The 144,179-nt window shown below is 35.5% G+C and overlaps 1 protein-coding gene across 1 annotated transcript; it reads right to left on the reverse strand.

Moving 5' to 3' along the window:
- Positions 1-6,194: 6,194 nt before the first annotated feature.
- Positions 6,195-121,249, reverse strand: Sema3d (semaphorin 3D). Its single transcript, XM_051174593.1, has 17 exons — positions 121,066-121,249; positions 102,447-102,607; positions 81,090-81,152; positions 74,095-74,214; positions 67,754-67,847; positions 65,270-65,398; positions 55,089-55,231; positions 41,918-42,032; positions 40,772-40,841; positions 36,674-36,818; positions 28,366-28,588; positions 26,498-26,586; positions 24,373-24,414; positions 22,178-22,335; positions 20,054-20,118; positions 12,662-12,801; positions 6,195-6,779 (listed from the first exon to the last, which is right to left on the reverse strand). The coding sequence occupies exons 1-17, from the start codon at positions 121,214-121,216 to the stop codon at positions 6,354-6,356; spliced, it is 2,334 nt and encodes a 777-aa protein (XP_051030550.1). The 5' UTR covers positions 121,217-121,249; the 3' UTR covers positions 6,195-6,353.
- Positions 121,250-144,179: the final 22,930 nt, after the last annotated feature.

Consider the following 144,179-nt stretch of genomic DNA (forward strand, 5'->3'; position numbering starts at 1 on the left):
CAAATTTCCCTACTGGGTTTCCTGTTATTTTTAGGTGAAATCATAACATGGAAATCATGGACTCGTTTTCACCATTTTGAGTTTATTTCTTATATAGATGGGTAAAATCGCCTTATGCCATGTGCTGAAAAATGCAAAGATGCCTCCATCTACAGAATGATATTAAATGTAGCCTTAGACAATTCTGAAGCAAGTTGTTGCCCTGTAGCTTGGCTCTCTGTAATTTCAACATGTGAACAAAGTGCAGTTATTCTCAAGTCCAACGTTGCCTCTGGCCACTAAATGTCTGCAACACTATAGCAAACACAGATCACCATGAGCAAGACACAGTTTTTATTTATTTTTCAATAGCAAAACAACCATTAATAGAGGGATGTAATTATAATATAATTAAATAATTGGAGATAATTGCCCAATAGTAATGTGTTTCAACATATTAAAAGCTTAGCAGTATTTGGCCAGGAAATAACCCCTTTCCTGATTCTGGACAAGTACTTCCCATGTGGTAAAGAGTTTTCAGTGTCTTCTTACTTTATAGCACTTGTCCTGAATATGTGAGCTTATGTTCCTATTTGTCTGTATGAACCTCTCACCTGCAGAATCCATGGACACAGAATTGAGAAAGTTCCAATTTTAGCATATTTGGCCTATTCCTACAAAGAAAAATGCTTTTTGTGGGTCAGAAGGAAGAAGGAATATGGAACCCTTCCTTAAAAAAAAATGATCTGAAAAACCATTTAAAGACACTCAACAAGACACAGAGATATTTCTTTACCATTTGTGTTAAATAAAGAGCATGGATTTTATATATGTACTATTGAGTCAAGTTAAAGGGAGGGGGTCTACGTTTTATAATCAACTCTGAATTTAAAACCTGCTAAGTCATGTTTGTAATTCTTACAGCATATTAAATGTGTATTCCTGGGTTCTTCCTGCCGTAAGCAGCCACATTACAATATGGTGATAAGTAGGAGAAGGACTTATCCTGGGGCTGGATGCTGGGCCACTGAGGTCCCAACTGACACATGTTCAAAAATAACCAGGTGTTTGTGTGGAGGAAAGAGATTCTGTGTTGGAATAATAATCCAGGGTGGAAGGTGGTGTTTCCAAAACCATGGCTGTGATACAAGCATTCCAGAGGGAGCTTCTTTTCTTTTTCCTTTTCCTCAAACATTCTAGCATTTACTGTGTAGGAATTTTTACCCTTATTGATCTTTTTACCTCATATCTACCATTTGTCTTCTGCCTTCCCATTACATGTGTAATCTGCTTTCTATCATGAGCAATTCTAATATAGAATTGTGTTGAGAATAGATTTTTTTCCCCAATAGCGAATACAGTCAAGTTTCAACATTTTACTTTGTTGAATTTAGACATTTTTAGGAAATTAAATGCTCTATCTTTCCAGAGTCTCATCCTCTGCTCTGCATCTTAGGGGAAACTCTGGCTTAAATTAAGTGCTTAACTTCACCAGAAAATTTTTATGTGTTTACTACTTACATATGAATATTTACATAACAGTGTAAATATTCATAAGCAGTATCATTTGCTTTTTTAAACTCGATAAATATTGTAAAATTCTGTTTGCATTCCTAAAATGTTTGGGTTCTTTTCCTTTGAAGTTATGTTTCTGAGATCTGTCTCTTGGTACACACAGCACTTATTCAATGCCTTATTCAAATGCCTGTATGCACTGAGTCTGATGCTCAGTTTGTATTTTCTGCTTGACATGAGCATCTACATTGTTCCTTCTTTGTTGTTATGATTAATCCTGCTATATACATTCTTGATAATACCTACCGTCCATTTCCCCACATGGAAAAGTGTCTCTAGTTCCTAGAGCTCTTCTGCATAGCAAAGGTTCTCTTCCACCTCAACTCAGCTTAGATATTAAAAATCTAACCACAAATTGATGGTATTAGAAGCAGCAAACTCAGGTGGTTATCTCATGAGCTTAGAGTTCTGTGTGCCTTTTAAAAAGTAGACCAAAGGGTTTGTTTACCTCTCCCATCACAGGAGAATACAATGAGAATGCAAACTGACCCTGGCCAACCACAGAAATTACTAGAACCTTGAATGTCATTAAGTTCCCACACCCTGACCACTGAGGAAAAATTATTCTGCTGACAAGTTAACTCATTTATAGTAGTTTGCTATATATACACACTACATCAAAGATCTTATAAACTATTTGTTACTATTAACTCATGTTTAAAAATTTTCAGGACCATATCAAAAATTAATAGTTTCCACACCATATCTCTAGATTTTTGTAGAAATATTGTGCTGTCATCTACTTGCAAAAATAAAATATAAATTTGACTATACCAAGTAGGAAAGAAATCTGAGAAACTATTTAAAGCATAATCTTCACTTCTTTAATAAATTATGCTAATATATGTATATATATCAAATCATAGATGTATAAATTTAAACTTTGACTTATAAGATGGCAGTTCCATCTGGTAAATTTTGCTTCCCTCAGGAAAAAAAATACAACACAATAAAACTTATATAATATTATCAAATGGGAGGAATGCTTTTTATTGTTGTTTCACAAATGAAATGGTTGCATAGTCACAATAAAAATGTCTATTTTTTTTAGAAATATCTTTTTTTATTTTGTTTAATTCAATTTGCTATAGAAAATTTGCTTCCTATATTTGTAGTAGAAAAATGAAATGTTTTGTAAATACAACACTGTTTATAATAATAGAACAAACACTGAAGCTCATGTTTTATTATAATACAAACAAAATATACATTTTATAATTTTAATTATGTTATACTATAAGATTACATATTTTTAATGTCGAAAGATTCAAAATTGATTGCTAACTACTTACAATGTTAGAAATAAAATTAACTGTGGATTCCAACAAGTATTTTTTCTTTCCCCCAAAAAGTTAGTTTTCAAACTTTTCACAAATACTTTACAATACAAAATAATTAAGAAGAGTTACAAAACCTGTGCATTCTTTGTTCTTAGATTTTGATTTGCAGAATCTGGGAATTTTAACTTTTAAGGCTTTAAAGCCTTACAAACAAACTAAAATTGTAACATTAGGATCATCTACTATGAGAAAATATATATTTCTATTAAAAAAAAAAACTATACATCTTCCCCAAATGCTTTGCTGCTAAAACACGCTGTAACAAATGTGACAAATGTGACAAATGTGGCAACAAATGTTTTTTCTGAAGAGAGGATTTCCAATTTCACTTCCTTTGATTTAGAGAAATGTGTGAGATATACATTAGATATATATTTAAGAAAAAGAAATCACTGTTTAGTGAATGGTCTTGTTTAATATTATTTTTTTCATATGACACAAGCTGTCCTGGAAACACAGTCTTGGTTATGTTATTTCAGCAAGCAGTCAGTCACACCAATACAGTAGAAATAACATGTAATAATATACAAAGAGTCAAGTTATAAAATAAAAATACTCCAAATGTGTGATGGTATCTTGGCCATCATTTTTGGAAGCTTGTCTTACTTTGAACAAAGGATGGTGGAATTGTCAATGATACCTGGAGAATTGTTGTGGCTTCTGCAAATTGCTGATTTTTCCTATGACTATTTTGCATTTTAAGTAATTTGACTGTTTCTTCTGAAATGTTTATTCAGTCATGTGAGTGTAGAATTTTGAGATTGTTAGGAAAGTACAGAAAAAGGATTTTTATATAAATTGATTATGTAGATTATCCATTTCTTAAAAAAAAATAAACTCTTTAAATTCCCAATAAAAGAAATACAAATGAATTTCAGCTGGACACAGTTCCATTTAGCAGCACAAATGACTAGAATAAAAATTTAGCAAAAATACACAGGAAATTTAAGACATGGACTGAGGACAAAGAAAAATATATAAGAAAAGGAATTAGTAGATATATTAGAGTTTATTCTGAGAAAGCTGGTGTCTTTGAATATTTGAAACTTAGAGCTATATTCTGGTTTTTCATTATTTCATTACAGAGTTTCTTCATCCTCAGTGGTAAGGAGGTAAACATTGCATGAGTCAGCATAGAGTATTCACACTCTTCTAAGGGTTCTGAACAAATAATAAAGTGTGGTTTAGATACAATTTGTGTTTAAGACCATACATAAACCTTAGTCCCCAGTTTTATTATGTAATCTCTTTTTACTAATAGTATTTAAATATGTTTTCTTCATCAGTATTGCTTTTGTGTCCAAAGCAGTCAGAATTTTAAACCTAGGGTGTAAAGTCGATTTCCAGAATGTTGATAGAAATGAATTACATTTGAACTAAGAAATTAGAAATTTGCTTGGGCACTCTTATCTATATAAAATTAACTTTCTGAAGTCAATACAATGAAACCTGTGTGCTTTTTCAAAGCTATCCATATTAGAGTATTACTTTCTGATAGACAACTATCTGAAAGTATTCTTTAAATGAAGTATGTCCCCTCTGATTTGCTTTGAGTTTGCTATAAGCTTATAGGACCCTCAGCAAACTAACAGATAAGCACCCTTGTTGATATTTGATTTCTGTTGCAACCAATGCACAAGTATTTGTATGTGTTTCTTCTGAAGATGCAATTCATTCTGGTTCAGTTATTAAAATAGTTCCTTCTCTTTCTCTTTCTTTAGCATGAAGCATCTACAAATACTCATTATTGTGCTAGGATTCCACAGCTAAGTGTGATGTTTTTGAGATAGGTGATTGAACAGATTAAATGAATGTAGGATCCCGAAGATACTATGAAGAGATTGACTCTGTAACACTGGTGTTTAATCAATCACACAGGCTTCTTACAGACTTCTTCCAAAGAATGTAAAATGCATGAGAAAAAAGCAAGGTCTGTTAGTTCTCTAAAAAGCCGCATTCTTTGTAAGGAAGTGACTAATTGTTCATTTCACACTATAAAGAGTGTGAAAAGGCCAAACAGGAAGGCTAAGCTCTTTGTGCTTCAGGGAGGAAAGGTGAGTTCTACTGAGACTGACATGTAAGCAATGTTCAGAGGGAAAGCTGAATTTGAAACACACTAACAAAATACAAGTAGTATTTATGTTAATGCTGTTTGTTTTGGTTACATGTGGCAGACTTATTTGTTGTGAAACTGCTAAAACAATCCTGCTTAAACTACAATGTACCATCTTGGAAATTCAGAAAATTTGTGTGAAGAAAAGGATGTCAAAGAGTTAACGTAACCCTTTCCGTCATCAAAATTTCACACTTATCCATTCATTCAACAAATATATAACCCAACTTCCCACCTTGATCATCCTACTTAGTTATCTCTGTATTACTTATTGTCTTCTCCTATTTTCTCAAATATAATCAAATAAAGATGTAAATGCAAACAATATACAGAATATGATAAATATTTAGAAAAAAGAGAACACAGAAATACATTGGTTATAAATAAAATATTGCCATCCCATAATTCTTTACAAAATTTACTTTCACTTGAGCTTTTGCTAACAATTCATTATCTAGATTGTTTTTTAACTGATACAAGTTGGGAGATAGTTATGCACCTTTTGAAAGAGTTACATACATTCTAACTATTTTGCTTGTGGTTTCCTTCCTTCTCTTGCAATTTAAATTTTCCTCAGAGCTAGAATTTATGGCTATCCTCCTGTCTCCTAGGGTTTCATCAAGGATACAGTGCACACCATGTTTCTCTTACTAGGTTAAAATGTTTCCCCACGTTATTGAAACAGGAATTGTGCATTCTGAATTCTAGAACCATTAAACATCAGGTTCTGTCTGTGAGCCTGTTTCTCTTGACCAATCACACAGAACTTGTTAGGCTCATTAATAAGCTCTCATTAAACCACTGTTGTGGTGCACTAGATGTAGCTTATCCTAAAAGAAGCCGCAAACCTTTCAAAATTCTCAGACCTGGTCTAAGTGTGGGATGGTGGCTCCTTGAGAAAGTTCCTGTCACTAACACAGCGTTTTAATTTTGTGCTTCTCCTCCAATTCCTATGAAGTTACCAGTTCTGGAATGGAATAACTTAACCGCTTATAAGAGCTTAGCCAACTGCATAATAAACTCCGTGTTAATGGACAGACATGCTTGGGAATAAAGCACCTTCCACTGGATCTCATAATGTTCATTCAGCTTACTTCTATATAATGATGTTAGATTGAAAACATAAGACATTTACAAATGTAAGGCTCCCATTTCTAGGACAGCCCTTGACTTTGCTGATACAAGTGTTGTTCTCAGAAAGCTGGTTCAGTACATCATTCTGTGCCTCAATGAGACTCCATGGAAAGCAAGTGCTAATTGGTATGAGGGATGTACAAAACAGAAGACAGTATTTTGCAGGCAGGTAAATAGTTTTCTCTTTAAATTAAATAATAATAATAATAAAGCTATGTAGCTACGGCTCTATGGAGCTCATCCATGTCTCTGTGATGCCGTCGATTTCGTTTTTTCTTTATTTCCTGCATGTGCTTCCACTTTGGGCCGCCCTTGTTGCGCTGTCTCCGCTTCTCCCTGTACCACATCTGTTCACAGTACTGGTCCAGGCTGAAGTTTGGGCTGCTAAGGATTTGGATGTAGTCTTTGTATCTCAACCGTGACTCAGCCAATAGATCCTTGACCTGCCCCTCCTGGTGCTCTGCCCTTTGGGTATTTTCCATCTGTTCATTCTCAATGACATTCAAAGTCAGCTTCACTACGGTGTGGATGAAAGTGTGCTCCTGTGCTTTGCAGTAATACATCCCAGAGTCCTTCTTCTGCAGGCTTCGAATCAGTAGCCCATAGTCCGTTTTGATGATCCTTTCATCAGGTTTCAACTGCAGATTGAAAAAAAAAATGTAGGTAATAAATTAGAAACAGAGAGCCATAAGCAAATGAAAACAGACCACATAGTTTTGCTTAGATGAACCTCAAAGATATATTCTTCAACTTTCTGTCATCAAACATGACATTGTCAGCCATAGTTGAAGATGGTTTAAAAAAAAAATCCACTAAAGTAGTAGCCCCAAAGCCATACCCTGAATTTTCTACATTTAGTTTTTCTCCAGTGCAGAAATAAGAATGAAATGCTGTGCAGGGAACAATGAAATAAAAGGGATGCTATCAAGCAATGTGTACTGAAATTTCAGATGGAAATCAATGGCCTACGATCCAGTTTCAAGGGAGATTTTATGAGTAGTCACTTACAAATAGAAGAACTTTGAATGTGTACTACCTGTGATGGAGAGGAGAATAATATTACTGGCACTATGTTCTACCAAGGACCAGAAAAACAAATGAAATGCATAGTCAATGAAAATGAGAAACTGAACTTGGAAAAACACAACTACGGCTTTGGACATCAGAGCCGTAACTGAGCAGGCCTCTACTAAGAAATCTAGCATTGTCTACAGCTAATTTCCCTGTCATCATGGACTTGTACAACTTTAGGCTCCCACATTGGTGGGAATTTTTGCCATAGCTTCAAGTTCTCTATCTAAATTGGTAATGTGATTTAAAGTGTGAGGAAGCACAATGACTAAGACAAACCTCCCCTGGAATGTGATGTTCGTCTCTGAAGCAGTGACATTGAGAGACAATTCAAATGTTAAGCTGGTCTGGTTCACAAATGGTGTGAATAATGAGCTATCTTCAGTATAGCAGGGACATGTTTATCAACACAAGGGCCTTGTTTAAATGTGGGGTATTGCTGAGTGCCAAGGCATGAAGCAGAACAACAACAACAACAACAGCAACAAAGAAACCTGGAAGATTTCCCAGCTCACACATCTGTCCCAGAATTGTAGACTGCTAACTGATGGAAAAGACAGAGGCATAAAGACAACTAAATTAAATTTATTCACAGTGGGTGGACTATACTTCACATTCTTATGTGAAAAGTATGTAGGAAAAAAATCTCTCTTATTCTGGAAATATGAGAAAAGGGAAAGAAACATCTTTGGCTACCAGCCCAGTTAACTAACAAATATATGGCAAACCACCCTCGGTGCCAGAAAAGTGCATCTGGCAGAGAACCAGTTGAGGCCAAAGGCAGGTCACAGCTCAGATCCTTGGCTAATAGGCTGAATGCTCTCCAGGACTGCTTTACACTGCCCTCAGTTCACACCATCAGGCCTTTGCTTGGTTGCTTGTTTTTGCCCTTTTTTAAAGGATATTTTCCCACTGAATACAATCAAATAGCCATGTCATCTTAAAATGCTATCATAATGGAAATTAACCTCAGATTAATTTAAATTCTCAAACTATATAGGAGCTTCCTGCCTAGAATAAATGTGGATAAGTATTTGTATCCTTCTAAAGGGATACAGATGAACAAGAACAGCATTTTCATATTTAACGCAGAACATGAGTGCCTTCCTTTAAATAATTGTATTATAATTGTTTAAAAAGAATAAATCCATCTTAGATCTCAGAATACTGGCCCTGTAAACTTGGATGCTGGTTTCTTGGCTGATCGCTTCCTTCTATGGTTCATTTATGGTCCCCAGAGTGACTCTCACCTATTACTTCCTGATTAGCACAGGGTGAATTTAGAAGTTACAATGTGATGTGTCAGCAGCATTGCAGCTGCTGTGTTGTACAAAGGGTTTTGTTTCTGCACTTTCCTCCACTGAAAATGCCCTGAAGTCATCAGCATGACACATGGCTAGCTGCAGTTCTAGTGTATCTCTCTGTCACACACATCTCTCTGTGGTCTGTATCTGCCTTTTGCTCAGGCTATATTCAATGTGGCCTTTAGACACAGTCATGGCCCGGCTGGGTGCTTTCTCTCTTTTTTAATCTTCCAACAGGAAGAAATTACGTTTGTAGCTTTGTGTGCACTGGGCTACACCCCATAGCTGTTTTGTCCTTCTCTTTCTGTATCTTGTTTATGAAGCGTTGTCCAGAGACCGAGTTTCCTTGCCTCTGTTTCATGTTAGCGCAATCCCTATGGGACTGTACATTCCATAAACACCTGGCATTTCATTCCTATGTTATGGTCCTTCCCTTGTTTTACTTTCTATGGAATTCTTTATCTGTTCCTTAGTTTTTAACCATCAGTGATAAAATGAGTTTTAATTTTTTTTTATTTTTATTTTTCTGTTTTGCTTCATGGATTTACCTAAGGTCTACCAAGTTGTTTAATGAAGTTTTGTTTCTTTTCCAACATTTCAAAGTATAGATACATCCTCAGCCCATGTCCCACAGTCAAATGGAGCACAGGCAGCTGAGAAAACCTAGCATTGCTCAAAGAGAACATTTCTGGCAACCAATTCTAATTCATGGAACTTTCTCCACTCTGGAAGTGGTAAGCAAAATTTCCCTCAATTTAGGAACCCAAACCATTCTTAATTTGGAGTTAACTATCCATTTGCCTAATGTGAGCAAGGATTGTATGCTTGGCATTGTAAATGGACTCTTCAGTGAAAGGCAATTCATTTCAAATGAGAAGAACAAAGAGAAGATGAAGGGCATTTAGATACTAAACAGCAGGTGAAGATGAGAGGTGCCTTATTCTTTATTAAGAACAGCTGGAAGGTCTAACACATTCCTGTGTCTTGGAAGAAACTACAGCTTCAGGAGTACTCCTCTCTCCAGAAAACGGAAGATATTACCAGAGGGGAATTGGTATTAAATAAGGAAAAATACTCTCATCATGAAAAATATGAAAGTCTATATACCTTTTGTAAAACCGGTGCTTGTATTTAAGATAAAATACTGAATATGCTTCTAGTTTAATGTGTGAAGAAGCCAAAATAATGCAATAACTAAATCATATGCATTTTTTAGATTTTTCCAAATATGCTACATAATGGAACATTTATTAATATAACAGAAAAACAATAATCGCTTTTAGGCAAAAGGCAAAAGGAAAACATTACTAAAGAAACTGGTTCACTCTTTAAAAAAGTAAAATTTATATGTCACTGTTAGAATAACTTTTTAACTTTGAATAAATTTAAACATAAAAATATAAAATAATTTGGAAAAATTACTTGTGTCTCATTGTGGAAGACGTTTCTAAGCAGAATAGTTACGAAACTATGTATGTAGGAAAAAAATAGATTTGCCTATATCAAATATAACCCTTTTGTAGAAATATTCAAAACTGTTAGAAACAAAAAATATACAATTAAGTTACACAGAATATATTATGATGAAATTATTGATTTATGTAAGATATAAATGGCTAAAGGCAAGTATTTTTGAGCAAGTCTGCTACTAACTAGCCAAACAATAAACACCTAAGACACTTCACAAAAAAGAATTTTATGGCAGCATGACAACATTTGCTCACATGGGTTATTATTGAAGGAAGTAAACTTTAAAACAGTGTGGCTGTGTGTGTTTTCTAAATTACTAAAGGTTTCTTAAATATTATAATCTTATATACTGTAGTTCTGGCTCTGCGAGGTGCTTGTGCCTCTATGGTGACATTGAAGGAAAATCAAACATTATAAGGACCAATGTCTTCAACTTATTTTGTTTTTAGGAACTTGTCCTAACTAAACAGAAGAAACACATACTCAGATGTACAAGGAGTCTTTTTGTTTACCAGAAAGCATGGGCGAATTAGAGAGTTTCTGTTAGTTACTTGTGGATGAAGGAGAGACAAAGGCAAGGTGTTTACTACACTAAAGAGGAAGAAGCTTGAAAATATGATTAGAGGGCAATGATGAGTACTGGAACCAAATAAACCCAAAATATCACTCATGCTTATCTGCACTAAGTGGTCTCTTGCTTCTTTGTGTGTTATTACAAGCTTAAAACCGTTTATTTGCTTTCATAACAGAAAGAACGAAAGGAAAACAGAGACCTACAGATGGAAAATGCAGATACTGGAAGATGTTTTAAAAGTGTTCAACTCCACCAAGAAAAAATAATATGGCAAATGGCATGAAGGATCACTTCTTTTCTTCGTTAAAGTTATCCACAAAGTTCAACAGAAGCTCAGGGACTGCCAATTAATTCACTCGCTACAGCATAAACACCATCAGTTTCAAGACCAGCATAATAAGAAAGTCAGCAGGTAAGTGACTCCTGACCTCCCCAAAGCCCCCAACTGAGAAGTGGCTCAGTGAGGACTGGGCTCCTCCTGGCACAGAATAACCTGGTGACAGCATCAGTAGGCCAGGAAACCATGGTCCATCCCTAGGGCTTTTAATGAGCAGAAGAAAGATTCCAACTGGCGACCTTATGAGTGAGGAACAGAAGGCATCCTGCAGTGCACCATGCTTCAAGTGCAGCCGGGATGTGGCTCTGTTCCTGCAATCAGGAAGCAGCACTGTAGGGCCTGGGCAATGGGAAACTACCCATTTGCAAAGACAGATGAAAATACCAGTTGAAACATTGCAGGGAACATACTTTTCAGCAAAATTCAATAAATACATTATTTCTGCTCCATTGAAATTCATAGAGCATGGTACTGTCATGATAAGTGATATAGTACTATAAGGTACATTAAAACAACGCAAGAAATTTCAAAAAAATGAAGAATGTAAGTGCACCATAGGCAATTACAGGTATCTATAGCTGGAAGAATACCTCAATCAGTAAACATTGTACTTCTCATTCTAAAGGTCAGGTTTAATTTGCTGTGGGGGACAAATAACTCTGTAAATAACTATATTTACTAGAAAGGAAAATCACACCCCAGTAGCTATAAAATCTAAAAATTACTTCAACTCCTGTTGAATTGAAATATAAAAATGTAACACAGACTTGTGATTGAAATGTATTATGAATACTTTATGACACAGTAAATCATATTTACTAGGCCCACATTCAGACTTCTACTCACCGGAGAGTGTTTTGTGTAATATGAGAATTGTAAATTCCAGTGAAATATCATGAAATCCCTTAATATTTTTAGTTATATATATGTGATGAGTCTGAGGTAGGCTCTGCCACAGAGGTCGGAGAGGGCATGGGATCCCCTAGAACTAGAGTTGTAACCAGTTATAAGGCACCAAAAAGTGGGTGCTGAGAACTGAATCTGGGCCCTTTGAAAGATTGTTGAGTCTTTTAATCATTCAATCATTTCTCAATCTCTCAAGCCTTGTCATTAGATTCTTTTTCTTCTTTAATAGTAAACATAACAACATTCAATATCACAAAATAGCTCAAAATACTGACAATATTTACCTAAGATTTCTAAGACTGCTAAAATAGTCTCATTAAGTCCTATAACATACATGATTTATCTATGTCACAAAATGTACATATTTAATCCCAAGTCTCTCCATTGACTTAAGATTTAATATACAAATACATAACACTGAAAATCTGTATACGTCAAAATTCCCGATTTTATCCAAATTCCTCTCATGATACAATACTATAGAAATAGGTATTTCTGGAAAAGTTTCATTTTGTGACCTAGATTAAACTCAATAGTAGCTAAAATCTAGACGTGTTACCATGGTTATAAAAATGTTGTGTTCTCATCAGAAATTGTCTTGAAGATTGTTTTAAGAAACAAAAGTTTGAAAGAAAAACTCTTGTGGATATATTTTGAAAATGTGTATTAATGCTACATTTTGTTATTGAATTGGCCTGTGCAAAATTGTAACCTCTGTTGTTAGTGAGTATAAACTTTTACTTTTCTTTGATTGAACAGTGACACTCAAGTGCCCTATGGCACTCAAGTTGGTGCAAATTTAGTAAGGAGTAGCTTTACTTCAGGTTGACAACAGCATCTTTGCTAATGATTGCTTACCTCTTCACGGTGCTCATCTCCTGACCGCTGAATGTACCACTTAGCAGAGGCTTGCTGGGATTTAGGTATACATTCCAGAAAAGTTGAGTTAAATTCAATTCCAAATATCACCTTTTCATCAGCTGTTTCATGACTAATGCCTAGAAAGTAAACATAGCATTAGAGATTAACCTTGACCTAATTTTAAAAGCTATGGGAAAATAGACTGATTCAGAACAGATGTCACCAGGGAAGAACCATACACATTATTAAAGAGAAAGGAAATTCATGCTATAATACTGTTACCGGAGAATCAGATATTATCCAACAGATTGATACTTAAACTACACCTGTATCACCATTTTATTATTTCATTTCCACATCACAATTACTTTAAATAAGTAACAATTTATAATATGTAACTCTTAAATATTGCATCTTTTCATTAAATAACTTTTGTGTCTTTCAGTGTTTTAAGGATATATCCTATTCTGTTGTAACAGAGGAGTGATTTATTTATTTATTTATTTATTTATTTACATATTTTAAATTTTTAAAATTTTATGTGTACTGGTGTTTTGCCCACCTATATTCCTGAAACACACACACATACAATTCCCACAGAAGCCAGAAGAACCTGGCAGACCTTGAATTGTAGGTGGTTGTTAGCTACTGGTACATGTGGGGAATTTATCTAGTAGAGAAGCCCATGATTTTTACTATTAACCAATTCCTTCAGACCCAGCAATCTAGTTTGAATCTAGTTTGAATCTAGTTTGAATCTAGTTTGACAGACAGGCATGTAGGCAGACAGACACAAACACACACACACACACACACAAACACACACACACACACACACACAGGGAGAGAGAGGGAGAGGGAGGAGAGAGAGAGGGAGAGAGAAGGAGGCAGACAGAGAGAAGAGACAAATAGAATTCTATTTTAATTGGTACATAGAGTTGGTGAGATAATACGTAGAAATTTTGATATCTGTAATCAGAAAAGTAAGTAGAATAGTCCAGGCTTGATGAAATTGTGCCATGAACAAGACTGACAGACTGGTTGAGAATGGAGACCTTGTTTACATTGTCTAACATTTTTATTTAGAGATACTTTTTACCTAACATGTATTTAGTAAAAGTAGTGAGAAGATAAGGGGTAGTTTATCAGATATTTTATTAATTCAGCTACTCCATCTAAAATACATTCTATCCCGAATTCTAAAAGATTGTGTCCCATATGGCATAGAAAAGCTGTAGCTAAATTTCATCAAGTAAAAATAATGATGACTGTACAGCCATGCTCAAACATGCACTTTTCTGTCATATATTCAGATATTTCATTTTACAAATGAACTTAGTATTTTAGGCATCAGCAATGGACTAAAGGTTTTGCAACCTAGGGGAATCCCAAAGCAAAGCACACACAATGACTAATAGATAAATACTGGAGAAAAAGGCAGAAAAGTTTTCAGATCGGATGGGTGGGAAGGTATCTCTGAGCAATCACTCCATCATTATAAAATCACAGGATGTAAGATCACAGCTGTATTCATTCTTGAAGAGACAACTCACTGTAAGTTGCAGCAACACAAATAGACCCAGGTTTATTTGGTCCCCTTTGTCAAGTGAAAGCCAGTGAGTTTACAGTGAAGCAGGAGGTGAGGGAGGTATCCAAGGTGACTGGCAAGAGAGAGCCCAAAAGGGTCTTATAGGCCAGGGCGGAAGCTGGGAAATTTCCCTAATTATCTAAGAAGCTGGTTAAATGGTTATAGTATTGCAGCACCATAATCTGACTAGAGACAGCAAACCAACTGCCAACATCAAACTGAATGGAGAGAAACTTAAGCCAATTCCTCTAAAATCAGGAACAAGACAAGGCTGTCCTCTCTCTCCATATCTCTTCAATATCGTACTAGAAGTTCTAGCTAATGCTATAAGACAACAAAAGGAGATCAAGGGCATCCAAATTGGAAAGGAAGAAGTCAAACTGTCTCTATTTGCAGATGATATGATAGTTTACATAAGCGACCCAATAAACTCTACCAGGGAACTCCTACAGCTGATAAACACCTTCAGCAAACTAGCAGGAAACAAGATAAACTCAAAAAAATCAGTAGCCCTATTTTTTTCAGACGACAAAGAGGCAGAGAAAGAAATCAGAGAAACATCACCCTTTACAATAGCCACAAGCAACATAAAGTGTCTTGGTGTAACGCTTACCAAACAAGTAAAAGATCTATATAATAAGAACTTTGTGACTCTAAAGAAAGAAATTAAAGAAGATACCAGAAAATGGAAAGACCTCCCATGCTCTTGGATAGGTAGGATAAACATAGTAAAAATGGCAATCTTACCAAAAGCAATCTACAGATTCAATGCAATCCCCATTAAGATCCCACCACAATTCTTCACCGACCTTGAAAGGATAATAATCAACTTTATATGGAAAAACAAAAGACCCAGGATAGCCAAAACAACCCTATACAATAAAAGAACATTAGGAGGCATCACCATTCCTGACTTTAAGCTCTACTACAGAGCTATAGTTCTGAAAACAGCCTGGTATTGGCATAAAAATAGACAGGTAGACCAATGGAATCGAATTGAAAATCCTGATATTAATCCACACACCTATGAACAGTTGATTTTCGACAAAACAGATAAAATTATACAATAGGGCAAAGACAGCATCTTCAACAAATGGTGCTGGCACAATTGGATGAGGGTATGTAGAAGACTGCAGATAGACCCATGTCTGTCGCCATGCACAAAACTCAAGTCCAAATGGATCAAAGACCTCAACATCAATCCAGCCACATTGAACCTCTTAGAAGAGAAAGTAGGAGGTACCCTTGAACAAATTGGTATAGGAGACCGCTTCTTGAACATAAGTCCAGGGGCACAGACACTGAAAGAAACAATTAATAAATGGGACCTCTTCAAACTTAGAAGCTTCTGTAAGGCAAAGGACACAGTTGACAAGACCAAACGGCAGCCCACTGACTGGGAAAAGATTTTCACTAATCCTGTATCCGACAAAGGGCTGATCTCCAAAATATACAAAGAACTCAAGAAACTAGTCAACAAAACACCAAATAACCCTATTAAAAAATGGGGTACAGAACTGAAGAAAGAATTCTCAATGGAGGAAATCAAAAAGGCTGAAAGACACTTAAGAAAATGCTCCACATCCTTAGCTATCAGGGAAATGCAAATCAAAACAACTTTGAGATACCATCTTACCCCTGCCAGAATGGCTAAAATTAGAAACACCAGTGATGACTTATGTTGGAGAGGATGTGGAGAAAGTGGAACACTCCTCCACTGCTGGTGGGAGTGCAAACTCATACAGCCACTTTGGAGATCAGTATGGCGGTTCCTCAGGAAAATGGGAATTAGTTTACCACAGGACCCGGCAATCCCCCTCTTAGGCATATACCCAAAGGATTCACATCAATGCAACAAAGCCATCTGTTCAACTATGTTCATAGCAGCACTATTTGTAATAGCAAGAACCTGGAAGCAACCTAGATGCCCTTCAATTGAAGAATGGTTAATGAAGATGTGGCACATCTACACAATGGAATACTACTCTGCAGAAAAAAATAATGGTATCTTGAAATTCGCAGGCAAGTGGATGGCACTTGAAGAAACCATCCTGAATGAGGTAACCCAGTCACAAAAAGAGGAACACAGTATGTACTCACTCATATATGGATTTTAGACCTAGATCAAATGATCACCAGCCTATAATTCACATCACCAGAGGAACTAGAATACAAGTTGTATTCTAAGAGATTCATATAAAGTCCCTCACAGAACTGGGAAGGGACAAGTCCCCCAGACCTCAGGTAAAGTGGGGGAGGACAGCTAATGGAGAGAGAAGTAGGAGAAAATGAGAGGGAGGAGAGGAAGGCATGTGCGACCAGGAGGATTGAGCCTGGTTAGGAATGGAAAATAGGAAAGAGAGACAGAGACAGAGAGAGAGAACATAAAAGAGGGAGCCAATATTGGTTTGAAGATAAAGTTGAACACAAAGAAAGGTCAAGGGAACTACAAGACTGCTCCCAACTAACAATCTCAGCTTCCGTGGAAAGGCTATCATAAATGCCCTTCCCCGGAGAGTGAGATCAACAACTAACTTCTCCATGGAGTCCTCAACTAATGCCTGTTGAAAACAGGAGCAAACACCCATACATAAACACTGAGTCAAACTAGAACCCAGAAGCAGATGGAGAGGACAAGACCATGCGGTAGAAGTACATAGAGACAGCTTACCTGAACAAGGAGGAGCTAAGGGCCACTAGACTGATAGCTGGGAAGCCAACAGGGGTCTGACTCGGACCCCCCTGAATATGGGTCTCAGCCAGAAGGTCTGAGCAGTCTAAGAGACCTCAGACAGTGGAGCCAGGATGTATCCCTGGTGCACAAAAGGACTTTGCAAACATATCCCCCATGGAGGGATAACTGCCTTATTCTAGAGATAGGAGAGAAGCCCTAGTCCCTACTTCACAGGACCTGTCAGATCTACATGACCCCAACTGGATGGCATTCCCCTACATATTGTATTGTGGTGGGGGGTTGGGAGGGGAGGGTGTTTAGAGTGCATGGGAGAGGGTAGAGAGGGCAAAAGGGAGGGAAGGAGGGAGGGAGGGCTTGGGGGGAGGGAGGGAGGGAGAGGGAACTGGGATCGACATGTAAAATAATAATAATAAAAAAAAAAAAAAAAAAAAAAAACGCTTTGACTCCAAAATTTAAGTTGAAGAACAAGTTACTGGGGAAAAGTATTTCTATTTTTGTTTCCACAGAAAATGAAAAGATGTGGATTCCTTCCAGACTAATGTGGTTTGATCACACCAGACCGCCTGAAACAGAGTACAAGCTGATCCTACATTCCAAACAGCTGGACAAAACAGCCCTACAGACTACAGCTAGGATATCTGAATCTTCTTCGAATCCCCCAAGACAGCGCCCCTTACCAGCAGGAAGTAGTTTGGAAAGAACGACGCCCAAATTCCCAAATATTGTGTATAAATGTTTGTTTTCATTTAATTGGACTTTGTTATATAAAATTAAATAAAAAATACTCTATATGCATAAAAAAAATAAAAGTGATTATTTGGATATTGAGTTGATTATAGACTGCCAAAGAGGAAGTATGGCAGCAGAGAAACTAGAAAGGAAGCTCCTCAAGAAGAACCATAGCTTTGTTGCTACTGATGGCAAAAAGAAGAGGTGGACTTCATCCTTAGAGTCAGAAGGATTAGCAAGAGGTCAGTAATAGACTGTGAAAGAAAGAGAGGTACCAATAAGAGTCCTAGCTGCTTCCCTCCTCAGCTGTGTGAATCACAGCACTATTTACTATTATGAAGTGGTCTAAAAAACATGAAAACAAAAATTCTTTCTTAGTCACTCACTGTAGATTCCAAATGGGCACTCAAGTGCAGTTTTTGAGTAGGAATGTAGACACTCATGCTTAACAGATGAGAGGAAAGTTAACTATGAGTTTGAGAATCAACTAGAATCTATTGCAACATTAAGGAAAACAAATAAACATGTATAGAATATGAAAATGGGTCAGGGTGCTCCCAAACTGTAAGTGTGGGATAGAAAATAAATTTGAGAAAATAGAGACGGTGCAATCTGCAAAGTAAGAGGCTGACCAGAAAGACACAATGTCACAGCATTGTAAGTGTGCAGAGTACTATCTCTCTGAGCATAAGTAGGTTTGATTTATTGTGTCTGATTATTTTCTGATACAAATCAATGGCCATTCAATAACTCATGTTAACAAAGATGTAGAGTAGGCCCACAAGACTTCCTTACTGGAAAGCATGAGCAAAGAAGAAAAAAAATTCAGAGATTATATAATAATCGAAAATGAAATTATCTATTGGATTTGAAATAGAAAAAGTTGTCATGATGTCAACTGGAAGGAAATGGGCAAGATGGTTATTTAGAGAAATCTTGTGCAATGGTTTAGAGCAGGAATGGGACATGGAGAAAGGGAGGCAGTTACTGTGAGTGCCTGAGTGAACAACTGTATTTCATTCATTTTATTTGTGTCACTTGTTATCATCTGATATAGCATCATTTTTCTTCTTTTATGTTTGTCCTTCTCCCTAACAGACATGTGAATATAAAGTCTAGGAAGACATAAATAGTATTCTATTTATTAGCACATCCTCAAGTCTCAAAATTGTCCCTGGTATATCTGTTTATTTATATGTGTAAATTGAACAATGAACATAATAGTGAGTCACTTTCATATTAGAATAAAAGGCATATACCCTATTCTATACCAGAACTTTCTTTGTAGAAAGATGACCTTAAGAGTTAAAAATAATCCTGTGCTTTCCAGTCAAGAAATGACTGCCTGATCACTATTTATAAACTATGAAGAATTATCCTTTTAGTCAGTAACAACGTGATGAAAGAATGTATCCTCCTTTTCCCACTCCCAGGAGTGGTGTGCATTTGTGTGTGTGTGTGTGTGTGTGTGTGTGTGTGTGTGTGTGTGTGTAAAATCTCAGCACATGGGAAGCAGAAAAGGATGGTCTGTCCAAATTTAAAGGTCAACCTGATTTATACAGCTAATCAAGTTCCATCGAGGCACACCAATCTACATAGCAATAAGTGTGTGGAAATTGGGGTGGGGGTAAAATCAGATGATAATAAAAATCTCAAAGTTGTCTATAGCTTTTAGTTTCAATTTTTTTCCATTTTAAACTCACTCATCAAACCTGCATTCTACTATCCTAGCTCTCCCTACTCTGATTTTCAAGATCTTCTGCTCTGTGAATCTTTTCTTCTGAACAACCTAGCCCTAGCCTGTAGTCACCTCTCCTTTTACTAAATTCTGTATTACTAATTGTACCTATGGCATTTTGTCCATATGTCATAAGCAATCTAAGGAATTTCTTTGCCTCACAGTTACTCAGGTCGATTAGGTACATGTATAACTTACTCAATGCACATTTACTACTTGAATGTATACAATGATAAGCAAATGTAAATAAAGTACTGATGACCTAAAACTTTTCTCTAGTAAGCACCTAAGTTTCTTCAGGATTCTCAAATGTTTGGGGCTGAACCCTAGTTTGCCTCTAACAGAATTGTCAAACTTTACAAGGATGTATAAGTCACTAAAGAAGAAACATTCTATGGCACAGAAAAGTAAAAGGCAGATGAAACGAATAATGATTTGACAAAGGATTATTCACTTGGGCAAGTAGACAGGGAATTGGTTTATAAAACTCCTGTTACTTTTCCAGAACATAAGCATTATACAAAATGAGATTGTCATATATATGGTATTTAGATTCATATAGTAATTTTTTTAAAAATACGGGAAGACTACTACTTATCATTTTAAGTGGTAAGAATTGGGCATCGAGCCTATACTTACTGTCTTCTATGTCCCAGCACTGAGTAATTGGGTCCCCATACTTTACATCCTGGCGTCTAGCTCGCCTATGGAAAGAAGATTAGCCTAATTAGATCTTCACATATAATTGGAATATAGAAAGATTGTCTCATGCTAACACTGACAGATGTAAACTGTACTTGTGTTACTGTGCAACCAAAATGCAGGTCAGAATCCCCATCAATCAAACACTGAATTCTTGTGTTAAAGTCCCAACAACAAATCCTGTTTTGCATTAAGAGGATCAGAATTTTGTTTTGCATTAAGATGATGAGAATTTAGTTTGACATCTTTTTTTTTTTTTTTTTTTTTTTTGCTATAAGTTGACAAATTATTCAGCAAAACAGGTTGAACATGACTAAGATCCAGGTTTATATAGTAGACACAGGAATAACTCTTCTTCCCATCCTTCCTGTCAAAATCACAATATACAAAAGATTTTCAGAGAGTAGGAAAGTACATATAAACAAAGAAAGCTCATTGTGTATAGGTTCATTTTATTATACATTTTGTTCAATAAATTCTGCTCAGAAACAGAATTATAAGTTGTAGCTATCAATGTAGTAGTAAAAATAATACAAAATATTTTGATTATGTCACATATTTTCCTTAAGAGAACTCAATATCTATTTAAAAAGAAATGCCACATTTCTATGCAATCTAAGTGTGTCTTATATGTTAATATAGTTTCATTGTCTTTATCTACTCATATTTTAAACAGAGACTATTTTAATACACACACAAAAGTCTTGATATTATACATATTAACATGCTAATACATAATATTTTGAACAGACATATATAATTGTGAGGTGTTGCAATTGTGTTAAATGCATCTACATCTTTAAATACATTTTGCAATAAAAATACTCAAAATCTCTCCTGGTTTTTTGAACTGTATAGTTCATTACCTTTACTCTACCCTGTGTCACAACACACCAGGATTTCTTATATCTATCTAACAGTATTGCTAAATCCTCTATATTCCTCTTCCCAAGCTCCTCTCTGCAGTCCATGTTGTCACTTCAGAGATCAGAAAAACAGCAGTAAAGTTTCTGAGATGCTTGGGGTGCTCCCCAGGGCAAAGTTGACCAGATGAAAACCTTGGAAAAGAGTCATTCATTGCACACAATTGTAGCCTCTGATGGACATTATGTTAGGTAAGGGATCACATCACAGTGGCATGTCTGTAAGATCAGAGATACAGTCTTGGGAAATACAGGAAGAAGAAAATTATGATGATATAAGGAACATAAGGTCATGAATGTTTTTCAATCTTGGCTTCTTCAGGAATGGGATCAATTAATCAAAGTGAACATTTATTGCCAAGAAATGAGCATTCTAGTTTTTCAGCTTCTAAAAAAAATCCCCAAAGACTCACTAAGTGTATTCTGGGCAGAGAAGCTCAACAAAATAATTTTTTGACTCCAAATAATCATATTTTCCTACTTATGCTTAATTTATGGACTTTAAAGAATATAAAGTATGTCTCAGTTTTAACCAACATATGCAGATGTACAGTTAGTACCTATAATCTTTGACTCCTGATGCTTAGAATTTGACAAATCAGTGACATATTTAAAATAAAATAAATGTGGTTGTGAAACTAATATATACTCTTCACTTAGAGCATCAAAAGACACCAAAAGTGGGAAAAATAACTAAATATGAAAATAATAAAAGGCACACATAATGTTAACAATTTTATCATGAAGAACACATACTTTGAATAACACCTTAGAAACAATGTTACTAATATGCACATTAAAATAATGATGATAAAATATTAATTAAACAAGTATTATTGATAGGCATTCATATTATTTCTAATTGTTTTGCTATTAAAAATTATGCAAAAAAGAATATATTATTCTAGATAACTTTTACTTGTGCATGTAGAATAACCCAATGGTTGAGCTTTCCTGGATATTTTCAAGTATTTATAAAATAAAAAGCTACCAGTAGGAAACAGTTTGTTGTTCCACATTTCAGAATATCTGTTCTATCTTCCAAACTTTAATTTAATATAAAGTGATTGAATATTTTAATTGCAACAAACAAGGCTTCCATGTGAGAAACTCATGTGAGAGGGAGGAGTACACTGACCTTTTGGAAGTGGGTGCATATCTTGAGCAAGCATTTCCATCCCAAGCACAGTAGGGGTCTCTGGCAAGACAGCAATCTGCACACGCTTTCCCATAAGTGTCACATCTGTGCAACGAAAGCTGAACCAATCCATCCCAAGAACCAACATATAACTGTTGCTGCAATCAAGCAGAAGAAAGGAATCAGACCCATTGTCCACATTAGTCTTAGAACCACTATTTTCTACCATTCCTTTTTTTTTTTTAGTGTCCTGCTACCTGTAAACATGAGTGCATAATTTTGAAGAAGGGTAAGACAAGTCAACTTCTTCTATCCCTAGCCAGATTCTATTTTGAAGATATCCATAATAAAACATTCTAAGAAGCTAAAGTAGGCTTGGCAATAATTTAAGAGGGTCAAAACCAGCTGTTAGACTGTGGAATTAAGATGCCAAATTCTTTCTCAATAGTAGAAGTTAGACTTTTGTAGGTTCCAGCAAGCATAGATATTACAGGCAACATTGATGGCATGCCTCTGACATGCCTCTAGGCATGACAGATGACTAAAGGATATTCCTGACACTATTTTAAGATGAAGTGATCCCTGAAAGAGTATGGTCACAATTGGGAGAGTAAATGTTTGGTATCTCTATGCAGATATCACCAAGTAGACTTGAACATAACTGACTTCTGCAGGGGATCCACTCCATCTTCCACAGACAGATCTTTCTAAGATCTTTCGTAACATTCCTTGCTTAAAAACTGCAATGGCTTGTGTCTTTAAATTGTTGAGCATCCCGAGGACAGGTAGAGAGACTGACTTACTCAGGCTTTCTTCTACAGAGCCATCTCTATCTTTCTTTTACTCTAAGCATACATATGGTTTGGGGCAAATTTTATACACACTTAATAGAAACAGGTGTAGACCCTTAAAATTTTCCCTTTCTTATTCCTTCATTCAATCTCTCTTTTATTTATCTGGTTAACAACATCATTTGTGACTCAGTTTGTCTGTATCTTTTCTTACCTCCCTTCCCTGCTCTTTCTGGTTTCTTTTCAAATTAATTTCTGGTATAAGCTCAGTTATTACTTTACATTGTCAGTGGGCCTCCCTTTAGGGGAAGTTAACGCTATGTCATTCATTCTTTTCTGTATTTTCAATGCATACTAGTGGGAATTCAAGCAATAAATGCTACTGAATGAGAAAATCAATGAATAAGACCTCAGAAGATTATCCTCTAATAACTGGGCTATCAAATTTAACTATAGCAATGACTTAATGTGGAACCTATGTTTTGGAGCATATTTGTAGAAATAGAATGGTAAGTTAAATCTAGTCAGTTGAGATGTGGATTATAATACAAGGGAACTGTGAATCATAATATATATATATATTACATATTTTTATGATTATTAAAATTGGCCACCATTAACATTTACATCGCTTCACTTAAAGCACTGGGATGTAGCATTCTATTTAAACTTATAGCATGATGGGAATGTAGCTCAGTGCTGGAAAGGTGAAGTGCTTGTCTAGTATTTCTATTGGCCTAGGGTCAGTCCCCAACACTGAGAAAAATAAAACCAGCTTTTGCTCATGCTTGTCAGCAAACAGTATTTAGGAGGTGGTGTCTGAGTCAGATAATAAGATCCTGTCCCCAGAAAAGTACTCATTAACTTGCTTAATGGGTGTAAAAGCCAGGGTTTGATGCCAACCCACACTAAGCAAGTAGAATTAATTACATTTAAACTCATAACAAACAAGAGAGTGTTCTAGCTGGGCAAATTGGTTCAGAGTTTGTTATTGAGTTAAGTATTTAAGATTAACTCTTCAGTGTTGTGTACCATGGTTCATATTTGAAATCCTAGATTCTCCAACTAACAACCCTTTTAAATGCTTGAGATTGGCATCTTAAATATATTTCCTATGACTTAAGCAGAAATACAGTCTCAGGAGAATAGACATACACTCTTTTTTCGAGGCAAAGGAAGAGAGCACACACTGTTCACTATTCCATTAATGTTTCTCTCTATTCTCCTAATGTAAGGCTAAGACAATGATTTTTTATCATCAGGGGAGAAACTGCAACCCTTAACTTTCTGAATTATTAACAACTAAACCTCCAATCACCAGTTTCAATAGTTTCTGCAAGTTAACTTTGATTTAGGGAACTTCATGCTTCTGAAGATAATTGTTAAACAGAAATTACAAAGTACCTGCTTCAGTGACAACTCCATGTTCAAGATGGCTGTTGGGTGCTGCAAACAGAAGCAAAATGTCAGTAAAAACATTCACATCTTTATGGTAGTCAATTCATTGTTTTACCTTACACCAAGTTTGGCTGTCCAGACTATCAGTGAGGGGAGAAATTTACCTTATTTCTTGGCTTTTCATTGAAATGTGTATTGATTATACCTTACTAGACTTCACAAAAAAGGCTTGGATATTTTATCAGAAAGAAACTAGCTAACTCTGTGAGGAAGTGCTGTATTGAAAATGCTTCCTAGTTCTTCACAAGTTTTCACTTTGTTCTAAATCTGCCTGTCTTAATGCTGATATATAATTCATAATAGTGTTGACAAGAGCATCTCCATAATTATTTATTGCTGCATTCTGATGTTACTTGCAGAAAAGATTCAAAACATTTTTAAGTAGCAGAATTTAAAAAGTTATACTGATGTTTGTTGATGGTAATATTCCTTATATGATATTTCAAAATATCAGCATGTGCAGCTTCATGGTATGGGTCAGATTTTATTTCTAATAAAACCACAAGCATGAGTAGAGAAGCATTCAAACAAAGGCAAGGCAACTTTTGAATATATCTTTTATGTCTATTATCTATCTTATACTTATTCATGTATTGCTTTTATGTACTACTTTATAAAATGTAGATATTAAATATGTACGATGCTCTATGAAAGAAAAGTTGAAAGTTTGTTCCAATAAATTTTTTGTTGTTCTTAATTTTAAAAACATGGCCATGCCCATTAAATTGTATTTGGGTTTTGTTTGCTTGTAATTGCATTTTACATCAATAAAGTTACTAAAGACAGAAAGGAGACACTGGTAGACAATGGGAAACAAAAGAGAGAAGAAAAATGAAAAGAGAAGAGAGGAGGGAGGGGAGGAAAGGAGAGAAGAAAAGGAGAGGAAAGTGTGGGGGTGAATGATTTGCATAGGAAAGGCCACCAGTTTCATCTCCAGCACTTAAAAAAATAGAGATAAATTGATGGATGAAAAAAAGGAAGAGGAGGAAGAAGAAGAGGAAATGATAACCAAATATGTTCATTGGGATAACAGTCCATCCTTGACTCTAAGACCAATAGCGTGTGTGTGTGTGTGTGTGTGTGTGTGTGTGTGTGTGTGTGTGTGTGTGTGTTAGAAACTCCCTAAACCTCAGTTCAATCACCCTTATGTTTAGTGTCAAATATTCCCTTAGGAACCATCCAGGGTTTTGTTTTGGAAGAGGCCAGATAGCAGGTCTTGTTCTTGTTAACTTTTTGACCACTATTATCATCACAATGTAAACAGGATCCTGTAAACCCAGCATGATATTTAACTTTAGCCCTTCACAGTGGAGGACTCAGCTCTTTCCAATCAATAGATGTTTGCATGGAAACAGTTTTTTAACAAACTTTTTTTAAAAAAACAAAACAAAACAAAACAAAGACATGAAATAATAACTTTCCTAAGAAATATAACATTATTTCTAATGACTTATTTTTCATGAAATAATTCTAAATACCACAGAGTAGCTACAAAGAATACATTAAAATGTATTTATTGTTAGAAGCAGGATTTAAAACAAAGACCTCTTCCTCCAGGCCTACTAACTCCCTTTGAGAGGTGAGAGGATTGTGGCATGCATATTCTATTATAGTTTAATTTTTTCAGTGCAGTAAATCCTATACATGATTCATAAACTTATCCAGTTTTCTCAAATCCATTTGGGAAATAATTACACAGTAGCATTCATAAAGTATAAAAGCATCGGGGTAGTAGGAGACCCCAGGTTTTCAGTCCATGTGGCCATTTAGTGAGTATATGCTTGGAGAATGCGGTAGGAGAAGCGACCCCAGGGTCCTATGTTTGTGGTATTCAGCAGTGGAAGTCAATTCCATTCCTACTTGCTTATGACCTGCTCCAATGCCCAGGCCAGAGAAACAGGGGAAGCTCATTTTGACTCCTTCTCCAGGAAAAACAAAACAAACAAACAAATGAAAACAAACAAACAAACAAAAAAAAAAAAAACAAAAAAAAAACAGAGAAAAGACAAAGTGTGCCTGAACAGCAATGTCCAGTCTCTATCTCTGCCTGGAGCCCTGGGTCCATTCTTACCTTGAACACCTGAAGCTCCTCCAGTACTACCTCTTCCGTGTTCCACTTCTCCTTGGAAATGCTGACAACTTTGAGGACCGTTCCAATGTCTGAAAAAAACATGGACCCGTAACCCCACTCTTTCTACTTCAATATTTAGTTGAATGAATGTACCCTGACAATCTCAAAAATTTCCCTCCCATTTTCCTCTGTATGCATTCCAAGAAATCTGCCCAAGAAAAGTAGTGAAAAAGGAAGCCTACTGTAGATGATGTTACCCTTCCAGAGCAGAAAATTATAATGAGATTACAAGGCAAAATACGCAGTATTTTTGTAACTCTGTATATGTGTGTATATGTGTGTATTACTAAATATTGGTTGAAATAACAAGTTTTAATTTTATTTTTTAGATGTTAAACTATGATAAAAATAAAAGTTACATAAACACATTTATTTTCTCTTCAGTAAGATTTACTTAGAAATTGTATCTGATCTATTATAAACACTAAGAAAGCTAAACTAAAAATGTTAACAAATGAACCAGAAAACAAATGGACCTTTCTAGCTTCCAGAATAATTTTTAATAGGTTAAAAATTACAGTTTATTCAAGTTATTTTAGTTTAAACTTAAAAGAAACTATGAGTTTAATGATATATAACAAAAATGAGCTGGGCTTTGGTGGCCCAAGCTTTTAATCACAGTACTCAGGGGGCAGAGGCAGGCAGGTCTCTATGAGTTCATGGCCAGGCTGGTCTATAGAGAAAATTCAAGGTCAGGCTCCAAAACAATATAGACAAACCCTGTCTCAAAAAAAAAAAAAATGTTTAGAGAAGGTATCTAAAATAAACATATAGTGAGTGCACTGTGGCTGTGTAACATGCAAGTATAGAAAGATGATCAAAGTTCACTACAAAAAAAAAATGAAAACGTAGTTACCACTTTGCAATTAATCAATTAAAAATATGTCTTTAACATTCTGAGCCATGGGGATTGAGAATAGGGACATATAGTAATATCACTATGTGTAGAAAATTGCCTAGATTGCTTAATTTTTAAAGCTATAACTCTATGATGTTCAAAACTGCTAAAAACATTTTTTTTTTTAAAAAAAAACAACACAACATTTACTTTTTAAAGTCACCATACTTTTCTCAGGAAAGGTTAGGCAGTACCATCTAGTGGCTGAGTGCTGTTTGTGGCAGTGAATGGCTGAGGACCTATGAATGAGCTTTGGATGGCCAGAACAAATTAAATTTAGCTCCTGAGAATTAATAACAAACTAATTAAAGCTCTGACCCTTAAATAGTCATCTTTGCAGTCTCGGAAATGGAGCATCCCTTAGATTATCTGGGGTTTGCACTTGCCATCTGTAACATAATCAGCTTGACAGATGCCACCCATAGGCCCTAGCTTTGACATGAGCTTTCCTAATAAGCTTAATTTCTGCAAAACCATTGTAGGATTCAAAACCTGAGTGATTTTAAAGTTTCATATTCTTAAGAAACTGTTCCAATAAAACATCTACCATTTGAACTTATTAATTTCTACCACAAAAATACTCAGTTTATTAAATAGCATGTGTAATAAAGGGTAAAGTTCTGAGAGTTCATGCTGTCTTTCACTGACACTAGACTAGAGTTATTACATAGTGTTTTTCTAAATTTTGGGAATCACAAAATAAGTAACAATTCTTTATGCAAAGAAGTATGCATATATATGTACATATAATCATTTAATTGCACAAACTAATTTCAGAAAACATAGGCAAGGTATTAACTGATATTTACTTGATTTAGGTGGCAAATATTTTGGAAGTTTTTTGTTTTCTTCACCCGTTAAATGAATGAACACTTGAATGTCTTTGACTGGAAGTGTGATTTGAGGGTACCTGTTCCAAGGAACATGACGTCATACTGCCCATCTTCAGCGACTACATGGTCCACTACTATCTGTGTCAATCTGTAGTCCACATTGATTCTCTTGAAGGTTGGTGCTCCTGCCACTGGGTACACTGACTTATACATCACTGGGTGCCGCCTTATGAAACTGATGACATCATCAGGAAAGTCGCGCGTGGATTTAATCAGTGGATCATAGGTTCTGCTTGGACACTGTAAAGAAATGTGTACAGGAATAAGCATCCTGTGTACATACCTAAGAGGTTCACAGTTAATGGATGAAAGAATGGGGAATCACACCAATGTTCAACAAATGTAGTCTACCTCCAGTAGAGGGAAATCTGAGTTTCTTCATGAAAACATTCAAAAATGTGACATTATATGAATTTTCTAAAGTTTCCCCAGTGTAATCTCACTTTCTTAAAAATATATTGTTTTGGATAAAAATTAGCTTTTCTAATCAGGCATGATGGTAGATCTTTGTAATTCTGGAATGGGGTCAGGGTAGGAGCATCCAGGTCCAAGGGCAGCCAAGACTAATACAGAGTTCAAAGCCAGCCCATGTTAATGAAAGAAACCAAATCTCATTACCCCACAAAATGTTTCTAATGATGGTACTAGAAACTTATACTGAAGGAACTGGCATGAAAATGATCTATGAATGATCTATGAACACAAGAATATAGGAGAAAACTTTATTTTTAATTTTAAATACATTTAGGATTCCCTTCCAACTTAGCTACATTTATTAAAAATTAGAAGGAACAAATAAGCAAGTCACACCATTAGCTACAGTTGTTGTGAAAATTAAATTGAGTCCTGTTTCGCACACTCTTCTCCTAAGACTGGGCTCTGTGACTATGTCCAGTCCTCTTCCCATTTCTGCCTAAAACTGCTTCCTGGGAGCACATATTAAAGAAAAAGTTAGCATCAACTGCCCTCTGGTGGTCACACTTAACTTATATTAAGCACAATTTGGTATAAATTCACTGAATTTGATGTGCAGTTATCCAAAGTAAAGAAAGGATGACATTACAATTTGAATATCTTACAAGGTATATACGCTTTCATACCAAATTTGTGTTTCAAAAACTGCATCTTAGTCTTTAGTAGAAGGATAGCATCACTACATTTCAAATCTTAATTGAGAATCTTTTTGAATAAAAATACATTTAATCAATAAAAGTATATAGAATAAAGTAAAAGACACCAGAGAAAGCCTCTTAAAAGTATGTTGACTTATCAAAATAAAATGAAAAGTAAAACTAAGCAAAAATCTTAAATTTTTTTGAAAAGTTGACATAGAATTAATTCCAATTTCATATCAATAAAATTATAATGACCCATTGTGAAGCAGAGTGTCTACCAAAGAAATTGTATTCGATTTTTAAAGACTTGTTAGTGATTTTCTAATCAGTAGAGATTATCTTTTAGAAAAGCCTTTCATGTCTTCCATTAAGAAACAGATCCTTTCCTGGTGTCCAGTTATTTGTCCCAGGACTATCTGACAGAGAAATGTTCTGCACCAGCCATTTGCGTGCCATTGGAAGTTGGTCTGCAGATCAAAGTCTAGGTGTCCCTCACTGCTTTCTTCATTTTCCCTTTATCCAAGGAAAATCTGTCAACTTGACAATGGAAGGAGCCATGTATTAAGTAGATTGAGTAGATTTGAAATGGACATAGACACAGATAATATTGAGCTCGTTCCAACTATATTTGTACATTTGAGTCTTACTCAATGACCATTTTCGAAGGGGTTCATATCTCATAACTCCTTCAGTTCAATTTGAATATTTGTCATTAAAGGCAAGATTTTGCCTACATCAAATGTTGGAAAGAGCCCTTCAACTTAAGGGGAAAAATATCCTTAGTTGCACACTAGCCAAAATTTCAAAGGGATTAACTCATGATAATTAAACTACAATTTTTGGTATCAAATTTTAAAATAATTACACCTTTCTCTGCAAGACACTGCAACTTAATGAAGATCTCATCATTTAGCAAACATTAGCTGGCAGTGTTCCTTCCAGGTTGCCTCTGATATGTTCCCAAAGATTCAAATGTAATAAAATCTAAGGGATTAAAAAAAAAAAAAAGAAGAAGAACATAAGGGGAAACCTAGTTTCTATTGACAGCTACAGAAAGGTTTTTGGAAATACATTTTCTTCTTAAAGCAGCTTCCCCCATGGCAGCTTCCCCCAGTGTTCGGCTGAGACCCTTGGCCCCTTGTTGCTAGGAGTGATCTCAGGTCCTCAGGGCAGCACTGGAACAGCAAAAGTGGTTTTGATGTGTTTAAGGTAGGATAGGATGAACTAAATCATGTTGTTTTAGTACCTTCAATCCAGGCAGGTTCACTTTTGGTAACAGACAACTAAAGGTGCCCAGAAGCTATGCAGGTAAAACAGTAAAGAAAGTTCCATAAAGGGCAAATGAAGAAAAATATAAGGAAATAACACATTTAAGGAAAGCCATCTTTGGTTATTAATTTTCTTTCAAAGGTTCCCTCTGAAGCTATGCATTCTAGGTGTTACTTTAGGGAATGTGTATATTCTTTAATATTTGCATCTATTGTCATAATTCATCTATCTATCCCACTATCTCACCCATGTAGCATATTTTGTTTTTCCTAGCATTTTTTTTTTTTTTTTTTTGGCCATCCATGGAAAATAGGAACCCTGGTTGGTTAACTATGTTCACCTTGCTCTTCTCAAAAACTCTTGTGACAGTTTAAACTTTAAGAGAGGAAAAAGATAGATCAGAAAACTTCTAGTCAGACTTCAAAATGCCAACACGTAGTTAGATACATGGCAAAAGTTGAAGAGAGAGAGAGCCTGCCCAGGAACACCCTGAGAAGCCTGGGTGCAGCTAGCCCTGTGGCCCGGGCAATGCCAGGTGGCTGCACTTGGGTTGGTGTGGCCCTGTTAATGCTTGGCAGGTCCTGGTGTTTGGGTAGGGCTTCAGGAGGACAGCAGAAAGCAATGGATAAGACAAGAAGAAACAAAACTTGTTTTAGTCAGGCAAGAGAAGGTTGTCGTGCAAGGCACTAAGCAGCTGTGAAAGGGTTTCCTGCTCAATGCTGCTGGCTGCTTCCTGCTTTCTCCAGGTCCTGTCTAACAAGTCAGAGCAATGACTAATGTGACAGAAGTCATGGCACAAGGAAAGACCAAACTGGACTTTCTATTGGGCAAGCTGGGGAAATAAGTACAGCGTTTTATGTGACAGGTAAAAAGAAGTCTGATTTTTTTTATTATAAATTGAAAATGTAATTGTTGTCAGTGGAATTATATTTCCATGGTTATTTCTCTAAGCATCAGTCTGAAATAGATTGGCAAAGAAAGAGCATGTACTAGTGATTAGAGAGGAAGAAGGGAGATTTGCCTAAATATAAAGCCATTAGGGCACAAGAAACCACAGAAAAATTAATCCAAGGATCTTGAACTTTTTGAGCCCTGCTACTCTGTCTTCAGATTCCCTTTCCCTTACAGAAATTTCCATAACCAAAAATAAAATAAAAATACTATTGCAACTCTGTCTCCAAAATAGCAATGTACAAAGAGTGATAGAGAAGGGTACCCAACAGCAAGTTCAGGCTTTCAGATGCAGCTGCAAATATGTATACACACAGTATATACAAAATAAAAACAGAAAACACACACACACACACACACACACACACACACACACACAAAATTCCTTGTCAATACAGAATCAAACTGTAAAATTAACCTCTTTCTTTACTAAAACTATACTAATTTATTTCTAATACATCAAATCTGAAAATTGAACTCGTTCTTTTCAAATCTTCCTGAGGCTGAAGTATTTTTCAGACTATTATTTTTATCCTGCTTCCAGTGGTTTCCATGTCTGACTTTTACCATAATTCTTTGCTTTGTTTTGATATTTTATTTCAGTCAGAAACAAACCAAAGAAGAAAGTGAAGATTCTAAAATTTTTTCTGAACAAAATCTGGTTTGTTCAGTAGCTACTCTCTTCAGACACCAGAGGGCAGAAATATCATGGAGGTAAAATTTTTGAGAGTGTGCAGGTTTATTAATCTAGAGCATCATGGGCTAGGAATTGAGATTTGGCATTGGTCCACAGTTGGACAACATTCTATCAGAACCAAGAAAATCAAAGAAGATGGGAATGTCCCCATACGTGTAAGCATTTAACCGAGGTCCCTGCTGGGATATGAGCTCAGTGTTCAATAATAAAAGCAATATGGATACAGAAAATAAGAAAGCAAAGACCCGAGCCAATGTATCAGAAACAAATTCTATATTCAGCAAACCTTTCCCTGAAGTTAGAAACATATCCCTGTAATCAAATAAAATATACCAAGTATTGCAAGGCTATAGAGCTTCATAATACTTGTATAGAAGAAAGACCAGAGCAAGGAGAAACAATTCAAGATTCTCACTCAGAAGGTAGCATTATATATGCAGCTCTTCATATAGCCTAAGATAATTCTATCACTTTAGAAGTTACAAGACTGAATGGTAGTTGATACAACTGTGCTAATGGACCAATGCTTTGATTATGTTCTGAATATTTATGAATTGTGTTGGGTGTGTTAACACACATCTGTCATCCTACCACTTGAGAAGGAGGATCAGGAAGATTGATTGGGAAGGTCAGGAGTTCAAGGCCATCTTTGACTACATAGCAACTTTAAGGCTTCTCTGGGACACCTAAGACCCTGTGTCAAAACAACAATGAAAAAAATGTAGCGAGGCACCATGTAAGTATATTTGACAATGTCCAAGTCATAAGGAAAATTCAGTTATAATTTTATATAAAATTTCTGAATTGGAGAAACAATTTAGCTGTATAGTTTGTACTTTTGATAAGTACAGAGAGGAGACTGGTAAAAGATGTTATTAAATAAATGTAAATAATTTCAGACAGGTATGCAGACATATAATTTTATTGGGAATGTTAATAGAGAGGCAAATATTATAACAAGAGACAAAGGAAGGACTGACCATAAAACTCTAACCAGCAGCCCTTTCATTTTGCTGGTTTGGTAATATGAGATTGGGTATGTTATTTAATTATTTTGGACACTGGTTTCCCCTGGTGTAATATTAAGGTGAAGTATGATGTCTCTATCACTCATTCTAATTTTTACATTCTCAAATTTTACAAGGGTAGCCACTTGATAGTCTGTGAAACTTAATTTCACTGACTTTATGAATGTGGTTACTTAAAGTGGTATCATTTGGTAAAAAGCATTTGTGTAACAGATTTTCACATCACACACATGGTATTTCTAACTCAGTGCCAGCATTACAATTAAAATTAATTTATTTTTAAATAAATCACAAATACTTGTGTGTAGAAACAGGATGACCATTATAAGCATGTAAAATAATAAAGATTCATTGAAAAATAACTGATTAAGTAAAGAAACTATGAAGTTAAAAACCTATGCATACTTTTAGCCATTTCAAAATTTGGCTACAGTTATTTTGAGTATATGGCTCAAAAGAGACCAGTATATTTGACACATTTTGTTCCTTTTTTTAATGAAAGACAATAACATGCACACTTTCTGATTTTGTCATTTGTCATTTTGTCATTTCTGAATTTGTCAGAAATTGCCATTTCTGAGAAATGTCTATGAGCTTAGACATATGATACATAATAAGTATTCTGTAAGCCTTCTATAATATTTGCAGGTTTTTTTATGCAGTCTCTGAGAAAATGGTTAACAGCAAACTTTACTGCAGTTTCTTTCAGTTATGTTATAACTACAAAGCAATGTTGGTATGGAGTCATTTTGATAATTGTCTTTCAATTAATGAGTATGATAATATTCAGTGGTCATGTCTGTGCATGAAAACTATTTATTGTTATTAATGTAGATTGTACTGGTTCCAAATCCTTCCACTTATACTACCCAGAAAATTGGGAAGGAGAGGAACTGTAACAGCTTGAATTTAAATCAGTACCAAGAGGTAGTATGATCACTCTTCTGTACATAGCAATCATATTCCAAGTAGCAAAGATGTGGAACAAGCAAATGTAGCCTGACAGAAGAATGAATAATGAGCTTTCCAGCACACACACACACACACACACACACACACACTCACACACACACACTAACATTCACACACATACACACACATGCATAAATGCATGCATGCATTACCATGTAACCTGTTACCACATGTAACATGAAAGAGCTTTTATGATGATGCTGAGTTAACCAATCCACCCACAGAGGTCTATGATTTATACAAAAAATTGATGTCGTTAAATCCACAGAAACAAAAAATATGGTGGCTGTCAAGGCATAGGGAGAAAAGAAAAGAGAATGTTGGAAATAATGGACACATCATTTCAAAGAAGATTAATGATTTCTACACACCTGCTACACAACCTTTAGCTCTATGCTGCACTGTGGTGTACTGCACACTCAGAAATGTAAGTGGTTATATCATAGGTGAGGTGGGGTTTCTCTGTGATTTAGCTGCCCGAAATCACCCAAGATCTTAAAAGAAATCTTTCACCCATGTAAGTGATACCAGGAAACTCACTGGTTCTCCAATCTAGATGCAGATGTAATAGTTTCTTTGATCTCTCAAGGAGATCTTTCTGGTGTTTGCACATTTCCCCAGGAAAAGTCATCCTCTTTCCAAATAAACAAACAAAAGCAACATAATATAATAATTTGATAAAACTAGCAAATACTTCCAAAATAAAGAAATTTATTCATTAAAATAATGAATGCCTAATAATCAAGGCAGAACATCATGCAAACAAATAGTTGCCTAACAATACAAACAAGTTTAGTTACACTATGTAACAGGAATATAATAAAGCCCAACTACCAGTTATTTCTTCTTAAGAATAAGAAGAATTTGAAGGCTTAAATCAATTTCTTTTGATGATTATTTTAGATGTGTTCATGGAAATATATAGAAATGTCCTTAGATATATAGGACATGAACTTGTTTGACACTAAGTTTTGAAGAATCTCTCATTCATACTACATGTGTGTGTATGTGTGTGTGTGTGTGTGTGTGTGTGTGTGTGTGTGTGCGTGCGTGCACTTCTTCAGTTATTTGTGTGTATAGTTGCAGGTGCTCATGCCTATGTTTGCATGTATATCTTTGCACCTGCATATCAAGTTTAGGGTCAGTATGTGTGTTTTCAAGACTTTATGCCTTTTTTAAATACACTGTCTTTCATTGACCCTAAAGCTCAGGCATTTGGCTAGAATAGCCGGTCAGAAAGCACAAGGGATAGTTCTATCTCTGCCTCTCAGCAGTGCAAGTGATTACAGGCATGTATTGCAGCAGCATCCAGATTTTCTTTTTCCTGATATAGAGTGTCTCTGTGTAGCCCTGGCTGTCCTGAAACTTACTCCGTAGATCAGACTGGCCTTGAACTCAGAGATCTGCCTGGTTATCACTACCTAGTACTGGGATTAAAGACATGTGCCATCACTACTGAGTACATCCAGCTTTTTTTGTTGTTTCTTAGGGATCTAAACACAATTGCTCATGCGTTCACAGTTAACAGAACCATTTTCAAGCCTACTTTTCTTTATAAGCAAATACATAAATTGAAAAAATATATTTTAATTTTTGTCATCAGTTTTAAATATGGTTTACACCATTTGAAAATAAATGTGCACTAAGAAGATCCCTCCTCGTCCCATCCACTTCCTCCTTCTGCCAATAGCTTCCATTTCTTCCCTGCTTAGGGGATGGACTCAAATTCAAATCTTACTACATCCTTCAGGCTGCAGTGATTATAGTATATACTATCAAGTTGTTTTGTTCCCCAGGTTATTGAGAATTTCTTCCACTCTAAGAATTGTATATTATTTCAAAAGTTGAGCATGATAAAGAAAAGACAGATGCATATCTAGAAAGGAGACCATTTATACAATAGAGCTTTTAAATACTAAGAAATTCAAGAGATCTATGCAAAATATATGCTGAGAAGTGAAACAAGACAATTGCTCAGTTGGCATTTTCATCTAATTTACAAAACCTGCATTCTGAACAACTAAATTGGTATGTGAGCTAAATTTTGTAATGCCATCACAATGCAACCATCACAATATAGGCCAGCAAGTTCCTTAATACTTAAAATTATCATTCAAAAAATTTTAACTCCATTTGAATATTGGAAATACTAGTATATTGCTGTAAAAAAATAAAAGTTATTTCAAAATTGACAGCACATGTGGCTTTAAGAAATGGCATAGCTGGTAATAATAGAACAAGGAATTGTATATGGAATTAAGAAAATAATTCAGTTGTTCAGTTGGGTACATACCGTTCCGGGTCGGGGATAAGGTATCCTTCCATCATATTGGACCCAACGATGGTCTGCACTTTCCTTGTGAGCATACGGGCCATTAAATACTGCTCTGATGTCAGCCATGCTGTACACACAGACAGCAGAGCCTTTGAAGATGGAGCTGAAAGAAAAGAACATGAACATAATTCAGTAATTTTCCCAGTGAGCACATATCTGCAACCTAGAGCTGTGTGGAAAATCTACGGCACTTTCCAGTTGACAGGCATTGCCTAAATATATGCCTATGCCTTGAAGGAGTTAATAAGCAAGTAATTCTGACTACTAATGATGATGATGGTGGTGGTGGTGATGGCTGCATTACATATATGTAATGGAAGCATATAGAAAAAAGGGAATGGGGGTGGTGCAAAGTGGATCATCCAGAATACTCAGGGAAAAGGTGAACTCTACACTAACACCTAATTGTTAATAGGAACCATCTATAATGTGGTTCTCAGCTCTCTTAAGACTGGACAATTGAATATAGTTCCTTATGTTGTGGTGATCCCAACCACAAATTAGTTTGATTTCTACTTCATAACTGCAATTTTGCTACTGTTATGAATAATAATGTAAATATCTGACATGCAAGGTATCTTATTTGCAACCCCAAAGGACACACAATGTATAGGCTGAGAGCCACTGATCCTGGAAAAACAAAACTGTAGGATAGAAATGACTATGTATGATGATTCCTCACATATTGTTAAGTTTTTTTAAATCATTATAATACTTACAAAGAGTTTAAAATATGAAAAGTTGTATTATCAATGTTTAAAACAGTAATCATTTGGATACAGGAAAAGTGATACTGGTCATCTGTGTTTTTGAAACTTATTTGTGTTTGTGTATGATATAATACTCTGAGGAAGGGACAAATTCAATTCTCTTTTTTCAACCATATGTTGAAGGGAAATATCTGAGGTTGTTATGACTGTGTGCAAGGGTATTTGCTGATTAAACCAATTTCCTGTCCCTTCATCCATCCACTAAAACTGAGTACACATTCTGAGTTCAGGTACTGAATGTGTTGTTCAAGTGATTTTGTTAAAACAAATTTTAAGGCAGAAATAAACTTTCATTTCTTGAACTGAGCTTTTGAATTATAGTCATCTACTTAATACTTAATGTCATCATAATCATATGGTTTCAGTAGAAATATTAAACAGCCAAAATGTTCACAGAAAATTTAAAACTCCGTAAGACCAAGATGACAATTGGTAACACCTTCAGATATTTCTTTCTTGCTTTATTTTGGGAAAGTAAAATGCAATTTCTTGGAAGCCTGTTCTTAAAACTAGACAAACTTTTCTGACCAAATGATGTCATCCTGGCTTTACACAAACAAATGATTATTTAGCATGGGAAGCATGATCATGAGTATTCTTGAAATGGTGTTAGTGAGAAACATCAGGTTGGAGGAAAGTGATAATAATCACATATCTGCGGATTATATTTTAAAGAAATAATGCACCACCATTAAAAGGTAATTATGTTTTTTTTTACTAGACAAAGGATATGACATACATTCCAAAATTATTCCATTCTTCTGGACAATATTAAAAATAAAACAACAAAGAACACCAGGAACAAAGAGCTGATTTGTAACTTCACACTCTGGGTGGGAAGAAACTTGATAGGGGAGGGAAAAAAATAAAAGAAGTGTCTTGGAGCTCTTGTGTCCCTGGCACATATCTACATCTGTGTGGAACACACTCAACTTCAAAGACAGATTTTGCATGGAAAGGGGCCAAGAAAACTAGAGCTGAGATACATGAGCCACTGCAGGCATTGCTCCTCCTCTTACGTTTTTATATACTCCCCTTACATTATTAGAAAATAGATTTCCAAACAACAGCTCTTTGGGTATCTTCCTAATGTTCATGTTAAAATATTTCCACCTTAAGTCTCACAATTAATCACATACTCAGATGTATTCTGAATCCTTAGAAATTTCCAGCTTATGAGGGTCTTCCCATGGGAAAAATAAACTGTAAATTGCAGGCATTTATTCAAAGGGAGATAGAAGAGTTATTTCTTTCACTGTAGATAATAATATATCCAAGTCCTCCAATATTTATGTCAAAGCACATTGATAAAGAGTTAAGGGAGGATATATAAAAAACTGAGAAATATTCTAGGATCGCAATGGAAGTGTTTGTATACTTTAAACACAGTCAAATATAAGTAATTGAATGAAATGGGATGAAGAGAAGAAGGACCACACACCTTTATAAAAATGTTTGCGGATGCTGCTACAAACTTATGAAGTCACAGAATCTTAATGATATTACAAGGCAGCACTACAAATTAACAAGACAAGAATATAGGCATAAAAATGAGGACAGGCTCCAGTCTGGACTTATTTATATGAAATGACCACTAATTTTAGGGAACAGTTTAGTGGACTGGTCAGAACAGCCACATCTATCTGCACAGGAACCAGGGGTTGTGATTTGATAGGCTGAGCCGGCAGAGCTCCATCCTGTGATGGATTATAGTCTCATCAATGAATTCAGTTCTACATGAATTATTTCAGTATTACCTCTAGGGTCACACATCTTGAAAACACTAATTATGAATGTTACATGTGTATGTTTTTTGTACCTAACAATTTTATACCATGACTTCGTTTTAGTGATATGCTTGTTGATGTGTGCAGTAGCATAAGCTCAGGTGAGTTATTGATCTGTCAGGTATAGCAGAAAAAGACTGAAAATAGCAAGAATGGACTGGGAACTGGGTGAAAGTTATCTGTGGTAATTAGCATAGTGGCTACAATGCCAGTATAAAAAGAACAAATTGAATGGATTTCTAAGAAACACAAAACCAGTACAAAAAATAAAAATATATGTGCTATGAAACTGTGAAGGAAAATTAAAAAGATCATCTAGCATTAGGTGCTCCTAACAGACTCATGTTTTTTTGTAACAACTTTTCTCAAGTTAGTAGATCTATTTTGGGAGGTTGTACATCCTTTGGGAGGTGGGGCCACCAACAGAGTAAGTGGGTTTCTGGGGAGTAGGCCTTGATAGTTATAGCCTAACTCTGATTGTGGTCCTAGCTTTGCTTTGCTTCATAATTCCCTCAAGTGTGAGCATGCTTCTGGAGCACGCCATAATGGATTACATTTTTAAAGGTTGAGTCATTTCTCTTAAAAGTTGCTTCTTTTGGATGTTTGGTCAGAGTGGTGAAGGAAGTAACTGCTATGTCTATGCTAGTGTGGGACTGGAGAAGAGGCTCAGTGGACAGTGTGAGCATGCAAATGGTGGTGAATCAAACAAGTCAACAGCTATTTGTCTCATGTGCATGGAATTTTCAAGAACTAAAAGCATTCTATTTGGGGCAGGAGAGATGGTACAGGAGATAAGATAGCATGCTGCTCTCGTAGAAAACCAGTTTGGTTTTCAACCCCCCACTGCTGGCAGTTCATAACTGCCTGTAAATCCCACTTCAAAATATTAGGCATTCTATACACTTGCACATATGTACACACAGATACAAACACATAAATTTTATATATATATATATATATTCAAGACAAACAAAAACATCTCTTCTTAAAGCTTAAACTAAGGATGTACAGAACGGACTCTCATCCAACTGCCCAGATATGAGAGTTTGACATGGCAGCAAAGAGCCTCATCATCCACCCCAGGCAAACCACTTACACTGTGGTGGCCTTTCTGATATATCAGCTTCACGAGGCTAACAAGATCTCCTGAGCAAGTTGGGAGCATGGAGGAAAGGAAGAGTGAGTTAGGAGAAAGAGAAGGGGAGAAGAAGAGGGGAGAGGTATGCATGAGGGTAACCGGAAGATGAGACAGGGAAAGAATAGAGGAGAACAAGAAAAGTGACAGGTGTTTTAAAACCCAGCTGGGATATACTCAGATTCTGCCACTGAAGTAATTTGGGCCAATCTGAGAATTCAGCTTCTACTTTTACCCAGCAGCCTAACTTTTGGACTTTGGAATTGCCTAGCAAAGCTCCATGGTCCTGTAACCTAATTCCTTATAATAAATCTCTTCATATGTTAAAAAATAATCTTTAAAAACAGGATTGTGTTCAACCTACCTGGTTGTGGTAAAGACTCCATATACAACAGGATTTCTTTCATCTCTCGTAGGGAGTAAATAAATGTCTTCTGTAAATGGAAAAATAATTATGTAGCAATTTTTTTCAGTATTACATTTGCTTTGTAATAATATATAATACTTCAAGAACTCTAAGCAGCATACAAAATAAAGATGAATCACTACACTATTAAGAACTTATGAGTAAAAGCTTTCTCATCTATGTGACATAACTTCCTAGTGCTATGTGTCAACCAAGTGTAAATGTGATGACTCAGCAGTCTCCATGACTATTTCCAATTATGAATATATGATTTCATATAAAATGAAAACCAGAGACTAAACAGAGACTAAAGAAAGATATTACCCAGCAGTAAAAAAAAAAAAAAAAAAAAAAAAGAAAGAAGTTGGGCTGCAATGGCTCCAGCCTAGTGTTTCAATATGAAAATAGCTGCATGTTCAAAGAATACAGCGCTGATAGTAAAGTGGTCCTAGAATGTTTTGCATGATTATGCAAGATGTGGTGAGTTTATTTTCAATATGAGTAAAGCACAAAATACTAATGAAGTAATTGGTGGACTTAATTATTTTGCACACTTGAAAATAAAATTATAAGACAAAAACTAATGGTGTTGACTTGATTGGCAAGTAGAGTCTTTCCAGAACTAGATTTGAGAAGAATAAAAGAAGAGAAATGAAATTTGTCTGCCGCCTCTCTGAATATGTTTTGATTCAGATGAGCATGGCCAATAAATATTCCACTGTCCAGCAGAGGGCATCCTAGGAACAAAGAATCCAGGTTCTTCTACCTGTAGAGGATTGCTCCCACCAAGGAAAAGGGGAAGAAGGGGAACACATGGATAGATTTTCTATTTGCATGATCCACGTCTTCTAACTACTACAATTCTGTTTCCTTTGTTAAATTAAAGGATTTTTCAAATACAGAAATACTTCATTATATTGTGCATCAAGACAGAGAGAAAAACATAGGCTTTGTGTGTTTCAAATATCAACTTAGTAAGAACAACTTCAGGCTGAGCTTATTTGTGAATGTATGCATCTGCGCATCTGATGTTAAAGTACATAAATACTGAATTACTTGATTAGGCAGTAAGACTCTTCTGAGAACAAAGGACATGTGACTTACGGAGTTCATCAAAATGAGTATCTGCCCCATCACTTCCAGGAATTGAGCAAATCAGTCTAGCCTTAAGAAAAGTAGTCCATTTGTTTATCAGACTTCGTTGTCCACCTACATCATTCTAAATGAATGGGAAACAAAAAAAGGTTAAAAAGTTACCAATAGAAATCTACATTTAACCAAACCCGGTAGGCATTACAGGTAGTATCTTATAAATACTACCTTTTAGAAGGCACACAGATCCAGTGTTTGCTTCAACTACTCAATAATGGGAAAGTTAGTTTGTCACTCAACCATAAATGTTTTCTTATGGTTAAATGAATGCAATGCAAGCAATTTAACTCTCGTGAGTAAGTAGATGCAGGCAAGACTGCAGTAATTAAAGCAGGCTGGAATCAAATGCTGTGTCTGCCAAGTTTTTGTTCCATGACCTATAAAATGCTAATACATCTCTATTTTGTCATTGATAAAATATGATTAATTTCTTGAAATTCAGTTATTTTGATGATCAAATGGAAAGTTTTGTGTAATGTTTTTAGTATAGTGCCAGGAAACTGAGTTCAATAGCTGTTACAATGACTTATGTATCATTTATGTGTTTAAGAACAAAGTTTTCTTGTTTTAGAAATAGGCTTTATTATAGAGTAAAAAAATTGTCTTCCTCAAACTAATGTAGTACTAATTAAACATCAAGGAATCATAAGTATACACATACTTACATAAGAAAATAATTTTCAATATTAATGTACATTTACATACATTATTTTTCTCAGAAGTTTTTTTATTTAAAATGATTTTGAACATTGAGCCAAACATAAACATCCATATCAAATAAACAGAATAAATAGAATTATGTCCCTTTATATACTGCATTGTTAAGGTTTTAAAGAATGTTTTTGTAGCTTTTTTCCTGTGCTTATAATAAATAAAATGCAAATTATTCATGGAATGCATATAATAGACATTTTGTTTCATTAAAAAGTATTCTTAGATCAATTTTCCATCAATCTACTTACATTTAAATATGTTAATTAAATTTTTTGTCTTTCCTCATCCCAAATTCTAGAAAGTTAGTAAAAAGTTAATAGACAGGTTGGGCATTTGAATTTCTAGTACTACCTTCTCTGCCTTTGTCTATAATCTAGACTAAATTGGAGGAGAATATCAGAATGACTACTCTAAGAAAGAAAATTAAATATATTGTATATATAAACATATATACACACATATACATGTATACTTCAAAAAAAAAAAGAAAACACAGAAAGAATATCAGTTAGCCTCCTAACTTCAGGGAACTTCAGGCCAATCACAAAGTGACATTATATGCAACACGCATTGTGACTCATTTCTTACATTCCCTCCTGTTCAAAAGAAATAGCTGATGATCTTTAAAATTCAGTAATAATTATCCTGTTTTGATTTATTTTATATTTTTAAGAAACAACAATATAAACTGGAGGATAATTTTAAAGTGAAGGCATTGATCTTGAATAAAACACTTCATGTACTTGATGAACAAACCATAACAACATCTCACAGATTTTTTTCACGCATGTCTTTTTTTTGAAAAGTTTGACACAGAGTCTCAGTCTGTGGCCCCAGGTGGCCTGGAACTCATTATGTAGACCATGTTGGCTTGAGCTAGCCAAAATCCACCTTCTTCTGCATTCTAAATACTGTGATTAAATATGTGAATCCCTTCCCAGAAACTATCTCTTTCCTTTACAACATAAATTATTCCAAGGTATTGTGAACAATAGAATGGATCCATAGGTTACATATATAACTATATAATCACATGTATATGCATACATACATTAAAAAGCATGGACCATTCAGAAAGGGCTGAAAATTGGGAGAAACAGGAGAGTAGGATTTGGAAGATTTGTTTTGTTTTGTTTTGTTTGTCATGCATGCAGTTTAGAATTTCTGCCTACAACAGCATTTAGTTTTTAGACATTTTCAGTTAGCACCAGAAAATTCCACTCCTTTGTGCCTTTGCCGATCAGAATATTCTTTACAGCACTACCAATGTGGTGCTAAACAAACATACATTCAATCATTAATAACTAGTGTTAAAAATGAAATGGGCCAATTAGTTAGAAAGGTGGAAGGACAAAGAGTTGGAGCCTCTGCTGGAGTTTCTGCACACTGAGAACAGCAAAAGAAGTTTTGGGAAGAGACAGATTGGATCCTATGTCTTTTCAATGGCAGTGGTGTCAGGGTACATGTAAAGATGAGTTGCAGAAATGTCCCGGAGGCTGTAAAATAGGCGTAAAGAGGAATAGAGGAATAGAGCAACCCAAAACGCACCGAAAGAACCAAGACAAAGCTTGTTTCAGTGAAAACTGGGATCAATTAAACTAGTGAAGGAAAATATTAGAAAAGTAAATTAGGGGAAGACCAATGGAGTCTTTCATACAAAGCCAAGGTGTCTGTGTGTTATTAAGTTCACAATGAAGAAGTGCTTAAGCATTGTAATTAGAAAAGAAATGAAATAATTATATTTGTCTTTAAGAAAACCACATAGCATAATAATGGCACTCAAGTAACACGCATGTCTATATCTGCTCTTAAATATCTATTGTGCATATTTATTATTTGAGTATCATTGCTCAAACAGTATTCTTTTGATGATTCTGATGTCTCTGAAGATGCAATGGCAGACATTTCTACATATTTACTTTTTCTTTTAATATTATTTTACATTTTGATCCCAGTTCCCTCTCCTCCCTCACTCTTTCCCTCCCTCCCAGCCTTCCATGCTCCAAATGTTCATGTCTCAGAAAATGCAACTCCTCTCTAAATATCCTGGTATGTAAAATGTCAAACATTGTCCCTGTTTGATTTTCAGTTCTCATCTATGGCAAACATGAAAAAACTCCAACCTACTAGCTCCAGATTTACTCATTAAAAAGGAATGCTTTTTTAATTGGCTAAATAAAATTGCAATCTTTAAAAAGGAATAATCTTCGACTGCTTTTGGCTCTCTACTCAGAAGCATCATAGCGTTCCTTAGGGAGCTCATAATATAAACAAACAGAACAAATCAGGTCAAAGTCACCTGCTTTCATCAGAGCAGCAAGCACAACTTTGGCACAATGCTCTCAGTAAGGACTAAAATTGTGCTGGACAGTAACTGTGAGAGAAACCTAGAGCTCCGGGAGGGAAGTTCAGCACACTAGACTTTGTGTTTCTTCTGCAAGGAAGTATAGGTCTGACTTTGTTGTCCAGCTGTCAGCCCCTGTGTTTGTTTGCAAATCCACAGAATCCCCTCTGAGAGCTTTGAGTCCAGAAGAGGGCTGAAAGGAGGTAATCACTCTTGTACTAAATTGTCACGTCTTAGCTTATTTTTGTGAAGCTCTCCAGAAACTGGCAGTTTCACCAACACAAAAGATGTATTACTGAGATGTCAGAATCGGCAGCTCATGGTCACCAGTCAGTTCTGTGTGCCTCCTCTCTATTTATCACGGTTCCTTTGTTGTTGTGTCCTCTACACAAAGATGCACATGAAAGTAACAAAGAGATGAAGGTAAACAAGCCTGAACTCTTTGCTCCTCCTGGGTGGTGAATAAGGAGAGTGCCCATGTGTAATCATTTGCTTGGGTTTTGACAACAGATTACGAATTGCTTTCATCCAGTAATAAGAGGACCAGTCATGATTGAGCCTAATCTAATGGAAGGAACATTTTTCATCTGTACAAGCAAATTTAGGTTTACATACTTATTAAACTGACATGCAAAGTAGCTCCAGACTCTCACACATGAGCTTTTATTGAGAGTTCTTTGTGACCTTAAGGTCTCTATACTGGATTCATGTGCTACACATGGTTTTAGCTGTGTAAAACATCAATATTAAGGATCTCTCAGGATCTTATATTGTCACTTTTACTTAAGTTTAGGAAAAAAAGATCTAGGGAAATATATTATTTGACTTTAAATTATATTGCTAAGTTCTGAATATCAAAGAAATTGCCAAAGCAATTGATAATATATTGAAATTGTAGTTCACGGGGTGGGGATGTGCTGAGTTAGTAACATGTTTGCATACATATATGAAGACTGTGTAGTCTTAAAAATAACCGAGTTCAACAAGTCACATGTGCTTTATGTAGTCAAGTGGCTAGTTTTCTTCTCTGCTATTTTTGTTAGTATATTTTTCTTTGCTTTCTAAGTTATTTCAACTTTAGCTGCACGGATAAAGGGTTCTTGGTTGTCAAGCTACCTGGAATTTACTTGAGATCCTAAGCATTATAAAAGCCCTGGTGTCCGTGATAGCAGTTGAGAGTTGGTGCTAATAGGTCCATGTTGGTAAATGGAAGTTGCTCTGTTGGGTTCTTTTTCTAAAGACATACATTTCTATAACTCCAGTCTCTCAGGAGAATAAATAATACTTTTTGTTTCGTGGCATTTCACTCTTTCTATGTGAGTCACTAAGGCTTCAACATTTGTTCCTATGACTTACCTGAGAGAATTATGAAGTATGATATCCCATCAAAACTGTTGTTATTATGTCATAAATTTCATTTTTATTAGTGAGAATAGTTTTTGATGATCTTCCCATGAACCAGTCACAAGAAACCAGTTACAGCTTATTAAAGACTTAGAGTAGAAAGCATTGTGTTTTCATTTGTTTGTGAGGTGGAGTTTCTCTATCATAATTAGTTCCTTCTAAGTACAGAAATATCCTCATTAAAGCTCTTCTTTGTGGTGCATTGATAAGGCTTTTAATATTTATTTTCTTATTTTCAGGGAGAGATGGTCATGGGAGACACAGAATGCATATGAAGATCAGAGGACAATTTGAAAGAAATCAGTTCTCCCCCTTTGACCATTGGGTTCTCATGCTTGATGGCAAGTGGCCTTATCTGCTGTGCCATCTCACACACCCTAAAATATTGATATATTTTAATGTACATGGTATATGTCAAATGAGGCTTTGGGGGCCTTATTCCAAGTTTCACCTTATTTCTCTAATGTTATGATTGCAGTTTTAAGCTTTTAAGCCTGCCATCTTGAGATGGGATTATCCTCACTATTTTTATTAACTTGCAAAGAAACAAGTAGGCCATTTTTTTTTTTTAAGTTTTTAAAACCCTGTCCATAGAAATAACCCAGTGAATCCAGAGAAGACACAGAGAGGAGTCAGCTGGGCAGTTGCTATGCAGTCATCCATCATCTTGAACAGTTACATTCTTTAGAATATTTGATAACATATTTTACCACAGGGCTATTTAAAGCTTGCTAGATGCAGCTTTTATGACAAATCAAATAAAGAATATGATTCACTGAAACATAATATTCATTAGATCAAATCACAACTATATTCTTTCTCTAGTGTTCCTTTCTGACATTTTGATAACAGGCCATAGAAAAACCTGTGTGTTTAGCTCCAAAAGGCATCAGTGGTAGAATAATATTTTCATTTATTGAAAACTACTATACAATTTCTATCATATTTCAAAGCAAGGCCAGTTTTGTTAATTCCTAATATAATACAAGAATAAATATTGTTGATGACAGCACCTGGAGAGGAGAACACAGAGAAGATGTTTGCCTTTAAATGCTTCAGAAAATTCCCCTTGACACAAGAGTACAGATAAACAACATTGGGCATATACAAAATGTTTTCAAAGGTGAAACTATCACTCTAACTTTCATTGTCTTAATTTTTTTGGAGTGTATTATTTTCTGGGTCTGTGGATTTGAAAAATCTGTTTTCCCACAAAGTAATTCCATCAATACTGAAAATCTTTTTTGTTATTTTTGCTTATTTGATTGTTTCTTCGTTTGCTTTTTGAGACATCATCTCATATAGTTCATGCTGGTCTAGAACTCACTAAGCAGCAGAGGATGACTTTGAACTTTGGATCCTCCTGCCTCTATCTCCCAAGTACTGGGGTTATAAGAGTAACTACCATGCCAAGTTTTATATATGCTGAGTATAAAATATCAACAGAGATTTTTTTCAAGGAAAAGTTTTCTCTCTGCTTTAGGTTGTTTCTGAAATAATATTCATAGGCAACTGCTTGTGATTTGCTATAGGAGAACATCAATGCAAAAAGGGGGAACTGCTTTTCAAACTATATATGGAAACCAGAAAGAGTACTAGATAACTCATTGCACTAAAGAATTTGTTCCTAAGCACAAGCTGGTTAGGTTGCATACACCCCCACAGGCAGCTTTCAGATAGTGCCAAGGCTTCCTAAGTTTTGTTTTTAAAGCTACAGCACAGCAAACATTATAAATCCCTTCCCAGGAACTTCACTGACAGGAAAACAGATGGAAGTGCCGTACATCTGTAACTGTGGGCACTAAATCTCTCACTTAGGTTGTAAGTGACACGCTAAAAGTAAGCACAAAAACCACAGCCCAGTGGAGATCAATAAATACAGAAAGTGTCATCAGCCTCAAAAACAACTCTTCAAAGGCAGTGATGTCCAAATAGGGCCATATATCAAAGTAGACAATGCAAGGGGAATGGAAGCAAACAGCTATTAATGAGACCCCTAGGCAAGTTATGTGAAAGGGCCATCCAAATTGAATTCCTGGCATGGACAAAAGGAAACGCTCAAAACAAAAAAGAGAACTGGCATAGCCTGCAGCTCGAGCCTACAGTGGGCTGCATAAGCCCAGCACAAGGCTTCCAAAAATGAAGGGAATCCACGAGTAATCAAAATAGCCTTAAGGTGCAAAACGGCCAGCTAGCCTCACTAAAGGCACTGGCATTTCCTGGCATTAATAAGAACACACACACACACACACACACACACACACACACACACACACACACACGGGGGTATGTGTATAGATACAGTAGTATCTGAAGTGCAAAATAAATAGAAGTCTTTGCATAGTTTACCTCATGCTGCTGTGACTGATCAGTCAGTGTGTAATTCCTCACCATGGAGATATAAATAATTTACTGTGAATGACAGAAATTCACCAGGGTGTAAGATGGTCCACTTACTACTTCAAAATATTGACAGTTCAACAAGACTGAAGATTTAAGTAGAGCTTAAGATGGATTCTATAAATCATTTAAGGCTAAGCACCCTATTTTAAATACGAATGAATTGCTAACTAGTTGGACTACAAAGTCACAACCATACGAAAAGATAATTCCTGTGAAAAGGTATATGATGGAAGTCATTCTTAGTTTGAAAGAGGGTCTTCATATAAAGAAATTCTCCTCAGCTAGTATTGATTAATTATGTAATGTAAAATTAACTTCTGTTAATTGACAGCTTTTCCTAACACATCTCTCAGACAGAATTTATAAGGTTCTTATTAATACACTTTTACTAGATATGGTTCTGAGGTACATTCATTGTGTTCAGAAATATTATATATTTACAAATTACAAGTATTTCTATAACTGAGAACAAATCAGAGAGCTGGAAAATGAAGTGGTTTAGAGCACTTGCTGCTCTTTCAGAGGACCAGAGTTTAATTCCCCGCACTCATCTCAGGTGGCTCACAGTACCCTGTAACTCCAGCTCCAGGGGATTTAATACCTTCAGGCCTCTGTGAGTTCCTGTAGACATGTAACGTACACTCACACAGAAAGACATTACACATAAATAAGAATGAGAAATTTTCTTATATTGACAACAAAAATAACAATAGTTTCTGTGTATTTTCAACTAACACAACAATAGCTGGGCATGATGTTGCATGTCTGGAATCTTAAGGGGATTGTGAAAGTTTGAAGTGAGCGAGGATTACACAGTGAGTTCCAGACCAGCCTGGCCTCCTGAGTGAAATACTGTGTTCAATTCAACAAAACAAATGGAAGCATAATACGATACCACTGCTTGCCAATACAATATGGTAGATAACACACAGGATAATACGGCCATCTCCTTCAGCTCATAAGAGATGCTAAGTTGAATAGATTCCAAAAATCTATTTGTATGATATACGATATGTATGAATGCACACATTCAAGTACAATGACTAGGTTTTATATTTTTCACATGTAAGTCTCCTACATTAGCTTGTTATGTCCTTATACCCAGAAATCCATTTAAATCATCAATTGAGCATCTGCCACATGTAAATCCAATACTCTCACTTAAGCTTTTTTTTTTCTGGTACAATATTCATAGAAAATGTAGGTATTTGCATTGTACAGGTTAAAAATAGAAAAAGTGAGAAGAGGTAGGAGGTATATTTCAAGTTTAATGTTACTAACCCCTAAGCAGCCGTTATCACTTATATGTTGATTGTAAAATCTTGGCTTTTAACACCTGATCATACCTGACTATAACATCATTGAAAAAACTTTGGTTTCTTTGTTCTTTCTTTCTCTTCCCCTCCAATCCCATCCACATACTTTCCTCCATCTTCATTCTATTGCCTTTACCTGCATCCAGCTCCTGATGCAGGATATGGATTGTGGATACATGTGCCCACCCACAACACATTTTTGAATGAATTTTTTTATTTAGTTTACATACCAAACATAGTTTTCCCTCCCTCTTTTAGTCTCTTTCCATAATCCCAGATCCCTTCTCCACCTGCCCCAGCCATTCCTCCTCTGCCTCCATTCAGAAAGTGTAAGCTGCTGGTGGTAATTCAAATTTACAATCATTTCAGACATCAGTATGGGGCCTTCTCAGAAAACTGGGCATTAATCTACCTCAAGACCCAGTGATACCACTCATATCACAAAGGATGTACACTCTTACCACCACAAAGATATTTGCTCAAATATGTAGATAGTAGCATTATTCATAATAGCCAGAACCTGGAGACAGTGTGCAGTAGCTGCTTTTTTTTTTTTCATCAGAACATCATTGCCATGACTGGTGGTAACTATCCACTATCCTTCCCATCATACTACACTACAAAACAAATTCTTCTCCAATTGATTTTGTGGAAATTTATATATTTTTAAAAATTCTGCTTTTGTGTTTCATCTTACCTACAAATATTTCTGAATAATTTGTTACTTCCATGACTCAAAATCAAAAATTATATTAGCAGATTAAAAACTCTAGACCTGAGACTTTACAAACCTCAGCTTCATAAGTAGCTTAATAGGCTACACAACATCTACACTGTTTCCTACTTCATAAAGGAATCACCATTTCTGCATTGTCAAAACCCATTCCTTGTCTTCTAAAATCCAGTTACCAAGCATATAGGAGTACTTATCTCTAAGACAAGTTTCATCTAAGATGATACTACCTAAGAGATACCATGTCATTCTACTATCATTTCTGGAATAAGAACAAGAAAGCATTATGAATTCAGTTCTTTGTCTTGATAGCCATATTTCAACATCACAACATTTGATTATTCATTAAATACTTCAAATATGAACATGACCGTGATCATGGATTATATTAGTTTGTACCTATCTACTAGTAAGAAAACGATATGTATTTGCACTTTAGATATGTACAAATAGATTCCCTTTGAAATGCCTCCTAAGTAGTCCTTCATGTATGTAATCATACTATGTTGGATACAACAGACTTCCTAATCAAAAGTATTTCTCAATCCAGATGCATTCTTTAAATGTGGGCTAAATATATCCATCTTGTCCCTCTATACCTCAAATACTGAATAACTCGTTATTGCCTAGGATCATGTTCTCACTTGCTAACATGGAAACAAGACTTTTTAACACCTAATTTACAACAAACACATTGCTCCCCTGACACATGCTTTGAATTTTTGATACAAGATTTCATCATTCTAAGAACAAGATCTGCCCTGTCAAATGCTGCGTGGAATGCTTGTCCTCCATTTCTCCATGTAGCACAGTCCTGTTCATGCTATAGAATTCATTTCAATCATTCCCTTCATAAGATGTTTTCAAACTTCACTGATAGCTTAGAGTTCAGATATCACTTAGTTATATCATCTTATATTATGAGTATTATTTATATGTATTACCTTCAGTGCACTTTGAGATACTGAGATAACTCAGTATCCGCAGTGTAGTGTATGGTCTACAGAAGTAATATTTTGTTGCATTAATAAAATATTCAAATAAAATGCATGAATAGATTATAATATTAAACATATCAACCTTTTTCTTGAACAACCTTTAATCTTTGTGTGTGTGTGTGTGTGTGTGTGTGTGTGTGTGTGTGTTAGAGTGAGAGAGACCGAGAGACAGAGAGAGAGAGAGAGAGAGTAGTCTATTAACACAAATCTCTTTCTTACCAATAGTTTTATGCCAAATAAATCAAGAAAACAGATTTTCCAGGTCAATATAACATCATTTTTAAAAGTTTAATACACAAAAGAGCAGAAAATTCTTGAACTGTCATATGCTCCTCTTTGTGTAAAAATATTAGTTAAATATGAAAGCAATTAATGTCAGAAAGAAGAAAACCTTTGTGTTTCCAAATACGGACTGTGGGAAAACATGAGCGGAACAAATAGGACAAAAGACTCGCAGGCTATTAGAACAAAACCTGGTAAAGTCAAAAGGCTTCCACTGCTTATTCTCAATTCTGCCTACTGTGGTATCTTCCTTCTAGACTATATTCTTATAATTATCAAACTCAATTTTGTTACATGATAATGATTTGGATTTTTATTATTACTTTACAAAAAAGTAGAGAAAAATATTAAGACATTTTGGAAGTAAAGTGAATACCCTCAAAAAAGAATAAGTTGCACTAATATCAGAAGAATTGTTTTATGTTAATTTATAAAATAAGAATGACTATGAGTTTGATGTGCTGTAATTAAATAAAAAAAAAAGCACTTAGAACCAGATATCGTGAACATTTGACCAATAGGTCACAGCTATAGTTTGCAGTTTTAAGATGTCACCCAGTTAAAAGAACAATTAAGAGATGATAGGTTTGAAGAGAAAACTGACTCTAGAGAAATGTCCAGAGACCTACAAGGATAATCCCAAGTACAATCTGAGCAACAGTGGGGAGGCTATCTTAAATGCCCTTCCCTGATAATGAGATTGATAACTAACTTATATGCTATCCTACAATTTTCATGTAGTATCTGTTGGAAACAGAAGCAGACATCCACAGCTAAACACTGAGCCGAACTACTGGAATCCAGTTACAGAGAGGGAGGAATGACAAGAAAATGGGGTGAATACCAGACTACAGAAACCCACAGAGACAGCTGACCTGAACAAGGACCCCTAGACTGATAGGTGGGAAACCAGCATTGAACCAACTCAGACCCCCTAAACATGGGTCTCAATTAGAAGGCCTGGGCAGTCTAAGGGACCTCTAACTTTGGAACCAGGATGTATCCATTGTGCATGAAAGGACTTTGGGAGCACATTCCCCATGGAGGGATACTCCCTTAGCCTAGAGACAGGATGGAGGGTCTAGACCCTTCTCCAAATGACTTGACAGATTTGAATGATTCCTAGTGGGGAATGGGATAAGAAGGGCATCAAGGGGCATGGGAGGGAGGAAAGGAGGAAAGGAGGGAGGAAGAGATGAGACACACTGAGTGAAAAGTCTCTGTTTAGTAATCTTCCGAATCGTCTTTATTTGATCTCATGATTTGATAGATGATCAGATGACAGACTCTTACTGTGCAGTCTCAGAGGCTTTTATTTTGAGTTGGGAAGACTTATTTACTTTATTTTTTCTGACTTTTCAGGTTTGCAGAAGTTTTTTTTTTTTTTTTTTTTTCACAGCTAAAAAGAAACATTCCATAGTTAATGCTTGGAGTCCTGCCTATAGTTTTTATATAGAAATGTATAACTGTGACAAGGGTCGAAGTATTCATCCACTCTTATGATTCATTTACACCAAAATAAAACCTTTACTTTGGTACAAATAAATTTCAATCAAATGGATTTTATCCATTATGAAACAAGCATTGAACTTTCTCACAAATAGCATACTTGTTGTACATGTTTTTTAAAAAGTCACATGAAATGCATTTAGTGCTCGTAAACCCCTTCTGACATATTTAACATACAAAGTGTCAATCTGATGGGTGGCTTTCAGGGTCATTATACTGTTGTTATATGGCATGCTTCAGTACACTAACATATGAAGAGCACTCTAGGCATGGCCATTCAACTTAGCAGGAGGCTTTGAAAGAAGACTGTGGGGTTTTGGACTCTAAGAGAATGGGGATGCCTTTTAGAGAATCTGTCCCCTGTGGGGGCAAAAGGATCAGTTTGAGAGACAGCATTATTGGCTAGGATAGTACGTAAAGAATGGTCTGGGCTCAAAAGTCGGCTTCATTCAAAAGATATGTTGTCACTTGCAATTTCAAGTGTGGTGATGGTTTGTATTCCTGTCCCTGGAAGTATTCAAAAGCCTAAGGGTACAGAGTGAAACAAAAAGTGACAGGCTTATATGGAAGAAAATGAAAAGTTTGTTTAAGACCAAAGAAAATTCCTGAAGAAGGTATTTATTAACTTAACAGCTCTTGGTCATAACTGATTTATTTCTCCTTAGGAAAGTTCTTTCGGCAGGGCAAATCCAGGAAGAATGCATACATTCAGACATCAAGAATTTGCCTCAGGTGCTGTCTCTATTCTATAAAGTTCATAGACAGTCAACTAAAAGCCCCGATGGAACAAAATGTAAGTATCTTAAGCAGTTAATGTGGTTAGTATAACTTACATAAAATGGAAATATTCAGAACTAATTGAAGATTTCTTTAAGATAAGATTTTATACGTTTAGTTATCCTTTGTTCATTTTTCCTTCAGAACTTAATCTACATTAATGGTATACAAAGTATTTAATATAATCAGATATACCTGTATTTCAAATTCAGTTTTTCCAAACAAAGGACATGGTTGTTGCATGTGTGATGTACACTTATAAAAATACAGATAGTTTTGTTATTGGTTAAGTTACTCTAGTGACTATTCAATTTTTACGATAAGATTGTCTGTCTAATGAAAACATTTTCCCACTAGGCATCAGGACAGCAAGTGATCTTACTGGAAAGAGGATTAAGTGATGGAGCAATGTCAGCAGGGTACCAAAGAAGCACAAGGGATGCAGATCAAGAACTGAAAATCAAAGTTGATATTTGAAAATGACTTGTTTTTGCTTTTCACAATTGCATCTCAAAAAGTAGACATATACAAATATAAATTCAAATTACAACTTTATCAATAATGGATAATCTTGTTTCGTTCCACACTGAAGACAAATAACTTCATGCATATAGACAGGGATCTTAATAAAAACAAATCTTACCTTACATACTCTCCCAACTCTTGAAAGAATGCTTCTGTCTGATGTACTGCCTTCCTGGGATGATTCCCGAAAGAAGAAGTATATTTTATCATCATCTGGATTATAGGTGTCAGGAATGGGGAATGTGCCAATAAATTTTGCTCCTGTTTGGGAAATAAAGATTAGAGATACAAGTTAAAACAAAATAACACAGCCACAGTCATCTATGAGACTTCTGTATATGAAACAACTACCAGAATTTTCAAAAAGAGATCTGAGAGTCAAATGCAGGGCACACAATGTGCAGAAGTACAGTGTGAGTGCATGCAGTACCACGAAGAGCAATTAAAAAGTGCAGGAGGTATTTCAGAAGTGGGAAAGAAAGTGATTGGGGGATACAAGTGTTAGTGAGTGCCACTAAATCAGTCACAGACCATATCATCACAGGCATATATTCTGAAGAAATGCATTATTCAAAGATTTCATCACTATGCAAACATGATAGAAAGTAATTACATGAATATAATTGGCCATGATGTCCCACGACAATACAAACTTATGAGATTTCATTGTGTATGGAATATATATGGTGTGTTGTTGACCAAATGAAGTGCAGTTGAACCACCTTGAAATTCTTTTTCCATCTAAAGATTCTATAATTTTGTGTCCTCTTAATAATGAGACTACCTCTTTGTAACAACCATGCGATTTTAATGAACTTAGGGAAACCTGCAATGTCATTGATTATGAAAGCTGTGATATTCTTTACTGTACTGTGTGAAATTCACCAGAGGTAGCATGAAAATAACCAATACTGCCTAAGTCATTTTCAGCACATGCCCTAGAGATCCGCTTTCTGGGATTATAATTTTGTACATATGAACTTGCTCAAAAGTTCAAGAGACTAGTTATGTGTCAGGAGTTTTTTCACATAACATGATGCTCCTAATGTTACTGGTTTAGGTATATTAAAGTTCATCTACTAGTGGTTTAGTATACACAAAAGCACTATTCAACAAATGTGAATTACAGCTATCCATTGCAGTACAAACTTATAATATGAGGTACTATAGAGGCTAAGTCTAGAAGTTCACAAATACATGGCATACGTGGCGATTTCAAGGCCTACCATTGCAATTTCATGAGATTCTGTCTCCAAAATAGAAAACACACAAAGGATTGGTGACACCTCAGTGGTATAGCAGATTTAAACATGCATTAATTATGGGTCTCAGTACCACAAAATCACAAATCAAGGAAAAGATTAATGTGATTTTATTAAGAAGGAAGTTGTGAGGATGGTACTGGCATTGTTATGAGAACAATGTGACTGTGAAACCTGAGCACATCATGTACTCTCACTAATGACATCAATTATTCAAGTTAACAAATCTGTCTGTCCTGACCTAGGAAGGCATCCCTTTTGTATGACTAGTGACAAAGTATTTGTAGCACAAAAGGAAAAATGCCTTTGTGCTACTTCCAAGTGAGATAAAGTTTGCTAATGCCTTGTTTAGAAAGAATTAGGCAGTTCAAGTTGTTTCATTTAACTGTAAGTCAGCCTGATAACAATTCTGTACGAAATACACACACACACAATCTTACAATCAAATACAAGCACATTGCACATACACACATGCACACATCAAGTAACAAGTAGTTCTGTTATCAATCCAGCCTTTCCTAACCAACTCTTAGTCTCCTATCCAATTTTTGTGCCCTGGGGAAGGAGACGAAAGTAATGCCCCCACAAACTTCTATTTACTCATTATTTTCCAGTGGAATATTAGATTCTTCACAATTCAGCTTTTGTCAAGACCTATAAAATTACCTGACAGCTATGTTTAGAAAAGCACATGAGATTTGGAAATTTTTACTCTTTAATATATCTTAGATTGGCAAGGCTTAATCACGTTTCCCATCTAGATTTTGTTCTCCAAAATACCAAGGGCATATTCTAGTTGCTGTTAAATTGCAATTGATTTTAGACCCTGAGAAAACCATCCCTTTTACTAGAAGATGAACTCTTTTGACTTGTTATTTAAGTAATTTTTTAAAAGAAACATCACAGCTATGTAGAGTCCAGGGCATTTCCATTCCCAGCACAGGGAGTGGAGGTCAAGATCATTCTTCTAAATAATGAGTTTAAGGGTAGTTTAACTACAGGAACCCTGTTTCAAACAAGCACTCTAACAAACAAATAACCAGATACTAGAAAACATCATAGTGATTTTTTTCTATATGTGGGATTATGACTTTAACAAATTAATGAAAATAAATAAATACTACTAATGGCAACAACTTCTAGGATTAAATGATAATAAGAACTGACTTCAGTTTTCACTGAAATTTTTGCATATGTTATGACATGGCTACCAATTATGGTGTTCCAGTTGATTCAGAAAGAGTATCAATAGCCAGGTGGTAGTGACATGTGCATTTAATCCCAGCACTGGAGAGGCAGAGGCAGACAGAGGCATCTGAGGTCAAGGCCAGCTGATCTACAGGTTTGAGTTTCAGGACAGCCAGGTTGTTAAGCAGAGAAACCCAGTTTCATAAAAAAAAAAAAAAAAAAAAAAAAAAAAAAAAAAGAGGGGGGGGGGAGCATCAATGTGGAAAATGATAGCATTCATATAGATATAGACCTGGTCATTAATAACATGCCATAGAATGCTTTAATGGTCTCTAATGCAATGCTGGCAAAATAGATGCAAATCTCCAGTTATATTTAGAGACATGGACACTAAAATAAAACAACCCTTTATGAGATGCTTTTAATTATCTGAGTTTACGAGTCATTAGCATGTATATGACCACTCTGTAGATGAAGAAAGAGAATAGCTAGACCTATTATTAGTCCGTCGCCAATGATGTAGGCCTATGATGGAATGAGAGAGAGCAAGGATTGAATAAGTAAATATTTAATCCTTAGGGTGAGCTCAAAGGGGCCTAAGATGATTTAGAAAGCATTGGAATACGACTGGACCTCGTTATTTAGTACAGGATCTTAAAACAGACATTAGTGGGAGCATAATATATTGTGTCACTGAAATGTAAAGCAGTTAAAGTTACAAATGAATCATGATGACTCTTGAAATGTTGCTTTATTCCTGGATCTATGTAACTGACATTTCTAACTTTTAATTACCATTTTATTTCATTCTATTCTATTCTACCTTATTATGTGTATCGGTGCTTTGCATCCTTGTATATCTCTGTACCACTTGCATGGAAGCTGCACACAGAGGCCAGAAAATGGCCTTAGGTCCCTGGGAACTGAAGTTACCTTTGGTTGTGAACTACTTATTATGTTGCTGCTAGGATTTGAACGTAGATCTTTTGGAAGAACAGACAATAATCTTTACTGCTGCGGTCATTACTCTAGCTCATCAACACAAATTTATAATGAAAACGTGAATTCATGAGATATTTATACAGTTGTACAAAATTTACATTCTTGTCAGGTATAGTGGCATCACCTTTAATTCCTGTAGTCAGGTATGGGAGGTGGGCAGTAGGGGTGGGAAGAGTCAGGAGGATCTCTGCGAGTTTGGGTCCACCTTGGTCTACATAGTGATTGGTCTACATAGGACAGCCAGGGCTACATAGTGAAACCCTATATCAAATCTAAACAAAACAAACAAACAAAAAAACCTAACCAATCAATCAACCAACCAACCAAACAAACAAAATAACCTGAAAATATACAATCCTTTCCTTAGAAAGATAATGAAGATTTCATAATTTGAAACAGAAAATAGGATATAATAGGAAGACTAAATGAAAGGAGGAAATTTTTCATAAAGTATCCTTCAAGGTGGGCATGGGTACTCAAACCTAAATAGCCCCCGCAATTTGAATGACAGTACAGAAGGAATGGGAAGTATTCAAGGCAATCTTAGCTCACATAGTAGGTCCTAGGCTAGTCTTTGCTATAGAATAAGCCCCTCTAGCAAAAAGGAGCAGATGGGAAGGAGGGAGAATGGTTACCTGAAATGATTTGAGCCAGTTGATCATTACTTTATTTACAGAAACAAACTATGTAAAGAAGAGTAGAACACAAATGTTCTGAAGAAAGTACAGACATATGCAACATGTTGAGGCTGTGCTGCAGGCATGCACAAGGAAACCTTTGTGAAAATGAAAATCAACATGTGGCTGCTGCCAGAGAGCACCCCTAGAAATGAGCAACAGGTAGAGTCAATAGCAGCCCACATTTCAGGAATTTGTATGACACCAATGGAGGAGATTATCATTGCATTGAAAGCACTGACTCGTTAGCTATGAGATAACATATAACATGCAACATACAAGACTTTGTGCCATTCAGTCATTGCTGATTTTTATTGAGTTCTTAAATGTGGTTCTTTTATAAGTCTTGGAAGAAAATTGATTTTGAGGGGAATGGTGGGAAAGTCTAAGCCAAATGTTTATTATATGAAGAAATCTAATTACGGAAAAGAAGAGTCAGTATCAAGTAGTACTCTGTTCTGAGATTTAAACAATAAACATACTTGCAAGCTAAAAATAAATACAAGTTTTGAGAATAAGGCATTGCTTTCATGTAGATTACACTGAGGTCCTGTCTTAGAGCACTGTTGTTAGCATTTTATGATAGAAATTCTTTCCTGATTTGCTGCCAAATTTGGGTAAAAATAGCTATCATTTAATTAGTGCATGGTTGTTGAATTCAGCAATTTAAAATCATAGCAATAGACACCTGGGCTTTATTATAGCAAGACCCCCTCCTCTGGCATTTAAAATGTATGTCCTAATAGGGACAGTGTTTGAAAATAAGTGTTTTTACAACTGAACTTCTAGCATGACACAACAATGTACTGTCAACTGAAGATGACAAAAACTCAGCCTACAGAACACAGTATTTTTCTTTCCCCCACAAGCTTCTTTTGCACAGGGTGATCACACCTACCCCAGGACTTCATTGCCAGTGATTGTCTAATTGCCTCTTATTTCTTCTTATATCTTCTTCCAGTTGTTTTAACTTCTCTGTCCATGTGGGAGAATTTACAGACAAGAGTCTCAACAGAAACTTCAAATTAAAACCCCCTTCTAATATGGTAAAAATGAAAATTTAAAACAAAAGTTACCCACTACTCCAGAAAGAAAACAAAAACACATGGATCCCAAGGTTCATTACTTGTTTTCATTTTCCAAGTGGTGACATTCTTTAGTTCCTCCCTGAGCTTCTAACAAAAGCTCAACCCTGTTTGTGCAACCATCCTGTCCTGTCACTGTGTCCCTGCCTCTCTATTTCAAGATTAAAATGTATTTAGAGTTTGTGTTGTTGGGGAATGAAGTCAGATTGGACTTTGCATAGAACTGACCAAAGGGTTTCAGTTCTGTTATTCCATATTCTGATAGCTCATTTAAGAGCTGACTTCCCATCTCAATGAAGAATTCAGCTCTGAGGAGTCATACTTCTTGAAACACGAAAGAGTGCTGTGTGGGCATTTGAACTGACGATAGAAGGAAGCCCAGCAAGCAAATTTAGCTCACAAGAAGCAAATGATACACAGATGTAATGACGTGTACAGAAGTAGAAGCCATGTTCAACACTGAGTTGACTACTTGATAACCGATTATTCATCAATTTTGTCAACCAAATTGTAACCTTGTGAACCTCAAAAGCAAGTTTCACATTCATGCACTATGTAAATAATAAAGAAGATTTATAAACACATTGTGTCATTAGGATATTATAGATACATTAATGAGCAACAATAATTTAAACCAAACATTTCTAGACATTTCTTCACCGGATTAAACTTTTTACATTTTCACTCTTCAAAATGGTGTTGTCCTCCAGCTGATATGGCCACTGAACTGCTGACTGACATATTGTTAGAATAAAAATATATGGAGGCAAACTTATTAGTGCTAGGAATTGAATCTAGACTTCATTGTATGGAGGATCTACTAAAACTGAGGCTCATGGCCAGCTTCGTTTGAGTTTTAAAAGTGCTACTTTAATTTAAATCTCTATTGGTGGCCAGCATTTGTCATACTGGATGCCTAAATCTTACGAAGAACAGCCCATGTCTCTACCCATTCTGTGCTAGATCCAGAGTTAATTCCCATAACAGAAAGATAGTCAATGTTCCAATTTAGAACAAGCTAGGAGACCTGAACATATCCCTTTGCCCACTCCATCTCAATTTGTGAAGTATAAGATTAAAAATATAGTTTCTTAGTCAACATTCATTCAAATAATTAGAACAGTTCATCTGTGTTCTGATCTTAAAACTCCTAACTCAGCCAGAAAAAATCTCAATAGCTTTTGTCTTTGAGCCATGTTCTGAATGTGAGTACAAAATGGCCATTTCTCATGACACAGAATAGAAATGCTCCCTGACAAAGCCAATATTTTGCCTTCATCCATCAGTTCTCTCCTCATCATGGGAATGTTACATAGTTTCAATAAGTTCTTCCTTTGCTCTGACCCGATTTGCATGGACCACGGAGTCCTGAATGGGTTTCTGGAAGCAGAGGGCCTCTTCACTCTGTTTTCCCTTCCTCCACAAATGTCTGATCTGTTATTCACACTTACACAGTTCTGCAAACTGTGGTGGACTCTCCCACTGTTCAGCTAAACACATTTTCTCTGTCAGTTTTCACCTTTGCTGCCAGACCCATATCCTTGGTTTGCGTTAGCCCCACATGGAACATTACATGGGTCCAGAATATGAAGATATTATAAGAACGTGCTTGTGCAGTCAAGCCTGTATCACTTACACTGGAAACAGGTTATCATGCAGAGCTGTAAAGAATATTTTAGTTTCAATTCTACTTGAACATTCTAGTTAAGTATCTAAGAATCAGGCTTCTAATATTGCCCAGAAAGTAACAAGCAGATAGTAATTGTCTCAAGATTATGACATTGAACAGAATTACACTGTAAAAAGTGCCCAAGATCATGTGTACCATGTATGTTATATAAAAATGGAAAGAAAGAAATGAAAGTTAGGAAAACTAGTAAACATTCAAAGTGGGCAATAAAATCTGTAAGAGGCAATGAGGCTTATGGAGGCTGGCGGCCACGGAGAGAGCAAGGGCAACATCAGCTTTGATGAAGTAGGAGAGCGCTTCCTGGAGATTAGATAGAGGAGCTGAAGGGGAGGAAGGGATCAAGGAGAAGTCCAAGGTAAATAGGTGGAGGAAGCTCAGAGAATTCAAAGATAACTTTGGGAAATGGGCACTGAGGGGCAACTAAATGTAAAGCAATATATGAAGAATTACTTACAGACCTTTAGATAAAGTGAAAGGATATTAACGAACCAAATCCTAGAGCAAGTATGATGGTTACTTTGAATTGTCATCTTGGTGTGATGAATAAAAAATACTATACAAAAGCGTCCCAGCCTGCCTGTGAGTGTTTTACAGATTTGGGTAACTCAAGTGGGGTCAACCCATTTAAAAGTGAGTGACATCATTCCTTGGACTATGCTCCCAGACTGGATAAAATTCAACATAGGAGCCAACAGCACATTAGTCTCTTGCTGCTTCTTGACTATAGATATGATGGTTGCAGCTGCCTCAAGCTCCTGATGCCTTCACTACACTATAAGGATGTATGAACCAAGACCCACAAATTCTTCCACCCTTACATTGCTTTTGTAGGATGTTTGGTTGCACCAATAATAAAATTAATTAATACAGAAAGATAGTTGTATGATGTTTGAGTTTGATAGTACTTTTCTATAAAGCAATTTTGTCTGTTATAAGAATGTAAGACACCCATATTACTATTTTAAGGTCACTTAGAGACAAACATTAGAGCTACACTCTCAAGAAACAGCACATATTGCTTGGAGATCATTAAGAAGGGTGAGCTGAATGAAAGAAGAGAAAAATGCAGGAAAGAGTAGTAAATAATTTAAATGTTGAAGAGCCTTCCCTTACTTCTTTTGCCAAATTAAGGAATAACTGTGGTGGTTAGAATACATACCAGCTCTTAACTTGTATGTGTGTAATCATGCTTACTTCATGGGAGTCCTTGGGCATACTTTGCCTGATTTCTTATCAGTGAGTAAAGATTTGAAATCCCAGAACATTTTGGCTAAGTTCTCACATAAGTGATAAACAAGACTGGAGTAAGTAGTTGTGTTAAAAAATAAAACAGATTTGTTTGTTTGTTTTGGTGGGTGTGTATGTTGATGCAGTTGAAGAATGGAATGATGACAGAAATGTCTGGAAATGTCCTGGCAAACCATGTATTTTGGTAACTTTCATTATTGTCCAGTGAGTATTGTCTTGATTAACTGTTTTTAAGGAATGTTAACTTTTATAATTATTAATAATTTACCTAAATTTATTCCCGTGAAAATTCTACCATCCATTTTTCTATTAACTTCACTGCTTTATTTCTTTGGCTTCTCTCTTAAATGCAACCCAATGCTTTGGAATCTCTTATTCATAAACAAATATTGTTCCTCATACATCTTTGCAGAAATTTTCATATCCTCCTAACTATTGCTACCTACCCCCAATTCCTTATCACTCATTTCTATTCATTCTCTCAATGGACCACTGTCTTTTGTTCTTTAGTGTACTAATAATTAATGTTAAAAGAAATACGCTCGTGCGCGCGCGCACACACACACATACACACACACACACACACACACACACACACACACACACACACTTTTCCTGATTAAAAAGTAAAATCATCAATAACTCTTGTCAAATTCATGAAAATGTTTCTCCTCCTTGTTTACTACCCTGAAACTCTATGCTTAGAACACATCTGTGTCCCTGGGGTCAGCCACCTTCTGCTGCCTCTAGGTATGTCTGTTGGATTTAGCACTCAGTGAGCAAAGGGCTTGGAAGTTTTTTTATTGGGGAAGTGTCAGGCCATTTGAAACGGGTCCAATTGTGTAATTCTATTCAAATAGTAGTAAAAATAATAGCATTCTAGGCAAATAAAAATTGTATACATAGACTTCTTTATGGACATGTCATGATGAAGAATGACAAGACTATCTCCTGACAGACTGAGGATATTTGCCATTTCTGAAAAGAAAGATGCAGTTTTATTCTTTAGTTTGAAACCCTGAGAATATTTACCTAAGCAGGTGTCAAAGTGGCAATCTATGAAGTTGCTCTCCAATGAAGCAAATCCAAAACCCATTAACTTCTAAGAGATTTTTCTTTTTTGCTACTTTGGAAATCACTTTACTGTGTAAACAAACTGATTTACAGGTTTTGAGGAAAGGAATGTTTTAAAAGTGTCTTTCCTTTTGTTTATGTTGTCTTTGTTCAAAAGTCACATAGAGATAGGAAGATAGCACCTGGAAATCTCTTGCTTGTCCTCCTCTGCTAAACGCAACTAATTCTTGTGGGAGTGGCAAATGTTATGTGACTGTTTAAATAAAATTCTGTGTTATTTCTCCATATAAATGAATGAAAATAAGACAGTGGGTGAAATAGCTTTGTATTAGTCCTTGAAGTAAGCACATAAATTCTTAGGGATTTTTTTCCTGCTTTTGAAACCACAAATGCCCCATAAAATTTAAATAAAATAATACTTAGATAAACCAATATCATTATCAGTATTTTAAAATCTTGCAGTGTCTAAACTCAAACATAAATTTTGGCAGCAGAAGCAAGCATTAAACTTGGAAAATGCTAACTACTTTGATGTATGCAGAGTGTATTATTAAAATATACCTAATTTTATTTGACAATTAAAATGCAACAAAAATGTTAGCATTGCTGTTTATCTCCTTTCCATTGAGCTAAGAAGCTTGGTAATTAAAATATAGAACACAGGTTGCAAGCATGAAACCCAGCTCTGCTGCTGATACACTGTGAGACTGTGATCAAATCACTCAAGTCATCACATCTACACTTTAGTCATCTTTAAAAATAAAGTGTTAAAGTGATAATGTCTTAAGTGTCATTGTGAACCTTTAGAAAATAACACATTTATTATAGTACAAATAGAGCCAAGGATGTAGGACACAGTAAATATCATACACACACACACACACACACACACACACACACACACACACACTTACTTTCTGGAGATTTGTCTAATTAGATGTGAAATCATTTCAAATGTATTTTTAAATGCTATATGATATTAACTTTCCCCAAACACATCTCAATGCACAATAACAAGCTCCTTAGATTTCTGACAGTAAATTCAAAACAAACAGAGGTGAAACATCACTAACCATTGAGCCAGTAGTGTTCTGAAATGTCAGTTCTGATGTAATGGTGGTCATGTGTCAGCCCAAGGGACCTGGTGAAGGCGGTGTCTTTGCCAAGGAAATCAGAAGCTGTTCCAGAGTAGAGGTACTCATCTGTAAGGAGCAAAGCAAACAGGACTGCTAAGATGATGGAAGCAGAGGTCCACACAATGCCCAGCATATGGACTGCTAACACTAGATTGTGTGCTTCACACGTTTTTCAGATTTTGAAGAACAAGCTTACATGGAGAAGTAACCAAATTAACAGATGCACAGAAGATAGAAAGCTGGGTATCCCCCAAAGGCCCAGAATTCTGATTTAACTGCGGTGCACACATTGACTTTTCTTTGTATATACTCTTTAACATTTATCCCCAGTAAGCAGAGGAACATCATAACTAGGAGTGTACTTTTGTAGCAACTCTCACAATATTAAAAATTAAATGCCAAATGAGAACAGATGGCCCAATTAGTATTTACTTTATCGACACAACTTCGGTGACCACAGCTTCTCTTTGTCCAGCCCTTGCTGAAAGGGAGATTTCAACACTGACGTCATTCCTTGTAATTATAACAAGTTGCATTCCTTGAGATGACCATGTCTGTCAAGCTCAGATAAACAAAGGGAAGATTGTGCTTTTGCTGCAATCTAAACTTTTCGTCCTATATCAAATGAAGTGAAGGTTTCTTCACAGAAAGAGGAATCTGAGAGTAGAGAGAGGAGGGGAGAGGAGAAATGAGAGAGCCAGAGGTGAAATCAGGGAGAAGATGCAGAGAGTGAGGAGGAGGAGAGAGGGGAAGTGGAGACACAGGAGTAGAAGAAGAAAGAGCAGGAGCCTGGGGAAAGAGATAAGGAGGGGCAAGTGTGAGCCAGTTTGGGATCAATGTCCTCTGTTTGTACTGCTTGTCAGAGCACTGGGGAGCAGGCAGGAAGAAGGCTGTCCTTGAAGCGTGATATGTTGTACTTTTGAGAGCTAAAACCCTGCTACTTCAAGAGACTTCCACAGGAAGCTTCTTTTGGTTACACCCAAAAACATAAAGTAAAAATGGCTAATCTGTGTAGATCATTCAAACTTCTTACATAACTATATAGTGGCGGAAAACAGTATCGTCATTGAAATGTAACTTATTTTGGAAGCATAATCTTCAAAGTCTGTCTGTATGTGAAACGATGGATCTAAATCCCTTGCTTGTGTCTAATAACATTTCACTGGCCTTATTGAAATGATTCAACCTAAATGCCAGTGGCCAGTGACTAAAGAAAACACAATGCAAGTGAAACCCTGTGACATAAGGTTAGTGCAACTAACATGTGGTCTCCACCTTGAAAGACAACTCTCCAATATATGTCAATTTTTACAGGGTTAAGAAATGTAAAGCACAGAGGAACAAATGATAACATCACTAAAAAGCTTAGATGGAACCTAAGAGAAAACAAAGCCATGTGCCAATTGAAATTTATTATACTGCATGTCAGTAAGTTGTCAGACATCATGTGTTTTAGCCATAATTTTGATTTGATTATCCAGGATTAAAAACTGTCACCTTTATTTTTTTAGAGTTATATAGGGATTTCTAAAAAGGGACATCCATATCCAAAATGTGATTTTTGTTTCATTTTTATTAAGGGTGCATCAATACTGCTTAACAGATGAAAAATCATCTATGACATCTACTGAGAAGATACAAACATGGGTTGTATAATTTCCAAACACATTCTCAATTCAAAGCAAAATTCCTGGTTCTCACCATGTGTAGATTAAAATGTCATAGTGCTTCCCTCTTATCATCTAGTCAAACATTTAGTGGATGAGTTTAATAAGAGAGGAGTAGAGTTATAAAAACCAACCATAGAAAGACTTATTTATAATGTCCATGACATGGAGACCCTGCTGATACTTTTCAGGGCACAACACAGCACTACCTTCTTTCAGCCAGACAGTCTCTTCTATGAGAATTTAAGACATATACAAAGCCAAATGGGGCTACATATGTGAGCAAAGAGAGAGAGAGAGAGAAAAGGCAAACCCCTCACATTTCCATTAACAGAAATATGGAAGAAAAGATGCTTAGGCATTATATAACTGTATGTTATAGCTTGATTCATTGTTTATTCATTTCCCTGCTTAAGTATCGCTGTATGTGACACCCTTCCCGAGTACAGAAAGGTTAAAGCTGAGTATTAGCAAAATCCCAGGTAAGTAAAAGTGTTTGTGAAACAAGGAAATATGCTATGTGCCTTAGAGTGAGTTCAGCAGACATTTGTTTAAAAGCCTCTGTGCAGACATGAAGGAATGCTGTCACCTCATTCACTTCATAGATGATGATGTTCTTATAGAGAGACTGGCACCGGCATGTGGGGAAGGGCTAATCCAAAATTATCTTCCATTCAGTCAGAAAATGTGGTTTAGTCTACACAGGCCTTTTCTGAAAGTCACTTAGACGTAGACTTGTTTGCCCTGATCTTACCTGTCATTACCGAAGCAAAAGGTTGCTGAGGATCAAAGGGACATTTCAGCCTGCCAGACTCCAAGCTGTGCATGTCTAGTTTAAATATGAGTTCCTGTGGTAAAAAACACAATGGCATTTTTAAATGTATCACAGTCAGCAAGAACAAAGCAGATAAGAATTGGTTCCCATTCATTAGCTAGATAAAAATGAACCAAGCACACAGCACACACATCGTGCTGTGACTTAACTCTTTAGGCATCATTGCATCTTGCATGACTCCATGATGAATTTTGTTTCCTCTTTCCAAAAAAATTCCATAAGTGCTCAGGTCAAAGCAACATTTTACTCAAAAAGCATTTGTCAGGACCACTGTCATTAAAAGTACAACACAAAATACCAGTATTTTCAAATATCACACTTTTTTGTGTGTGTGTTGTGTATGTACATGTGTGTCTGTTTTAGCGTGTGTTTGCATATATTCATGGAGGTGCTAGCACATTGGTGTATTAATAAATGTGGAGGCCAGACATTATGTCAGGTGTTATTTATTTTGGGGAACAGGGTTTCACACTGACCCTGGAGCTCACCTATTTGGCTAATATGGCTAGCCAGAAAGCTCGGGGACTATTGTCAGTGCTGGGTTTACAGATCTTTGCAGCATTTGTGTGATGTAAGTTATAGGGACCTAAGCTTAGGTCTTCATGCTCTCACACCAAGCACTTCCGCAAATGATCCATACTCCCAGCACAGGTTTAATAATTTCCTTAAGCTAATAAAAACCAGCATGTATTTCACTAGTTAAATATCACTATTAAGTTTGAGACAGAGTGTGGGTTATGAGATTCTGAGTATACTCTTGTCCTTACTTCTGATCTCCCAGCAGGAAACTCAGAGTTCACAGAGCTTCACGTGGCTACATGTGAAATAAATTTGCTTTCTGACATACTAGTATACGCCTGTGAAACAGATACCTGGTAAGCAGAGGCAGGAAAATCAGGAGGTCTGGGCCATATTTGATACACAGAGAATTTTGTAATACTCTGTCTCAGAAACAAAATAAAACTACCTTGTTTCAAAATAAAAAGCAAAAAGCCAAGAATTTGCTATGTAACATTTGCATCTAGTATGATAACCATTATTTATATAAGTAAACATTTTATATTATACTGAATTCTCTAAGACTGGTGACTTTTAAAAATGCGTAATGACATACAAATGTCCTCAAATAGGCAGTGCATTTTCAGAGATATTGACATGTGAGGGGGAGATAATTATGTTGTAGTATTGTTGCCATTATGAAAACACTGTGTATTGCAGAAACATAGTTATTTTGGCAGAAACATCTATTTTTATAATAGTGACCACAGACAGAATGACATTGGCAGACTTTTGATATTCAAAGGAAAATCATCTTACATAAAACTGTCCAAGAAAAATATGCAAGAATAATGAACACAGCCCCATGATCCCCAGTGTCTCATATCAATGACAACACTACCTTCCAGCAGCTAGGGAGACAACTCAGCCAATGTAGTCAGGAGAGAATCCCACACTACAGGCATTCTGGACAGCATATCTTTGTTATAACAGATTACTCTTACATCAAGAAAGAGCCCCACACTCCTATTACATAGAAAGCAAGCATTGAAGCAAAAGGGACCGAGGGCACCAGGATAATTCCTGAGTTATGTTGTCACTATTTTTGAGATGTTTTCCTCCTTATGAAAGGCTAATAGTTACTATTGTCTCACTACAAAATAGTAACAGCAATTGAAATGAGGCTGATTAGCAATTGCTATTCCATAAATTAAAATAGGCATGTCTTAATGCAAATAATGATACCTAATAGTTGAAAGGGGTATCGTGAGGGAATAGGCACTTGCTCATATTGTCTACCAAATTCTCACCCCATATTTGCATGAAACTCCATTAATAAATCCAGCATTGCAGGTAAACTGTAAGGGAAGAAGGGCTATGGATTCAGCTTGATGGCATACAGTTAAGGCTATTAATTAATACAGTCTCAGAATTTCGGGATTTAAAATGCACTGGATATATAGTCTTTGTGTGACTATGTGACATGATCAGACCAGAAAGCCTTTAATTTATTTGGGGTCACCTAAGGAAAAATGATAGTGGACTTTAGAAGCAGAGAAAGACCCAACAAGAATGCACTTAGGCTTCCCAACTTTGACTGGGGGCAGGGCAGGGAGGACTGTATATTGTGGCTGTCGCAGATGTTTACATATTATTAAAAACACACTATTTGCCATTGGCTAAACAAACCTGTTAACTCTAAGGCATCAAATGTGATACTAGAAAGGGAAACCAAAGTTTGCCCCAGTTTGTGTGTGTGTGTGTGTCCCCAGAAAAATCTAGAAAAATATTACAAGAACACTGACAATTGCATAGACTTTTGTTTTTAAATATAACTCTATTAAATTGCAAAGAGAAACCTGTCTTTGTATTTATGGGAACCGAGAACATGAACTTTCCTGTAAACTCTTGGAGAAGGACACAGCAAAAGAGTAAGTCTTCCCCAATCAGCTCCAGGGAAAGAAAATGAAATTAACTGATGATTTAATGTGTTTCCCAAGACAACATGGCTCACACAAAATTCTAAGTTTCTAAACAGCATTTTGTAGGATATGCCTCACATAATCCCTTTAGTTTAATTAATTACTAAAATGTACCTCTTTGGACTGCACATATAGAAACATTATTGGATGCTGGAAGATGACTCAGTGGTCAAGATGGCTCAATGTCATTGCAAAGCTTACATGAGTGCCATCCTCAGGACTCACATAATGGAAAGACACAGCTGATCTTTGACCTCCTCATATGCTCCATAGCAAATAAATCAGACACACACAGACACACCACACACACCACACACATACACACACACCACACACACACACCACACACATACATATACACACATACACACACCACACACATACATATACACACATACACATACATACACCCATACATACACACATACACATACTTACACCCACGCATACACACATATACATATCACACACACATACCCACACACATACCACACACACACATACACACACACACACACACACACACACCACACACACACCACACACATACACACACACCACACACATACATATACACACATACACATACATACACCCACACATACACACATACACATACTTACATCCACACATACACACATATACATATCACACACACATACCCACACACATACCACACACACACATACACACACACAGTAAAATGCAATAAAAGAATTTAAGATAACATGAGGGAAAAAACAGATGAGAACCTGGAAGGAAAAGATTAAGTAATTACCTTATGAAACACAGTGACTACCAGCATACAACACAATTGAAGACCTGGCTTTTTAGCTCTAGATGGACAACCTCCACTTCCAATTCTTTTTCTTTCTTCTTTCCCATTTTTAAATTGAAGCTGGTCTCATCCAGCCCAGGCTGACATTCAGGTGCAGATGCAGTTCTGACTGTCTTTGATGCCATGTTCACTGACCCTCCCACCTCTACCTCCTACCACCATGCTTGGCAAATGCAGTTATTAGATAGTCATTGAAACATTCTCAAAGTTATAGAATATCAGTATAATTTTATGTTCTACATATTAGGAATGCTTATACATGGTATCTTATAAATTGCATATATATGTACATACATAAATTATATAAAAATAAAAGTCATAGCTTTTTTTTTTCTTAACAAAAGCCCTGACACGACATTATGAGACCAGGAAACTCCAACTGTTGATTTCATTTTCTTTTGGCATCTACTGCTGGGCATGCCACATATCCTTAGGAGTGGTTTGTTCTTGCAGTGAGCCTCCCTTGGAGTCTCATTTGCAAGTGGCTATTCAATGAGAAATAGCTTCTTGTTTAGGGATGGAGGAACATGTCCACTTCTTCTTTCAGTTTAGGGCCCCATATGATTCAGATCCCTGAAGGCCTCTGTGAGATCATATGCATGGGGATCATATTGTCACTTACTGTTTTATTTGTTATTTAAAATACCTTATATGCTCTTGCTCTTCTTGTTATCACATGTTCCTGAATAAACAAAGCTGAGAGAGTTTATACCATGTGCACAAATCATGGAGCTGGTAAATTTGACCCTTAAAAATGTTCTTTGAAGCTGTTGACAGCCACCTTGACCTGAGTTATGATCCAAGGGACCCCCTTGGAGCACCATGCTTAAATGCAGTATGTGCAATTACCACTTTCTCTACAAGCTTGTCACTGTTCTAATCCCACTAAATAGTGTCACCTTCCAACTCCCTGACAACCCCTTGGGATTTATCTTAACTTTCCCTTTTTAGTTCTCTCATTGTGCCAACCACAGTGACTGGCTAACCACAGCAGGAGGCTCCCTCCAGCCCTTTGCATACACCCTTCCCTCTTCTCATTCTCTTTCCAAGTAAGTTTATCTACTTGAAATGGTAAGAATCTGTAAACTTCTAGAAATAAAATGTTTTGAGATTAGTGACATAAAAAAATCATGGAGGCAGCCTGAATATGGGTCTCAGCTAGAAGGACTTAGCAGACTAAGGGACCTCAGACAGTGGAACTAGGATATATTCCTGGTGCACAAAAGGACCTTGAGGACACTTCCCCCACGGAGGGATACTGCCTTAACCTAGAGACAGGAGAGAAGTCCTAGCCCCTACTTCAAAAGACTTGACAGATTTACATGACCCCACCTGGATGGCATTGTCCTACATGTGGAATTGGGGTGAGGAGATGGGAGCTGAGGGTGGTTAGAGTGCATGTGAGGGGGCAAGGAGGGTAAGAGGCAGGGAGGGATTGAGGTGGGGAGGGAGAGGGAACTGGGATCGACATGTAAAATAAAAATAAATAAATATTAAAAAAAATCATAGAGGCACGATGAAACAGGTTCTTGCTCTCCAGACCAGCTGAAAGAATGGCGTCTAGTACCATCCCTGTGCTCTCATAATTTCCTTATTCTGAAAACTTGTAAATTGGAGCTCCTGACCTTCTTAACAAGTCCCAAGCTAAGTAATTAGCTACACTGAAATTCTCTTTTAGGGAGCTTGACTTAAAGAGTTAGAGAAAATACTGTTTGCTTCCCAGGCAGGTTGTGAGTTTGGCTTTTATCCTCAGGCCTAAATACACATATAAGCTGTCAGGTGCTCATATAATTATACCCTGTGCTACTGTTATATATTGCCCTTCATTGTAGCCTGGCAGAGCAGCATTACACCAGCAACAAAGAATGATGGATTCAGTTGCCAAATCTCTGAGCTGTTCAGAATTTAACTATCAGAGTTGAATTACTTTTGAGCAGTTGAGTCAAGGCTGGTTAAATGAGTTGGGTATAGCGGAAATTCTGTGTGGCCATAGTCTAAGGTTTGATCTCTGCATGCATAGGTTAAATTAATATCTAAAAAAATTATCATAAACCCAGATAAAGACTGCAAAAAATGTATGGTTCTACCAGGAAATACATGCATAAATATGAGGACAGTGCTTACAAAGAAGCAGTATAGAGTACATGGCTAAAGCTCAGCTGGTCATGCTCGTTTTGGACACACCATGCCTTGGTTGAGCTCATTGCTGGATTGTTTACGATACAACGACAAAAATTACTTTTACAAACCTATTTATTAGAGATTACAGTGGTGCTAATCTCAGTGTTTGTGATATTGCAAAGGGTATGCAAAATGCATGCAATGCACATGACAATCTATGACACAGAATACTTGAAAAATTCATTTAGGTTAAAAGTCTGAAATCTGCATGTTTCTCATTTATTAGAAATGCTCACTGATATCTGGAATAAATTAATCTTTTATATCCTTCTATCCCATTAGTTTAATTCAGATAACCCAATGATTTCAGTATGAGTGAATATCTAGAGTCAAGAAAATTATTAAAGTTGTAGTTATTTATAGTTCACTGTTGTTAGCCCATATATTGGTTACTACACAGATCAAGAACAAATGAAATTATCAAATAATATATAATACCACTGTAAGATCATATATGTAAAATGTCTTCACTATATTTGATAAACATCTAAGTAAATGGGTGTGTATACAGATATTATTAAAGGGGAAAATGAAGGTATGTGTAGAGTCCATAATACAATTGCTTATAATAGTTTATGTGGTAAATTTTACTTCTCCCATTAAAACTGGTTTTATTAGAACACTTTTATTAGATAAATAAAATGTATTAATGTGTAATCTATCAATGTTTAGAAACATGAATGAATTCTTAATATAGCTCATAAGAGGTTTACTCAAACTTTCACATTTTGTGGTATAGATATTTTCTAATGTTTCATTACCTCCTTGTTGACTCCAAGATCAATATATCCACATAGGGGATGAAATGCTCCAGTTCCACACACATAAGCATGAGTCTTATTATAGGGCTGAAGAACTCGGATGAAATTTGCACATTCTGTCTATGGGGTATAAAAATGAAAAGCATTAGTATATGGCTAAAAGACAATCTTTCATTTTCTAAAATAAAGATTTGAACAGTTGACTTAAAAAATGAAAAGCACATGCAGAAATTGTGGGCAAAAGAGTGATTTTAAAACTTTTTGCAATTATTGTTTTGCAGCAGCTAGTTAAAATGCTAATATGGAAAGATCTGTAGTCATACTCAGTGAGGCCCCAAGAATGGATGTACACTGACTGGGAAAGACACAAATTAACACGGAACATGAGATCTCTCTTACTTTAATATGAACACACAACCTGGTCCCTGGAGATATTACTGTCCACAATGCAACTGTCCAAAGTTCACCAAAGAAAACACTAGACATATGTATGCTTTCCTACATCTGCATTCCTAACATAGAGTCTCCCTTAGTTCTTGAAACAGGATTACTTCATGTTTGTTCTTTACTCAACTTTTCTCATGAACATTTTATTCCAGCAAACTATTGATGATTCACTTTCTTATTTTGCACATGCTTATATCTAAAAATTTCTTTACATTTTCAGTATTTTCCCAATGGATTTATTTTTCACAATTTATTTTGTAGTTCATAGCAATTCTTTGTCCTTTAGAATATTTATTCAGGTTATTATAAATTAAATTACTTTTACCTCCTGTAAGTGAACCTTTATCTCTCCAAAATTGTTGGAAGCAATTTCTCTTTTCTTTAAGCATGATAATCTCACAGTGTAGCCAAGGCCTGCCAAAAATTCAATAAGGCTCTCCTTAAGCTCAGAGTAGCTCCCCACGAGTAGATTGACAAGTCCTGGGATTAGAACTGTAAAATATCATGCCTAGATGGAAACACTTGCTGACCCATGGATTTGTGATTCATGACCCCACAGACCCACAGAAATGTTCACATCTACTTATCTTGTACACAAGGCAGGCAAATGCTCAATTAAAAAGTAAGAAACTTAGGAGAAGTCCAATTTCCCCATTCCTGACTCATCAGGAACTCCACAAATAAACAAGATCACTCTTGGGCAATGGGAGGTCCTGATGACAGAGCCACATCTCTTGGCTCCCACTGATAGAGTGCCTCAGTTATAAAACAAGATTCAGAAATAGATTTCGGATTGCCTTGACCTTACTCAACTATTATCCTTCATCCCAGAAAGGATTGTCTCTCCTGTTTTAGGCAAATGATTTCTTGCATGAGAGACATGTAGACTCTTAAGACTGCAACAATTTCCCCTTTCTTAAGCCCCTCACCCATCCCTATATAGGGTCACAACTAGCTTTTACTCCTGGCAAACCCTTCAATTTTTTTGTGAGAGAGGCACCTTTTATTTTGTGCACCAATAAACACTGTCCCACCTCTTGAAGTTGAAAATTCCATGTGTCTGCTTCTCTACATTTCCACAGAAATCAACAACCCCCTGTAACCTCTGGTCCAGGTGGTTGACACCCTCTTCTCACTGCCATAGGAAATTGTGTAGAAGCACATACATTCACATGAAAGGAAAATAAATAAACTTTATATACAAAAAGAAAAAGACAGCAGTTGTGGTTTGTACCTGACATGCCAGTAGTAGGACAACTAACTCAGAAGGATGGACTCAGAAAGGAAACATACTGCTGGTTTTACACAGTGGAGATAATGTAATAGGAGGAAAACCAATGCAAAAAAGTGCAAAATCATTTGCGATCACCACAAACCTTTTCACCATGGCATCTGGTTAAGAAGGGAGTTTTATGTATCTCCAGCCTTTATTCTGCTTCTGCAGATTCATTATGTTACTCTGATCTTTAGTTTTCACCAGGAATGGTACAGAGGCAGGAGATGGAAGTTGTGTAAGGCAGCATTCACTCATTGCCTGTTATTTAATCACTTTATCAAATGGTTCATTTTATCACACAATGATGGAATTTAGACAGCAGTTTGAAGGGCCTTAAAGAAATACTTGCAGATAAATAAGACTACTTCCCTTCCAGGTGTACACTGTAAAATCTGGTTGATATGTGTCTATATGAGGTAGCACTGTTTAAAAAAGCAAGAGGGGGCCGGCATGAAGTTTGAGATGTGTGTGTCATATTTTAATGATTATAGAACAAAAACTCCAGAATTATATCTAGACTATTCCCTGTCAGTACCTTTTCTAGGAGTCATTTTAGGATTAACTTCCTGATTAGGTTGGAATGAAATACAACATAGTATGTGTGAGTCTTGAATTACCTGCTACAGGTCAAAAACTGTCATCCCTGAAGTGTTGTGGGGGTGTTGGCAGAGAGCAATTCCCTAAGGAGCAGCTTTTGCTGCCAAGGGAAGGAAAGATGTGATTTGATTATAAAAAAGATAAGATCTATGACTTTGTGTTTTGCCCAGAGCAGATAATTAAGGCTAAGAACCCTTACTCAATGTACTTTACAATGGACTTTAAATTCATGTCTTTATGTTTTTAAATCTCAAGATTATGTGCTGCTTTCTTTTTATGCACAAAGTTTCAAAGTTTTGTCTAAGGGCATGATCAATAATTAACTTGGTTTAATTCACTCAGTGACTTGCTAGGCTATTGATGGTGGCATAATTCTCTGGGGCATGAAAAAAGATAACTTTGAGAATCAGCCTTTTAAACTTTCCCTGAACTTGCTAACTCATCAGTCCACAATGGCAGCTCATACATGAAAATGATACACTTTAGTATTATCTTTGAATGTATTTTGCACAATATTGTGATAGTACTTTTTGTTTGTTTTCCTTATAAAAATGCTTAGTACTTACAGGAATTAAAAAATTTCTGGCTGAAACACATTTTTTCCTTTTTTCTAGCAATATTGAATATATTTATTTTACATTTCTATGCATCCACACTGTATATTCACTATATGCTATATCCATCAGTAACCAGGACTCAGAAAAATACTTCTTTTAACCATGGACTCCTGCTTGGAGTGTGCCATCATTATTTTGGAGGTCAGTGAACTCATGAACACAAGAATTTTTAAATCCTACTTTAAAAGACTACTCAGTAGGCGATGATCTCCTCAATATTTAGATGAAGATTCTCCCACACAGGACCATTCGTAACCCCAGGGAATACTGGGAATGCACCAAGGACATTCATGAAAGGATTGGAAAGGAATGTAGAGCTGTTTTAGAAAATGCATCAAAAAAGTTTATGACATGCTATAACATGCTATAAAGAACAACAACAAAAAAAAAAAAAAAAACCTGTTAGGAGAAACTACTTATACAGTGATTTCATCCTGAAAATTAGTTAGATAAATAAACTATAAGAATGTACCTTGCAATGCCACATGCTCTCCCTGGCTAGTGACTAAGGAAAAAAGTGTCTGCATTGTCTCACATATAGCTTATTCAGCTTTTACAATGAACACATTTCTTTTCAGACTTATTTAAAAAGTAAATAAAGAAGAGTATATAATTATAAATTATAAAGCATAAAGATGCTGGTTTGTTGTTTATTTTGTTTGTTTGTTTGTTTGTTTTTCTATGTGATGTCTCACTGTCAAAGCTGACACCTCTGTGACTAAACTAACAGATAGCCCATGCTAACCTCATCTTTTTTTTCTTTTACCTACACTAAGCAGTTTAATGCAAGCTGTATAGATAAAACTAAATCATTTCATATGTGTCTTTCTTTTAGCATCCTTCTTCAAAACAAAACCAAAACACTACCTGCCTTTTCTTGCCATCCTTTACTTCCTTGAAGTAAACTGGATGATTATTCAAGGGAGTATAATAGTTCCCACCACCTCTGCCTTCCATTCCCTTACATCCCAATTAGCTACTTTACTTATGGTAAATAATTCACTGCTTTGCAGTTATATAGTACCTTTTCGTAAATGAACAGTCTTTCCAAACACTTGTTAATCCTAAACACAATCTTTGGAAGTGGGTAAAAATTACTAGGAGGAAAGAGAAGTCATATAGAGACAAGAAGTCAATGAAACCACAGATTTATTTTTTGTTTTTGTTTTTTTGTTTTCTGTTGGTAAAAATCAATGCAACTCTGTTCAGAATGAGGATTGATGTTATGGTGATAGTACCAAGAAACATAAATTGAAAAAAAAACTGTGTTGATTTATTATGTATATTTTATAGTGTTAGGAGCATAGAGGATGTACCCAGACATCTGGCTTTAGCTTCTGACTTCACCATTGTAAAGTCTGTGATATTGAATGAGCCATTTGCTTTTTTCTGGGTTTAGTTTTCTCCAAGTAAAAGGGGATTGAACAAGATTATAACTATAAGGCATGGGAAGTAGTTCCTTAAACAAGGTAACAAGTATAAAAGTGGCATTTATCAACAGATCTAAAATGGAGCAGTTTTAAAAGGATGCACTGAATGTAAGGAGATAACATTTCTTGACTTTGTGATACAATATCAAATTTTATAGACCTCTGTCAAAAAGGGAAAAAAGCTCTCTGCATCTCAAATCCATGGTTAGCAGTAGACAAGATTAAATGTTAAAAGAGATAACTAGCTCACAAATAGTGGGCACAAGGCCAGCATCTCTAGACAAGTTAACCACCCCTTGCCTTAACTGAACAAGGGAGACAGTAAAGTTACTGTGTAACTTGGTGAACAGACTGAGGTGAGAATTCTTTCACAATCCAAAACACCACTTCCTGAAATTCATAGTTTACCCCTCCTCTCACTCATGGGAAAACTTACAGTAGCTTATTGCAGTAAACATAAGATACTTTTCCTTCCTTCCTTCTTCAAATACTCAATATATATATAGATGACTCACAAAACATAAATTTATGCCACTATTGCTTATTTGACAAACAGTTTTGAAAACTGTTATAACCAAATTACTTCATCCTCACAAGTTCAACAAGCAATTGCATTTTTCTTCATCCGTGGGCAATTTCTAAGTGTGGAGATAACAGCATGATACCACTCATGGCACAGGAGGGAGAGAAATATATCCAGAAGAGTTGAATCCCTTTCTTTCCTAGTACAATCAATGTAAACTCTCTCCTATTGCATTTGATGCTAACATTTCCTGACACTTCTCTTAACTCAAATGTGCTTCAAAGGGATCACAGGTTATAAAATGAGGTATGACTGCATTTATTTGGTTTTGTTTTGATTATTGTGGGTTGGACACTTAATATAAAAATATGGCCATGTGAGTCAGACCTCTGTCCTGTTTTGAAAAGAAGTTACTTGTAGGACAGGCTTCCATTTTACTTATGTGTTATATACATATAGGCTCTGTAGTTTTGTTTTATTGTTTTATTTTATTTTTAACAGTCTGTGAGATTAAAGCTGGGTCCCCACACATACTAGTCAAGTGCTCTGCCACTAAATTTGATTTTTTTTTAAAGATAGGGTCTTACTAAGTATCCTACGCTAGCCATCAATTGACTTTATAATATTCCTACTGTCAGGTTCCAAGTAGTTGCAATTATAGCTAGCACCAACCTACTTGACTTATTCAGGCTACCTATCTCTCCTCCCTGGAAAAATAAGTGAATGACCGAGTAAACCAGCTTCATTCAAGCTGCAAGTCTTTTCAGTTCCTCAGTGCATCTTATGTCTTGTGCTACACTGCAATACTTTAATCATCTTTACTTTTAAATATAATTGTGCTTTCACATAAAAGACATTATTTGTCATTTTAAAATATGAAAACAATGCACAGTTTAACATTCAGTATTTATGTTGTTAGAGGATTTTGCAGAACAGACCACAAGATAATCACATTTTGGCCCAAGATTGGGACCTCTATTCATCTTCAGTGAAGTTTGGTTATATTGACTTTGCTCAAAAAGAATGTTTCTTTCCATCAAAACAGGGCCAAAAGTCAGGGCTCAACACAAAACACCTAGCCTGATCAGAGAACACAGATAAATGGGGCCATGGAAGGAAACCTGCAGTACAAGCCATACACTGCCTAAATAATCCAGGCTAAGCTCAACAAATACAAACAGTCTGGTCCAACTGACTGAGGACCTGCAATGGTCTCTATAGGGGTTTAACCCTCCTGGATTTTCCATTTGCTTGTTTCATTTTTGGAAAAGGAATACATTCTGTACCTCAGGCTGCACTTGAACTGTGGCAATCCTTCTGCAAGAACACCCTAGTGAGGAAAGAGCCACCATACCTAGTACTAGAATTATCTATTAAGACCACATGTTTGTACTTTGAGTAATTTTGTGCAATTGCTAAATTTTAGAGTAGGTTGCTTGTAATTCTTATGCCAGAATCCTTCACCTTTTCTTCTCAGACCATTCTTGCCATTTCTGTGCCACCACTTAAAATAAGTCATATGTGTGTTGAAAATTCAACCTTAACTGGAAGGAAAGAAAATGTCTGTTGCAAATTTGTTACTAAGTGATGATTTTGTTGACATTTACAAAACAAATGCATGCAAATGTAAAGGATAGATTCATAGAAGTACAATTTTTTCCTGGTGATTTATATTCATTTATACTGACTTGCTTCTAATCTAGTTTTCTGAAGAAATTAAAAAATATTTAGAGTTATTATGTTAGAATATATTGTTATACTATCTTTGTTTGGGCTATTGTAAAAATTAGTGTTGCTTTTGTAAAGTAGAAATATTTTGTATCAGATTAATATTTCTTTTGTTGCTGTTTCTGATTTTTTCCAGTATGGTTCTATGTAGTGCAGATTACTCTAAAATTCACTATATTATAGAGGCTTCTACTTTCAAATGTTGGTTTTGCGGGTGTGAAGCAGTGTTCTTTTTACCATAATAATCTGTATAGAGAATGTTAATTTAGTAGTAAAAGTAGCATACTAATGTTGTTATTCAATAAAAAGTGAACATAAACAATTACTAGACTGTTAGTATCTGATTTGAGAAGGTAATTTTAAAGTTTCATACTTACATTTGCATCTTTTCCAGCTAATTTACATAGTTCCACTCTTTCCTTAGCAGCAGGCCAATAAATCTGAAAGAATATTTGAAGGTAAATTAGAATAGGCATATTCAAAACCTCTAAATGTGATTAGAAAAGAGAAGGAGTAATGCTGAAGAATAAACATCAACCAAGGCCTTGAAGTCCAGACACAAATATTTTCCCAAAACCCTTCTGTAAATCTTCTGAATGAAAACTGTATGGGGCCATTCTTTTGTTAACTTTCTTGATTTTAATGTATGTAATAAAAAATAAGTTATCTTCAATGAACTGTATATTCTTATTGTGATGTCAGCAGAATGTTGAGTTAGCATTTGTTGAATTCATCCTTTTTCCCTGGGTTTCTCTAAGTGGTTGTACATTATATAAAAGTGTGTTGAGATGGTCAAAACAGCTCTTATTCACTCATGCAGGTTGCTACCCCAAGTCAAGGACTGGAACCATTTGTTCACCACATTTAGCATGTATGGAACTTAGACATATCTGGCAAAAGCCAGGATGTTAGAATAATAACTCATTTAAATATCATAATTTCCCTAATATTAGACATACTTACTGTCTTCATTTTCATTTCCCGAAAGCTTAATCACATAGCAATGAAATAAAACATAAAAGGCACAAACTAGATCATGATAATCTAATCCAAGTTTTATGTCACCAAATCTGAGATTCTTAACAGTTATACAGCAAAAGTAGTTTGGGCAAAGGGCAGAGGTGAAGAGCCGCCCCTCCCTAACACACACTTTGGTTGGGAGCACTAAGTGATGTTTCAGAAAATATTTTATGCATTTATTGTTTATCTGTTTCTTTTCATTTTAAATAGTTTTGGTAAGCTGTCAGGATGGGTTTGCAAAGCAGGGTTCAAATACGTATGATGGTATATTATAATTTAACAGGAGCAGACAAACTCTGTTGACTGTGGGCATGAAGAAACAAGCAGCATGCACTATAGGTGTAGATGACATAATTTCACTTATGTCCACATTCTTTTACTATGTTTCACACTGATATTTGCAGGAAAATATTTTAATAGCAGAAAGAAAGGTGTACTCTATGGTGTTATGTAGAAGTATGCAACGTATTTAGACATCATCAGTGTTTTATGATATGATCTTCTTTATGCAATCTGAAGTAAAATTTCTCAGAGCCAGGAAGAAAAGATGGCACAAAAAACTCAATTTAATGGACAATAATAATGACGTCACTGAAATTTGAAGACGAAGAATGTCTGTTGTATTTAGAGAACATTCCTGTAATGTACAAATCACTGTTGTAATGTGCATATCAGTGTTCTATGAAGAACAATGAGTGAGCAAGCAATGTGCTCAGCTGATGAATTCACCTTGATGTATGAGATGCAAAAAGATCCAGAAATGCCTTTTACTCAGAAATGTTTTAAAGTTATGTTATTCTCCTTTCATATAATTTTAGCTCATAGCCAGCAACCAAAATACCAGTGGATGAAAATCATGGAAATAAATACGGAAGGAACTTTGTAACTCGTATTAGTTGAAAAACAGCCCCAAAGTACACAATGGTCTTTTTTAGAATAAAGTAAAAATAAGTAAAATGAAGTAGACACAGCAAATAAAATGATTTATCCAAGGTGACATGTTGCTACATGCCATAATCTCAGTAGCAAGAAGGTCCATGTAAGAGGGTATTGAGTTTAATACCAGCCTCGGATGCATTGCTAGAAAAGGGCATGAGGGAGAGAAAGGGAAATAGAAGGAAAGAGGGAAGGAATGGAGGAAGGAAAGTAGGAGGAAAGGGTGAGTGGAAGTGAGAGAGGGAGGACAAGATGCTAATGAATGGAGACAAAGGAAGGATGGGAATGAGAGGGGAAGAGAAATGATAGATATATAGTAGATACATACATGGTAGATAGATTATATAGGTAGATACATAGGTAGACACAAAGACAGATGATGGATGGGTAGATAGCTAGATAGATGAAATATAGGTGCATATATAGATAGATGCTAGATATAGATGGATGGATGTATGGATGGGTAGATAGGTAGGTAGAGAGATATACAGACAGACAAACAACAGAGTATGAAGGAAGAAAGAGAGAGGACTTTATTCAAGATGATGATTAGAAGAGGTATGTGGGTTGTTCTAGCTTCTGATGAAGACTGTGTGCATTTTGGGATATTTAATGCACAATTATATTTAATAAATCTAAACATAAAATGCACATATATGAACAGATAGGCAATAGACTGTCAAAAATGCCTGAATTAAGATATCCTAAATACATAAATGAATTGGTAAAAAAATACTCTGGAGCTTGTAAGAAATTCTATAAACTAATTCTTTTCTGTTTTGTAAGTATTACAAAAATATTGTACTAGGTATTTACCTTTCTTTCAAAAGCATTACCTTGAATTTACCATCTTTGTTTCACCCATATTTATGAACTCATGTTATGAACTATTTTTATTTATTGCAGTTTTGCTGCCACCTTCCTCTCATATCAGTTTTATTAACTATATTTGCATAGTTATAGAATAATTTGTGAAACTTCTTTATATTGCAAATACAAATGTTCTAGCAAGCATGACGGTTCACACCTTAACTCCAGTACTTGGGAGGCAAAGGCTGACTGACTTTGTGAATGCAGGACCATTTTGAGGTTTATTTAGTGAGCTCCAGGCTAGCTATGGCTATATGATAAATACGTTAATTCCCCACAGGTGGTCTTATTTTTCCTAAGGGGTAGATTGGTGTGAGTAAGGGGAAAGCCTTATCCTTCCTAAGGGGTAGATTGGTATGGGTGGTGGGAAAGTGTGCAGAGAGGGAGGGAAGAAGGTAGGGAAGAAGTAATGTATGGTATGTAAAATGAATAAACTATAAAAACAAGCCACAAAGAGCAGAACTGTTACATAATCCACTCTTTAAAGCTAATCATCACTTTTGCAAAGTTCATCAGCCTATCATGGTCTGAAAGAAGATATATACCCATGATCTGTTTTTATATAATTCCTGGCATTTACTAGACCATTAGTTTAAACTAATATTTCCTTGAGTAATTTCAATAAATCAGTCTATTTTCATTTCGCTATTGATCAGATTTAGTGGTAGTTTAAGAAGAAATTTATAGTTAAAAAAAGGCAAAAATATATATTTTATAATAAGTACATGAGTTCAAAAGAGCAGAAAGATAAACATGAGATTTTATTTTTCCTTGTAAAACCAGTAAACAGAATGGTTAAGTTAGTAAAACATGAATTAAAGTTGTATCTTTAAATTGAATTTTAAGATGATGTTTGTTATATCAAAATCCAAAAAATTATTCAATGAAAAAATGCTAAGACAACCTTTTCAGTCTTTGTGTACTGTAAATGCAAGTTTCAAGTTACTATGGTGTAGGAGCTGTTCCTTCTGTACAATGGGTGAAAATGTCTGAAGGCCTTGTACAAACCAGTCACAGAGCTTGATGAGGTGATCACATTTACTCAGGACAAGTCTATCAATCTAGTTTGTTTCCATGGGAGAAAAAAAGGTGAGAAATAAGTGTTCAGGAAAAAGCCACTAAAATAAGAGAGAACTAAAAAGTGCTGCTGAGTGTGTGTGTCTGTGTGTGTGTGTGTGTATGTAATTTTTATTTAAATTAGAAACAAGCTTGTTTTACATATCAATCCCAGTTCCTGTACCATCTGGTCTTCCCTTGGTCCTCCCAACCATCCCCATTCCATCACCTTTCTGCTCCCCAAGAAGGGTGAGGCCTTCCATGGTGGAATCTTCAAAACCCATCACATCATTTGGAGCAGGGTCCAGGCCCTGCCCCATGTGTCTAGGCTGAGAGAATATCCCTCTATGTACAATGGGTTTCCAAATTCCATTCCTATACTAGGGATAAATACTGACCCCCTACCACAGGCCCCATAGACTGCCCAGTCCTTCCAACTAACACCACATTCAGGGAATATGGGTCAGTCCTAAACTGGTTTCCCAGCTATCAGACTGGAGTCCATGAGCTCTCCCTTGTTCAGGTCAGCAGTTTCTATGGGTTTCTCCAGCTTGGTCTTGACTCCTTTGCTCATCATTCTTCTCTGTCTGCAACTGGATTCTAAGAGTTTGCCTTAGTGTTTAGCTGTGGGTGTCTTCTTTGGCTTCCATCAGCTACTAGATGAACGCTATAGGATGGCATGGCATATAAGATAATCATCAACCTCATTATCAAAAGGCATTTAAGATAGCCTCTGCACTATTGCTCAGATTGTTAGTTAGGGTCATCCTTATAAGTGTCTGCACATTTTCCTAGTGGCAGGATTCTCTTCAAACCTATAATAGCTCCCTCTATTATGGTATCTCTTTTCTTGCTCTCTTAATCCACCCTTGAGTGATTGTTTCCAAGACTTAATTCTGATAGTTTCATAGCTAATGATCTGTTTTGGTCTTGTCTAATTTAATAGTTTAACTTTATTTGGAAATTAAATGCTGATAAACCAATTGCATTAAGAAAACACTACCTCTAAAACATGACTTAATGCCATAATATTTTGGTAATTAACTATGTATCACACAATTATAAATTGAGATGTACATCTTAGTTAGCGAGGCAACAAAGCTAATTACCATATCAAGGGATTTTATTTTGTCCTGGAGACATATGTTATGTAAGTACTGATCATTTGTTTAATCACAGAAACTTTTTTTATATAAATCTTCTAATCTTTGTTAATAATTGTTTTATAATTCACTTTTGTTCTTACAATGTTTAGTATTTGATAGAAATAGAAGCAGTCCTTGATTTATTTGCACAATGGCCCAAAGGATCCTAACATAAGACCACAAAGAAGATATTTTAATATAAAGCAATAGTGGAGTCTATAGAATATTGAAAATTGATCTATTGACATTATGTATTGGCTTACTTTAACAAAATTATGTCAGGTACTTTGGACTCACAAACAAAATTACTATAGCAAATAAAAATATTTGAGGAATTTGATTGTCTTTTAGAATCAGAATATTAGAAGAAAAAGCATTTATGGCAGATTTTAGAGTTGTGATATAGAGTCAGACTTTCTTTTAAATGTCTTGTACTTATAAGAATTCAAATATGTTCACATATTTGAATAGCCTACCTCAAACTGGCATTTGGTAATGGATCATCTGTATCTTTTGGTACTCATGATCAAGACTCCCTAAATCTGGGGTATGGTTTTGTGCTATCACTCTGACTCCTTGTGAGTGGTAATTAGTAAATAATTTAAGGAACAGAAATATCCTTAATCCAGTCTCTATAAAAACCTAAGGAGACAAAAAGTACTTACATATATGCACAAAAGGGTACACCAAGCACACATAGTTATAGTAACAGCAAAAATATGTAAAAAATTTCAAGTAACTATTTTGTGTTTCAATAATTATTTGAAGTGAAATTTACCTGTATATATATATATATATATATATATATATATATATACTAACATTCTAATATTCATACTTTCTAGTTTCTCTCTCTCTTCCTCTCTCTGTCCCCCTGTGTGTGTGTGTGTGTGTGTGTGTGTGTGTGTGTGTGTGTCTGTGTGTTTGGAATTATAGTGTATGTATGTATCTCAGTTGTTATGATGTGGAGGCAGGTAGATGAATTACATAGGGAATTTGAGCCCCATCAAGCCTATAGATCAAAGGGAGGGAGGGAGGAAAGAAGTAAGGGAGGCAGGAAGAGAGAGACAGAGAGAGAGAAAGGATAATATATATTCATATATCAAGCTTTTACATTTTTATATTTAAGTTCAAGAGAATTTAGATCCAATAAATAGTTAATGGAGTATGTATCTAAACATCCTATTTAATAGACTCATGTTTAAGGATATTGTAGCATATTATCTTTCAAAATCATTTCTCTTACCATTAAGCAGTGTGAATGGCTTCGAAAGACTGGCTATCAGTATTCTTACTGCTCGCCTATTTTATTAGTAATAAAAATATTATGTGTATCTTCTTGCACTTAGTATCCCAGATACAATCCTAGCATATTAGAAGTTACATTAAGCACACAAAGTTGTTCATGAATAATATATTTCACTTAGAAAAGTAGTGAGATCATTTGCATCATTTCTATATCATGACTGCCCTGTGTTATTTCCACAGAGCATTGCTGTGACTATTGCAAGTATATATCTAATGTTTCTATTTTGTCTGCAGGAAAAGACAAAAACTGTGAGCTCTTTTGTGAAATTTATGGGACTACAAGAATCCCTGCTAAATTACCTGGAGTATAACCACTGACCAAACCACCACTGAATAGTTAGAATTGGAAAATTTGCTTTAACTCAATTGGTAATTCTTATACATTTATTTGATCATAGAAACTGGCAAACAGAAGCAAGTAAATTTATAGTCTTGACTTATGGAAGCTAATATTGTAAAACAACCATAAACCAGTACCCATATTCTCTAATATACTGACTTAACCATCTTATGTCACTATGTCTACATAGCCATTATTATATTTCAAAATAAATAATGCTCAAAGTATTTTTCCTGCTATTTAGGAGGTTTCAAACATTGATGCATAAAATAATTTGCTGAGCTTCTATTTCACATTGCCAACATGAAGAAATGTCATATTTATTAAATGAAAATTATCTTCTGTGACTCTTTATGTACACTTATAAGCCCTAATATTAAACTTAAATATATTTTAAAGAGATATGCTAATAGTTTCAAACATGAATTTGAAAATATAACCTATAATTTAGCTGTATATGTGTATGACTTCATGACAGTAGCTTTAGTTTTAAATTTCATGAGCATTTTTCTAAAATTTGAAAAAATATAGCCAAGGAACTTACAAGCAAAATACTACAGCTATTGCTTCATTCATAAATTATGAGATTCATTAGTGTCCTATATTTACAACTCATATAATTCATTTACAGTTGTCATTTACTAAGGTGAAAATGTCACACAATTTGTTTTAAAGTAGTTAACTTTGGGCAAATTACAGAAACATTCAAACAATGATAAGTCCTTATAACAACATCCAAAGGAAATCCTAATTATATCTGCTCTTTGTTTCACCTTTAAAAGGCACTTTAGTTGATTCAAATTAGCAAGCACAAGTTTGGTCCAATGTCCTTTGGCTTAACGAAGAGATGCCAAAAGACTGAATCAGACACCAGGGAGGAAGTTGCAATGTGTTCATAAAACTTAATTAAAGACAAAACTCAGAACCCCAAAAGACAGCAGAAGTTTCCATCAAGAGATAGGATGCAAATGTATGATTGATTTTAACAAGTTTGGAAATGTTGAGCTAATGAGATGTGCAAAGATTTTGATCTGTAAATACAACAATTTAAAAGTAATTGTTTCTTTTTCTTTTGTTTCTCATCAACTATTTTCTCATATAATTAGATGCAGTGTGAAAACAGACACTCTAGTCTATTTATTCCCTACGATACCTGTAGCATCTGGAAGAGAAGAATACAATAGTATATCGTCAAAAGTTTATGTTATTAAAAAGAGAGAACACTAACAAAGAAATGACAATAAATTCTAAGAAACACACTAATGGTTTGGTAATGTTTTGGCCATCGCCCCAATTAATTTTGTCTATGCATTCCTAAAAATCTGTAAGGAATGTTGTTGGTATCTTTATTTCTACCTTTTTAACTTCTAAAAATTTTATACAATCAAATAAATGAAAAGCATCACCCACCAAAATCAACCATAGCCTAAATCTTTACAACTCAAAGGACTGCTATGCAGGTAGAATAGCCTTCAGAAAGGAAGCTGTGGCCTTCAGATTAGATCTTACATGTTCAGTAGTGATCATATTTGAAACACTTATCCACCAAACCCACAATATCCTTGACTGTGGAGCAGATATGAATGAATGTGTATTTTTGGCATGAGCACTGACATGTCAAGGACCCCAATGCTTCAGCACAATTAATGGCAGGGCCTTTTCCTGGCTAGAATACTCACATTGGCAGTATATGCAGAAAATATCAACCACAGCTTCCTTCTCCCAAAGCCTGAGACTGCTTCCCTACAGAAACCACTACCAAATTTGCTAGCCTGCTTCCCACTCAGCTGTATATAATGAATGCACTCAGTTTCCAGGCTGTTGTTGCATATCCATCCCAAGTACACAGCACATCCAACCTTTGCTTTTCTGCAGGTATGCCTGTAGATTCTTTAATTCCCATCACCCAAGTCTGGTCAATCACAAAGATGTTCATGTTGTAGCCTGTGATACCTAGGATTAGAAAAATGGCTTTGTATCTACTTTCATAACTTGAGTCTATGACCCACATTCAGTCCTTGCTCATCTCTTCTTTCTAAGTCTTTCTTGTGCATTTTCAAATTATACTGTTATACTATATTACTTTCTCAAGGAGTCTATGACTTATTGTAGTTTGGTGACTTTTGATGACCAGGGAAATAGGCATTGCTTCTTCCCACTCTCTTTATGACCTGCAAAGTGCACATACTGAGTACTGGAGATTTTATTTTCATAATTTCCCTTGGAAATGGAAACAGGCATTCTGGCCAGAGTTCTGGGGGGGGGGTGGTGGGGGAACTGAGTTGTCTTCCCTGAGTTTGACAGTCCATTACAGTGACCAGATGGGGCCTTTATATCTGCACTGAGCTAAGGAGCCAGCACATCCATGAAGGAGGCAATTGTTTTACAGCTCTGATTACAGGACAGCTTGTGCTCAGTAGGCAATGGGAAAGGATTAAACAGCATGAAAGTAAGTAGGGTGTCTGATATAAAAACAAAGCCAAACTTTTTATTATGGTATCTGCTTGATTCTGAGGATTTATATTCTCTTAATTTCATGCATTAAATAACAAAAGTGGTGTCTTTCTTTCATCCCTAGCAATCTTAGGTGAAGAGGTTATTTACTCCAGTTAGCTTCTCTGTATATAACAGACTCACAGAATGAAGCATTGTGTGCAGTAGCTTTGTGTAGCCACAGAGGGAGCAGAAGGATCTCCAGTCAGAGGCAGTTCTTATGTATAAAAGAATTTTTTTATTGTACTGAGCACAAAAAAAAAATCAGGGAAGAATCCTTTCATATATAAATTTGCTGTGGCATTCCCTGAGGAAAGGGAAATAGCAAAGGCCATTTTCATGTTTGTAAAGAAGGGTGTTTAAAGACTCCAACAAAGTACTAGATTTATAGTTACAAACTCAATTATTTTCTAAGTGCTAAAAATAAGGGCAAAGTTTGATGCAATTTAACTACATCTAGTGCTTTGCTAGTTACTCAGTTTTCATAATAAGGGCAACGAAAAAGGTACATCGTCATTGGGATATGGAAGAAAAATCTCTCATATTGATAAGCTTAGCATCACTTTACACTCTAATTACAACTTCTGAATTTCTTAGAGTTTAAAACTTTTAGCTTAAGTCATTTGTCTTTAATTTTAACTCAGAAATTCATTCTGAAAGGTTCTGGTCTTATTTGCTTGTCGTTGTTGTTGTTCAACAAACCACAAAGATAAAGATCTTAAATAACTGCCAGGTTCCTTGCTTTACTTTAGTAAAATAAATTGTCTCAGGTTGTTTAACAAAAACAAGAAGTTCTGTGAAGAATGATTAAACATTTGTATTGCTTCAATACACTGTCATCACACTTTGATATTACAGGAAGGCTTTTCATTTTTTTTTAAAGCAGAGTACATTTCTAATTTTGTCCCATTAAACAGCTTTTCATAAGAAAAAAAAAGTACTTTTACATACGAAAAGTTCAAGATGCTTGCCTATAATTCTCTAAGTAGAGATTTAAGTATTAATTTTTTGTTCAGTTCCAGTTAACAAACTTCACTTTTTAATTTAGTTATTTATTTGTTCATTTTGGTTTTTCAAGACAGGGTTTCTCTGTATTGTTTGAGACATGTGCTGGAACTAGCTTTGTAGACCAGGCTGGACTTGAACACTTGAACACTCAGAGATCCACCTGCCTCTACCTCCCAAGTGCTGGGATTAAAGTATGTGCCAGCAATACCCCACCCAATTTTTATTTTAAGTAAAACTTTTGTGTGCATGCTCTCTCTCTCTCTCTCTCTCTCTCTCTCTCTCTCTCTCTCTCTCTGTGTGTGTGTGTGTGTGTGTTTGTGTGAGTATATGTGTGAATACTGTGTCCTACTATTTAGTTGAGGCTGACATGGTCCATCCAGAATCCTTGTGAGTCAATATTCCTAGGATGGCATAACCTGCCATCCTAAGAAATTCATTTATTTTTCATTTTAACACTTCCATCTTAGCTAAAAGGAAAAGGGTTAATTCACTTTGAATTACTACTACATAAATCCACTGAATATTTTATATATATTTAATTTTGAAATCAAATTTCAAGAGAAAATAACTTAAAATTAATTAAAGTGATAAAGCTGACTAGGCATTATTTATAAATAAACAACCAATTGAATTCTAGAGATTGTTTTAAAAATTGTTCAATGTGTGCATTATATTGTCTTTAGAAAAAATTTCCAATACTGTTTTGCTGCAATCCAACACAAATACTACTGAAAATCGTGGGTAATATGTTACAAAAAAAGGAAAGTGTATTTTATAGATTCACTTAATATTTCATAGTTTAATAATAAGGCTACTAGTGTTTTCTTACCCAAGCAACTCTAATGGGAAATGGGAATTCTTCATGAATGATGTATAGCAAATCTTTTGTGACATTTTGAAGTTAAAATAGCATTCATTTGAGATCTTATTTTATGAGTGGGATAGTATAATTTGATGATCAAAGGGAAATTCTAACTGAGGCAAAATGTTAAGTGAGGTGTAGCTCAAAGATGCAAACATTTTCAAATTTGATAGTCAGGATCATTTAGATTATCCCATCCATGTCCAAACAATAACCGACTTGGAAACAGGAGATCTGAAATTTCTGTTACCCCTTGAGAAATTGATTTTTGTCTGAACAAGCACATTCGTTGCTATAAGGTCCCTCTGAGTACTTGTTAGGAAAAAGGCCTTGGGGATTCTCAAAAGGCTCCTATTCTCCAGCTTTCCCCCAAGGTATTGTCTAAAGAGAGAGGACAATAAACGACAGTAGAATTAGTGGATACACATAGTGGCTAAAGTGGTATTAGCCTACACATGCAGAATATGCACAGACATATGATAGCTCCCCACGGGATCAACCAGAGCCATGGTAAAAGGCTTCTCAAGAGACATAGAAGCCATGAGCAAAAAGTGGAATTCTGCAAGTAGCTTGCAGAACTTCCTTTCTAATACCCTCCTCATTTTCCCTTCTATGCCTCTTTCCAATAGCTGAAGAACACTTACTCCAACTTGGAGCTTTATCATTCATCTTTAGAAATACTCTCCCCACTCAAATTCCCAACCTCCACTGCTGAAGACACTGGCTTTCTGGGACCCTAACTCAAAAGGTTATTTTTCTTCCTCTTCTTCCTCTCCCCTTGGCCATTGATGATTTACAGCTTGTCTTCCCTGTTGTTTTCTGTTACAGTCAAATAAAATTTGCCTTCAACTTAATAAATAATGAAGGGAATGATCTTCTTCCTTAATACACTGTTGAGTATCCTATGCATGGGAGATAAGGTTTATAGTCCATGACAGGGAGGCACACTATATGTTTAGGCTGGAGAGATGGCTAAGAAGTTAAGAGTACATACTGATCCTTCAGAGCAACCCATTTCAATTCCCAGCAACCAGACTCAACACATCTCTAACTGCAGTACAGGGGAACTGAATCTTCTGATCTAGACTGCACCTGCATGTCCCAAAGAATCAAAGAAGCACAGAGACAGACAAAATAATAAAAAAGTAAATCTTGTATGCGGGTTTCAATGAGGTTATCTTAGGTCTAGTTCAAGCAAAAAATAGGTCAACATCAAGTGAAATCTCTAGAAGAGAAATAAGTTTGGTAAATAATCTGACTCATGGTGAAGCTTCATATATCAGACCAAAAGTGCATTCATCCTTATGCGGAGAACTGTTAGGTAAATAGCTTCTTGAAGAGGAAATGCCCAAATCTTATACTCCAAAACAAAGGTGTCTATCAAGGAAAGTCAGCCTTAAGATTCTGACAAGGCCAGCTAACAGGAAGTGGCATCTTCCAGTAATGCCAGTAGAAGAGGCATTTTCTTGGCACTTGCCTGCTTCTAGATTAAGACTTTTCCACCCATACAGGCTTGAATTGGTTTGAAAACATGTAACAGTTTTAGATCAAAAAATGCCCAGAACAAATTAACTTTTAAATCTGACCAATTGACATAACTAAACAGAATTATTATTAGCTATTTCATTCTACTGTCAGCTATGATGATGTAAAAATAGAGAAGTGAATGAAGGGAAAGAATTTGTGCTTGATATTACAATTGAAAGTTTATACATACAGCTCCAGCTTTCATATGAATCAATGCTAGTACAACTTAAAGTTGACTGGGGAGGGAGCCAATGTTCATTTACAATCAAAGTAACAGATAATGCATGTTTAGAAGCCATAGTTTCTTAAGCTCTTTCAAAAATGCCAAGTATAGTCATTATATTAATGCCTATGTTGAACGTTTTCTTTTTAATTATCTCTCTTTTTTATTCATTTTGGGTAGTCCAGCCCATGGAATGATATTCTTCATATTTAGAATGGAAATTTCCACCTCAATTAACCTACCCTAGTTGATCCCTCATAGGCATGCTCAGAAACTTGTGTCCATGGTGATTCTAAATGCCATCAATATTTACCATCATCTGTAACCCTTGTCAACCTGATACCCAACAGTACAAGAAAACAGTCAGCAACAGAAAGATCAATATGATGCCCCCAGACTCTAAGAACTCTACTTCTTCAAGATCCAAATATTCCATCACAGATAAAGCAGAAGAGAATGACCCTAAAAACAACTTCATAAAAATGATAGACCTCTAAAAGAGAAAATAAAATACTTTTAAGAAATTAAAGAAAAGACAAACCAAAAGCTGCAAGAAACAATGCAAACAGTGGAAGGTTTGTAATCTGAAATACAGTCAAAAAAAAAAAAAAAAAAAAAAAAAAAAAAAAGAGGAGGGGAGAGGAGAACATGAGGGAGCAGGCTGATTGAGTCAGAGAAAGAATAGAGGGTTTCACGAAAAGAGATACAATGATAGAGGGAGCCATTATACATTTTAAGAGAAACATGGCACTAGAGAAATGACCAGAGATCTACAAGCATGACCCCACCTAACAATCTAAGCATTAGTGGTGAGGCTATTTTAAATGCTCTACCTTGTATGCTATCCTAGAGCCTTCAACCAGTAGCTGATAGAAGCAGAAGCAGACACCTCAGCTAAACTTTGAAGCAAACTCCTAGAATCTAGTTTGCAGAGAGGGAGGAGTGATGAGCAAAGGGGTCAAGACCAGGCTGGAGAAACCCACAGAAACTGCAAACCTGAACAAGGGGGAGCTCATGGACTCCAGTCAGACAATTAGGAGACCAGCATAGGACCAACCTAGACTCCCTGAACTGAATGCTGGTGTTAGTTAAGAGGACTGAGCATACTGTGGTGCCTCTGGTAGTGGTTCAGTACTTTTCTGTAGTATGTGAATGGACTTTGGGAGCCCATCCCACATAGAGGGATACCCTCTTATCCTAGACACATTGGTAAGAGCCTAGGCCTTGTTCCAAATGATATGACAGGCTCACTCCCCATGGAAGGCTGCTCCCTGGGACCAGAAAGGGGATGGGATGGAGGTTGGTGGGGAGCACAGGGGAGGATGGGAGTTAGCAGGAACTGAGATTGACATGTTGAAACATTGTCAATGTTGAAACATTGGTGTGTTTCAAATTTAAATAAAAATTATCAAAACAAGAAAAAGTACTAACATGTTACTTAGAAGAAATAGAGATAGGTTTGGTGGGAAGGAGAAGGAAGACATGGGTAGGGAAGGAACTGGGCTGGAGGAAATGGAGAAAAAGAGAAGTAGGAGAAAGAGCAAGTGGAGTAACAAGGAGGGGCTTAGCTGAGGTAAGCGGCCTTGAAAATGGGGTGAAGTGGATTTGTTAGCCTTAGAAGCCTGAGCATCTGACCTAAGTTCCCAGGCAACCAACAGAATTACATGCATGGTGGAGAGACACAATTTTTAAAATATTTAAATTCAGTGAATGGATTTTAAATTCTGTGAACGGACTGATGTGCAAAAAGTAATTTTAAAACCTTGATTGATGTTTTATGTTGTTACTGTTAGTGGAATATATTGAAGTGGAATATATTGCCAAATTCAGTTGGGTCTGCCAGCTGAGGTTTTTATTAGAACTGTATGGTATCTTTGCTACTGATGTTTTCTGTTTTCCCTCTTCCAGATGCTGAATTGAAACACCCACTACTATTTTGGAACCTAATCTTTATCTCACTGTCGGTGTCTGGCATAACTGAACACACACACATACATATTCAAGAGCTAAGTGATAGGTACAGTTAGTTGCATGTCCTTTCCTGGAAATGATGTCACTTCTAGATGGAACTTGTTTTGAAGTAAAACATACCTCAATGTGCCTTATCTGTATCATAACCTATCCTAGAAACAGTCCACAGTTTATCCTCTTCCTGTAGAACCAACCAATTTGGGAATCCTGATTAAATTTATAAAACATTACATCATTGGCATATATTACATTTATACTTGCATGGAATTTTATTCTCTGCAAAAGTAATTCCCCCAAAGGCAAGCTAGCACAAAAAAAAAAAAAAAAAAAAAAAAGAGTAAAGGTATATATGCCATAACATTTAAAAGAAGACAAAACAGACTTCATAGCATTTATTTTAGAGGTAATGGAAATGTTCTAAAACCCAAGTCTATATCTGCCACGTTCACTGTATTAGGCTCAAAAGCTAACCTCATCAAGAGTGCAAAGGGAATCATTAAGTGCTCATTTCCTAATTCTTTTTGTATACTATAGAAAATATGCATGTATATGAATGAAAATGGCTACTTCTGAGTGGGCAAAATGTTGTTAGTATATGATGTTGACATACACAATGTATGATAAATTTTACTTTCTTCAATTGAGTACTTTGCACAGACTCTTTTCTAGTTTCCCTTGGGAAAATATTAACAACCAGACTTTCATAACTCAATTATGTGCTGTGGATTTCTTTAACTCTATAAGAGCACAAAGGATACCTTCAGCCGTTTTAGCCCCGAAATATGTGGTTGCCTTCCGCGAGTAGTCTGGATCATTACTGAAGGGCACTGAGCCAATGCAAACCCATAGGTCTAAAAACTGCTAAAGTACTACATCTCAACACTTACTGGCTACCGTGGAGCACCTTTTAGCACTGTAGTGATTTATACAAATTGAAATGGTGAATACCTACATAAACACAAACTGTTTCTAATACATATATGACTTCCTTATGAATTACATGTTTTAGAGAGGTACAAAGAAATTTGTTATGTGGAATCCCTCTAATTAAATGAAGTATTCAAATGTTCACTTATTATAAGATTGTCATAAGAGATTTAGGTATTTCATAAACATTTACTTTAGTAAATATTAGCAAATTTTGAGCATGGAAAATTGCCAAAGAAAGTTATGCTTAAAATAGTCACAAAAGGAAATTGTGCTATCACAGCTTATTTTAAGCAATGATCTAATACACTCAGTTAAGATAAATGAAGCTTTTCTTCCAATCCCTGAAGGCAAAGAGGAGAACAAGAACAGATTCCCTTAAAAGCATGAATTGCTTTTTGTTATTATACTAAAACAAGACATATTTGGGGAAATGCATTGCAAGGAAGATTGTATAAAAGCAAAAGTGCAAAATTAAAACATTTTCCTTAGCTACAATTGTAGAAAGTGTCATCTTTTGCTACGATATTTACTGATAACAAAGATTTCATCCGATATAATCTATCTCTCTCAGGGGGTTGAATATTTTTAAAATAAATTCCTGAATAAAAAGAATATAACCTTAAGAACAAATTGAATGGAACCACAGCATTACAATAGAGGGAACAGCTTAAATTCTAGCAATACTCTACTCTGTATTTCATGTTACCATAAATAATAAATATATGAATGAGTATAAATATTAAAAGACTGCCTTCTAAGTTAATTAATTAAGAGAATTTGGTAAAAAAGAAAAAAAAACTCCAGGAAAAATTTTAGCTCTTCATTTTTCTTCTGGAAACACAGCTTCCATGCATGTATAGACATTAGATTTCAATGACATTCAAAAAAAATGAAAACAAAAACAGAAACAAATAATTTTCCTTTATGGTTTATAAAAATGTACTGAAAAGATAAATGATAAAAAAAAGCAAAAGTCTTCCATCCAAGGACTAGCCATCTAGATAAATTATACAGGTTGAGCTGTTGTACTGATGCATTTATGCCTATGTTTATACACGCAAATGTGGATTTTGTTTGATTTGTTTAAAAAGAAGTAGTGGTTAGGACTGGGGAGACAGTTCAGACAGTAGAGTTCTCAGTGTCTGATCCCAGCAGCCATATAACTGAGCTGGTTTGGAGGTGTACATCCTTACTTCTGTTATTGAAGAGGTGAACACAGAAGGATACCTGAAGCTAGCCAGGTACCTGAGAGTTCCAGGTACACAGAGACACTTTGTCTCAAAAAGATAAAGAATGTTAGAGATCCTACATTAAGTTACAAACTTTATACACATCTTCATACATCTGCACAAACATGAACATGTGTGTGCATACACTCCCACAAACATTAGTATAAGTAACAATTATTTTTTAATAGATACAGTATGTCTTCTCCTATCCTATCATGCACTAGATATGTCATTGTAGCACTGAGCCACAATCTGTTCCACTAATCAGGCAAAGGCCTAGAGATTTAAATAAAAGACAAGATAGCAGTCACTTGTGCAACAGGAATGCTGCAATGCCAGATGCTGTTTATTGAGGGGAAGGTGCGGGCTTATAGACTGACTCATAGCACAGTGGGAACCAATCAAGAGTCAGGCGTGCAAGTTCTTGGGTTTAGTTCATACCCAGCAGATGTGTGTTAGCAAATCAGGCAGAGTACCAGTAGCAACTCTTCGGCAAGATGTTCTAGCCAGCTGCTTCAGTCTTGCTCAAGGTGCCTCAGGAGTCCATGCAGGGCCCTACATGTCATGATCTTTTCTACATATTTATTACCTTATTTTTTGGTACTACTTGGGATTGTATTTCGGGCCTAATGCATGCCATATAAGTGCTTTAGCACTGAGCTTCAGATCCAGAAAAAAGAACAGCATGAAAAGGAAGTCTTATGCTGGATGTGACATCTCACACCTGTAATGCCAGCTTTGTGGAGGCAACAACTGGAGGATCACCAAGCCTTGTAAGTTATCCTTGGCTGCAGAGTAAAATCCTGTGTCAATGGAGTGAAACCTAGCAAGCTAAATAAAGGGGGAACAAGTGAAAGTCTGTTTATATTCAAGTGTTCATCAAGCAACAATAACACATATGCAGATAAGCATTTACATCTAGACTAAAATCTCAAGAACAAATCTTATTCAAATAACAAAGTCATGATATTTAGTCATGAAATAAAGTTCTTACATTTAAAATTCAGGAATTGTCACAGATGAATGTAATAAGGTAGTTCAATGTCTCATGCAGACTGTTTGTAAGCAGAACTCAATACAAACCCTGATTTACCTAAATCTTACAAGGCTTCTACTCATTCTGGATGTAATAAACTCATAATCACAGGTGCCTCACAGGTTAATAAACCTGTTGAAAGTCAGCTGAATATGAACCCATGAGTTACCTGTTGAGGCTTTGCCTATTCTTGTCCATTAGTGTGTATGTCTGTTTTTTATGTCAATGCAATGGTATTTGGATGATTCTAGTTTCTGAGTAAATTTTGAACTCAGGTAGTGTAATGCCTCAGATTTCTACTTTTTAGTAAAGAATAATTACTGATAAGATTTTCACTTCACATAATCTGATGAGACTAGCCTACTATCCAACTTGAGAGTTCTCTGTGCTGATGAGAATACATAAGTGTGGATGCTGGACCAAAAATATTCTTTGGAGAATTTAACATAACTCTTAAATTTCTGCTCACATATTTTTCTGTCTGAATGATCTGTGGATTGCAAAAATGGGACATTAGCATCTCTAACAATCATTGATTGGGAATCTGGGAGTCTTCTCCTTTAATCTATTAATAATTGTTTTATATACTTGAGTGCTTTGATAGTAAATGCATTCATAGTTAAAATTCCATTCTTCTTGGTGAGTAGAACACATTGTTACCATGTAATGACCTTTCTTGTGTCATTTACTACTTTTATTTAAATTCAGTTTATCTCATGTAAGTATAGCTACCACCATTTCCTTTTGAATTTTATTTTAATTGAGTTAGAATTTCTAGTTTCAACCTATTTCAGTCCATGTATTTCCTTTGAAGTAATTTGAATTTCTTATAAGCAACATATAGTTAAGACAGCCACACATTCAATTGCCTTTAAATTTAAAGTTATTGTTAATTGGTAAGATCTTATAACTTTTTCATGTGAGAGTTCACTAATGTTAGCTAAGATTTTTTGACCATTTGCTAGGTCATAGTTTCATTAACCTACTTAAAACTTGGTAAATATTGACACTTGTCAGAAGAAAGATGCTTGTCTTTCTTTGCATAAGCTTGTCTGGAAGAAAAGTTTATATTTTTAGAGCTTGTAGTCCCTTCCACAACTTTATCATTATAGACGGTATTTAAGGTCATGTTTGGAGTGTCTGCTATTTGTGCATTGTCTCCCTTTTAGAATGAAAGGATAATCATTTCCCAGGTTTATCAGGGCTTTTGAGTATTGTTTTGTTTAGTAGCAGCCAGAGAGTTATTTCCTTTAAATGGTAGTTCATTTCCCCATGCTTCTCATGGGATATGGAGTGGTCCACATAACTGCCTTGTCCTCTGTCACCTACTTGTGGTTTGACATTGTGGGATTATGTCCAATTTACTGAGAATCATAGCTGAATTTAAAACTCCAGAAACTATGCTTTGTATGTGGCCACCAACTCCCCAGGACTCTATTATATCAAGAGCCCATGTTATAGAGACAGGGCCAAAAGCCCACATTTCTATTGACTGCCTACTGAAGTGATGCTGAACACCATAGAAGTTCACTAGATTAGTGTTGCATGACTACTCTTGAACTAGTACTTTTTCAAAGGTCAATCTGTTGACACTGGCCTGAAGATAAGGGTTTTTAGACCCTGCCTGTCCTAGCACTGAGTTCCAAGGCAAATCTATGTATTATCTCTATGTACTTTAGTGAATGGAGTCATTGTCTATGTTGTAAAAGTTGGGATTTTATGGTCAAAGGCACTTCTTTGGCCACTACATTGATATTAAGCTGGCCAATGCCCAGTTGTCATAGGTGCATGATAAGATCTACATCTAGGAAAGAAAAACAGTTTATAATGTTCTCCCTATGTCCAAATTTCACTGTCTCTGATCAAGAGAGAGAGAGAGATCTTAACATAGTGTACCCATGCCCGAATTTCACTGGCTCTTGTCAAGAGAGATAGAGTTTAGAATATAGTGCCCATCTCTGAATTTCCCTAGCTCTGATCAAGTCTGTAGCCTAAATTGTTTATTCTCCCTGACTCAAGTAAGAGGCACCTCTCCCACACTGTTAGCTGGGTTGGTAAGGTAATATGAACAAGTATTTCCTTTTAAACTTTCCTCAATATGCCTTCTCTTTTTATCATGTTAAAACCAGGCAACATGCTCGTTTCTAGCTCCTATGAAACTTTCTGGTTATGTGCACTGTTCAGACTGATGTCTCTAGGGTTATCCTTGCTGGAGACTTTATTCAGACATCACCTTTCTCTTTCTCTAATTTTCTTTTAAGTGGTAAGACTTCTTTTTGTTTTTAAATTAGAAATGACATTATTTTACATATCAATCCCAGTTCCCTTTTCATCTCATCCTCCCATATTCTCCTCCCCCGCACCAACACCCCACCCCCACCCCATCCCTGATGGGAGATGCTATTATGTATATATGTTTCTTGTACTGGTTAATGAATAAAGCACTGTTGGCCAATAGGAAAGGAAGATAGGAGGGACTAGGAGACAAGGAGGAAAGAGGAAGTAGTAAGGAGGAGTCAAGATGGAGAGTCTGGAGAGAACAGAACCGCCATTCCTCCGCTCTCGGTAAGACCACGTGGAAATACGTAGAAATGGGTTAATAATTAAGACAGAGCTAGACAATAAGAAACTAGTACCTGGCTAACAACATTATATCAAATACAGAGTCTCTGTGTGTTATTTGGGGCTGGCGCGGCGGCGGGACCAGACCAGGCGGCAGGCGGAAAAATCCATACTCCTTACACATCCCATTCCCTTTCTGCTCTCCAGGGAGGGATGGGGGATCATCAAAGTCTGTCACATCATTTGGGGCAGGATCTAGACCCTGCCTTGCTCAGATCAGCTGTTTCTATGGGTTTCCCCAGCCTGATCTTGACCCTTTTTCTCATTACTTCTCCTTCTCTACAACTGGATTCCCGGAGTTTGGCTCAGTGTTTAGCTGTGCATATCTGCTTCTGCTTCCATAAGCTACTGGATGAAGGCTCTAGGATGGCATGTAAGGTAGTCATTGATCTCATTATAGAGAAATGACATTAATTGTAGCCTCTCCATATTGCTTAGATTCTTAGTTGGGGTCTTAGATTCTTAGTTGGGGTCATCCTGTAGATCTATGAACATTTCCCTAGTACCAGATTTCTTTTTAAACCCATAATGGCTCCCTCTATTAAAGTATCTCTTTCCTTGCTCTCCTCTATTTTTCTCCTGACTCAATCTTTCTGCTCCCTCATGTCCTCCTCCCCCTTCTTTTCTTAGTCAGCTCATAGTTGGAGCATTATGAGTCTTCATTAGCTCAGACTCATTTGGCCTTTGTAGAAATTTGTTCAGATGTGGAAAAAAAATGTGGAGATAATGTTAAAATATTACCTCAGATCAATTGAAATACTTATTAATGAAAAATAAACAACATTTTGATTTTATTGCTGCATGTTCAGGAAAGAATACATGTTTATTCTTGATTAATTCACTTGCCTTGCCATTGCTTTGTTACAGACACTTGCTTTTCTAATACATAAGTGGATAGTTATAATACTTTGCTACCTTTATCCATATTTTCAATGGCTTTAATATCATATCCCTTTACTCAAAAGTATGCATATGTAGTGAAATACACAAACACATAAAATATTTGTCAGAAGCAATATGTTTTTAAATGCCTTCTATTGTTTTTGACACATAGAAGACATCCTGAGTGACAATGTGTCACTTAGTTTAACACAAAGCAGGCATAAGGCACAGAGGAAGTACAATGAATCCACCAGTGATGTATGTAAATAAACTTACCTTCTTAAAGTTTTTGTTTAAGTCGACCAGACTGAGCAGGAAGACATGGTCCTTGGCTCCTAGGAGCAGCCTGCCCCTCTCCTCATCTAAAAGAAGAGTCTGGAAATCCAGTCCTTCTGATGAACCCAAAAAGGGAATGCAGCTGTTTGAAAGCAGCAAGTCTATAGAGTAGTCAAAAGAGGGAAAGGAAGGGAAAATTCTTAGTATGAAATATATTTACATGTCCAAAAACACATATTGATCCACTTTGTGAACATGCTTATGCAGCATGGAAGCTGCAGTGTTAATACATTGGCACAAGTTTAATATATTCTTCTTCAGAAATAGATACTTTGGATTAATTACTTGATTGGCTCTATTATGTGTATATAATACATTTTAAAATTAATAAAAAATTTGAACTATAAAATACAAACTATTGCAAAAGCAGTTATAAAATTACAATGTAAAGCATGTCCCTGTAGTAATATTAGAAAAAAACAATAAACTCAAATATATCAATATAGTATAAACTGTGTCATATATGTCATTCAATTTCTTTTGTGCTTCATAAATATTTTAATTAGTATGAAACATAATGGGCTACTTTTAAATTTTCATTCATATTTCAAATTGCATATTGCTTATATTCACCTATTACATACCATGACTCTCCTCCCAAACTTCTTGTCCTCTCCCTCAATCATTCATTTCAAAAGCATGAGATATCTTTATTTTTTTTTTTTTTTTTGTGAGTACCGTTTGATTTTCTGTCTATATAGTAATTCATCCATTTACCCACAGGAGTAATTTCTTGCTTCCAGTTTCTAACAGCTACAAATAAGATATATGCATGCAAAGTTTTTGTACATATTAACTCTTAGTTTTCTTCTAGTAAAACCCAAGAAACAATTGTTGGGTTACAAATTTAGTTTGGCTAGAAATTGTCCAAAATGCTTTCTAAGATATCTGAATCAATCTGTGTTTTTAATTTGTGATAAATACATTTTCACGTGTTCTTCCAATTAGCATTAATGTTGTCAACATTGTAAATGTGGCCAACTTAATAGGCATGTATTGTTATATTTTCTTACTTTGAATTTCTCTAAAAATATGGGTATAATCTATGATTTCATATGCTTATTTGCTATTTTATGTCCGTATTTGATTTTAGTATATCTTTTTACTGTTTCGATAGATATTTTCTAATGTTTACTTTTTCTTTTTCTATAACTTCTATGCATCTTTTTTATTTTCCAGGTCTGAAAGAAAATCTCTTATAAGTACAATTTTGTTTGAATAGCTGGAAAAATGACCTCTGTTAAGTACACCTGTTATTCTTGCATAAGTATGTGTGTTGACTTCTTACCACCCATATGATGGCTCACAACTTCCTGTAACTATAGTTCCAAGAGAGATGGATCTCCCCTCTCCCCTCTGTAGGCACACCATGATACCCAGATATACAGGCAGTCCGTTGAGGAACATAAAACGTATTTTTAAATCTGTAACAAGTTGAAGCTTTAGTTTTTAATTTTTAAGTGTGTGAGGGTGGGGCAGGGGCATAGGTTCATGTGAGTGCAGTTTGTCCAGCGGCCAGAGGTGGCACATCACCCTGGAATTCTAATTATAGGCTGTTATGAGCCATCATTGCTGGGAATAAAGTCACATCCTCTGACAGAACAGTATGCATTCTTAATCACTGAGATAGCTCTCCCTCGCCACTTCTTCTCACTTGTGAAAGTGTTTAGGTTGCTGCATTATTTGAATACTTGTACTCTCACTACCTTATTAATTTAGTTTTTTGAGGCTGTAGTATAATTATATGCTTTTTCCTTGCCTATTTCTCCTCTAAACTCTTCCATGTAGCCCTCCTTTTTCTTTTTCAAGTTCATGGCCTCTTTTTAATTTTCATTAATTGTTACATGCACGTATGAATATACATATGTATATACTATAAATTTATAAATACATAAATACAGCCTGCTCAGTGTCTGTCTGGATAATGTTTCTTGTATGTATGTCTTAATATCTGACCATTGATGACAAGTTGGTGTACTCTTCCCTGGGGAAGATATTATTCTGCTCTCAGCATTGCTTAGCTGTCTGCAGTTCTTTGTATAGGTTCATGCTACCTGGGCTTTTCTCATTCACTGTAACATGTCTGTTGTTTTCCTTGTTCAGCTCATGTTTAGGCAGTCATGTTAATGAGTCTCTATAGGTATTCTTTGCAATAGGAAATCATGGTAGAAAACCCTAACCAATCAAAAGGAATAGTTGTGAAACCCAGTGTCGGCAGAAACATTTACAAAACAGCTCCCACACCTATTGCTCAGGCTCTGTGATGATGATTGTAAGAGTCAAATTTCAGGGAGTTTGCTCTAAGATCTTTGTCTCCAAGAAATGCACACTTCCTTGTTAATTCAGATGTGAATTTCCTACTCAGATGCATATTTCAGATGAAACTGTAAAATAATAGTTCAATTAATCCTGAAAGAAGTATGGCTTGAAACTAGAAATAGAATTTAAAAAATGTAAAGCTGGATGTGACCGTCAAATGACCAAATATAACTTCACAAATGAAAGCATTTTATCTTGATGAAATAAGAATACATATCCTCTCGGTGTCAAACCTTATAATTATATTGGATTTCCTAATTTCATTCTCTTTGAGGTCTGTCTGGAGGCCCAGTAATTTTGGGTTTGCAACAATCATAAGAGACACTTCTAATTAAACTAGATCTTGGTACCATGTTTCTGTAAACCAAAGTACATATAATCATATCTTATGTTTCTATAATCCCTGGGAAATGATCACCAGTAAGGTAATAATAACAAGCATCACTATATTAAGGTTGATTATGTGAAAATTTAAAAACAGCTGAAAAGTTTGAAGTAATTAACTATTAATTACTATTCTTTTCTACTTTCCATTGAATAACTGCCATTTTTCTCAATATCTAAGATGGAATTGAAATTTTTAATTTTGAATGTGAAAAATATATAAATGTAACCAAATCAGAAATTTTAATTGCCTGTGGTTAGTAAACAAAACTCTTTCATTAATATCTATACCAGATATTTTATGCACACTAGATTTATACTGATTTCTATGTTCATTTTTATTGAGGTAAATACTATTTTTCATATGATAGGTACAATACTGCAATATAATTTTATAACTCAAAATGTCAAAGGCCTATGTTTTTGGCTCATTTCCAATGAGCATTCCATACTGGTTGTAAGTAGAACTGAGAAGAAAGCAATGGCATCAAGGGATTGGCTAAGACAAATATGATTAAACCCTTTCAAAAGAATTCATTTCGAACAAACCTTCACTCAATTAGTCAAGTATGTAGATTCCTTGGGATTTCCTTAGTTAAAGCAGAAATGTGAAAACTCAAAAGTATTTGAATAGGCTCCCAAGAGTGTATTCTCAATGAGCTTGTAAAGTATTTTCTAAGATATAAACCCTCGTGACTTCGATTTTCCGAAACTAATGGTTATTCTGAAAAATGGATAGCAATGAAAATTACAAAATGTAGTATTACCTAGCATAAAGAGTAATAGGGCAATAGGATGAGAGTTAGATCAAAGCCTCAGGATCCTATCTGTGTGGCTGACGAATTATTGGCAGTGTGATTTAGTGATCTAGGACAAGTTCCTTGACCTACATGCTCAGCTTCCTAATACACAAAATGAGGGTAATAGAAGTTTTATGGTAACTACTATCACCTTGTAAACAGAGGGGTTAGTGTGAGGTGGACATTAGAATAACAGGTGGTGCATGATACAGGCTATGTGTCAAGCAACTGCTACAGGGAGGATGATGTGTTCTCTTTAAACTTTATGTGAAATCTATGCAAAGAAATCATAACATTTCCATATTTATATAACTTTATCAACAAACAGAAGAGGAAGTTTATAGCATTTCTTAAATTTATGACTTGAAAATGAGAAAAAGTAAATATTTTTGTTGTGAATGTTAGTAACATCAACCTTCACTTTGGGCCAAACAAGTTTTTTTGTTAAAGAAACACATTATCATATTATCTTCTTATAAAACAGAAATATTAAAGTTAAAACATATTTGTTAACTTATGCTATTCAGACAAGATTAAAGGAATATTTATTACACAAAAATGACATAGTCTATATTAGACACTGAGCCAGGTGTTCACATTATTGTGTTAGAGAGTCCTGCCAGCAAAACTATTGGATCATTGTGTGTGTGTGTGTGTGTGTGTGTGTGTGAGTGTGAGTGAGAGAGAGAGAGAGAGAAAGAGAGAGAGAGAGATTTAAATATTTATTTGTATTAAAATAAAATACAACACATGTGAAGTTTTTTTCTATGAGAGGTCAAAATGTTCTTTCTGAGCCACCACTTGTCTAGCATCTTCCTGCTGTGTCTATTACCTACCCAACCCAACATTGTCATAGTTTCAAATCACTTAATAGTGGCCACTTGGTGAATCCTCAGGTCAGAACAGACTAAAGCTACATTGCACCTCAGTACCTATGCCACTCACATGTCTTCATCATGTCAGACCAATGCTTAACTTGTTATGTCACCACAAGATAGAAAAATACCATTCAATAAGTTGATATGGTAAAGACTACAAACACAGCTTTTATTGCAGTTTATTGATATACTTCTATTTATTGCTACTAATTATTGTGTTCTACACTATCCTTACCTTATAAATCTTTGGGTATATATGCTTAGAAAGAACATACTACATGGAGGTTTAACTATCCTTGCCAATTTCATGATTCTAGTTGTCTTAGATATAATTTCCTATCCTGGGTTAGTGGTGGAGAACAACTGTTTTGTTGCTATTCTTTGGGATGTGCTCTATTCATGAATAAGGCCAATCTTACTTCTATTTAAGTTTCCAATAGCTATCTTAGAGTCTGAGAAAATTAAGTACTTAATGACTATTTGTAGCATGGAATTCAGTCCATTAAACATGGAAAATATGTGGGATCAAAAGAAGTGAAACTAGACATACAGACAGTGTCAAGATATCCAAGGACAGTGCTGTCAGGCAGGGGAGTTAGGCTATTATGTAGGTGACTGGAAGCCATGGACATTTTATTTTTCAAGGAAGTGGCAAGGACTCAAATTGAGTGTTAGAGAGATAAGTGTGCCTACAGAGCTCAGGATGGATGATGATGGAACCTGGTGGCGTCAGGAAGACTACCCAGAAATTTCTAAAACAAGTAGACTGCCTGAAATGCACCCATGCCAGTGCAAGGAGACAGACATTTAAGAACTGTGTATTTAAAAAAAATACCTCTACTTATACAAGGAGAAAATACAGTTGATATATTCATTTGCTGTATTCTATTTCACCATAACAAATTCTATTTGGTTTGGTTTCAAGCAAACTTAGCAAGAAAACAGCTGCAAAAATATTGACTAACCTGTAGTATCATCGTTTCCAAATGATTTAATGTTGTACTGTGACAACGCTAGCATCAAAGTGATTAAAGCATGCCTCACCAACTCTCTGTAGCCAAATAAAATAATTAGACTAAAGCACTACAGATGAACATTTCTCAGGCTGACAGACACATTAGGAAGGGACCTTGGGACAGAGACTGACACAGGTTTCTCTTCCTAAGCTTATCTTTCTTGCATTTCTGCCAAACTCATCAAAGTTATTTCTTGTTTCCATGGGATCATCAACTAAAGCCCAGAAAAGACTAGCTCTAGAGAATATGTCTTTACACCCAAAGATGACATTCACCATGAACTTCAGGAATCAGAAATGGAGACTTGGCTATTCTGAGTGCAAACTTCTGAGTTTTTCTTCTTTTTTTTTCCCCTAAAATTGGAAGTTCTCAGGGATATAACTGTCAGCTTTGTTCTCACCTCTATGCCCTGTAATCTTGTTCCCTCTCTGCCTTTAATGAAAGGACAAGTATGTCCCTTCACATGTCCCATGTAGAGGTCTCTTCTGAGCTTGGTTACTCAGGGTCGCCTTTGCTTGGGATATCAGCAGCATTTAATCTGGGGCTTTGCTTAAATGGCTTCTTTGATCCATATGAACTCTAAGCTGATCCACTAAAGCTTCTAATCATTCCTATTGCCAATGTATTTCTCATTCTCTTGTCACCCTCTTCCATGTTTGGAATTTCACCCACATACTCAAATCCATAGTTTTGGACCAGGAACACAATCATGGAAAGCCTATAATCTAATTACCTCTGAAATAAATGAACCAAATATACCAGCATTTGACTATTTTTTTTTTATAAAGTATAGACAGGCTTTAACTTCTGCACTGGATTGGATAGAAAAACACCAGAGGAATTCACAGTCTATATACCATTATAGAGAAATAGGAAGGGGTTGTGAGGATCAGAAGTCCCATAATGGAGTTGCAATTCCATGCCTGTGGGTACTTGCACTTTTCCTCACTTCCTTCACCCTCTCTTTCTTTCCATCTTTCTTATTTAGACTCCAACCCCGCCTCTCTCTCTCTCTCTCTCTCTCTCTCTCTCTCTCTCTCTCTCTCTCTCTCTGTGTGTGTGTGTGTGTGTGTGAGTATGGTTAGAGGAGATCAGTTGTTTGTTCTTGACATCCACCTTCTCTGGATTACTTGTTTGCTCTACTTACCGTCTCTTTATAGAAGCACTGAAATTAAAAATTCATGCTACCACATCTGGCTTTAAGTGTGTTCTGGGTATCTGAACTGATGTCCTTACACTTGAGCAAAGTTATTTCTCTAGCTAGCTCCTTTACGAGACAGGTCTCATGAAGCCTAGGTTGGCTGTCAACAACATGTTGTCAAAGACAACCATGAATTTCTGAAACTTTCTGCTTTTACCTGCTTGTCCTTGCTGAGGTTGCTCGTACATGCCATGACACCCACTGTCATTGTGTTTTTCCAAAGACAGTTTTGTAGACTTCAACAAAACAAAATTTATAATTAGGCAAATTATGTTTCCCATACATAGTCAGAACAAGAAAATTAGTTAGTATTTTTTATCAAATCTGATTTTGAAAGCTCTGACTAACTCCCCTGAGCATCATTCTTGTGTTTGAAAAAGATGACAGTACACCACTGTGTAACAGCTATACCACATGGAATGCACAGCCTGGTAGAGAAGAAAAGCTAAACCGAAGCTGAAAGAAAAATCCACTGTGACAAAAGTACTTAAATTAGTCAAACATGAAGTGTAATTGCAGTAAAATGGGTAAGACTTGTTTTCTATAATTAGCCTGATAAAAAACTAAACCTAATGATGCTACTCCTCATCTCTGTGTGGGACTTAGTACCATGGTATTAGCCTACTTAAAATTTTGTTAAGTTTCATGTATTTTCAAATAACAAATGAACTCACATCTAAATTTCTGAATGCCACTCTTGCTCCTAAAAGTAGATAGATCCTGATATTTGGTGAAAACACCAAAGGTATTATGTAATCATACGTAAGGGAGATCTTTTGGTAATCCCGTATGACTATTAGGGTGTCATGCTACTTAACATGGGTTTTGTTATATGGATTTTCCCTTATTGTTAAAGCAATGCATCAAGGACTCCTCCTGAGTGAAATGATCAGGAGGTGCTCTTCCATGTGAAGTAGAGGTTAAGGACTGGGTAATTCCTGTTTGTTTTTTTTTTTCTGTAAAGTTTTATTTATTTATTTATTTTTTAATAAATGCCTGCTTTGCAAAGAATTCTTTGTATTTCCTCTTTGGTGTCCTTTAATACAATTGTTCATTCAGCCTAAAATCTCATATGACCTGATGGTCTTCGTTCTTCCTCTTTATCCCCTCAAAGGAAGGGAGTGGTGAGTAATACTAAATCTAATAAATTTAGGATTAAGCAACACAGACTTCCTCAGTTTTTGAGTGCTAAATGAACTTGACCTTAAACCCTTGAAAAATTAAATTTACTACCAGAGATCCTGAACTGGGTGGAGTTGGCAGTTTCTCTCATTAGTCTACTGGAAACTGGCTTTGCACACCCTTCAAAAAGAGAGTCCTTCACTGGGTTACACAAACACACACACACACACACAGAGAGAGAGAGAGAGAGAGAGAGGAAGAGAGAGACAGAGAGAGTTTTGAGAGGTAAAATTTCATCACTTAAAAAAAAAATCAGCTTTGAAGGAAGTCAGATTTCACCCCTGACAGTCTAAGGATGACACTTCTGCAGGAGGAAATCTTGCATCTAAAAATAGATGCAGATCAACGCCCAGCTACCTCCCTCTGCCAAACCTGGAGGCTCACCAGAAGTCCTTGCCCCTAAGTCTCCTATTTATCCTCAAGGAAAAGGTTGTAAAATCACTAAGTCTGAGACTCATAAGCACAGGAGTATGTATAGTATATTTCAAGAAGTGATTTTAAGTCATTTGTATATAATGCTTTCAGCTTGTTTTCTGCTCCTGTTGGATACTACATTTAATTCTTTTCCCAATTCTTATTGCTTGGGGTTTATATATTGACTTAGTGGTTGTCCTAAAAATTTCTTCTGTGAGGTTACTTCAAAGATTTTCCCCATTTTTATTTCCAGAAAGGTTTTGACTGTCATTCTACTCCCAAGCAAAGTTTGCAAAAAATTGTGAGCAGAGACAGCAATATTCATTGTAAAATAATTACCCTCCAGTGCTGTAGTTTATTTAGTTCCTTCAGCATCTATGGTTGTTTATTTAATTTCCCAGTTTTTATTCCTAGACAAACTATTCCCTTTGACTCATTACAGTGGAAATTAGTTGATAATGGTTCTACTTGACTTTCAACAAGTTTTAAGAGTCTTGAGATCAAATGCAAATATTTTGGCTGCCAAGTAACTCATTACTATCTACATAAAAATACCAATTACATTCAGCATGTCTGTATTTACTTATATAGAGCCAAAACTGTTCAAACAATATAAAGCATACAATAGAAAGAATGCTAGGCAAACCTTAAAACCCACGAATAACTACTTCAAAATTCTAGATGTAAGTGATATTGGCATTTTGTTAGGTATCATAATTATCATAAATACTTTTGGTAAATGTAACTCCAACAAGAAAAATTAACTACAAAATTGAATTCTTATTCTTCTGCAGTGAAATGCTGAATATAATTCTGTTCTTTTGCTTTGGAATAGTAAATATTATAAGTGTGAATGAGATTATTTAACTTAGGAAAAGATTTATGAGAATGAAAGACTATTGTATCATCAGGTCTATGTTCTTATCAGGAAAAGATGTCAGATAGGAGTATATCAAGTTTACTCTTTTACATTATCCTTGCCTTTTCATTCACAGGTTTACTCTAAGTATGTTAGATTTTAATCTTGGTTATTATGACACATGAGAGTTACGATTTATAAATGTTAAAATCTATAGTTTCTAAAAGACGAGTCTGTTTAAATTCCTCAAATCTTGCTGTGATGAATAATTTCCCATTATACTGTGAATAACCAGTACTTCACTGGGAAGCAACACCATATGGAATAGACTTCCTTACAAGTAGCTGAGAGGATGGTTCAGAGGGAATTTGATTCTACCATGGCAACTCTTTACCTGGCTTTTAATGCTTTTAGAATTTCTCAACTTTCAAGGAGTGCTTAAAATCAGAATTCTATTTCATTAGTGGGTGAGGATGTTCTCCAGCTATGTAAATGGACTTAATAAAAAAGAATTCTAAAATTCATGGCTTGGAGTTGTAAAGCAAATATAACAAAATAAGAAGATTCCTTATAGTAACACCACTTCAAAATAGAGAGCAAAGGATTGTACTTGTTATTTAAATGATCACACTTTACAATTCTAAATATTTTAAACACCAATTTCTCTTAAAGTTGAGTGAATGAATATCAGAAACAATGATAAAGTCATATGTGAGGCGTTGGTCACAGCTGAGACATTTGAAGCCATCTGTATGTATCCCAAGCCTTTGAACATGCCTTCTGTTTTTCCTGGAACTTGGTCAAACTATGTCCTCATTCTTACTATTATGAAACTTAAAAATAATTTGCCACATATATGTCCGGTTTTCATTTATCATGCTGGTCACTTGTGACATTTGCTTTTACATTTCCACTGATTTGAGGAAAATTTCACATTGGCTTTTCATTTACAATAGATGTCAATCGTCTAGAAGAGATTTCCCCAGGTTTTCTCCAGATGATGGCCTCTGATGTTGGCAGAGGTGGTCAGAAGACTATCATCCTTCTCACGCATGCCTCCTGGAGAGTGTTTCTCTAACACACAGTATAAGCAGGAAAACAATATTTCCCACTTATACTTTTATATTTCTCATAAGTTGTTTTTGCCTCATAAACTTTGTGCTGTCAGTAAATGACTTCAAGCACACTTAAAATCCCAGTGCCTCTTGTGAATCTCAGTTCAGTTTCTTGGTTGTCAGTTTTACATCTACACATGCCATCATTCTGATCTTAATAGTTCCAGGGACATAACCGTGTCTCCACACACAAGGTCTTACTCAGCTTTAGTTTCCTTTTCTCATTTCTTCACTCTTCTTAGATTCCAGTTAATGTCTATCATTTCTACTACATCAATTTCAAGTCCTAATCACCAATACCCAGTGATAATTGAAAGTTTAAAGAGCAAGAACAAACTATCTCCTCTTCAAATATTTGTTCTACATATAGTCAGGCTAATACTCATTGTTCTTCTCAATTGCTTACATATACTCAAAATTTATTTTTTCTACCCCTCTCCCCATCACATCAACCCTTACCATATGTTGTTGCCTTTTTGAATTTCACAATAATCACAAATTGGGTTTATAATGTAGTAAAATTTATCTAATGCTAATAGGTATTTTATTCAAAACACTTGGAAATTTCTTTCAATATTCAAAGTTCATCTCTCATCTGTCCCTAGTTATGTTGTGAATTCTGTTCATCCATCTCAGGAGTTGGTGCAGCAGGTGAAGGCACTCAGCTTCCAGCTGGGTCACCAGAAATGGATCTCCAGGACTACGGTGGGGGAGACAATGACTCTTATACATTTTTTTTTCATGATCTCTATACACAGACTTTGACAAGCACACACACACACACACACACACACACACACACACAAAATCAATAAGAATAAAAATTCACCCACACATAAATGTAATTTAAAAGATCCTAGCATCTCTTGCTGGTAAGAGTAATGTCCAAATTGTTGCTATATCTCAGCACACAAAAAACTATAATAAACTTTTAAGTAATGATTATTCAAATGATGTATACTCAGCTGATGCACCTTCTCTCATCCAGGCAGATTTTGTTACAGACTGCTAATAATGTAGAGATGGTAATGTGCCATCTGGAATCCGAACTGTGGATGCCTGTGGTGACATCCACATGCTCATGTTGAAAGGGAAGGAGAATATGGGAGACAAAGCCAGCTAGAGGATCGTATTTCTGGATTTACCTTCCATCTAAGTCAGCTGTGATTCTGATTAATACAGACTGTCATTAAGACCAGTAAGGCAGAGCAAGCCTAAGGATCTGTATTTCTTAGATGTGCCCAGATTATGCTGATTGTATTCATTCCTGGGACCCACTTGTAATAGAAAAGCAGGGAAACACCAAGGCCCTTGTGCTCAGCTTGCTTGGTTTAAAGAGCTAGATTCTTTCCTTCTTACAAGTAGGGACTCTCAAACTCTTAATTCTAAAGTGGTAATTTTATGCATTTTTACAATGCTGTGTTGTGAGAGCCATAAGCTAGTCCTATAGCTAATTCTGACAAGCAGGAAGCAAACTATTTCATTTACATTGAAGATGTAAAGCTTGCCACTAATTCAAGACATCCAATACTTCAAGGAAGTAAGTTCCTTCTTATGGTTAAACAATCCAAGAAAGATTTCAGAATGAGAATTAATTGCATTCTTCTAAAAAACAAACAAACAAACCAAAAAAAAAAAAAAAAAAAAAAAAAAACAGTGCTATCTATGGCAACATTTCTGCTCAAAAATGCTTAAAAAATACCATTATGTATTTTAAAAATCCCAAGTATGCTTTATATGTGTCTTCAAAGACACATTATATTCAAACTGTTTCAGTTTTGTCAGACTTCCATTCTGTGGTAACATCTGAGGTGTTTTCATAACTATTATTTAAATTGGTTCTCAAGGAGAATCCTCCATCTAGAGAGCCAGCATTCAGATGAGGACCAGGAATAGAAAGCAAAGTTCTGACAGAGGTCAGAGAGGACATGCCAGAAAGGTTGAAGCATCTTTTGCTACTTCACCTCTTGTGGATGTGTTTCCTATTGTATTATTTAGAATTAACATTCCTTTCTACAAAGAAACTGGACATACATTTACACTGACTATATTAACATAAGTTTGTTAACATTGCATCTTCTACTTTTTACTGAAACAGACTGGCCCTGAATTTGTGATATTCCTATCTCTCTAACTATTTCATATCTAATAAGACCAATGCAAGATCTAGTTCCTGTGGTTTCAAAATCTGATCCATTTACTGTATTTGCACAGTGAACTGAGACATTGAGACATGTTATTGGATTTGTCAAATTGAACAGGTTCTGTGAGCCTATCTGGAAGATAATTACTAGTGGAGAAACATGTTGCTCTTTATACCTAAATTAATTTGTTCATAAAATGGAAAAATTAATTTATCTACTTATGCATTTAAAATTTCAAATAAAACAAAGTATCATTCCATCAAATAAATCAAGACATTATTATAAAATAGCAGGTAAAAAGTAACAGAAGACTTCAAGTTTTCCCATTAATGAAAACTCATATAAGTTTAGTTTCTAGTATTAGGGTTGTTGAAAAGAAAATATTTAACAAATAAGTAGTGATAATACTAGTATTTTTTAGTATTTTGATATTTGTACTCCTGAATATATCATATTTCCCTCCTTGTTACACTCAGGGAATTATATCAATTGCATCATGGGTCTCAGACTCAACAAATATCAGCATTTCACTAGGTTCTGATCTTTCAGAGATTCTTTCTCTAGGACAAGCTGTTTAGGCTCTAGGACCTCATTGTGTTACCAGTTACATGTGCCTGGGAACAATGGTTTCCCCAGAGTTGGAAAACTTTCTTGGGGATAAGGAACCTGAGTATTGGGCCTTTTCATTGTCTCCATGGTCCTCCTGTAATGTTATCCATGCTTCTGTATAGTGCATAGCTAAGGAGGCATGAATTAAGGATTGATACTGTACTCTTAAAACTAATTTTAAAAACCTAAGTTAATTTTTTTTTCATTTTGGCTGATTTTGATCTCTTTGCTTTCTTCTGGTAATTAAGGTGGAGGAATATACAATGTTTCTCATAGTGAAGGGTTAGCTGATTTCAACTCATTTGTCAGACTGTTTAGAGAAATAAAAGGATGACAAAGTAAAAGAGCAATGCCAGCTGACACTCATGCTTGAGAAGTGAGTGTGTAGTGTACAAGTGATATCCCTCAAAATGATACCAAGATGACACACATTAATGCATCCTATAGTTTTCTTTAAGGTACGAAGAGGCCACTGTTAAGAAATGATATTGAAGAAACTTCACTGCTTTCCTTCTATACACCTACATTTAAGGTGGAAAAGGCAAACAGAGATGGAATTGAAGTCCCCTGAAGATACTCAGAAATTCAGTCTTTATGGTGCTGAACTATTGCCAATTTCCAAAAGAAAATGTTGTTTAAAGTGGGCTGAGTATTACATAGCTGACCTTTGGTATACAGAATTTTGTTTCAATTTTACTGAAATTTACTTTGAAATATTTATAGTCATAATTTTTAGTGTTTTGCCTAAGAAAGCATTGCTTAGTCTAAGATACAAAGATGTTATTCAATGATTTAGTTTCAATTCTATATAATTTAACTTCTTTGCTTACATTTATAATCTAATTTGTATTTTGTATCTTGTATATGCTGTAGGATAAATTAGGAATTGATTTTTCATCACTGTTTTTTGGCTTTTCAAGATAGGGTTTGCCTGTGTGGTCCTGGCTTACCTAGAACTTGCTTTGTAGACCAGACTGGCTTCGATCTCTGAGATTCTGACCTGCCTTTGCCTCCCATGTGTTGGGATTAAAGGTGTGAATTACTAATGCCCTGGAAATTAATTTTTGACATATGGACAGTAAATTGTTCTAGTATTGTTTTATTTTATTTCCTCACTGATTCTAAACCTGTCTTTGATAAAACCAAAGTATATATAAAAGTTAACTGGCTGGGCATTGGTGGAGCACACCTTTAATCCCAGCAGAGGCAGGCAGATTTCTGAATTCAAGGCCAGCATGGTCTACAGAGTGAGTTCCAGGACAGGCTCCAAATCAATACAGAGAAACACTGTCTTGAAAAACAAAAACAAAAACAAACAAACAAAAAAAAAAAAGCAAAAATAAAATAAAGTTCACTGTAACACACTAGATTTTACAAAAATAGTCACATTAATATTGCTACATTACATATATAATTGAATGTCATTTTTAGGAAGTCCAGATTATATAACACCTTATTTACAACAAGTCTAACTATCACATCTCAAAAAATACTATCCTGGAAGAAACATGTATTTCTGTAATCTGTTGAGATGTAAGTACTTGAGCTCTGAGCTGCCTTTGCAGAAGTCCAAATTATCCAGGTAGAAAATCTTCCTCAGGAATACTAGTTTATACGTGAAGAAAGAGACACCAGAAAGCAATCCTCAAGCCTACCTTACCAGATTCTTCACCTATGGAATTAGGATGTATTTGCTTCTGGTACTGAGCTTCATGGTGACATGGTGTTATGTATGTATCAGTAGTCACTCCAATTATATTTATTGGCAAAATTGTTGCTTTCATAACAAAAACATTATAATGTGGCTTTGGTGATTGTCTTTACTAAATAGTAGCATACCTGAGACTCTTTTGTATTCATTTCTGTATGAGTAGGCATTGTGTACTCAGAGGCCAGAAGAGACTATAGAATGTCATATTTTGTCACTGTCTCCCTATTTCTTTTCACATGGTCTCTGGCTGAAGCTATGGCTTACACTTCAGCTAATCTAGAAAACAGTCTATCCAGAAAATTTTCTATTCCAATTAAATTTTGAAATTTTGTCATATACAGGTTTTCAACATATGACCTGAAAATTCTTTGGATTTCCTCAGTGTCTGTTTTTATGTCCCCCTTTTCATTTCTAATTTTGTTGATTTGTATGTTCTCCCTTTGTCTTTTGGTTAGTTTGGATAAAGGTTTGTCAATCTTGTTAATTTTTTTTGAAGAACCAACTTTTTGTGCTCACCTGAAAAAATGGAGGCTCATGGACTCCAGTCTGATAGCTGGGAAATCAGCCTAGGACCTACCCACACACCTTGAGTGTGGGTGTTAGTTATGATGTCTAGGTGTCTATGGGGTCTCTGTAGTGGATGAATGTTTATCCCTAGTGTACAAATGGATTTTGGGAGCCCCTTCCACATAGAGGGATACTCTCTCAGCCTAAATACATGGGCCTGGGCCCTGCTCCAAATGATATGACAGACTTTGAAAACTCCCAGTGGAAATCACTACCCTCCCTGGGGATCAGAAAGGGGATGGGCTGAGGGTTGGTGAGGGGGCAGGGGATGAAGGGAGGGTTAGGAAACTTGGATTGACATGTAAAACAATCTTGTTTCAAATGTACATAAAAAGAAAGAAAGAAAGGAGGAAGGAAAGGAAGGAAGGAAGGAAAGAAGAAAGAAAGAAAGGAAGGAAGAAAGAAGGGAAGAAAGAAAGAAAGAATAAAAGAAAGAAATTCTCCCTCTTCACACTTCCACCTGGCCCAGAGATGTGATTACAGATAATTTCAAGGTGGGCCAGTTTGTTACTGTGGGTACGAGGACCTGAAACCTAGTCCTCATAATTTCAGATATTGTAACTTCAGATCTGTCTTTCTAGCCCAATTTAGGATTTTAGAAATATCATCACAGCATAGTCAGGAAGAGAACCAAAGGAATGGGGTGGATATCACACGGAATATGTTAGTTTTGGTGATACATGGATGTAATCTCAGCACTCAGCAAAAAGGTCATTAACTGTGGTGGGGAAGTCGAGTCCTCCCTACCACCATAAAAACTTTTTGCTGTGGCTTTATTTTGATAGAGTTTCTTATTATACAACAGATATCTTGTGGTCCTTATCTATTAGCAACTGTATCATCTCAAGTTCCATTTTGACTATGTTTGCTTTTCTTGCCCAACCTTCAACATCTCCACATGCATAGCAACTGTATATTGTAGGGAGACTAAGTGTCAAACTGAGGATCTGACTATATCAGTATCATACTTCAGACACTATTGATATTTTTTCTCTAAAAAATACTTTATTTGTTTGTATATCATCAGGATCATTTTGAGAAGACATTTGACATTTGAGCCAGGTTTAGTATATCTTTTTCTTTATAGATATAATAGTCCAAATATCATCTGTCTGTCTGTCTATCTATCTATCTATCTATCTATCTATCTATCTATCTATCTACCTATCTATCATCTCTATATCTAGCATCTATCTTATTTAGCTAGTTTGTTTTGTTCTTCAGGCAGGTTTTTGCTATATATCATAAGCTGTACTTAAATTTACTATCCTTCTGTCTCAGGCTCATGAATATTGGGATTGCAGCTATTGGTAACCCAACTATTAAAATATTGCTTTTGCAACCCTGTTACCTGAGTGATCAACATGCTTAGTGGAGTGTTTTAATTCTGACTGATCAAAGCTCCTGTAAACCTCAGCATCTTTGAGTTTCACTGTGATAAGTTAGGCCCTAAAGTGTTTGTGTGTATATGCCTTCCAATGGATCACCCTCAAATAGATCTTGTCCACCATTCTTGTGTCGGTTGTTCAATAAAGCTATGAAGATAACCCAAGTAATAAAAGGGGTATCAAAAAGCACAACAGTCTTGGTGATACCTGGCTGTAATCTTAGAAATAGGGTAAAATACTATTTTCCGGTGTGGGAACTTGAATAATTCTGTGGAGCTGTGATTCTTTGCTTGTCTGTAATATCTGATGTTTTAATAAAGAGCATAATGGTCAATAGCAAGGCAGAAGCAAGGATAAGCAGAGAGGAGAGAGGATGGAGAACCAAGAAGAAGGGAGGAGCAAGTGAAGGAGAGGAGGACATTGGGGGCCAACCTCCCAGCCACACCCACCCAGCCAGCCAGCCAGCAACAGAGTAAAAAGGCAAATAAGATATACAGGAGTAAGAAAGATAAAAGCCAAATGAGAAAAGGTAGACCTTTTAGTTTAAGATGAGTAAAGCTGGGTAAAAACAAGCCAGGCTAAGGACATGCACTCATAACTAAGAATGAGACCCCGTGGGTGATTTACTTGAGAACTGGGTGGTGGGACCCTTAAAAGGGCCAAAAAGTAAGAGTAAAACACCAACAATACAGCCCTCAGCAAGGAAGATCATGAGTATTAGGTTAGCATGGTCAAAATCCCTGGCTTTGGTTTTAATTTTCATACGGCACTTATCTCGGAGCCAAGAAGCTTTGGGGGAAAGAGGCACAAGATCATCTGTAATTAATTATTGATATACTTCTCAAATGCAGCTTTTAATTATTGTTGAATCAAAATTCTAATAAATTATACCTCACAACGAGACCCATCATTTATATAAGAATGCTTGCTCTATGTTTTAATACTTCAATTGAGTGGCTTTGTACATATAAGTATATGAAAAATTTTAAAAAAATCTCTGCTCTCTAACAATGAAACATAAAATCCAAATGCCAATATTGTCCTTCATCTTTTCTGTTTTTTATTTTATTTTTATTTTCAGTGCTGAGATTGATCCCAAGGTCCTGCAAATGCTAGGCAAAAACTCTAATGCTGTGCTTCATTCCAACACCCATATCGATACACTGAATGTGTGCAATAAGTAGAATATTAAGATTTTGTTTGCTTTTCCATTTGAAAAATAATTAACTTTTATCACCAATTTAATTTTCACTAGATGGAGGGCATCTTTAAAAATAAAAGATATTAAAGCTATCAATTTAACTTTAATAGAAAGTCCTTATAAAGTCTTTTGATTTTCTCAGCAGAATTTTTAAAAAGTAACAAGACAATTATAAATTATTGAAAAAAAAAGATTTTAGACATACATTTGTAAAAAGTTATATGTGGACTCAAACACCCATATAATAAATAAGTACAACATAATGCTTTTATATTACCCATTAATATTAATTGCAATTGTCTTGGATTTTTGTGTTTTTTATATCCTTGGATTTTTATGTCTTTTATGTTTATTTTTCATACTTCAAAACCTTTAAAATTTGTATTTTGACCATTGTCAACTTTGAAACTATTTAGGAATAATAATACCTTACTGTGAAGAATCCAATTTATCCTGTGAGAGTAACAGTAATTAGTAGCAGTTACACATAAATTATTAAATTTTATATTGTTATACATTTGATTTTTTAAAGCAACTGAATAGACCTGGTAGACTACATTAATCATTGTAAATATCAGCTGAAAAATGTGCTTGAGTAGTTTAGGTATCATTTACTTCTCAAAAGGAAATAATTGTAGTCTATGTTCTAAATAATTACTGACTGATGTAACTTTGTAGAGGTGAATATGCATTTCTTAGTTAAATCAACAAGGTATTCAAAGAAGACATTTGTATATACTAGTTAAAACTAAAAAATATGTATGTACTTACCTTTGTAGGTTAGCTTCAGCCGTGGAATATTTTGTTTAGATGTTTCAGTGATGGGAAGAAACAGCACAGTCATGATTAGCATCATCCAAGCATGAAGAAGATGGAGATCTTCACTTCTGGACCTTGGCTTCTCATCTTTATTAGCATTCATGATGAAAATATTGTCTTTTATTCACTGCCAACTCAACCTAAGAACCAGAAAAAGAAAATAAAAGTAATACTCCAAGGCAATATAGTAGATTCTCCTAGGGTTAGCAACAGCTTTTTCAATGCATGACATGTTTCCAAAGTATCTTTTCTCCTGCTTTGTTTTTATAGACATGTTACAGAGAGGCTGAAATAGAAGTAAGTTATAAAATTGAAGTTTGTCTTTAGTTGGAGGAATGAACACATTAGTAGAAATTCAACTATTTTGTTAATGAATAACTTTCTTCTTCTCCTAAAGTTGTCTTATTTTTGGTTTTGTTTTAGGTGCATCTCCCCCTGGGGTACTATCTTTTTTTTTTTTTTTCCAAAGCATGGTGGGCCTGTTCATAAAGTAGAAGTACTTGAAGAACTCTAGTTGTGATGGACAACAACCCCAAAAGAAAACATTCTCAAATGGGGACAAACAAAAGACAGCATGTCCCTCTTGCTGGCTTATAAGACTTTCTAGATATTTAAGTTGGTGAAATTGGATAAGACAATGTTCGGGCCACAGTATCGAAGTTAGACTGGAATCATGACCTCTGCCATAACTGCAGGTGAATATTCTCCACATAGGGCAAGGATACACAAAATTGCAAAATATGAAAATATATGAGAGCAAGTATGTATTCAAAATGTGTTCTGTATAATCCAAATAATTTAACACTAATGGCATCTGTGGAACATAACTCTTTAATAATGTCACTGTTGAGAAACAGGTATAGCGCTAAATAAGTCTTCTGTCACATGGCTAACTTGGAGTTGAGTCAGAACTTCTGATCTAGTGGCTGCCTCTTCATGCCTAAGTCCATGGTATTTTATGTGTAGAGTCAAGCTATCTTCTGTTATTATTGGGGTCCTAATTTCTCTTGCCTCACCATTGAGGTCTTATCTCTATTTTTAGTCAACAGTCACTAGAAAAGATGCTGCTAGAACCCAACAGGTATTCCTCATGTGGTGCCAGAAATTTTTAAATTATTAAATAGGTAACACTGGTATTTTCTGTTGACAGAGTCATACATAATGGATGTTAATCATCTTTTAAGTAGTGTTATTAATATTGAATTCTCAGAACAAATATTTCAAGCTTATTCATGTTAGCTTTAGAACATTGAATTAAGTTTGAATTTTTTAAAGGGAGATCAGCTATTCAGGATTCTGGAGTGTTTAATATATCTTTATTTCTTGGTTTGGCCTCATTCATGCTAGGAAATTTTTATGCAATTAAGCTATAGCCCAGATTGGTTAAAGGCATTCAATATCAAGATTATCTCAGAAGGTAAAATCTATCTATAAAGTAAAGTAACATCAAATCTTAAGGTATATGAATTTATGCACCAAGAATTGATTTCAATTTTATTTAAATTTTCTTTTATGTATCTACCATCTATGCCAAGTAAATTATATTTTTCTCAATTACTTTCTTTTTTGTCTTCAAAATATGTATAAAACAATAAAATTATCCCTTGTGTATAATATGTGACATTAGTTCTTATGGAGTATTGTATATTAATAATCACATTTATTTGTATATTTTTAAATGACATTTTATAAAATATGTACTTAGAACTATTTAATTCAGATTTACTAGATACTTCTTGAAGTTTTATCCAAGTGAGTATACTGTGACAGTAAAAGGTATGATGGCTTTGCTTGGTTGTCAACTTGATCACATCTGGAATTAATTAAAACCTAAATTACTAAGCAAAACTGTAAGGTTTTTTTTTTTTTTCTGAATGAAATAATATGAAGTGGGAAGATCCACTATTAATCAGGATTTTCTGAGTTCTGAGATGAGAAGATACATGATTAATCCAGATCTTTTGAGGTAGGAAGATTCACATTTAATCTGGACCACACTTCCCGAAACCTATCTAAAGGAGATGTTCTCTCTCTCTCTCTCTCTCTCTCTCTCTCTCTCTCTCTCTCTCTCTCTCTCTCTCTCTCTCTCTCTCCGGTTATTCTCACTCATGCAAACAAGTTCATTCCTTCATTCATTCACTAAAATTAGAATCTACTTTTTTAGGATTCTGACATAAATTGAATACAGCTGAGATCTCCAGCTTCATGAAGTGCACAACTGCTGGATTGTTGGACTTTCTGTTATTAGACAGATTAGTTGGACTACAGTCTGTAGCCATTGCAATAAATCTTATATATATCCATTCTATAAGCTTTGTTCCCCTAGAGAACCCTGACTATTAAAAATGGAATGGCCTTCTTGAAACACACACACACAAATTTGGAGGATAACATGGTTAGTGGGTAAAAAGTCTTCCAGCACAAGCCTGAGTTCAATATCCAGAACCTACTTTAAAAATCTGGATACTGTAAAACACACCTCTAGTCTTGGGACCAGCTGTCTTGGGGTTGCAGAATAAATAATGAGGGGGCCTGTCTCAACAAATAAAAGACAAGAATTAGGTCCTGAAAGTTGTTTTTGGTATCCATAGGCATGCCATGGTCCATGTGAAGGTTGTCCTCATCTTTCACCCACACTGCATTGAATTTAAAATAATAAATAAATCATAACACCCTTATAAAATTTGTTTTATAGCTTATGATTATGCATAAATTAATATAACATACTAATTGAACCTTATTTTAATATTACATTTTAAATAACTCAAAATAAAAAATGTATTTTATTTATGTATTGTGTGTGTGTGTGTGTGTGTGTGTGTGTGTGTGTGTGTGCACATTCATTTGTAAACAGGTGTGGGGAAGCCAGAGGGCAATGTTGCATGTTATTCCTCAAAACTGTCCACATATGTTTTATTTAGATAGATTATCTCACTGTTTTGGGACTTGCTGAGCAGGCTAAATTGGTGGGCAAGAAAGTTCTAGGGCTTTATCTCCCTAGATATGATATTACAAGTATATAGTACATTTTCTGGATTTTTTAAAATTTTATTTTATTGCTGGGATTCTGGAAAGTGAACCTGGGTCTCCATTTTACCAGCTATATAATTTATTCAGATCATTTTTAAAAGTAATTGGTTAGCACATTTATACTATTGTCAAAACAGATTCCCTCTTGTTAACCTGTTAAAAATATTAAATTACTTTGAATTGTATATTTAACTACTCAGTGTCTAATAAATGCAATCTTTCAGCTTTTCTGTTTGTCCTTATGTTCTTACAAATGATGGTTTGTAGATTCACCTTATTTATTTGTTGCTTTCAACAACGCATATCATGTTTGTTTGCTTATTCAATTTTGTTTTTTTTATTTTAAAACAATCTTTTCTTAATTTACATACATACAAATCCCAGTTCCCACTCCCCTCCTCCTCCTCTTCCTATCTTTCCCCCACCAAACTCCCCATTCACACTTCAGAGAGAGTAAGGCTTTCCATGGGGTGTCAATGAAGACTGGCATATCTCTTTGGGGCAAGACCAAGCCCTCCTTCCCCAAATTTATCTGAGCAAGAAAGCTCTCCAAAGAGAATGGCCTAAAAAAAGACAGTTTAAGCACTAGGGATAAATTCTAGTCCAATTGCTAGTGGCCACAGATGGCCCCAAATTCAGAGGGCCTAGTTTGGCCCTATGCACATTCCCCTGTGTCAGTCCACAGTCAGTGAGCTCCCACTAGCTCAGGTCAGCTGTTTTTTTATGTTCCTCAAACTGGTCTTACTGCCTTTGTTCATATTCTCACTCCTTCCTATCTTCAAATGGACTCTGGGAGCTCTACACACTATTTAGCTATGGTTCACTGAATCTGCTTCCATCCGTTGCTGGATATAGCTTCTATTATGATAATTCAGGTGTCAGTAAGACAAATCAGCAGCCTACCGAATGGAAAAAGATCTTAAACCCTACATTTGACTGAAGACTGACCTCTGAAATATATAAAGAATTCAAGAAACTAGACATAAAATATTAAAAATGGGGTTGAGATCTAAAAGGAGACTTCTCAACAGAAGAATCTGAAATTGCCACAAGACACTTAAGGAATAGTTCAACATCCTTAGCCACCAAGGAAATGCAAATCACAATGACTCTGAGAATGGTTAAAAATCAAAAACATCAATGACAGCTTATGCTGGAGAGTATGCATAGTAAAGGGAGCACTCCATTGCTGGTGGGAGTGCAAACTTGTACAGCTGCTATGCAAATCAGTATGGCTATTTCTCAGAAAATTTGGAATTAATTTATCTCAAGACCCAGTAAAACCACTGTTGAGCATATATCCAAAGGATGCACTCTCATACCACAAGGTCATTAGCACAACTGTGTTCATAGCAACATTATTCATAATAGCCAGAATGTGTAAACTAACTAGATTTTCCTCAATATAAGAATAAAGAAAATGTGGTATGTTGGGGCCTACAGAGATGACTCCACTTCATCTTGACTTAAGGTCAGAGAGTTCAAAACTGTCATTAGTCTCCCAATGTTAAAGTCATAAGACCTAAAGGTTTAAGGCATGGTTACTGTAGGAAGTTTGATGTTGATCATAGATGTCTTACCTAAATAACAACAGACTTGGTCTGAGGTGTGGTTACTTTTGACCCTCAAGGCCCAATAATGAGAAATTTTGTCTAAGGTATTGTTACCAGATATTTGGATAATTAAGGAAAAAGTCTGTTTGTTACTTGTCCATGATAAGTCTTTTGCCATGTACCCCTTTTTAGTTGTAGTATTTAAGAATGATGAATAAACTTGGGGTATTCACTACTCACTGGATTGCCCTCCTGACTCTATCCTATGGCTCTTTTTCTTAGCCTCTTTACTTGACCTTCTTAATCCATATTCTCCCTCTCAGATACAAACTGAGCAAGTTGACTGGATCTGACTGAAGCTCCCAAAGATGGGATACAACAATGATACATTTACAAAAGGGAGTACTATATAGTGGTTAGAAAAAAAATGACATCATGAAATAAATTTACCCACAAATGAATAGAACTAGAAAATAAACCATCCTGATTCAGGTAACTCAGACCCAGAATGGCATTAGAGGGTATTATGCCATAAGAGGTTATTAGGATTAAAACAAAGGATAACCAACCTATAGTCCATGACCCCAGAGAGGCTAGGTAACAAGCAGAGTTCTAGGGATTCATATATGGATCCCCCTGGGAAGGAGAAATACACAAGATCTCCTGAGATAAGGGAGGGGGGAGAAGGGAGGGAAGAATGGGATGGGGAGGAGAACATGAGGGAATGGGATGGTGGAGTTGGGGAAAAGACAGAGAGGGAGACTAAGGAAAGTGATTTCTTGATTGAGGGAGTTATTATGGGACTAGCAATAAACCTGGCACTAAGGAAATTCCTAGGAATACACAAGGATGACCCCAGCTAAGAACTTAAGCATTAGTGGAGAGGGTGCCGGAACTGGACTTGCCCTATAATCAGATTTGCTATTTAAATTTTAATAGATACCTTTGAACTCCCCCTGCCCTGTGTGTGTGTGCATGCACACACACACACACACACACACACACACACACACACACACACACACACACTCACAGAAACACAGGAATGGCACCGAAAAGGCCACAAGACCCAAAAGGTAAACTTACAGGCTTTAAGCCTCCTGATGTGGGTACTTGTAACTAAACTTGGGTCCTTTGCATGAGCAGTATGCTCTCTGCACTAGTGAGATATTTCTCTAGGCTCTACTGAATTTATGTGGAGATAGAGTCATACTATGTAGCTCTTGCTGGTGCTATGCATACTATGTAGCAAGATTTTTCTCAAGCTAGATAGGCTTTCATCTTATTTCATACTCCTAAATTCCTAGATAATAGGTGTGTATCATTACCTCGGGGATAAGTTTTATGTACATTTTAACTGTATTTATATGATTTGAAATGGCATATATATTCTTTTCAGTCACTTATATCCTAGCTTACTGTCAGTTCTTTAAGGTGAGAGGATGATAAAGATTCATTCCAAAAGTGGCAGTTATTTCTGCATTATTTACTTTTTGTTTCTGTGATAAACACTACAGTAAAAAAGCAACTTAGGGAGGTTATAGGTTTATATAGTTTACAGATTAGAGTCTATCATTGCGGGGAAGCCTGGGAAAGGCTCAAGACAAGAACTTGAAGGCAGGAAGAGTAAGCTGTCTATGGGCTTGCTTCTAGGATTGCCTTCAGCTACTTTTCTTACATAACTCAGGTTCACCTGTCCAGGGGTTGTACCCAGTGAGCTATGACCTCCTCCATCAATTAGCAATAAGAAAAAATATTCTCCAATGACATGCCCAAAGGCACATCTAAGGGAGGCTATGCCACAGTTATGTTTCTCCTTCTCAGGTATCTCTAGCTTGTCACAAGTTTACAAAAATTAACCTATACAATGTACAAATAATTAAAACACAACAAAATACTTTCAAATTTGAGATTCAAGAATTGTTATAGAAAGCATCTTAACAAAATGAATAATCAAAAATAAATTTAGTGTAGATATGTCCTCATGTGGATAAAGGAAACGATGGAAACCATAAGGGAGATCTATAAAGAGATGGTGATTCCTGGTTCTGAGTTTGAGAAAAGCTAAGCAGAGAGCTAGTTAGTTTGTACTTGATGGTTGTGAACAGAAGAGAAGAAGACTAGAATATAATCAAATGGGACTTGATGAGGAGGATACCAAAGAGAGACTTTAACTCTTTGTCTCATGCCATTTTTGATTTACTCTTTTTGCTGTTTACTTGGAAATGTGTTTTGGTCCCATCATACTCATCAGTGTGTTTCTCCTTTTATTCCCACAGTTCTTTCACTCTTCTCTCAGTCTACCTGTGAGGAGATTTCTGGTCTCTGGTTCCATCTTGCCAACAGCCTTTGGATGCAAGGATGCTACCTATACCCTCTGAAAACAGTGAAAAATAAACTGAGTAGATTATAATCCTCATTAAGTTCATGACTTCAGAGATCCTGGGAATGTGGAGATCTGATTTATTTTTGACATGTAATATTGTGTGTAAATGGATGTGCATTTACATACAGAGCAAAAAAGAGGATACACCATATGTGCATTTTATTAGTAATGATCTCAGTTTGAAACTTTTTCTGCAAATTAATGACCAGTTGAGGTTAATGGCCCTTGGCTATGTACTGAGATAGCTACTCCTCCAACTAGTCATTAATCGCTACGATATGCCCTGTGCCTCCAACATCGTCTGTTAAGAAGATTGATGCTTTGGTTTAGGTGAACAGTGGCCATACTGTTTCTCATAAATCCACTCATTCATAATGTTAAATAACTTAAAAATCAAAGCATTGCTTGCTTTACTATGATGACATTCTGGTAAGTGCCTACACGTGCTAAAACACATATCAAAGGGGAAGAATGAAATACAGGAAAAAAATCTAGAAATGGGAGAATGTTTTTAAAAATGAGTAATTTTCTCCTATTTAATGCATTCTCTACACTCTATTATTTGTAATCTTGTTTTCTTCCCAACAGACCTTTAAATTCAATATATGATCTTATATTTTCATAGATTATGAATAACTATTTTGTCAACAACCTATTTATTAATGAATTGATATTAGCAATCTTTGTGTGTGTGAACTTATATATGACTGTCCACATATACACACATACATGTGCATAAGTTATACATCTGGGAGGAATTATGAATAAATAGAAGTAGGTGTGAGTTACTAAAAGTGGGTGGATTTAGTGAATTGCATAGGTTATACTCCATGCTACTGTGTATAACAAGCTCGACCTGGAGCCAATTAGCTGCATATAATCTATTCCAGATGTTCATGGAGACAAACAGCACTCTTGGGGATCTTCAGATGTAGAGCCAATAGGGAGTGTTCTGATTATGAGATTTTTTACACACTGTTCCACTAAATCAGAGATCCAAAAGCACATTCTAACACTCAAGAAGGCCTGTGCCATTTCCCTAAGGAACACAAAAAGTCCAAAGCTTATTATATGGATGGTAACTCATCAAAAATTTTATTTGAGTAGCAAGAGATATAAAATTTTATGTGAATTTTATTGATGTGACCTATTTATTTATAACAACTTGTTACTAAACTCATTAAGGCAAGCTGATGAATCATTAGCATTGAAAACTATTCTATATAAAAACTAACAGGAAAAATATACAGTAATTCTTCAAACATGAAAATATATAGGATAGACTATAATATACTAGAATATAGTAGAGCATGTTCTGGTTCTCTGGCCTTTACAATCTTTCCTTCTCTCTTCTGCATTGTTACTTGAGCTCTAGCCATAGTAGTTGTGCTTTAGATGGATTCTTTGGGGTTGAACAGCCTATGATCCATTTATTTGTGTGTTTTCACTCCTTATGATTTTATGTAATTAGCTCTATCCATAAACAGAAATTTCTTTGATATGGTTGGGGAGCTATAATTGTTTGTGGGTATAATGTTAAGTATTAGAAAGAAATTGGAAATTATGTTGGTTTGGTAAAGTTTCACTGTAGTGGATTCTAAGACCCACAAACTCACTGGCCTGCGTAGTTGGCTAAGTTTCCGTACCAAGCATGATTCCCTCCATGTTTTGTGGGCTTTAAGTCAATTAGACAGTTGTTGGTTACTGCCAAAATATAGGTGCCACTATTGCTCCTTTGGGAAAATTTTGCCATACTGAGCCCTGATCTGGTTTATAAATTCCACAGCTGGGTATAGCCTAGACCTCAAAGAGGTTTTCAGGTCAAATCCAGCTCAAATCTTCCAAGTCCTGTGTCCAAAGTGTGTGGTGTCTTCAGTAATAGTTAATTCTCTTGACCATCTGGGAGACAAGCAAGGTCAATAATAATAGCCTATCTTGTTTTATAAGTCTCTTAATTTCCTACATTCTTACGCTTGGTATTAGGGTTTCCTTAGATAGTGCACAGCTCATGGCATTATGTATCATATTATGTAAATATAAAATAATTGTTTTCATTTACAGTTTATTAAATGTTAACCTATTTATAAATATCCTTATTATAATATTCAGTGTTCTTTACCTATACATAAAAGTAGTATGCATGATTAATCATTCATAGAGCTAGGCTAAATCAATTGTTATTAAAGATACATTATTGTAGTAGTGTTATTATTATGAAATGGTTAAACATAGTATTTTACTTTAAAGGCTACAGGGAGTATGTTTTTCTTTAAAATTGTGCTCAACAAAACAGAATTTCAGATTATGTGGATTTGCATTCCTGAAGCCATATTCTCATAGCCAGAAATATCTTTGAGAAATAAACAGTTTTAGCAATTGAAATGTTACATTTCCATAGGAAAGATACCTCAAATAATTAACTTCATAAACATAACAGTATCTGGGGATGAAAACTGATAGTGTATTCTCTGGGATATCAATTGATAATGATATGGCATCATGTTCTTAGTAATTGGTAAGCCACAGTATTACGTATATATACATTTAATAAAACATTAGCCTAGTTGCAAACATTCTTATAATTCCCAATGCTCTTGAGTATATAAATATATATGCTTCAAACATATGTTGCACATATTAAAAACAAAAAGAATTATCTTTCAAATATAACATAATCAGTGCTGTAAGAGATTAAGGTCACTTGTGGAGTTTTAAAACCAAGTCTTCAAATCAGATTCGAATTTTAGACATCACAATACTGAACAATATATAACCATGCTGGCTGCATCAATCGATGATTATGCTGAGGTATACTTTCTCAGCACTCAACAGCAATTGTGCTGTAATCATCATTTTTCATATTACAGTGAAGAAGACATAAGTATGTTCATGGGTTTTGTCTGAATGTAAAATGCTTCAAATGTCAGTACCATTGAGTTTCTAACTGACTCTTTCTTAGATAAATATTCCAATGCAATTTTGAAAATGTTCCGGAATGGAGCAGGATCTCTGGGATTCAGTTATCCATAACAGAAATTCACCTTGTTCTCCAGATGACCTACCCCCCCCCCCGCCCAGAAACTGAGACTTAATCAATATCCCTTCATTGGCTCACCTTTGACAGTGAAAGCTAAATGTAATTTCTAAAACAAAACTTCACATTTTAAATTGTCCTGATATCATGTCATATATTTAAACCTAATATGATGCTATTAAATTCTTTTGACCTAAACATTTGACTATCATGGGTTATCAATTGTATAACTTTCCTGGGGCAAGACAGAAGCAGAGCTGGTGGCATTCTGTTTATTTGTGGGAAAGTAACTTAGCCTCAGATGTCTCACCACACCTGATATAAGTATTCTGGATTATGAGAATACTTAATGCATTTGTTATAAGAATGAAAATTCACAGCCTACTGGCCTACAACACTGCACACTATTGAAAGTAGGTCTTATACAAGTGTTAGTCATTTTGGAATGGTCAAATTCATTATCTTAATTTTCAATGGAAATTTATTTTAAAATAATAACAATTAATGTATGCTTAAAACAATTAATAATGTTCTCAAAATATGCTTACAATTCATTAGGCCTTAAAATATAATAGTTTCTGGGCAGTGGTGACACACACCTTTAATCCCAGTATCTGGAAGGCAGAGGCAGGTGTGTCACTGTGAGTCTGAGGCCATCCTGGTCTACAGATGTAGTTCCATGACAATCACGGCTACACAAAGAAAACCATTCTTGAAAAACCACAAAGAAAAAAGGCTAAGAAACACTAGGTAACATTCTATATTATAAAAATACATAAGAAAATATTTTTAGGATATTAATAAAACATAATTATGCAAAAATTATTTCTATTTCTGTTGCTGAAAGTGGGAATGTGGGAGTAATATTTAAGTTTGATTATATGTGATTAGACATGCTTAAAGATGAAGTCTTTAATTATTTAAAATACATTTAACTAATCAATAAAGAGCAATTAACTAAAATAATGACTTTTGGTAAAATCTTTAAAAAAATGTAGAATAAACACTTGGAAGACAATGTAAACTTTATTTAGTTTTTCCACACTTGTATAATGATGCAAAAGCTTAAGCTTCTCTTGATATCTTTTCCAAAAATGGCTCTAGAAGAAGTGATGATCCTGTGAACTCTGAAACACATGGGATAAGGTAGCCTTAGGTGCTTAAAAGCACAGAGACAGAATCATCTTTACAGTTCAATCTGGCCATTGCAAAGGATCCATCCACCAGCCCAACCCTTAACCTTGACTTCTAAAACTGCCCGTGTTTATCTCTGCACTCTTATGAAATGTCTTTGTTTCAGTTCTCTTTAAGCAAATCACTAAGACATCACTGACGATATTTAATCATTTCATATTTTATTGGTTATTCACTCTGAACATATGCGTAGAATTATATATATATATATAATTAAAATCTTTTCCTCACCCAAAACTTAATGATGTTAACAACAGCTATATTTAATACAAAAACTTTTAAAGTGTTATTCTGGAGATCACATTTAGGGCCCTCACTCAACTCATTCTAGAAAGTGACCTCTGATCTGAACATCCAGTTCCCCAAATCAAATTTTGTAAAATACTTTACTTATATTGTTTTTTGTTTGTTTGTTTTCTGACTAATTATACTTTGAAAGTCACACTAGTTTACAAAATTTAGCAAAACTTCATTAACATCTTAGAATTATATATTAAAGATAAAGAACTTTTAATAATAAGCAGGATACCATACATATTAGAGTCCACAATGAGAGAAGGCATGATACTTGTCTTTTTAATTTGACTTATTTATTTCACTTAATCTAATTATTGGTGCAATTATATTTTTCCAACAAGTTATATCATTTCAATTCTTGTGAGTAAAATTCCATTCTGTATATAAGCCACATTTTCTTATTCCAGGAAATTGCTGGAACAGTTCTGCAATAAACTTGACTGCTCAATTATAATGTGTTGGATGCCTTAACATGAATACAAAAGCATGGCTTAACTGTGTTGTATAGTAGTTCTGGTTTCAGTCTTTAGATTGGAGAATCTCAAGAGTAGTTAATCCCATTACATTCCCACAAGCACTATAGGAATTTCCCTTCCCTGCATTCTCACCAGCACTATTGTTATATATTTTTTTCTTAATGACAGCCATTCTCACTGCGATGAGATAGAACTTCTATGTAGTATGCATTTCCATTTCTCAGATGACTAGGGATATTAAACATTAAAATATTTAGATTTAAAACCTATCCAAATATTATTCATAACATATTTCAAAATGACTAAGTAGCCTCACAAAAGTTTAATGGTTTTCTTTAACAGATTCCAAGAATTATTTCATTCCTCAGCTCATCATAATATATCTGCTTTATATTCTCTAACATGAAATATCAAATCACCTACTAAATTTCTCTTGTTTATGTGTAAGCATTGAATGTTCCTGTAGCATGAGCCTTCAAAATGCAGAATTCAGTTAGCAAGAAGGATTAATTGATAAAACAAAACTGTAAGAGTATTGTATCATTCCAAATCACATTATTAAAATAATTGAATATACTATGTCATTGATAACAGTTTTAAACTATAGTTATATATGTACCTTTATATTGAAAAGGTAATATTTTAAATATGTCTGTAACACTATCTTATGGGAATTCTGAGCTGATGAAGAATATACTTGCAATCTCAGTACTGAGGCTGAAAGTGAGGTTCAGGACAGACTATGCTCCATAGTTAGAGTCTGTCACAACAAACAACCAGAATTTCAGAATTCATAATTAAAACTACATTTATCCCTTTTACTTGTGCTTTCTTAATACACCTGAGGAAGAATTTCTTGTGCTAACATGTTTACATGTAAACATAATCGAGTTGACAACTGTGGAAGCAAAATATGCAGAATGTATTGGTATGCAGTCTTGTGACAAGGTATGTGCCAGAAAATTCCCCTTCTTTATCAGGAAGCCTATCTCTGCAGAAGCCTACAGCTGCTTCCTAAACACTTGTTTCCTTGTCCATGGCTATGGAACCTATATGTCTCACTAATATTTGAGCTGAGCTGTTTGCATTTTACCTAGCATTCGCTATTCATAGTTACTGGGAAGCATTTCACTGCAGCCATATAGCCTTCTTTAGTTACAATTTATCAATAGTGTATAAAAATCCACCATAGATTTCCCTGCTTTCAACAGGATCCAGAGTTAGAATATAAGGGACAGGCTCTTCCAGGGGAGCATACAGTTCTGTGGGGATTTGCCGGTGCTGCTAGCACTACTACTACTACTATTACACACACACACACACACACACACACACACACACACACACACACACACACCACACACACACACACTTCTATCCAATAGTTTATAATCACTTTTTATTATGCATCCTCTTAAGTTGACTACAAGGTCAAAGAAGTAATGAAGTCTGGGATTTTAAAATAAATAACTCAGTTTGCCAGTTAGTCTTTCAAAGTCTCCAGTAATTAAACTATTTATTTTTGCTATGTGTTATACCTAGAGTAAAGTTCTTAAGTCATCTATGGATGGCTCAAGCTACAAGCTAAGAACAAAATACTTGGTGATTTGACCTCTGGGTATAAAATCTAGTTTGAGGCTTACAGAATTTAACCTTTCATAGACTACACTTAATTTCTCTAAGTGGATAATCTGCTCTTATTAAATGCAGTGGTGATAAAAAATAAAGTGTAAGATCTAGTCCCATGTCTGGCACACAACATTAGCCACAGCACTGCTATTTGTTACACACACTGTAACAGTCACTACTTTTCCAAAGGTAATAAGTGGCAATGGAACGTAAAAGGAAAGCTGGAAACTCATCTGATCCCCTGTCATGCACACAGATGTGTTTGTATCATTTGGCATTAAATCCCTGCTCTCAGCCTGCATTGTAAAGCTCTTTTCAATACATAATGAGATAAGAGCCCTATTGCCTTAATAGTCAGACACCCATTTTCCCTCAACATCTTTCTAGGGCCTATGTGTACTGCCAAAATTAAATCCAGACAAAAAAGAACACACCGGCTTTACTGCATGGAAATGTTAGAAAATTAGAAAAAGTAAATGCAAAGTAGAAAAAAGAAAAGCATTTAAAATGTTTAACTTGGGGTCACTAGATATCTTTGAAGGAAATGCATTTGGAGAGGTTTAGCACTCATGATATTTAGAAGCTTTGTGGCAGGTAGCCAGCCTGAAGATGCTTCTAAAGGCTTGTTTGGATATTATAACAGCTGAAGAATTTGATACAAATTAATAACCTCAGCTTTAATTATAACTGTTGTATATATACTATTTTAGGAGTATTGAAAACATTGAATTCCCCAAGTCAATTAAAACAAATATTTCCAAATTATATTTATGACATTTTCTGCCTTTCACAAAATTTGTCTTTGTTATGTCTGGAAAAATCACAATCTCCAGTACAGATATATTCTTTATTAATTTTTAGATTTTTAAAAATTTATTGTTTACATTCTACTGTGTGTATGTGTGTGTGTGTGTGTGTGTGTGTGTGTGTGTGTGTGTTTGTATCTCCATGTGCTATGGCACATGTATGGAGGTCAGAGGCAGCCTGTGGGGGTTAGTTCCCTTTCTCTATCATATGGTTCTACAACTCAGGTCATCAGATTTGGTGTTATCCTGAGCCATGTCATGTCACCATCCCACATTTATTTTCTTTATACCGTGTGCATGCTAGACATCTATGATGACTGAATTCCCAAACCCATCAAAGAGCTGAGTGTGTCCAGTCTCTGTGTTTCCTTCATTTTATCACTTCTATGATTCATGGTGGCAAAACAGTTAAAACCTTCTAGAGCACAGATATGTAAAAACCTTATTAAAAAGGAAGACCTGTGAAGGTTACAAGGTTCAGAACCCTCCGAAACTGGAGTGATGACTCTGCGTGTGTGTGTGTGTGTGTGTGTGTGTGTGTGTGTGTGTGTGTGTGTGTTTGTGTGTGTGTGAGTGTGCCCACACACATGCACGTTTGTATTTGTAGGACAATGACATTCTGAGTATCCTCATTTGTTTTCTGAAGGACACTTGATTTTTTAGGATCACTTGAGAATGTTTCAAGAGCCTTGTTTTTACACAGAAAGGCAATGAAAGAAGGGGCAAATTTGACTTTTTAAAATCAGGTAGCTTTGAATAAGAATTGAATTCCAGTTTTACTTACTTTCTTTGTAAGATTTCGTTGTAATTTAGGAATGACAGTTTTGCTATAAAATCTATATCCATTCAGTGTACCCAAAGAATCACAAAACATTGGTTAACCTGTACATTGACAAATCTCTGCTCTGCCAAGTTGTATGACCCACCAAGGCATCTAGCTGGTACTTGTCATTTATATTCAGAAAGTGTTCACTTTAACAATATGAAAACTTTAGTTAAGATTCTGTATTTCCTATTAACATGATTTTAGTGGAGAGGATTTTATACTAGACTACTGTATTTTACTGTACCTATTCACAACTGTCTTTCTAATATATTCTTTTCCTCCTTTCATTTGTTATTTGTATCAAAAAGAGAAAATAACATTGAACATAAGAATAAAGTACACCCATGTTTGGGAACTATTCATCAAGGATTCAGACTCTGTCTGCAGTGCCCACTCCTGTTACAGTCACAGGACAGACCTGTTCTAAATAAATCACATCCAGATTAAAAAAGGGATGGGAGAGCAGTGTCTAAGTGGTAAAATATGCAAGCAATTAGAGGAAAAACGTAGCAATATAGAGATTATTGCTGTCTTAGGCAAAAAAGAATGTGAAGCTTGACTGTAGCATGCATGCAAGCATCTTTTGGAATGTAAAAAAAGACCAAATAATATTTGATTATAAAACAATGAAGAAAAGCTATCTTTTTATCATTCACCCAGCAATAAATCAAACTTACATATAACTCTTCAATAAAACGGTTAGACCGGAATACCTTGTAAAATTAAACTTCTCCTTTAACAAACAAACCCTCAGGTACATTCCTGTTTATGGTTGACCTTCCGGGACTGTGATAACATCTGTACTCAGGAATCACAGAACTTGGGCTTTCAAATTGCTGCATATGATTCACTTAAACCAAGCATATCGTAATGAAAACATTATTGATCTCAATTTAGAAATCAATCACTTTACAGAAAATTAGTAAATTTTTTAGGGAGCTTTCTATAATCTGAATATTATATTTCATGATTATATGAATTTAGACAATTATGCCATGTGTTTTTCTTTCAAATATGATTAAAGTAAAATGATCTGTTTAGAAAGCAATTTATTCTATACTGTTTCTAAAAAACTTGTATTAATTGGGAACAGAAACAGGGTAGATAGAGGCAGTTCTCTGTATTGATTTCTATTGTCACACAACTTGACCTTATTACAACATGACTTTTGAATGTATATTAGGATCTATATTCCAAGTTTATTACAGACAAAACAGTAAACAAGCAGGTATGATGTGTGCTATGGTGAAAAGAGTATTGAGTTAAAATCTTAAACATTGCTGAAAGACTGACTTTAATTCATACAAGGTAACTACGTGAGTTTGGGGATGGAATTAAACATTCAGTGTTATATAAATATGTTATGCAGATACATGTCATCCACATCACATGCTTTTTATGTAACAAAAATAGAAATTGTTTAATTAATAATGTATAATGGCCATAGAGATTTTTAAGATATTATTTTTTCAAGTCAGCTTTGCTTTCTTTTGTGATAGATGTTATTAGAACATATCAATTACAGTTATTTACAGAGAGCCTGCTTCAGATTTACTATAAATTATGTTCATCAAAGAAGCAACTCATAATTATGCATACACATGCACACCACAGAAAGGAAGGTGAGAAAAAATTGGTTCTTTATCAAAGCTGTCACCTTTAGTGATATATGCAGCTTGCTGTCATTGATGGATCCATGCTATTCCATTTTCAAGGCCTTGTCTGAGGCTGAGGCATGTGACTTACTACAGTTGATATTCTGGACTGGGACTGTATACGAGAGTCCAAAGAGCACTTACTATGTCCAGATATTTTAAGTGTTTTCTTTCCAAATGACATCTCTAATTTGAAATTTAAACTCCTCAGCTTGAAATCCAAGTTCTTTGTTTAACTACATAAATTGCTTTCTCTCTGTTCTTCAGCATGCACTGCTTGTCCCAGACAAAATGGTCAGTGAATGCATGCCATCCAAATCATGTTCATTTCATTCTCCCTGGGGGGATGTTCTACTCATCCTCATCCAATCTCATCCAAAAAGCATTTCTGGATAAGTTTCAGGTCAAAGCACTGATTCGGTCTTTGTCAAGACAACTACAGTAGGATTTTCTTTTCTACATTAATTTAGGAAATTCCTCATAAATACTCTTCACCTTGCCATGTTTACATTTGGGATTTCTCACATTTTGATTTTCTAACCTGCATGTGTTTTACATTCGATAGAAAGGTGCATCACCTTGGAATTTTGATCGTTCTACAGTTGAACAGTCTATGGCATGATACTATTTCCTTACGCTGGGCAGTAGTGGCAAGCAACAGCTCCTAGTCCACCACCGATCACAGCGGCAAACAAGCAATGCACTGCTTGAGTTATTCTGCTGAAGTATAATGCTAGCTTCTATTAGACAGGTTAGATATATGTAGTGCATTTCTAATGTACAGTGCTCTAAGTTAAAACATACATTTTGTGACCTAACTAGAACAAAAATAAAGCTGCATACATCTTAGATCTTTTTTTTCCCCCTGAGAATCAGCTATATGTTTATTTTTAAGTTTCTAATTTGGGATAGTTTTGACATCAACCATCCTTAACTAACAAATCCCAAGCCTAATTTCTTCCATTAAAAAAAATATGTCCTTCCAGATCCTCTTCCCATCCCTACTCAAGGAATCTTTTCTTTCAAAAGAAGAAAAATAAAATAAAATAAATAAAATAAAACCCCAAGCAGCACCAAATACCACCAAATCTGAGAAGAAAACAAAATAGCTGCTGTCTCCTCACACACTATAAAACAAAACAAAACAAAACAAACAAACAAAAAAAACACCAAAACAGTATCCAAATGGCAGTACACAAAAAACTGTGGAGTTCATAATACATTGGTCAACTACAACTGAAATGAGGAATCTTCTGAAGTAGTTGAAATGTCCCATGCAATTCCATTGTAGAAAACTGATTTTCCCTCTCCTAGCAGGTATAAGAAACAGTTCAGTTGTTAACCTTATCCTTCTGGCCAGGCATTCATTCATTCATTTAAAAAAATAAAATATAATCAAATAAACCACAAATTATTACATTGAGGTTGGTCAATATAAAAAGGAATGATCCAAAAGAGAAGACACAGAAATAAGAGCCTCACTTGTTTTTACATTCATAAATCCCATTAAAACACTACACTGAACTCTTCTATTTTTTGTTGTGAGCCTAGTCTTGATGGCTGAGCCATCTCTGCAGCCCAAAATCTTAACTAATGTATAAAAAAGAAATCATCAAAAATAAATTGGAGACGTAGCAAGCATCTGCTCCTCAAGCTCATTAAACACTAACCTTTGGGAAAGTAGGATATAGAAATCTTCATTAAAAATTATCTATAATTAGCTGGTAATATCATAAAAGTTTACAGAAAACTTGATAAAATATGATTACTGATGAGAAGTATTGACTTGAGAGGTTTTGCTTTATGAATAAGAGAACATATTGAGGAATAGAAGAGAAGCATAATGTTTCTCAAGGGTCTGATCACTGCTGAAACCATTTTTTAATTCATATTATCTATTTCCTTAAGACTTTCAGCTACAAAACTGATTGTGTGTGTGTGTGTGTGTGTGTGTGTGTGTGTGTGTGTGTGTGTTGCCTGAATGTGTAGCATAGCCATGCCTGGTGCCCATGGAGAACAGAAGAGGGTGTGAAATCCAAAAGATCTAGAGTTACAGATAGTTGTGAGCCACCATATGTGTGCTGGCATCAAATCCATTCTCTCTGCAAAAGCAGCAAGTACTTCTAACCACTGAAATGTCTCTATAGTGCAATGCCATGAACATTCCTGTCTTGAAAACTTGAAAAGAAGACTTCTATTTGCTAAGTGGCTATGTTGTCAAAATGCCATCAAAATATTTATCTTTCTAACCACAGACTGGTGACTTCATAGGTCTTAGTCAAATAATCTTCCCTTTGTAGTGAAGATAGGTTAGTGCAAAGCCTCATGGGTGGTAAAGGTAACAAAGCAAGTGACTGTTGAGGTATCATCTTTAAAAGGAGCACATATCAGGCCTTCTAATTGTCAGGGAACACTGAGGAACAACAGACAAAGCAATGCAAGTGATATATGTATTGTAGAAAACAAAGACCTGAAATGCTGTCTTATGGGTGTAACATGGCCATGAACTCATGAATTGACAGAAATTGCACTTGTCTACACATAGTTAAGCCTAGAAACATACAGTCACTGATGGAAGATGAATCCATTAGCATCATCAATTCTTCCAGCCCCATTTAGGGTGAGCTACTGAACATTGGAGGTTACTGAAGGAGAAGATGTGCTTGCCTTTAGTGATGTAGCTATTGATGAGTTACTCATGCTTTCAGAGATAGAGCCACATCCATGCCCAATCAACCAGATATGGTCAAACTCAGAGGTTGCATAGTAAAAACAAAAATAAAACAGAAAGCTTAAAGTAGGAATGAGGCTGATGATTCATGATGTGGGTGGATGTGGGATGGGGGAATAAAGGAGGGTGGGGAGTAAAACATATGTAAATGACACATATGTAAATGTAATTAAAATTGTTCAAAATAACTTCACAAAAGAAAAAATGATCTTTCAAATGAATTCATTAATCTAAGATTTTCCAAAGAGTGTATGATCAACCTAAAAGAGATGTTCAGCAAGATAATCATGATTTACTTGCTTCTCTACAGATCACATTGCTTTAAGTTTTTGGTAAGATATTGACCTAGTAAAAAAGCTTTTATAAAATCATAGCAAAGGATACAACATTATTTTTAACATTAAAATATGTATAAGATTTTATTATTTTCCACCGTATTATGGAACAGGCAGGAATGTGGTAAATTCAGAACAGTCCTCTCCTTAATTTCAGGAACGGAGTAGTCCCATATTTGATTAGTGCATATCATAGCTGTTATACTTTTCACCCATATAGCTGGCAAAAATCAATAAGTTTTCATGACCTGCACTCAATACTTTCTTAAATTAAATTTCTGTGTCCATTCTTATTTGTAAACCAGCCAAGAAGGCTGTAAAAAGAACAAGATTCCTGTGAATCAACTGTGGCTTCTCAGTAGCTGAGAGAGACTCTAAGGACTTCAGGAGAATGGGGTGGAAGATTACTCCTCCACCTCCTTCATCTTCTCCTCCTCCTAGTCCTCATTTCCTCCTCCTCCTTCCTGTCTCTTCTTTCTTTCTCTTCCTGCTTCTGCTTCTGCTTTTGTTTGTTTTATTTTATTTATTTATTTATTTTTGATTTTATTGAAACAGGAGTTCTCTGTCTACTCCTGAATGTTCTGGAACTTGCTCTGTAGACAAGACTGGCTTTGAACTCATAGACATTTCATCTGCCTTTGTTGCCCAAGTGCTTGGCTAGTAAATGTGCAATTATTAAATAATATTTTATAAATTAATTAATTTTAGCTTTTCAAGACAGGATTTCTTGGTGTCTGTTCCTTGGCATCTCATCTGAGATTTGCATTTTGTAGTGTTCTTAATAGCACATAAAATTTCCTTACTACCAATCTTTAAATTTCATATACATTTTGTAAACCCCTTTCTTCTTTTAAAGTGTAACAAAAACATTAACAATACAGTATGCTACTGAATGCTGTTCTATTTGGGTCTGCAGAATCTGCCAAGACCAGGTGTTGAAGCGTTAGTCTGATATTCTGTGATGAAGTTGAGAGGTAATGCAGTTCTGATTATATACATTCTCTCTGAAGGGAGTTAGGTCACTGAAAATATATTCTTGAAGGAATACAAGACCCTAGACCCTCTTTTTCCTCAGTTTTAAGATAGCCATTATGTAAGGAAATCCTTGGGCCAAGGCCACCATGAGCTTTTCAACTGTAGGCCCCCAAACAGCTGAGCCAACTGCCCATCAAGTGAAATCTGAAACTGTGAGCCAAAGTAAATCTTTACATCTTTTAATTAGATTTTCTCAAGTATTCTATAACAGGAAGGCAACCTTACACAAATGTTTGTCTTACAATTATTAGAATGTAAAGTTTCAATGCCTTTCATTTGACCAAAGAATATGATTTAGCACATTAGATTAATCTTTGTAAACCTGGATCCCTCTTGACCAAACACATTTCAACACCACCTCATAAAGTATTGTTTCTGCCTTGTCTTCAAACTATAAATGATATTTTGTCTTTAGCTTCAACAGCAATGTTAATAATAGTTCTATAGTTAAAATACCAAGTAATAAGTAGATAAACATGACAATATAAATCTGATAACAATAATTGGAACTGATTAGAATTTCATACAGGAAGGTATACCTGCAGAACATTAATGCATTTTATGGCTGCCATTTTTAAATCTAGCAATTGAAGCCTGAATCTCTACAGAATTCTTTATGGAAGAATGTGATGAGATCACTTTTTAATCACTATCACTTATTAAATTTTGTAAACAGTTAGATTTCTTAGAAAATATCCAACCTAATATGCTCTAATCATCTGAGAAATGATGTTATGCATATATACTAAAATATGTCATGAACAAAGATATACAGGAATACTTTGTAAAGACTTATCATGAACTTTGAGACAGGAAACAAAATATGTAGTTTATGATCCATTGGTCCTAAATGGGTCACATAATAAATTTTGCAAGAAAAACAGAGGTTATAAATTAAGGAAAATATCATTTAAAGAAATAGTTTTAATGGCAAGAATGTGGCAGTTCTAAATTCATATATATATATATATATATATATATATATATATATATATAATCATAGTGTAATTGAACTTTTTACATGCTAAAGATAAAACATAGAAACATCAAAGTTCCTTGCTCCAGTACTGACCCCTTAAATGATATAGGGGTCATACAGCAACAAAGCACATATCCAAACTGTGACAAGAGCTATTTTTAAAATTGTGGAAAGTGGCTTGAGAGTGTTTTTACCTCAATTTTAGTTTTACCAAATGCCTAGAGAAATATTTAACTAAGGGATTAAGCTGGCATAAAGAACTGGGGAATTTCCTTATACACCAGATGAAAAAGTACTAACTATAGAGGAGGAAAGAAATAAAGGTCACATCCTTCGCATGATATAAAGATGGAGCTGACACTCTTAATAGAGAATTCAGACAAATGCTTCTCATGGGAGAACAGCTAAGAAGAGACAGCTGGAAGACTAAGATTGGAGGTTTGGATATGCTTTTTCTGTCACCTGGATGTCCTGATTAAAGTAGTGACAAGGAGACTAAGTTAAAAGTTAGAAGAGGATACCACCACAGTGGATTATGCTAGCTGATTAAAGTTACTGAATGTCTAACTTTAGTATCAGCCCCAAGGAAGCTTTAGGACAAGTGATGTGAGGTAGCCAGGATAAGGGGTCCAAGTAGCTAATGAAAAACAAGTGCTGGTCCTTGATGCAATCCATTATGCAAAGGTAAAAAGGCGGAGCAAACACCAATGATCAAGACTCAGAATAGCTGTTAGTGATGGAGGAGGTGAACAGGTGTGTGAGGTGCACTGGATTTGTACGAGATATTACGAGGAAAATGAAGTGATAAACTTAACTTATTCAATGCGCTTAATGTTATTAATATTCAAGTAATATTTGAGGTTAGCATCAATCACTGAATGAAATCAGTCCTTAGAAAGTATAGATTACTCAAAAGTACCAATTCCTATTCAGATAAATATCTATCTTATATCATTAAAAGATATATATATATATATATATATATATATATATACAATTATGTCAGTAAATGCTTTAAATTTAAGCCTTGAAGATCTTAAAATTAATGTCACTAATTTGTATTTATTTCTTTGTATAAAGCATTATAGCTGATATTTTTA

The sequence above is a fragment of the Phodopus roborovskii genome, unplaced genomic scaffold, assembly GCF_943737965.1.
Source record: "Phodopus roborovskii unplaced genomic scaffold, PHOROB, whole genome shotgun sequence".
Lineage (NCBI taxonomy): Eukaryota > Metazoa > Chordata > Mammalia > Rodentia > Cricetidae > Phodopus > Phodopus roborovskii.

Bases quoted from the DNA above. Each gene is read 5' to 3' on its own strand.
- Sema3d (XM_051174593.1), bottom strand. From the start codon at position 121,216: ATGAATGCTAATAAAGATGAGAAGCCAAGGTCCAGAAGTGAAGATCTC. The intron at 81,153-102,446 runs GTAAGTTTATTT...ATATTCTTTCAG, and splicing joins TAAACAAAAACTTTAAGAAG to ATTTATTGGCCTGCTGCTAA. The intron at 22,336-24,372 runs GTACTTTGTAAT...GCTTGATTGCAG, and splicing joins TGGAGTTGTCACTGAAGCAG to CAACAGTTATATGTTGGTTC.